This window comes from Sphaerodactylus townsendi, linkage group LG02, assembly GCF_021028975.2.
Source record: "Sphaerodactylus townsendi isolate TG3544 linkage group LG02, MPM_Stown_v2.3, whole genome shotgun sequence".
NCBI classification, from domain to species: domain Eukaryota; kingdom Metazoa; phylum Chordata; class Lepidosauria; order Squamata; family Sphaerodactylidae; genus Sphaerodactylus; species Sphaerodactylus townsendi.
Window position 1 is genome coordinate 91,875,578 of NC_059426.1, and position 144,179 is coordinate 92,019,756.

A 144,179-nucleotide genomic window follows, 5' to 3' on the forward strand; every position below is an offset into this window, starting at 1 on the left:
TGCGATTAATTGGCCATGGGGATTCGACCTTGGTGTCTTGTGCCAGCAGATGAACACTTTTATGTTTCTTAAGAATGCCAGGGTTATAACACAAAGGCAGACAATGGCAAACCATTTCTGAACATCTCTTGCCTTGAAAGCCCTACAGGGTCACTACAAGTCTTGACAGCAAAAAAAGGGGAAAAAGAAAAAAGTTTTCCTCGATAACAGTTACTAGCCTTCCATCTAATGTTGCTTATGTATTTTAACGAAATTATTTTATACTTTTAATTGCATTTAATTGCTCAAATGTTTTAATATTTTTATGTTTGCTGTGTTGTGTACTCTGACCAGGCTGAAAAGTGGCAGCAAAATGTTTTAAATATATCAATAAAATCCTATGCATCTAACATCTCATAATTTTAAACAGGCACTAAACAGCAGAACTCATATTCTAAAAGCCTTTCAGAATACCAAAAGCTGACACCACAAATTAGCAGCAAATTTAATCCCCAGGGATTAAGTACCACAGATCTGATGCTGCTATGTTCTGGACCAGTTGAAATTTCCAAGCATTTTGAAAAGTCATTCACTATAGAACATGTTACAGTGTAATGGTCTGTTACTCCAGTCAATAATTGAGACTCAGTGACTTCCGGTTTGGGTTGCGACGAAACCGGCAGCTCCCGCCAACGGAGCGCACTCTGAACCCGTTTAAAATTAAATACCCCCTGAAAAATAGCTTTTCAGCTCCCCTGGAAAGAAAGGGGAGACGTGGGGTGAGTTCGAGCTTCAAAAATCTCACAAGCTGCAGTCCCGGCGAACGGAAGAGCCGTGAGGGAAAGATAGAAGCACAGAAGTGAACGGACGGGACAGAGGGGGTGAGAAACCACGGGTAGAGCAACCGAGCCGCCTCGAGTAGAAAACCGATAATAAAGTGAGACTAAGAACCAACTACTAGAGGCATTCTTTAAAATTGACACCGGTGAGGAAAAAAACCAGGTGAAACGACAGAGCTCTGAGAGAGAAAAAACAGAGAAGAGAAAACGCTGAGAAAGCCCCGACCCAGCCACCCGGAGTGAGTAAACAAACGGACTTACGGTTTTGAAGTTAATTATAAGGGGAGGGTGGAACGGCAAGGGGGCGTGTCATCTGTACTTTTCCTAAGAGCAGTAAGAATATTTAAGACGAAATATCTTGGCAACCTGCCAAAAAGTAAATAAATACAGAGAACGGAAGTAACGTTGATACGGCTGACCCCGGAAGGAAAATAAAACAAAAGGGGATGTCTGAACGTATCACAGAACACTAGCGGATGGAGGAAGTGGGCGGAACACAGAGGGCCGACAACATCTAAGAAAGGGGAGGGATCTTGAGAGATGTTGGAAAGGGGAAGGATGGAGAGCTAAGCAGGAGGCGGAGACAGCTCAGAGGAAGAGAAAAACCACCCCCTTCCCCTCATTTCTTCATCCCCTTGCGTTATTTTTATATATTTTCCCTGCATCTTCCTAAGTTGGAGAACACTTAGTGACAAGAAAGACCACTTAAAATGGCAACGAGGAACAACGCAAAAAAGGGGTTACAAGAACTAAAGGACATGAAAACCCCAGATAAAAACGGAGATGACATGAACAGCAAGTTAGAAAAAATGACTGAAATGATGGCCTTAATGCACGAGGATACAAAGGAGGTCATTACCAAATTCCGTGAAGAAACTAAAGATGGATTTGATAAACTAGGAAATCGCTTGGACAAAATGGAAACGGAGCTGACAGAAGTTAAAAAAGAACTGAACCAACTGAAAAAGGTGGAAGAAAATATTACAGAAATGAAGCACGAAATTAAATTAGCAAACAATAACATCGCCACCCTAGATGTCAGAACAGGAATAGTAAAAAACGGAATTGAAGAAGTAAAAAATCAGATGGCCTTATTAGAATTGAAAATGAAAGAAAATGTATTACGGCTGAGAGGCTGTGAAGAAAGTGAAGATGAAGACACAAGAAGGATGGTAGTAGATGCAATAGCAGAGTTATTATCTTTAGGAAAAGAAGAAATCTGGGAGGCCATAGACAAGGTTTATAGAATAAACTCAAGAACTGCCAGAATTAGAAAACTACCCAGAGATATAAATGTGACTTTTACGAAAAAAATATACAGAGATGAAATTCTTCAGGCACATGCGAAGCAGAGACTGACAGTAAATCAGAAACAAGTGATTGTACTTAAAGAGATACCTCTACATATACGTAAAAAAAGGAAAGGCTATCAACCTTTGGTGTCTTGGTTAACCGAAAACAAAATTACATACAGATGGTTGCAGCTGGAAGGTCTTACTTTTTTACAGAACCATAAGAGAATCACAGTGGACTCTTTAGACGGAATGGATAACTTTTTAGATCATTACAGGAAGAAGATGACCGAGAAGAAGTAAGGGGGAGAAGAATGAGAGGAAGAAGACACGGAAGTATATATATATATATATTGATTAATGTCTTATCTTTTGTCTTTAATATATTTTGAATATAGTAAATAGGATATTTATAAAAATAAGGATTGTATATACAATGATTTAGTTAAATAAATATATAGTTAGGAGATAATGGAAGATGATAATAACTGTGATGGTATGGGGGGTGGTAAGAGATAAGAGATAAATATTAAGGTAGACTTCGTGATAAATAACCTCCTCTGAGCTGTACTCATGTTTACAGTGATACAAAGCAGTGGACAATTGGATGTAGAACTAAACTTAAATATATATATATATATAAAGAGAGAAAGAGGAAGAAAGATGTCATTAGATATACTCTCAATTAATGTCAATGGGTTAAATAACCCCAAAAAAAGAAAACAATGTTTCAGTTATCTAATAAAACACAAAGCAGAGATTGTATGCATTCAGGAAACACACCTAAAAGATAAAGATAAAAAGTATTTACAACAGGAAAAAATTGGACTTCTGTTCTGCAACTCGATGCAATATAAAAAGAAAAAAGGAGTGGCTCTTTTTATAAAGGAATTCCTGAATCCCAAAGAGGTAATAAATGATGGAAAAGGGAGAGTATTAGGTGTGGAAGTAACAATAAATGGAGAACAAACTTTAGTAGTAGGGATTTATGCACCAAATGAGGGGAAATCAAATTTCTATAGAGAACTGACGAATGAATTGGCACAATATATGTATACAAATTTCATAATATTAGGAGATTTCAACGGTTTGACAGACCCCAAATTAGATAAAAAAGGGGGAGGAAAGAAAGAATTAAACAAACTACCAAAATCCTTCTTCCAACTAAGTAAGAACTTGAAAATTAAAGATGTCTGGAGAGAGACACAGGGTCAGGCAAAAGATTATTCATTTTACTCCAATAGACATAAATCTCTTACAAGAATAGATATGATCTGGTCCACAAATGAACTACTAAAAAAACACAAAAACATAAAATATTTACCAAGGGTAATAGGAGATCATAGCCCAGTGTTATGGCAAATCCACCAAAAGAAGAGAGGAAATAATAGACAATGGATTAATAACAAGGTATTGTCTAATAAAAAATTCCAAATGAAAATGCGGAAAGATATGGAAGAATTCTTTAACTTTAATGATACACCAGATATAGATGAGTCAATAATCTGGGATACCAGTAAGGCATATGCAAGAGGACTAATAAAACAACAAGATAAAAAAATAAAACAAAAGAGACATCAAGAACTAAATTTACTGAATAAGACCCTAGAGAACTTGGAGAAGGAATTTAAAAAAAGACCAGGTAATAAAAAAATTAAAAGACAAATGGAAAGAACTAGAGCACAAATTAAAGGGTTATATACAGAAGAAACATTTAAAAAAATGAAATTTCTTAGGCAAAGGGAATTCGAATGGGCAAATAAACCTGGAAAATGGCTCACATATAAATTGAGAAAAAGGAAAGATAGAAAAACAATCATAGCAATTAAAGAAAAAGATAAAATAATTAGGAAAGAAGAAGATATAGAAAAAAGCCTAACAAATTTCTATAAAAAATTATATACAGAAGAAATTAGGACAGATGAAAAAGAAATAGAAAAATACTTAGAAGAAACAGACTTACCGACATCTGAAAAAGAATAAATAAATAACTTAAATAGACCAATAACAACGACAGAAATACAAGAGACTATAAAACAACTAAAAAAAGATAAATCACCAGGACCAGACAATCTCACAGAAAAATATTATCAACAACTACAAGTAATTTTAATACCAAAACTAGAAATAATCTTTAATAATATACTGAAAGGAAAAGCATTACCCAAATCTTGGTTGGAGACAGAAATAACATTAATCCCAAAAGAAGGAGAAATTTTGGAAGCAAGCAAATATAGGCCAATCTCCCTGATTAATTTAGATTATAAAATCTTCACAAAAATTTTAAGTGAAAGACTAAAAAAATATGTAGGACAATATGTAAATGAGAACCAGGCAGGATTCATACCTAACAGACAAGCAAAAAATAATATTAGAACCGTGTTAAATATCATTGAGTATGCAGAAAAAAATCCAACTAAAAGAATAGCTTTAGTGTTTCTTGATGCATATAAAGCATTTGACAGTGTGAACTGGGACTTCATGATACAAGGATTAAAAAAAAGAGGAACAGAGGGACCATTTTTAAGGGCAATCCAAACAATATATCATAAGCAAACTGCAAAAATCAGAATAAACAACCAATTGTCCAAACAATTTAAAATAACGAAAGGTACCAGACAAGGTTGTCCGTTATCCCCATTATTATTTATTTTATATCTAGATATACTTACCAGCAGATTAGAGAAGGAGAAGGAATGGAATGGACTGACAGTAAAAAACCAAACTTACAAATACAGGGCATATGCGGATGACCTGATATTGGTCATAGAAGACCCCTCAGAAAAGATTAATAGAGTAAATAATATTATAGAAAAATTCGGCAATTTGGCAGGATTAAAAATTAATATAGAAAAAACAAAAACACTGTTACTGAACATAAAACAGAAAGAAGCGGAAAAATTTAGGAAAAGTTCAGGTTTTGAAGTAGTCAATAAGGTAAAATATCTGGGTATAGAACTGAGAATTAAGAATAACAACTTATTTGAGGATAATTATGGAAAAATTTGGCAGAAAATCAAACAAGATCTAGACAAATGGAAAGGGTTATTCCTATCATTATCGGGGAGAATAGCAGTAATTAAAAATAATGTCTTGCCGAAATTAATGTATTATTATCAGAACCTACCTATAATACTGTCGGATAAAATATTCCAGAAGTGGAAATTAATAATTAATAAATTTATATGGAATGGTAAAAGAAATAGAATTAAGTATATGCAAATGATTAAGAAAAAGCTCTACTGAGGTTTTGCATTACCAGATATGAAACTATACTACGAAGCATGTGCAATCACATGGATAAAAGAGTGGATAGAGTTAAAAAATACCAATTTGCTTACGTTAGAGGGATATAACCTATATAGAGGGTGGCACGATTTTTTTATTCCCCATAGAACATAATAAAAATTTCAATAACTTTAACACACATCTAATTAGAAAAGCACTAGCCAGAATATGGCTAAAATATAAAAACTGGTTCTATGGAAAAACCCCATTATGGATTTCAAGAGTATAATCCTTAAAATTAAAAGAATTTAGAAATACAGAGAAATGGGAAACCTACAAAGATTTGTTAAAAATGGAAGGTACAGAAATTAAATTGAAAGAAAGAGAAGAGATAACAATTCAGGGGAAAAATTGCCAATGGTTTCACTATATACAAATAAAAGAAACATATAAGAAAGACTCAGAAAGAGGCTTTCAAATAAGAAAGAATGAGTTTGAAAAAGCAATGTTGGAAGACAATAAGAAAACAATCCAAAAAATGTATAATATACTGTTAGGTTACAAAACGGAACAAGAAAACATAAGTGATAACATGATAACTTGGGCTCAAGATATAGGAAGAAATATATCAACAGATGAATGGGAAAAAATGTGGTGGAACAATGCAAAGTTTACTTTGGCAATGGACCTACGAGAAAACTGCCAAAAAATATACCATCGCTGGTATTATACACCAGTAAAATTATATAAAATGAAAAGCATGAACAATGATAAATGCTGGAGATGTAAAAAAAAAACGGGAACGTTTTTACATATGTGGTGGGAGTGTGAAATAATAAAGAAATATTGGGAAGAAATAATTAGCCTCATTGAAGAAATTCTAAAAACTAAATTACAAAAAAAAGCAGAAATTTTTCTCCTAGGTCTATACAACAACAATAAAATAATAGAACGAAATAACAACTTATTTATGTATTTAATCACCACGGCAAGAATGGAAATTGCACAACATTGGAAAGACCCACGGGCCCCCAACGCGGAAAACTGGAATAGAAGACTTTATCAAGTAATGGAGGCGGATAAACTGACCTGTATGTTAAAAGATGACCCAGATAAATTTAAAAAAACTTGGAAACTATACGTCCATTACTTAGATAAAATGTTAAAATAAAAGAGAAAAAGAACTGTAAATTCCTAATGGTTATTTCTGAAATATCTTACCTGACAAATCTGATTTCTCTTTTTGTATTTGTATTTAAGGAAGTAAAGAAAAGGATGAAGACAGACAACAAACAAACATAGCAAATAAGAGAAGATTGTATTAAGTATAGACTGCTTATATAGTTTAAGGTTTAGTAGATTAATAATAATAACAAGAATTAGGATGAGAGATAATGTTAAATAAGAAAGAATGTTTAACAAGAGATCTGTATTATTGATATGTATAATGTTTGATGACAAGATGTTATTATTTGTATAGTTAATGATTTAGTTGTGTTAAGATATAGAATTAAGAATAGGAAAAGTAGAAGAAATTAGTAATAGAGGGATTACTTTATTTCTCAGTAAAACTATAAAAGTCAGAGCAGCAAGACTACAGAACTGAAAGATTGAAAAAATAATTAAACAAATAAACAAATAAAAGGAAGAAAAGAGTGATAACCCGAGTGAAAAATAACTGGGATAATTCCCACAAAACTCGACCTGGAACGTTAATTATATCAGACGGAGTCAATTAGGGGGAAGGAAGTGTACAATTTAGATTAGCCAACCAAGGAGCTTGGTTGATTGTTACCTTGTTATAATGTTTATTAGAGATAAGGGTCAACAAATGACCAATACGAGAGATGAATGTTATGTTTTATAAACAAAAACGGACAATGTTGGATACCTAAGTGTTGTAAGGATCTAATGCTATGTATAAAATGTTTTAAAACTTAATAAAAATTATAAAAAGAAAAAAAAATAATTGAGACTCAGTAAAGGTTCAAGGCCTTTATTGAACTGTGTCAGGACGGGGGGATTCAGGAATTCCAGCTAACATATATCTCAAAACTTCCCCCACTTTGTGGTTCTTCCCCTCTCACCGGTTCCCACAATAAGTAGCATAAGAAAGTACAGTAGTTAGACAGTATTGTTATGTGTTTCCAACTCAAGGACAGCGATAGAATTCATTCCTAGTCCCAGGAAGGGGGAGGAATGAGGGATGCAAATTCTCTAGTTACAAGCAGTGATTGAGACAGGATGGGCCATTAACACAGAGATAACAGCAAGAGCACGTGTGACCTTGGTTCCAGCCCTGCGTTGCCAGGCCAGGCAGGAGCCAGGCCTGACATACAGTAATCTAAACTGGCATGGGTCATTATGGTGCAGCAGCCATATTAATTAAACCTGACAAAAGATGCTCTTGGTCAACACTATCAGCTCAGTGTTTAAGAGCATACTAAATCCAAGAGCCCCCCTTTACCCAAGGCAGCCAATATCCTTTCTCCCAGATGAGGCACCTTTATCAGCCATCAATACCTGTCTTGAATGGAATTAAGATGAGTTTGTTCACCCCCATCCAATGCATTATGGATCTTAATCATGGGTTCAGAATTTCCACCATCTCCCTGGGATTTGATGGAAAAGATTAACTTAGATGTCATCCACACAATGCCTTAGATCCATTAGTACATTTCCATGGGTGGAAGGTTTCTACCCATTGTCTACTATAATCTTGCCTCCCCTGTCCAACCTCAGCTCCAAATGCTTCCTCTTTGCTTCTGGGGGATAGGAGAATGACTGCACTAATCCAGGAAGCTTCACAGCAAAGTATAGATTTGAACCTTGATCTCCTAGTCTAATGCAAGGCTTTATCTATTGCACCAAGTGGACCATCAGGACATCCAGCTAAAGGAGCAGCTCCATACATGCTCAAGCTTTTGATATTTGTAGGGTTAACCCACTAACAAGATTTCAAGCCATGATCAGCCCAAGGATTTTTGACACTAACCTCCCCCTGGGCAGACTGGGATACAAACACAGTTCTGAAAAAGGGTTCCAACCATGGCCCTGCCCTGAAACAGAGGGGAGAGGGAAGGGGGAAATGGACCGACCCATACTTTGATGCATGGAGAGAGGACTTGAGCAGGCTTAGCACAAGCTGTCTACTGGGTCTGAGGGTGCAGCTCAGGGCTGTCACTTTTGGCAGCAGACCACAATATCATGGGTATGTGGGCAGGCCAGTGATGGAACTGATTTTGATTACTTCCACCTCTTGTGCCCTAGGTAATCACTTATGTGCACCTGATGGACAAACTGTTTCTGACTCAGGCCCTGGCAAATATTGAAGATTTACATGAATCAAAAATCTATGCCTTTGATCAAAATACAAAAAAAAATCCAGGGCCCACACATAAGCCAGATAGTATGGCTATAATTAGAACAGCATCACAGTAACCATTTTGCAATGGGATAAAGGAAATGTGGTTCTGTACATAGGATCCACTACTCCCACAAATATCCCACAAGCCAGTTCCTCTATCCCCACATCAACCACAACAACTGATTGATGGATTGCTGTATTATCTCTTGGCAAAAATGGTTCTCATGGTGGTACATAAGAGTAAAATAGACAACTACTATTGACAGATATGTTGCTAGTGAATAAATCCAGTCCCTGCATGTTTAGGTCTGTTTGTAAGAAATTCATGATCCTTGCTAGGCTATAATCTTTTAAAGGCTTTGGAGATAATGTGTGTTCTTCTGAGCTTATTGCAATTTTAATTCAGAATACTAATAAATAATTCTTTTTCTAAAAGGAAAGGAATGTATCATATCCCAGATGTTCTGGAGGACATCCAAGATAATAAAGCTGTTTCTCTTGTCACAATTGAACATCATGGGAGTGGTTTTGCAACTCACATCCGGGTCTAAAAACATAGGAAATATGCTTTCATGAAATTAGATCAGGAGAAAACAGTGGTTTTATAAGGATCATGGCAATTCCTTCTGACTTAGTACTGCATTATTCATCTATCTCATATTTAACTTTTAGGCAAGAGAGTAATTTGTATTGCCATTTTTTCATGGCAAATGTTTCCTATGGCTGTCATAGAAATTCAATTCATAGTAAGAAACATTGAGCTACATGGCAGTTACAATGAAAGGATCTTCAGCTATGTCACACTGTGAAGCAAGTAAAATTGAGAATTCACTGCAGCTAGAGCATGAATTAGGATTCCTTGAGGCATTGTAAACTGAATGACAGGCATGCATACCAGTACAAATTCAGCTGTCACCATTCATGTCTATGACTGTGTTTGCCAACTCTTACTGGAGGGCAGTGCCTGGGGAGGGTGGAGTTTGCAGAGGGGAGGGATGGAGCTTAGTTGGGATAAATGTCACTATAGGACTTCTGTTCCTCAAGAGTAGACTATATGAAATACCATAGACTCTGACCTCTGCAGCTCTGAAGGAAACTGTTCTCTGAACTTTGGAGATTATTTAAAATTCTGGGAGAACTATATGGGTATCACCTGAGGTCTGGCAACCCTGCTAAGCACACCTTTCCAAAATCTGGGGTATATGAATGGCTATAGTGGTGAAGTTCTGCATGCACATTGCCTTGAGACTCCTGGAGAAAGTAGAGGGGAAAATAACAGATTCCACTACAACACTTTAGATTTTGTTCCACCTAATGATACATTTTAAAACCCTGTATGTTTCTTCATTTTCAAAGCATCTCACAGTCAATATGTAAAATAAATTAATCTGAGTAGTGATTGACCAGCCAAGAACCATTTGTTGAAGGGGAGAAAGTAAAATATCTATTTTAACAGAGAAACCTTGCTTGATACATCTTCTACCTACCTAAATTCCTGAACACTACCAAAATAACAGGTTTCTAGCGCTTATGGTTACAGAGATAATATACTGGAAGTCGATTGATGAATTCAATATTATTGACTATGGACAGGAAAATCTTCTTCCATCAAGTCTGCATTGATTTTTCTGAGAATCACAGCATCACAGAGTTGGAAGAGACCTCAAGGGCCATCAGGTCCAACTCCCTGCAATGCAGGAACACATAATCAAAGCACTCCTGACAGACGGCCATCCAGCCCCTCTTTAAAAACCTCCAAAGAAGGAGACTCCACCACACTCCCAGCTAGTGTATTCCACTGTTGAACAGCCCTTACTGTCAGGAAGTTTTTCCTGATGTTTAGGTGGAATCTCTTTTCCTTCGCCTTGAACCCATGACTCCTGGTGCTAGTCTCTGGAGCAGTAGAAAACAAGCTCGCTCCCTCACCAACATGACATCCCTTCTAAACAGGGCTATCATGTCACCTCTTAACCTGCTCTTCACCAAACTAAACATACCCAGCTCCCTAAGTTTCTCCTCATAGGGCATAGATTCCAGACCTTGGACCATTTTGGTTGCCCTCCTCTGGACCCATTCCAGCTTGTCAATATTCTTCTTGAATTGTGGTGCCCAGAACTGTACGCAATATTCCAGATGAAGTCTAACCAATGCAGAATAGAGAGGTACAATTATATCCCTCAGACACTATATTCCTATTGATACAGCCTCAAATCACATTGACTTTCTTGGCCACCACATTACACTGCCGACTGATGTTCAGTTTGTGGTCTCCTAAGACTTCCAGATCCCTTTCACATGTAGTGTTATCAAGTCAGGTGTCACCCATCCTATATCTGTGCATTTCATTTTTTTCTGCCTAAGTGTAGTATCTTACATTTTGTTTTGAAAATGACAACAGAAAACCCATTACCTCAAGGACACCAGTTATGAAAGGCAATTGCTGCTCACTTGGCTTTTTAGATCCCATGTTCTCAGGAGTATCTAAATTTCTGGCAAACAAACTAGTTCTACGCATAGAAGATTATTGATATAAAAATTAAATAAATCCATGATGCTAGAAGAGATCACCCCAGCCAGAATCAGTTGGCTGCATCTCCACTGCAAACCTATTTCTCTCCCTTTCAGCAAGCCATGCAATTGTTTTTCCCCTCAAGCTGCGCTATCTTTGTTCCTGAAACATGCTGAATTTAGGGTCCACTGCTAATCTCACTCTGAATTCTGAACACGGAGGAGCAAACGTATGTTATGTACAAATACATATCAGAAAGTCCAATATCCATTTTTGAAAATGAAAAAAGGTGCTTCAAGAAGGAATAATTTGAAGTGCATGAGTGGGGGCATGGGGCTTGACCATTTTCCTGCTGTTCTCTCGCACCTACTTGTTCTTTCAGCTGTTTTACAATTCCCTGTTCCCCCATCCCTCAGTCTCATATTGGTGTTTCTATAAATATATGTAATAGCTTTGAGGAGCACTTGGGAATAGAAAAATGGCCACCAGGCAATGTCCCATTGTTATAACATCTTAGTCATGTTTATGGAAGATGTGCTGTAAGAATATTTGCATGTAATATGTAGTTTGTTCCGTATGTCTCAGGATCGTTCAGATGCACAGCTACACATATGGCAGAACAGCAAATCTCATGCCGTATACATACCCAAGGGAGGTTTGAACTAGCATCCCTCCAACAGCAACACAGTTCTTTTGATCATGCCAATTTGCAAAATCATTCACCTGCAACAAATCTTAAAAACAAAAATTTAAGGTCTTGGCTATAATCTTATTCCATAATAAAATAATTGGTATCCCAGCAAAAATAAGATGCCTTGAGGAAAATATTGTGCTGACAACAACTTCTTTTGACTTGGTTTCTTTTAAATTTTTGCTCCTCCTCAGCCCTTACTGGTTCTTTGAACGCTGGAACAGGACAGGCATAGGATCCTGCTGGTTTTTATTGCATGATGATGGATAGTATTGATCACATAACGGCTTTACAGTAGGACTGAGTGGTCAAAGTATTTTCTAGCAGTCATTTTAAAATGAGTCACTTGAAGGAAAATTAACTCCTTTCTTCCTTGTTGAGATATTTCAGCTAGGATATATCAGTTTGAAGCATTAGAAATACAAGATAAGTCTAAAATGAAAGAAACTTCAAGAAGTACAAATTAATTTTCATTCCTCTGTATATTTCAGATAAATGTTTATTGAAATACTTCAATAACTTCAGGTCTGGTCACTGAACTTTTAGCATATATGTCAGCCTCAGTCAAGTTAAATGACGCCAAAGAATACGATAGCTAGATACCATAAAAGCTGATACAGGCATGAACATCAACCAGCTGAAGGAAGCACTACTTAATTGAAAAATATGGAAACAGTGACAAAGATATAAAGGTGTCAATGGAACAGGGCAATTGGCCCTTTGGAGGGTAGGATATTTATAGATTGAAGAACCACTCTGGGGGGTGTTAGGATGACCTTTGGAAATGCTAGGATAACCTCTGGGAGGTGACTGGATGGATTGTTTGAGAAACAATAGAGTGCATTGTATGGTGGTCTGGAGAAGTTGGTTATAGAAGGGAGTATCCGGGTTAAGATAATCAGGGGAGGCAATGTCATCAGGGGTCCTCTTGGGCTGAATATGAGAACATGAGAACAGAAAGGAAAAAAAATTCCTGGAAGTTCCTTTTAGGTAGACCTGGCTATTGCCAGAGAACGGGCTTCCCATCTCTGCAATGCCAGTCATGCTTTAGGCTGGCACACAGGCAAGGATACCTGTGAATAAGCACTCCCACCACTATGCCAGGTCAGTATTATTATTATTATTATTATTATTATTATTATTATTATTATTATTAATTCAATTTCTATACCGCCCGATCCCCAAAGGGCTCTGGGCGGTGAACAACATAATATATAAACAATAAAAAGGAGCAAATCCGGTAAAATACAAACATAGGCTCCGTCAATAAAACATCTTAAAATGTTGAGAGCAGTATGGTAACAGGTCTGATCCCCTGTCCCCCATAAATATTCCATTGCATCTAGTCCAATATAGTCTATGCTTTTGATCAAATATAAACACACGAAGCTGCCTTATAGTGAATGACACCACTGGTCCAATAAGTTCAGTACATTCTATGCAGTACATTCTTTGTTACTACTAATTGATTTCAGTACTTCTGTATAAGACAAAGATGAGGTTAATCTAAATATTATCCTTAATCAATTGGAAGGGGGTTTTCAAGGGCAACCTTTGGAATTCAAAAGTGAAAAGGGGGGGATGTGGAAATCTGGGGAGTAAACGGTCATTTTTCCACTTTTTCTTTTTTCTACTTCATTATTGGTAAGAAACAACCCAATGCCGTTCTCCAATAAGCCAGGTTGCACTGCCATTCTCCAATAAGCCAGGTTGCACTCACATCACATTGATACTGGTAGCCATGCTTCAATTAAGGTAAAGCCTTACCCCATAAATGAGCCAATGAAACCGATTGTGGCTTAGGAAATTCAGCAAATATTGAACCATGGAATGATTAAGAAGAGCACCTATAACTGGGGAGCTCCCATTGTGATTGTCCTGAAGAAAAAGATATCAGACCACGACTCTCCTGTGTAGATGTTCGGAAGCTCAATTAAATTACAGAGTCCCCTGTTCCCTTTACACAGTCCCCTGTGTTGACCAGCTTGTAAAGGAACTAGCAAATGCAAAGTTTATTTCCACACTTAAAATTATTTATTTATTTGTTTGTTTGTTTGTTTGATTGATTGATTTGGTAAACCGCCCTACCCCCGAAGGGCTCAGGGCGGTGATTGCAGCAAAGGATATTTTCAAGTGCCTTTAACTCCTGAAGCTGTGGAGAAAGTGAATTCGTCTGCTTTGCTGGCCACTTTGAATTTGTGAAAATGCCATTTGGATTGCAAGGAGCAAGTAAATCATTTCAACACCTCATGGATAGAGTGTTAGAAGGATTCTGCTATGGGCTAGACAAGAGAGAGCATCTCTCACCCATAGGTCCTCAGTTTGAACAACTAAACCGGGCTGGAATGGTGCTCTGCTGAGAAATCAATGTAAGAAAAACCTTTTGTTATTTTCTATTCACAATAAAGTCTTTAAGAACTCAGCAGTTTGGAGTGTCTGGATTTAAAGAACCCGGATTTGAGAGCAGGATTCACACCCCCCCCCCCCCCCCAATCCTGATCTCATGACATGGTAGAGGGGAATATTGAATTCATATAGATTTTGGATGCAAACTCCTGACATAATAACTAAATTTCAGTGCAATAATGTTAATTATTATTATTTATGATACATGACCATTGCTGAATGAAATTGCTTTACATTGCCAGGACACAAGGAAGCTTGTGGCAAGAGTACTGACACTTTTTTTTTTGTAAACAGATATTTTGTAGAGAAAGGGAGAGAATGGCATCTCTAGTGGAATTTTGGGTCTATTGAGTCATATCCCGTGGTACTGAATTCCACAAGTTATGACTGTACTATTACTGATGCCTACAGTACATGATGTTAAGCAAGATGACAAAAAATAAATCAAAGGGTACAATTTATATGCAAACATAGCACAAATTCATGCCATTACAGTCTATGATCACACAAAATTATAACGTGCTACAAGAAGAGAACAGGAGTGGCCGTAATACATGATCTATAGACATGCCAGCATATAAGACAATAAGTAATTTTATAAAAACACACATTCTGTTGGCTCAGGCAAAAACATGTTGGGTCACATGCTGCAGGGAATAGCATAAATCCCCCAAAGTCATCAGTCAGACTATCCTGGGGAGTTGCCAGCTGCTGGTGAATACACACCTTTTCCGTTGCTGGGCTCAGGATGACTTACACAGACAATTACTGGAAGAACTAAGAGAACTGCCAGATAAAAGCAATATTAATTCTTTGGGTCTAACGAGATAAGCAGAAGTTTCATCTCAAAGGGTATGTCACTGTCACTGACACTGTCGGCACATTCTGTCATTCAGTTTCTCTAATTATTATAAACTAGTGGGGCCTGGCCACGCATTGCTGTGGCAATTGTCCTTCTCATCACAGTCCACAACCCACGCAGATGTCCATGCAGGTCCAATGATCCGCAGCATAGCCTTTTGGGGTGGTCAAATGGAATCCCTCTTTCCCTTTTCAATGCACATCATTATATGGTGCTGCCTTGTTTTTTTAGTATAAGGTAATCCTTTCCATTCCACAACGGAACTGTCCAGAGTGCGAATCCCACTGTCCATGAGGCTGGTTGACATGCACAGTCCTGGTTTGGGTAAGGCAGAACTGGGGCAAGGGGGCTATCCCAGTCAGGCAGCAGAGGCAGGGTGGTGAGGCGTTCAGATCGAGGCCAGCTCCCTGGGTTCTTAAAGGGCCATGTGCAAAAGAAGCAGAGCCAGTAGTGTTGGTTCACCCCCACCCTGCGGATTTTCTTAGAAGAAAAAGGCAAACTCCAGCTTGCTTTTAGTAAAAGAGAGCTGTGGTGAATATGGGTGAGGAAGTGGGTAAGTGGTGTTTGGATGTGAGGGAGGGCAGAGTGAGGTGTGTGAGGATGAGCTGGATGTATATGAGAGTATGTGTGTTGTGTGGTAGCAGTGGGTGAGGCACAGAAAGTGAAAGTTACCTGCGTGTGAGGGGGGGAACCCCACCTGACGTCTCACATGGCAAAGTGTGTATGTGTTTCACTTCCACTCGTAGTACCTAACAGTATTACCTATTTACTGTTTTCAATGCTCATCTCTGGCCATCTGCACGAACATTCTAAGGGCATAACAACCCCTCAGACCACAGACATGCTTCATGAATATTCAAAGGGTGACAGTTAAACACAGCCAGCTTCATAGCCTGGTGCGCCAGGAAAAAGACATTTTACCTGGCTCAGGTATTGACTTTTGGCGATTTGAAGGTCTGATTACCTGCCCACAACAGGGAGGGACGTCATGTGAAAAATTGGGGGCGATCTGTCCAGCCGTTTTGCCATTAGGGCATGACTAACAAAGTCACTGTTAGCTTTTTATATATATAAGAAGACCCATACTGATTTGAATGCTTTTTCTGTATACCACAATTGTAATAGATTGTATTGGTGAAAGTGGTGATGGAAATCACACAGATAATAAAGACCTTTCTGCTCAGACTAGTGCACCAAATGTCTAGCTCAGAAAAGAAGATAAATAATGAGAGACATTAGGCAGAGATATCACAGAAGTCATTAGCATGTGGAATGGTATAGGAAATAGTTTAAGAAAACCATAGCTCATTTTAATTGTTGCAGAATGGCTTCAGAGTTTAATTCAGACATTCAAAGGTTAATTATCAGGCAGTTTGCCAATATATGACCTTAGAAAGGACATTTTTCCCTATAGAGCTTCAAGTCTTTCAAACTGAAGTCAATTTAAGGAAAGACCACGTTCAATATTCCAAAATATATTGGTTTCACTATTTTTTGTTCCAGGTGGGCATAAAAATAATTATGGCACAAGAGGAGAGCATAGATTAGCAGACAAAATGAAGCATATAGAATCTTTAGGGTATGATCTTGTCAGAGTTGAACAATTCAAGAAACCGGTGATTTCAAATGGACAAATTAAAGCAAATAGTAAAAAGTTGGAGGCATTATTTGACAATTTGAATTCCCATGAATTGGGGATGTGCTCTATGTAAGGCCATCAAATATTTCATATTATTGCAGGTTAAGATTTTCAGACCCATCATAAACAGTTCTACCCAGAATTCTACTGAAGGAATTTGAGGTCAGTGTTTTGACAGAATTGGCTGTTGTGACTTTTTTCAGCTTGTGGCTGAGGTCTGGTAGTTGTTGTTCCTAACATTTTGCCTGCATCTATGGCTGTCATCTTCAGAGATATGTCACAGTAAGATGTCACATAGATGCCAGCCATTGATACGGGTGAAACATTAGGAGCAAAAACCATGAAGCTTACTCCTGAGTAACGCGCACTTTGGAGCCAATCATTTTTTCCTAAACTAAAATCTCAGTATTCAGGTTAAAATGGCCCGTTGGCACTTTGCGATAAATATGTGGGTTTTGGGTTGCAGTTTGGGCACTAGGTCTCAAAAAGGTTCACCATCACTGAGATAGGGCTGTAAACTGACCACTTGCTGGCCCCCTGCTGGATTTTCTTCTCAGTTCTTTTGCACACTATGCATTGTCACTTCCAATACAATGGGTTTTATTCCTAAGAGGATGTTCTTAGGATTGCACTGTTAATTATTTATCTTAATTACTGAGTAAAGTCTCAGTCCTTTCTTAATTATGGATTTCTGTCCAAACAAGCAGTTGTTAATAAGTGGAAATTTGAGTACTTTGAAAAAGCTTGTTTTTTTAAAGAACAAAATAGATTATTTTTTAACGGACAGAATAGACAGAGCTTTATATTTGTATCTCTTGGAACTAGAATGGCATACGAATTTCAAGAAGTTTTATATATAAATGTCATATTACAGATTTGTAGGGATTCCTATGAATTAAGTACAGTTTTTACTGAAACTGGATGCTGTTGTTATTGTGCATGAAAGAAGTGAGTAAAAGCCCTGTGCTAAAGAATTAGCTACCAATAGCTGCAGAAACCAAAAGACTCTTCTGTTCTAAGATAACAAGAATTCAAAAAGGCTAACAGGAGCTTTCTGATAATTCAGTAAAATGGACCAGAACATAGAGCCACAATTGATTACCAAAGAGCAAACAACAACAACTGTTTGAGACCATTTTTTATTTCAATCAACATTTCTGTGGCACAGATAATAGCAACATTATCCACAGTTTACAGATGCCCAGGAGGTTAATAATACATTCTATAATTTGGAGAGGGAGATCAGGCATTTGAGTGCCCTGTGGTCTTTGGGGATCGATAACGAATAGGCACACAAAGACATTTTTGGTTATACGTAATTACTGATTATAGCATGGGTGTGAGGAAGCAAGGATAGCCTCTGCCCTGAACTTTTAGAATTATACACTGATGAAAATTTAACACAGTTAAAAAGTTGTTTGAATATGGGCAAGTACAAATAAGTGGATGTAATTAAAAAAACCCTCTTTGGGTGAAAGTTTGCTAGGCTACTGATTTTGTCTATATAAGGGGCCACTGTGCTTGTGTATTTACATGATTTACATAAGTTATTGCCAGACTGACTGTAAAAAAAACAGACTAGGAGCTCTTAAAGCAGATCTTAGATCACTGAGAAGCTTATAGGGTCAGTCCAGGTTTAGTATTGTAAATATGGAAAATGAGCATGCTATAATAATGAGGACAGGGATCTTATTTTGAGTATTTTACCCTCCTCCCTGAATAATATCAATACCATATTTAGCAGTGACTGAATGGTACAATAGAATTTAGAGAGAAGAAAAGTGAAATTGTACAAGATGCAAGCAAAGGTAAAGAGTATGCTATGAAGCACTGATTTCCAAACTTTTTTCACTCGTGTACCCTTGGTGACCCATTTCCCTAAAATTGTACCCCCAATTAGCAAACCCATTGTGTAATTGTTTGCATACCCCAAGCACTCTGGCACTTACCCCTGGGAGTGCACATACTCCAGGTTGGGAAACACTGATGTACAGGAACTTAGAGGGAAAACATCCCTTCACAAACATCCAGCTGAGTAGAAAAACGGTCCCAAAACTAGAGACCGGTCAGAATAAGGGAGAAGGGAAAATGGTAGTGGTGAGGGAACCATGGTAGTTTTCCTCCAGGGAAAAGGCTTGAGTGATTTCCACATTCCTCCTTTCATGCAGGATCAGTTCAGAGATAATGAGGCTTCCACAGGGCAGGATTCCCTCACATTTTCCCTGACACTGACTCTCTGCTGTGAGTCCCTCTGCACCATCATGGCTGCTCTCCCCATTGGTTTTTTTTAATCAACCATTGAATATTGCTATACAGTTGGTATACCCTGACACATTCTTATGATAATATAACACTTTTCAAACCTTATTAGTTAGAACATGGTATTTTGGCAAAGGAGAACCTAGTGAAATACAAGTGCTTGTTTGAAACATGACTTTATTTCTAAATCATGTAGAAAAGGAGTTCATCAAAATGTCTCTTTTAGAAAATCTACAAGTCAAATTACTTTAGTTGTTACAAATTACTAAAACAAACCTCATGTGGAATGTTTTATTCAATCAGACCAGTCATTCTTTGAAAATAATGGCAGTAATTAGATCATCCTGTTAACCTCTGTAATAGTGACAGCTCGTTTTCTACATCTTCTTTTCTTCAAGCATTTTCATCAATCTAATTTTAAAACCCTAAGCAATAACAGAATGGCTCCTCTTCTGGCATAATATATCTTGCTTACAGGAAATTACCTTTTAAAAATGGAAGCTTTTTTTCTGTTACAAATTAAAAAAATTTTTTGTTGTTCTCTTATATTATCTTTATTATTACACTATTCATAATTTTTTGAAATTTTTGTTTGTCTTTGAAAACAGGATAAAAATAGCAAGTATATTAAGCATATACTGTTGAACATTTCATTTAATATTTAACATTTCTAATTTTTAAAAGTTAGTGTTGCCCTGATTTTTTCTGTATCCTAATACGTTAGCTAAAATTACCTTTATATATGTGATTTAATGTATGAAGCTGAAGTAATTATTTTGTTTATCATGTTTCACATTTTATAAAATGTGCATTAATACTGGAAGCTAGAATTCAGAATAGTCATTTCTAGACTTCAATCTTTATAATTGCATAAACACAATCGAAACACTTGGAAAGGAAACGATTGAAATAATTTCATATATTTATTTTAAGAAAGTTTGCCCACAACATCAGGCTCCTATGGCTTAAAAGAAATTCAATTCAGACCCTGATGAGCTACATCCCAGGGTATTAAAACAACAGGCAGAAGTAATCTCAGAACCACTTGCTATAATCTTTGAGAACTCCTGAAGAACAGGAGAAGTCCCAGTGGACTGGAGGAGGGCTGATGTTATCCCCATCTTCAAAAAGGTGAAAAGGATGACCCTAATAATTACCACCCAGTCAGCCTGACATCAATACCAGGGAAAATTCTGGAACAGATCATTAGACAGACTGTCTGCCAGCACTTAGAAGGGAATGCTGTGATCACAAAACGTCAGCATGAGTTTCTGAAAAACAAGTCATACCAGACTAATCTTATCTCTTTTTTTGATAGAGTGACAAGCTTGGTAGATGAAGGGCATGATGTGGACATAGCATACCTTGATTTTAGTAAAGCTTTTGACAAGGTGCCCCAAATATTCTTGCTAGTGAAACGTGGACTAGACAATGGAACTATTAGATGGATTTCTAATTGGTTGACTGACCGAACTCAAAGGGTGGCCATCAATGCCTCATCTTTATCCTACAGAGAAGTGAGTAGTGGGGTGCTACAGGTTCTGTCCTGGGTCCAGTGCTATTCAATATTTTTTATCAATGACTTAGATGATGGAATAGAAGGCATGCTAATCCAATTTTCAGATGACACCAAAATAGATCGGGTAGCTAATATCCCAAAGGACAGGGTCAAAATTCAAAATTACCTGGACAGATTAGAGAGATGGGTTAAAACTAACAAAATGAATTGCAACAGAGATATATGTAAGATAGACCAAAAATATACATGAAATGCACAAATATAGGATGGGTGACACTTGGCTTGACAGCACAAGATGTGAAAGGGATTTGGGAGTCTTAGTAGACCACAAACTGAACATGAGTCAGCAGTGTGATGCAGTGGCCAAGAAAGCCAATGTGATTCTGGGCTGAATCAACAGGAGTATAGTGTCTAGATCGAGGGATGTAATTGTACCTTTCTATTCTACGCTGGTTAGACCTCACCTGGAATATTATGTGCATTTCTGGACACTGCAATTCAGGAAAGATATTGACAAGCTGGAATGGGTCCAGAGAAGGGCAATCAAAATGGTAAAAGGTCTGGATTCCATGCTCTACGAGGAGAGATTTAGGGAGCTGGATATGTTTAGTTTGGTGAAGAGCAGGTTAAGAGGTGACATGATATCCCTGTTTAGAAGGGATGTCATGTTGGTGAGGGAACAAGCTTGTTTTCTGCTGCTCCAGAGACTAGCACCAGGAGTCATGGGTTCAAGGCGAAGGAAAAAAGATTCCACCTAAACATCAGGAAAAACTTCCTGACAGTAAGGGTTGTTCAACAGTGGAATGCACTAGCTAGGAGTGTGGTGGAGTCTCCTTTTTTGGAGGTTTTTAAGCAGAGACTGGATGGCCATCTGCCATGAGTGCTTTGATTATGTGTTCCTGCATTGCAGGGAGTTGAACTTGATGGCCCTTGGGGTCTCTTCCAACTCTATGGTGGATAAACTCTTTTACACCATTTTAAACTATTTTCACACCGCTGTTTTTGGCCCATGAAGAATCCACCTATGATTCTATGATTCCACGTTCCAACAGGATACACAATTTGATGGGTTGATGGTGGCCACTTTGAACAGTGCTTTTACACTATATTGGTTCTTGTTTATCAGGTTGTGACAATGGCCTAAGATGCTGTACAAGTTCAACCCTCCCTCTCATATCAGGAATAACTCAGATGTGTTTGCCACAGGGATTGGCAGCCCCCTCCCCATTTTCCTGACTCAAATGGTCCTCCTCCCCCTGTCCCATGCCACTGTCCCAAGTGGAATCAGGTCCCTGTGGGACATTTACAAGCAGCTGCCACGAGGGATTGGCAGCTGGCTTGGGGCTGCCAGTCTTTGGGTGTACACATGAGAAACATCACATCTAGTTTGGCCCTCAGTTTGCAACATTACTATAATGCAACAGACTAGTATATTATTCAAGCATTGTGGCCAATTTTATGCATATATCTGCTGGTGCAAAAATGGCTTGACTATAACTTAGCTAAGTGAACTGATGTTGGCCTTGATGTAAGTAATTGTTGTAATACAACATTTGTATCCTCCTTTGTTTATAATAAAGGCATACTTTTCTATTCAGCTTCATGTATGGACACATCAAGGCACATATGTATTCGGGCATGTGGAAGAGCAGCTTCCTGCATGAAAAACCATGCATGCATCCAAGTGACTGTGAAATAAAAGGAATAGCCCTTGTTGATAGCTGAGCTCCAGGTGGACCTCAGGACACCAGTCCAACAGCTGTGATTGACTAAAAGTTCTCACAAGCAAAGTCCCCCATTTAAACAGCAACTCTCTAGACAATAATGTATGAGTTTTCACACTGGTAATTCACATTTATCTGCACCATATTTGTATGAATGATTATGAGGAAGCTTCATAGCTCTTGTGACTCATACTTCCTCCATATAGCTATTGCCACAGGATTGTGAAGATTTTACTGGGCTGGTTACTGGTCTTAGAGCTTTTATTTATTTGTTTGTTTGTTTGTTTGTTTGTTTAGATCTATACCCTGCTCAATTCCCAGTCAAAGTCAGGCTCAGGATGGCTTACAAATGAGGTTAAAACCAATAATATCAACAATCTATATGACTTAATATTAAATTATAGCTGTAAGGACAAATATTTCAAATGATCCTTAAATTTGTATTGTTGAAGGCTCTCACGGCCGGATTCAACTGGTTGTTGTGGGTTTTCCAGGCTGTGTGGCCGTGGTCTGGTAGATCTTGTTCCTAACATTTCACCTGGATCTGTGGCTGGCATCTTCCAGACCATGGCCACACAGCCCAGAAAACACACAACAACCAATCCTTAAACTGCTTTTCATGCTGACTTTATACCATAGTCACACTGGAAAACATTTCAAATCATTCTTTGATCTGTATCACTAGGACCAATTTATATAACTTTTAGGCTGATTCTTTCTATTCTCTTTCATAATTTCATCATAATTCATATTGTTTATTGCAGATATTGGGCAGGTCTACATAGGAAACATTTTGAATTTTTTTTTATAGATGTCTACAAAAATAAAACTTGGGGTTTGGAAATTTTGTGCTTTACTTGAGGAAACAAAGGACTGTGAAAAGAAAAAGCCCCTAAATGTTAGCCTATGCTCCTTCAGACTCGAATCCTCTTTTGGTGTGTTATAAATGTGCAATACCATGGTGAGTGGATGGCTATAATTTTTTCTCTGTCTCTCAGGAGAAATATTCAGGAGAAATATTTCCTCGTCTTTTAGGCATTCCAAACGCCTTGCCATGCGGTAGGCCGAGCAGTTCCACACAGGTCTTTGGCATAATAGTAGGAGTGCTTCCTTTTGTCTGTTTGTCTTCATAATATTGTGAAGATTAGAAAGGTCATCAGAGAGGCACTGCAGATGCCTTCCATCACCTCTGTCCTCTTTGACTTCTTTAAAAAGTGTGTAACAAGATAACAAAAACAGCACACTCAAAAGGGCAGAAGCCCACTGACAATTCATTCTTAACCAGGCGCCTACAGCTGATTCTGAGGGAATGGAGCAACAGCCTACTAAGTAGCTACCCACAGAGCTTTTGTTCTCTGCTTTACCAGAGTCTCAGTGTGTCACACATTTAATTTTTCAATTAGCTTCACTTTAAGCACTTGGTGGGTCCTCTTCTTTATCCCTTAAATCCTGAAATTAAAATGTAAACAATTACCATTTTCAAATCATTGTCAACATTCCCTTGTTATTTCATCAGTCTTCCCATTTTGGAGAGTCATTTAGCTTGCTGTTTAAATAGATATTCTTAATTACTGTGTCTATTCCAAACTCACTCAAAACACTCAGTTGTCTACTACACATTTGACAACCTGGTTGCCTTAAAAGGGTTGCATTGATGCATATTGGGAACTGTGCTATCAAAAATTGCTAGTTGAGATCTGACCCAAATCATGGGATTCATAAATAACAGCAAATCTTCTGAATCTATACAGAATTATTCCTGACGTTCAGGACTGGTCAACTTCACAGTTATTCCAGTTCTCAGCTGTCTAGTTCTCAATTTTTCCCATCAGCAACCAGAGCAGTAAAGAAGAGAGAAAACAACTGGTTGGGGATCTGAGGTTATTGAATTTAAAAAATGGGGGAAATAAAGTGCAGGAAGGTAAGATGGAGGAAGAAGCATGGTTTAGCTCCTCTTGCCCCTGCACTCAATGTCTGATAACAAATACATAAGATCCCCTCCCAACTCCTTGCTTGAGGATCCTGGGAAAGGAGGGGAAAGCTTGCTCAAGTTGATTCATGCCTGCTTGTGCCTGAAATGAGAATTTTAATTGCCTGTAAAATGGGCCAGCTTTCACCTATCAGAAATCTCTGAGAGTTTTTATCCTGGCTGAATGGGAACCTTAAACCCACAAATGTGTTTCTCACTGAAATCAATGAAAAGGACTGTTGGGTTGATTTCCTAATATGATAAATTACACAAAGGATAATGTACTTCTGTTAAACCAGCTCTTTTCCATCTGAGACATACTCTTTAAGGAGTTTTTTAAAAATAAATACTGTACTTCTCAGTAGACAATGTGGCATGTTCCAAAAATGGGTGAAACACCACTCCCTGTCAGACTTGGCATCCAATCACTGCTACAGTAATTATTCTATATTTTATGAGAAGTCACTGAAACACAAACCCCATACACATGGCATAAGGGTGTACAGGCAGCGCATAAAAGGGAGAACAAGATTGCCCCTTCACCACCTATTCACATTCACCACAGCTTGAGTTTATCTTCCATACTTGGGAACCTTGGAGCAGCAACATTCCTGATCACAGAGATGGATTCTCCATACATACAACTCTATACCATTAGGCTGAATTTTGGGTACAATTTCCATCCCTGTGGCCACAATCTTCTTCCTTCCCTATATCATATGCACATTTCACATGTATGTATACAGAGGTCCTTTTAGTTCTTTCAGATGGTTAAATGTATACAGATGAATTCTTTCATCAGGTGATTTGGCATCATGTTAGCATTTTGACCTTGGTTTTTATTTAAATCTATAAAACTCCATGCTCAAGTCCATGCTATTACTGATATTGTGAACACTGTCTTTTTCTGCATTTGTCATGTATTTGGGAAAAATAATTGAGGATAGCTAAGGTTAGCACTTTTGTAATTTTACCAGAAGCATATCAAGGGGAAATGGTGCCTGGTGACAACACCTCCTCTGAGTGCCCCCATCCCCCCTGTGCCCCCTGCACTTGGGGGAGGGGGGTGGGGCTCAGACTGAGCCCCATCCCCCACCTCTTTGCAGACTGGCTCCTGCCGTCCCCAGAGCCCGGGGAGGGCAAAAGCCAGCCTGCATGGAGGCCGGGGATGGGGCTTGGTGGCAGCAGCCGACCCAGGTGGGTGCCGCCGCCACCTGCCGCCGAGCCCTGCCCCTGTCCCCCTGCAGGGAGGCAGGGCTCAGTGGTATGCAGCTGGGGCACACACCATTTTGTCATGTGACAGAAAGGTATGCACCTGGGGACATGATATGCCTCTGAATTTTACCGTTGGTAATATATTTCCAATAATAATTTCAGGTGCTGTCTGGTGTGCTACTCTTGCCACCTCTATTTCTGAGCATTTCTGGTCACAGTTGCTTTTCCATACATCTTCATAGTTGATCTTATGCTTATTCCCTTGACAGGAGTTAACAAACTTGTGGCATAATCATGTTGTAATGCCTGTCAAAGATTATAATTTATATGAAGCTTTAATTCAACCAGTAGTATTGCTTTCAAAATCTGGAGAAAAGATTAGTTAAAAACACCAGCTGTTCCCAGTTCACATGATGTCATATATTCTTTCCCTCTTGGCTGTTTAAACAGCACGGATTTAAGAAAGCAGATAATTTTATTAAAACCATTTTGAAAGGTATCCATATTTGCTTAATATCAGATGAGTAATATCAGAATGTCCTTTCAATGTATTAAAAACACTAGAAGACTGGAGAAATGTGACATGTTTTGAGGCAACTAAAGGTTAAAGTAGACATAATGATACAGGGTCCATTCACAGTAAATGCAGGTCTGGCCTGGCCACCTTAAGCAAAGAATAGGCCGAGTTTATCAGCAAAACAGTACATGGGTAAAGGGTACTGAAATCCCCCCCCCCCCCGCAGTCACATTTGTTTTCATAGTGGCATCCAACCTAATTTTCTCTCAGCTGTTTTTGGTTCCAGAAGTGAAGGCAACTGGGAGAAAAACAGCAAGTCCTGTAAATTGGCTGTTACACTCCTCAGTTACACAATTAAGTTGCCACGCTGGCAACCAGTGGAAACAGACACATGGGAGGAACGGCATGATATCACTTCTACGGAAAACCCAGAATCAGCTCTCTCTAGGAATTTTCAAAAACTCTGATTTTACCATGGAAATGTTTTTCAGTCCTCTCAAGGAATTCCCAAAACTCTGGTTTTACCATGCATAAGATTTTTTTGGCTGGATAAGGTTTTTTACCCACTGAAATCACATTTAAATCAAGCCTCAATTTGGCACAGTGGCTTTGTACACAGGGAAGAAGCTCAACCTTGGGTGCTTCAGGTATTATGTTTTAACCTAAAAATGCAAGATGTGGATGTAACAAACATTTGCATCACACAGAATGTGCAACTAGAACTAGTTCATAGCTCCTTTTGTCCAGCAATCTATGACAAAGTCAGGCTTGCTGAACATAACTGTATGTAAAATAGCCTTCCTGTGGGGAGGGACTTGAAACAAATCAGTCCCACCCAGAGGGCTATTGTGAAAAACAGGCCGTGCTGAATTTCTTTATTAAACAACTGAACTGAGTTATTTCACCAGCATTTACATAATACTTTGAGCAACAATTATGCTGTTTTTTAAAAAAAGTTTCAAATAAATAAAGAGGTGTATGATGCTCTTAGCCTTATAATATTGATTTAATAGCCTGTAATTGTAGTTCTCATAAGCTGGGATTTGTGCTGATTAGAGCATTTAAAACATCTCTGTTATTTAAACTTTCAGAAGATGAATAGAAAGCAACTATTCAATAAATAGTTGTACAATAGTAACCCTGCCAACTCGAGTATCATTGTAATAAAAGCAGGATATGTTTTGGATCTTTTCACAATGGTTTTCTGCAAACTGAGTGAAGAAATTGTATTTAATAAACTGTATAGGTTTTAATAGATTAAATCTGCACATCTTTATAGGAATAATTTTAAAGAAAAAAGTATACATTTTATGAGTAGGTACAAAAATGTCTTCTTGTCATCAGTGGTTATTGTAAATAGAATCATACAATCTTAGAATTGGAAGAGACCACAAGGGCCATCAAGTCCAACCCTGTCATGCAAGAACATACAATCAAAGTCCTCCAGACAGATGGCCATCCAGGCTCTGTTTAAAAACCTCCAAAGAAGGAGACTCCACCACACTTCAAGACAGAGTATATTTATATTAACTTTTTAAAAAAAAAACCACTGATGCTTTGTTAACCAAGGGCACCTTCTTCTTTAATTTCACATTACAGCCCTATTAACTGCTTTAAGGTGCAATCCAGGACTATATGCAATTAAAGGTTAAATTGAATTGCAATCCTGGACAAAACTCTAACCATCTACTTTTGCTCTGAGGAGAGATGAAATTCAGTGCAGTACTGAAGCAGCATTTTTTTTTACATAGTGACACAATCGAGTTGCTCCAGTACCATCTCAGTGAACAGAAATAATGCTACACCATCACCAGGGAAAGTTCTGAGGGAGCTGTAGTTCTGTTCTTGAACAATGGCCCATCCCTCACAAACCTTTTCAAACATTTTGAGGCATAAAACATTTCCTCCATGGAGTTCTGCATTGTTTTCATTTTCAAAGTTTTATTTCTAGTCTCAACATCTTTTAAATGAATCCTCTTTTAAAACAATTCCCTGGCTGAAATGTTTTGAAAAGGTCTTCAGTTGCTGTGCAATCTATTAACTATGTCCCCCATGCTTCTCTGCTTCCCTGAACTTCTTCCTCAGAGCTATTTTCTGAGCTCACTCAATTTCCCATTGCCTATTTATCTGCAGCATTTCTTCTTTTTTAAGAGGGCAAACTTTGAAGCATTGAGTATACAAGAAATATAGAATGCATCATGAGGCTGTGAAGCAGTGAAGAAACAATTCAATACAGAACTTAAAAAAGGGAAAAATCACCCAGTGGCAGTCAGGAATTTTTTGAAGGGGTGAGTGCAAAAATACATTGTTGTAAGAGGCAGGGTTGAAAATGTTTTAGAAACTTTTTAGGGGATTTGTGCAGAAAGGGCCATTTTTGTTTGCTGCTGTTCATCCTTCATTCTAGTCCCATAACGTATCTGTGGCAGGACTCTAATGAATTTTGGGCTAAGTCCTTTTAGCACACATTAAGTCTTGAACTGAGCTGTAAACAAATAAATGAAATTTCAAACATTGGCCACATCAAGCAAATGGATCTTGTCCATTCACCTCAGCCTCCTGATACAAGATGCATTGCCAGATTGGTCCTCATATTTCAGGACTAAAGTTTCCAGCTTCTGGGTGGGACCTGGGGATCCCTTGGAATTACAATTCATCTCTAGACTACAGAGAACCATTCCCTTGAAGAAAATGGCTGCTTTGGAGGGTGGGCTATGACATTGTACCCCACTGAGGTTCCTGTGCTCCCCAGCCTCCACTCCCAAATCTCTAGGAGTTTCTCAGTCTGGATCTGGCAGCCCTATACCCCCATTCCCCAAGGCAGCAAGGTGGGACCTTACAACCTTATTCAGGACTGCAACATGTACACTATTGCAAAATTTGTGGTGACTCTGGATGCCACACGATTTTTAGTAACCAAACTGGAACTACAGAAGTCATAGTAAAAGAAGAATCCAAACAACTGGGAATAAAATTTAAGAAGTATTGCTTCTCTAAAACCTATTAAACCATAAAATATCTGTGCAGTACTATCAAACATATGCTCTGAACAAAATGGGTTATATTTAATTATATTTATGGATTCGGAATTTCACATTTACTACATTCTTAAATTTTCCCCATCAAAAATTCACATAAAAATGATGCCGACAACTGATCATAGCCCTATTCAAATGCACTCAGGTACGTGAGTCACAAAAGTCCAACACTCCTTTACAACCTGGCAATGCTCCTGTTAAGCCACTCCCATGAGTAAATATGCCTCATGGGAAAAGCTGATATGCATTAGCATTATGAAATACATTTCTGTGTCAAGGACTGGGAATAGGCTGGAATCTGCATCCCAATCAGTACCAACTGAGTCAGTTTTTACAGACAGGATATCTGTATTGCTGCAACTGATTAGCATATTTTCAGTTTGTATGATACTTAGAAGAAAAACATACAACTGACTTGCAACAGTGATGTAAATCCTAGCTGAGTAAGAAAATAAACTCCAGTGAGGTTCTTGCCTGCTTAGACCCACTAACTTCAATGTGACTTGAGTGTGCCAGGATTACAGTCCATCAAACAGGAGAACAAGCACTTCTCAAGAGATAAATCTAGGAAGAGCCGCAGAGAGGGGCAACAATGGAAGCCTTTTAATAGCCTTCCCTTATGTAGTTTAATAGTATCTGTTAATCAATGTCCCGCTGAACCAAAATTCTGACTGGTAAAAACTAGGAATCTATTAAAAATATAACAAACAATGAGAACAAATTAAAAAACCCAAACACCCAAATCACACTCATGTCCTATAATGAATATAAAACACTTGCAAAAGATGTGGATTTTCTGCCAGTTTATTTTGCATTTCTAACAGCAATTAGTTTGAAGAACAGGAAAAAAATAGAGATTGATCTCAGATTATTGATTTTATATTTATTTAGTACCTCAGTTCTTGAAAGTTCTAGCCAAACTGCTGTAATGGGCCTGTTGATATGATCATATGATGAGAACAGCAATAATAATCAGTTCATTATAGCACACTTCAAAGAAACTTGAGAACCTGTTATGCTAGAATTACCATATCAGAGCAAGCCATTCTTGTTACTCCCAAATTGAGTTGTAGATTGGCCTGCAACCTTGTCTAGTTGCCAACTGGAAACCTTGGAGTTCTAAGTTTTTTTTAACTACATGTGGAATCCCCAAAGAACTCACCCCTGAAGGGTTATCTCGACATTCACAAGTAGTTTTCTCAGCATCTCCAGGCAACTTGAACTGCCACTTTGTTTTCATTTATGTTGTTTATTGCTTTACGGACAGATTTGAGTCAGCAACAAAAAGCCCTGGTGTCAAATGAAGACGTCCCCACTTCTGTTTAAAATACAGGAATTAAATATAACATAATCACGAGGACAGTGACGGTGAACCTTTTCGAGACCAAGTGCCCAAATTGCAACCAAAAACCCGCTTATTTATCACAAAGTGCCAACACATCAATTTAACCTGAATACTGAAGTTTTAGTTTTAAAAAAAGGTTTGCTCCGAGGCGCACATTCCTCAGGAGTAAGCTTGTAAAGCAACCGTTCAATGCTTCGAATGGGTGAATCATGACCGTAGGAGGGTTTACTCAGGAGCAAGTCCCATTGCCAGCAACCAAGCTTACTCCCAGGTAAAGGATCACACTTTTGTTCCTCCCATGAAAATCAGTGGGGTTTAACAGCGCTTAACAGGGTTACCTACACTGCTTCCCCAAAACTAGGTCTTAGATTTAATGCTAATAATCTCCCTGAAATAATTACACTATTATCACACTGGGGGGGGGGGGCTGGCAGGGGAAGGGGGAGGGGTGTGGGGGGAGAGGGAAGTAAAACTTTCGCTTTCTGAAACCCAATAAACCCCCCACCACAAAATAGAAGTAAAAAGGCAGTCAAGGAAGGCAATCTTAAGCAACAATGCTGTGCAAGGGGTGAGATAACTTCAGGAAAGCTAAATTGGTGGAGCAGCCATCTGATCTGTGGTTTTTCCCTCACATGTCATCACAGCACTTGACTTCCCACACAAACGCAACAGGAACAGAAAAATAAAAGCAGTTCTAGCAAATACCTTGGTGTGCTTTTTAAAAAATCCTAAATGCATCTCAGTTCCTCCTGCCCAGGCAATCGGCAAAAAACTTGGGTCTGAGCATTTCCCCAATGTTTGGAAAGGCACATGTTTTGTTTGTTCAGCTTCTCGAGCAGCAGCAGCCAGCCTGCTCCAGTCTCCAGCAGATCCCGCGTGCACCCGCTGCTCTGCCCTGCACTGCTCCAGCCCCTCCGCCCCACTCCTCTGCCTCTGCCCCCCCCTCAGGCAGCAGCCACCTGGAGCACAGACACCAGGCCTGCCAGCCGAGTCCTCCCTGCTTGCCGTGGTGCATGCACGTCGTGCCCAGTGGTCCAGGCCAGCCTAGATGTGTGTGTGTGTGTGTGTGTGTGTGTGTGTGTGTGTGTGTGATTTTCCACCGCCCCACATGACGAACTCTGTGTGTGTGTGCCCACAGAGAGGGCTCTGAGTGTCACCTCTGGCACGCGCACCATAGGTTCGCCACCACTGCACTAGGACTTTTCACCTCAGTCACTTAGGGAAATCTGCATGTGAAAGTACGATGAATTTATTGAACTGGTTGGATAATCTCTGACATTGACATCACTGTACTGGACTCTTAGTTGTTACATGTGATTGCTTGTGTATACCTACACCTGACTTTGATCTTTGTGGTTTATTTGAATGAAGCCAAAATTGCATCATGTCAATAGTGAGCATCAGCTTAGTACTACAAGCATGAAGAAGCAAAGATTTAAATGAATAAAACCATTCCCCTTGTACAAGCCTAATGTGAGGAATTGTTGGCCCAATCTGGGGGGAGGGATGAATTTCCCGTTGGAGAAGTTCATGACTGCACTGGTGGAATTGCCATCCCTGGGACACTTGCCCCCATAGAAGGGCAAATCCACCTGCAGCTAACATGACCCTCCCTGGAGGTGAGTTGCAGCACAGAATGCCACACCAGCTTTCCTGCACCCCTACTGCTGGCATAGTGGGGGTGGTTTGAAGGTGTGGCTGGGAACGGAGTCAGTTCAAGTTGGCTTCCTCCTGGCCATTGCCTCCGTTGCACAGCAGGCAGGGCTTCAGATTTATGCCATCCTTTTGGTGGCATAAATCTACTAAGCCCAATGGGGGCTTTCTGTCAGCTAGGAGGCTTGTTTGCATTTTTAGCCTCCTCACATTGCCGGAAAGCCCCTTGGGAGCAGTAGGCTGGTGTGGCTGCAGTGCTGCATCTGGGTGCCCCGATGTCGGGATGGGACTGTCCTACCCAAACCTCCCCCCTATGTCCCTTTTGAACTCCATTCACAGAGGAGGCATTTTGGAATATATGTTTGGACTGGAAATATCTGAATGCACATTCATAAACTTTACCTGTCAGGACAAGGAAGGATCTAATGACTTTGTGGAGATGAAAGAAGGTTCTGGAGGAGAGCTAACTAGAAATACCTTTCTATGTTGTCGCTGCACTCAGCAATTGTGAAGTTAACCATGGTCATAATTGTTATAATTAACCCAAATTTCTAGGTAATTGAAATATAATAAATATGAACTGTGGGGTCATACTGTTCTAACTAGTTTTTTTTCCCTCCACTTGCTTGGGCTTACTGTGTGATCCTAAACAGATTTACACATTCCTAAGCCAATTGACTTGAAGGAACGTGGCAAACTCTGTTTAGAATTGCACTATTAATGGAACAATGCATTGCCTGCTCTAACATGAATGTAAGTTAACCCACAACTCATATGGTTGTAAACACCCATTTTTTCAAGAGATATAAGTATGGAACCTATATGTTAGAAATAAAGAAGAATGGTCTGTGAGACTGGTCTTCCCAATGCCAGCCAGCGCCAGCTGGTGTTCGTATTCATTGGCTGGTGACTAATTAGCTGACATTTTCTACCTTTTGCTGAGAACTATTTATAGAGTATGCCAAACTTTTAAAGAACTTTTTAACCCTCTCCTCCTTGTCTCCAACATGCCTCATATTTAATGGCTGGTTCCTTGACATGCATATATCTTCTTAAAACACAAGTTCTCATATTCCTACCATCTAGGAGAACTTTCTGCATCACATGAATTAATCTCAGCCACAAAGCCTGCTTTCATTGGAAAGGTTTATAATCCCTGCAATACGTACATAAATAAATAAGAGTCTCCTTTGAGGATGTTGAGTGTGTCAAATCCTTACAATTTGGTAATTTTAACCTTTCAACACTCTATGGCTGGCAGAAGGTTTTCTGTGTCACAGGGTGAGGAGTGCAACTCATTGTATTCTAGGAATTAATCATGGACATGAATACAAATGATTGGCAGGAATTGGTAAAAACACACAACATTTATTTATTATGGCTTTACATGATCTATGACTCATATAGTTGTCCTGTCTAAACAACTGCTAGGCAATCAGAGCAGGAGAACAGCAGGGATGGGCTGGGGGGAGCAGTTGGGGTTGCATCAGAATGTGCATGAGTGAGATATGATTGTACTATAATGCACTGACAGGAAGGAATATGGCCAAGCAAACTGGTGAATTACCACAAATAGGTTGATAAACAGATAAATGGTTGTTGAAAAATTAGCTCTCTGTTTACTACTGGTGAGTGTTCAAGTATTCCTAATCCAAACCCAAGACATAAGGACCACTCAGAGTTCAATGCATATAATCTTTGTTGTCTCAAATGTTTACTTCTTTCATCCCATATTTTCCAATCCACACTACTGGGAATTTTCATGTGCCGGCTCCATTCAAATTAAAGTGAGCTGCCCAAGTGCAACACAGTGCTCATCACTGTTCATTTTTTTCATAGGAATGGGGAAATGGAACACATATCCAAGTTTGGAAACTTTGCTGCCATACTGATTCTCCTGCTCAGTGAGGCTTCTCTTTCTCTCTATCGATCCTGGACTTACTCTGATTCTCTCTCATTAGTGCCACCACCAGCTGGTCAATTAATAGGGCATGAAACTGCTTGAATGCTAGCATGTAGATACCCTTTGCTACTTTGCTGCTCCATAGAACAGCCCACCCATTTGTGACTTCCATGGATACTGAGAGGACTCACCTGTCTTATCTGAACTCTCTAGGAACCTCTCTCTCTCTCCCCCAAGGTATGCAATATTGTATGTGCCCATGTTTTATGTGATGTGTGTTTTATATATTTGAAATCAATAAAGACTTTGTTTTTTTAAAAAAGAAGAAAACTAAGTTGGCTGGTCAATCCAATGCATTTTAATGGGAGCCAATATTTGTGTCTGCTTTGCTGGGTAGATAGCTCTTCGGAAAAAATTAGGAAAACTATATATTGCCAGAATTAACAAGATGAATTTACAACTATGTGCTTTTTGAGCTGAAAAGGAGCCCAGGATTGGAGCCTGCAGAGCAAATGTCCTGGGGCAACCATCAGCAAATTACGGCAGGGAGAATCCCTTCAGCTGCATACAAAATGTCAGATGCGAGTTGAGGATGAAATTGACCAGGGAGCAAAACAGTCAGGTGGGAAAAATAAGATGCCTCCTGAGCTCTGCATTCCACCACCCATGCAGGGAACATCTTCCAGGCAGCTTAGAGAGAAAAAGTGCACTTTGAAGTGTTCTCCAAAAAAGATGTATTGAGCTAAAGTAAGGCATCTGAGGCTGTCAGGCAAGAAAACTGTGCAGATTACCTTCCCAGGATTCCTTCTTTAATGTGCCAGAATGTCTTATTTAGGCTATGCAGAATGGATTATTTTTATTTTTATTTCAAACAATACCAATACCAATATTGTTGAATGATACTCTATTTAAACATTGGCAGAAGGACATATCAATTTTTGTCTGGCAAGGGAAAAAAACAGAAGTCAAATTTAAAATACTACAGGAAGAGGAAGAAGTGGGGGGTGAAACTTACTGATGTCCATCATATAGTTTAGTCTGGTTGAAAGAATGCATCATGTTAAATAATGGAACACTACTGGACTTAGAAGGACATAAATTACACTTTCGATGGCGAGCATATTTATAGCATGATAAAACTAAAGTTAATAGGGATTTTGTTGCTCCTTACAGCTTTGTCACCTGCTGACTGAATATTGGCCAGTCCCCTCCCGGGGGGTTAATACAGGACATCATCTACCTATTTTAATTGTGGAAGATCACTGCTGCTAGTGTTTTAACATTGAATTTATGTATTGTTTTAATTGAAACTATTAACTGTATTCAAATGTTGATTGTTTTGTAAACCGCCCTGAGCCCTTCGGGGGTAGGGCGGTCTATTATTATTATTATTATTATTATTATTATTATTATTATTATTATTATTATTATTATTATTATTATTATATTAGACATGCCATTCTGAAGATAGGACACAAATTCAAATTTAGACTTTGTCAAAAAAACAAAACACCAAGGTGCTTTCACCACATGATGTGAAATTTCACATTTTTAAGATGTGAAATGAACTTTGAAAAGACATGGATTGTATAGCATGATATCCTACATTTTGTCCAAGGTACATGGAAATTGAAAATGAGAGTAATTATAGTTAATATATATTTCCTGTGATTAATGTACTTATCTACAATTAAGTCAGAGATTTAAAGCAGACAAAAACATGTATGACTGATGACTTTAAGATTAAATTTGAGGTTGAATCTTGTACACATGATGAACATATAATTGCCAAAATGAATACATTATTGTTAAGAATGGGAAAAGAACAAGAACAACTAAAGGAGTGTATGATAAAATGGGCTATGAATTTTTGATATAACATTCAATTACAGCAATGGGAAAATATGTGATCAAAGGGTCTTAAATATACACTAAGTGCTAATTTGAAAAAGAACTTTTATAAAATGATTTATAGATGGTATATGACCTACCCATAATTAGCAAAAAATATAAAAATGTTTCAAATAAATGTTGGAAGTATGAGCACCATGAAGGGACATTCTATCACCTATGGTGGATTTGTGGCAAGGCTAGAGAATTCTGAAAAATACAAAATTTTAAAAGATGATTCATTGGAACGTATGGATAGAACTTTGGAAAGCAAACATGAATCTTTCTTTTTAAATATGACAAACAAAAATGGAAAACTCTATTCCTACAATTTAAGAATAGTGTATGAAGATTTTAGAATTCTCAGAAATGGCTAAGTTTACTTCATTGCTTAAAAAAGGGGATTTGAATCAATTTTGGAGTAACTGGAAACCTATGATAGAATATATAGATAAAAAAGAAAAGATGAACTCATAACTAGTGGTTTTGAAGCCTAATGTATTTTAAAATTAAGATTAATAGAGAAAAGTGTGATGTTTAGCAATAAATCAGTAAAGTTTATAGCAATATAATTTTGATTTTGTTATTAAAGTCCAGTATATTTTTTGGAATTAATATTCTATGGAGGTGTAATTGAAAGTCCATATAATAGATAAATGTACCTGCCTACATTTGTAATCTTTGTAACTTGCCTGATGTTAAATTGTTTTAAAGTATTAATACATTTTTAAAACCAAGATGGAGTCCGGGCATAGATACAAGACTGGCTTATTCTTTATAGTAGAAGGCAAAAGGACACAAGAAATAAGAGAATGCCATGGTGAATCACTGAGAGATCTTCTTCCTCATGTGCAGGAGTTTAAACAACTCCCCTTCTGCCCATCCTCTGCAGATTGCCCTCTTTTTCCTGCTTGCAGGTAGGGGCCCTTCTTTTCCTTTCATTCCTGTGGCTCAATAACCAAGATGAGACCTGGCTATTGTCATTCTCCTGCTAGGTTCATTTGCATTCTTATGGCATTGAATGCTTAAGAGGTGAATCATACTGTCAACCATTTTGTTTGCTATAGAGAGAATCTACCTTGGACATTGGAATGTTTGATTTAAAATTCTCTCTCTCTCTCTCTCTCTCTCTCTCTCTCTCTCTTTCATTTGCAGAATTTGGAGTGCAGGTGGTGTTAACTGGTAATCAGTTTTTGTCTCCAAGGTCATTAGTCCAATTAGCTGGCCTGGGATTTTTCTCATTATTTTCATCTGGTTGTAACTTCAAAGAGATAACTAAACAAGTTTTGGGTTTAGAAAGGGGGTGGGGAGGAAGGTGTGTCTCTTCAAGAAAGTTCTGACTTCTGTGTAACCTGCTTGGGTAATGAGTGATGATCTGATGTGGTCAGTTAGTAGCATAAACTAGTTCATTTGTGTTACCAATTATCTTTTCCTTTGTCTTTGCCTATGTTTTGCTTCTACTTTGCTTGACGTTGTATATGCACTTTGTTATGGACTTTGTCCATAACTTTGTGTATGGACTGGGGACTTCTACTTTCTTTTCAAGTATTGTTTCTAGAAAGCAGCTTTAGTTTCGTTGCTTTATTGTGTACCTGAAATGCACCTTATGATTTTATGTTCACTGTATGTTTTTTTTTAAAAAAACCCTTCAGTTTACAACCTTTCTTTTGATAAAAATATAAATAATTCAACTTTGTGTTTTGGAGTACTGGTTCAGACCCCAGGGCTCAGCATTGCTACCCCAAGACTAAGTATCGTTCTTTGACACATATCCATTTCTTTTACTCCCCCACTCCCAGCCAGCAAAGCATTTTGTAAATTCTGTACAAAGTGCAGATCTAATTATAATAAACTTTGATACAAATTTAAGGGTCTAAGAAATGTTACTACAACAGGTATAAACTTTAGTGAGTATCTTGCTATTGTGATAATCCTGAAGCTTTCTCAGAAACTTCATGGACACATTGTTGTTTTAAGAACAGTTTTGCCAATGCTGACTTTAAAGTTCTACTTTTTATTTTGCCTTACCATCTTCTTTTTAGTCAGCACAATGGAACAGCAATAAGTCAAAGACCAATTATTTCATTTTTAAATAGAAGCAAGATACTGGTTCATGAGAATTTTGCTGACATGTCCACAATTTCTCTATATCAAACATTTATTTTCCTATATGCAGGAGAGATCCTGCTTCTTACGTTATTTAATTATGATCCAAACCAAATAAATAGGAGCCATTCATCAAAAGCAAATAATGAATTAAGGCGAGGCCCACATTCAAACATTTGGTCACTTCTTATAACCATTTATTAAAGTTGGCATATTGTCTGATGTTCTCTTGCTAATGTCTAGTTTGGTGATCTTTATTACCACTCCCACATTCACCTTACATTAGAAAACTAAGGTAACATAAAAGCAAGATTGTTGCAATTGCTTATCTGTTCTTATTTTATTACTGCACTGTTTTCCTTCTCTATGCTCCTGGGGCAGAACTGTGTACATGCACGCATCTCTACACACCTATCACAGCTGAATTGGGGTTGCAAGTATGATAGTGTTCCAAATTCTGTACTGCAGTTAAGAGAATTGATAACACAAAATGGCAATATTTGTACCAATTCCAAGATAAGGTGGGATAAACATGATGAGGCTGGAAGAGCAAGGGAGGGGGATAGATCCCCCCATGTAGGATCTATCACTTCCTCCCTCCTCTGCTGGTGTCCAGGAATAATTCACAATTCAGGTGTTGACTTTTAAAGCCCTATTTAGTTTGACACCAGCATACTCAAAGAACCACCTACTCCCTTATGAACCTATCTGTCTGATTCCTTTGTTATAGGGACAGGGAAGTAATGCCTTCCAGCTTCCCCATTTTCCCTGGTAAAGCATAAGAAGGGCTCAATTGGCACAAAGAGAGTTTGCTCACACCCTGTTTCCTCTCTTCTGTTTCCCATAGTCCTCTTGCTTGTAGCATGGAGAGAGGCCTATAGTCCTCTTGCTTGTAGCATGGAGAGGGGCAATGGGGCTTCCCCCCGGGTCTGACACTCCCTGTGGTGATGTGTGCCTGTAAGACTTTGAATTGATGGGCGGAATGAATAGACCCAGGAAAAGTAGTTGGAACTGAATCCTAAGAACGTTCAGACTGAGAGCTTCTATTGACTGTCAACTGTTCTAATAATTCACATTGGTAATTTCCACACAACAGAAATAAAACATCTTGAAAACATTTTAAAAATCATTTTGGTAAGAAGTTCACACAGCGTTCTTCTCCAAAACATTTTCAGAACATTCTATTTCTTTCAACCCAGGTTTTTAAAAAATCATTAAACTAGCTATCTTTTCCCTGCAACCTGGTTTGAAGACGTTTCTTGCCTGCTCAGCAAACAAAAGTAGGCAGGAAATGCTTTATTTCTGATGCAAAACCTCTTAACTTTCATTTTCGCTGCTCCTGTCCACCATTGTATGCTGGAATAGATTCTCCATGAAGGTTCCCCACCGAGGTTTCCTCTATTTACAGCTCATCTGCGCACAATTTCCATGTAAAAAGTAGATGAATAAAGTTTGTTTTGTCTGACAATCCCACACGCATGTCTGTCAAAAGACCAGGGGTGAGGGGTGCTGCCTGTCTTGGGAATCCTGGGTACTTTTTTCCAGATACTCAAAAACTGCTGAGTCTTTCAAATATTTTATTGAAAAACAGAAAATAAGAAAACATTCCAATACATAGATTTCTCTCAGCTACATAACCATTCCAAACATTTATTTTTTGCAACCTGGGATTAGGAGCTGCTTTCTCCTGCCCAGCCTGGATCAGAATTGCCTTTGTTCTCTACCCCTTGTTCTCAGCTAAACTCTGCTTTCTGCCCCCCTGTAGATCAATCTCTCTGATCTACAACCATTTGGCAACTTGCTTCCTTTGTTGAAATTTACTCAGGTTTTACAACACTGAAAGCAGCTAGGCCTGCCATATCCACAGATCAAAGCTCCTTGTCAGGTTGGTGTGAATCTGCCTGATACTGTCACTGGAACACTTCTTCACAATGGCATTTTTACTTTTTCTTTGTTTTGAGGAGTGTATCTGCAAAGCTACAATGTCACCATTAGAGAAGCTGCAATATGCACATATTTATGTTGCCCTAACTTTGCAGACATCCCCTTTAAAAATTAGGAAAAAAGATATGTGCGTGGGATTGTTAGGCAAAACAAACTTTATTCATCTACTTTTAACAAAGAAATTGCATGTGGATGAGCTACTTGCAGAGAAAACCTCCATGGAAAACCTTCACCAAATGACGGAGGCAGCGGAATCTCCGCAGCAGTACACAAAATGGTGGACCCAACTCTGAAATTGACCAGAGCTCTGTCAGGCAGTAGCTGGAAAAAAAGAACTGTTTTGGTTGGCCATGCTTGTCGTCTCCATGTTGTAAGAACACAAAAAGCCAAAACAGATCTTTTAAAAATGTCTGCAGGATGTTTTATTTCTGCTGTGCAGAAATGACCATTTTTTTGCCATGAATAAACACACACACACACACACACACACACACACACACACACACACACACACACACACACACACACACACACACACACACGGGATCCTCTGGGCCTACCTGAGGCTTTGGTGTTTTGCTGGAAAAACTCCTTTTGCTGGACAGCATCCAACTGAGTTTGTGAGTTCAGGGGTGCTGCCTCCAGATACTACTCTACCACTATGGTCCTCTTTCAAGACCATGCTTGAAGTGCTCCCACCTTCTGAGATTGTGAGAAGGGGAGATAACCCAGGAGGGGCCTTCTCAGTCATGGTGTTAAAACTCTGAAACTCACTTCACAGAGGCCGCTTCTGCACGGAGGCGGAAGCGGCCGGGTCGGTGTAGTCCATGCCGACCCGATGCCTCTGGCACTGATTGGCCAGAGAAAAAAATGCAGGTACTATAAATAGAGTCAGCGAGAGTGCTGAGGGGTTCTTTTTGGTCTTTTTGGCTTTTTGGCTCTGTCTGTGAGCTTTTGTGCCTTCGGGTATGTTTTGTGGCAGAGTGAGGAGATTCCGCCAAGATCTCTCACTGCTGTTGTTTGTTAATAGCTGAGGAATCTATTAAGACATCTGAAACCCTGAGTCTGGAGGAGAGTGACCGCCACTCAGGTGTTTTGAGGGAAAACCTCTGACACAGTCCAGTAAAAGTCTGTGTCCTCCACAGTTAACATCAGTCTTGGGAGGAGGCTCCAGTCCTGTGGCAGAGAGGCCAAATTTGGGATTGTGGGAGAGGGGAGGCTGTTATGCCAGGAGAATCCCCACCCGAGGCGTGAAGCTGGGTGTTTTGTTTAGTGGTTAGGCATACAGTGGACTAGAGTCTGTCAACAGAGAGGTGTAAAACCTCCTAAAGAAACATCTTTTTCTGGAAACATCTTTTTTCTGAAGAAAAAAAAATCTTACTAAAAAAGAGACACTCCATGCGGAGTGTCTAGTAGCGTTTTAAAACTTAAGTGAAGTGCCATTAACATCTCTGCAACGTAGCTTAAGCTCTGAAATCATTAAATTCTGAAACCAACAAGCGCAAATCCTCTCAAGTTACCCGAGAAGCCTCTTTTAAGCCAGAAATAAACGTTTTAAGTTTTTGTCCAGTTAAATCCGTTTCAGTCTCTATTTTTGTCTGTGTCTGTGTTCCCAAAAAGAGTGGTGACCATTTCATCAGTTTGTGTGGGCTATAGTAAAATATATTTTGGTGGCAGTGAAGAAAATCAAGCTAATTATTAGGAAGGTTCCTAAAACACCTGACAGGAATCCTTCCTATAGAGCGGGAATATAACACCCTTACTTTACACAGGCTTTTACAGAGAAGTCATCATGGTACAGCCAAATTTCATCAAATCTCAGAAGCTAAGCATGGTCGGTATTTGGTTGGGAGACCACCAAGGAAGCCTTTGGAGAGGAAAGCAGTGGCAATGCTTCTCATTTGCCTTGAAAGCAGCTTGCTGGGTTCACCGCAAGTCAGCTGTGACTTGACGGCATTTACAGATGTACATTTCAGACTTTTTGTTCAATTGATATCTGTGCAGGAAAATGAATTTACAATGGTTTTCTCCATAATTTTTGCATCACTGAATAGGAATTAAGTTCCTGTTTAGCCCCAACCACCATTTGAAATTGTACACTTTGGCTTACATTTTAACTTTTCTTCTCTGAATAGAAGAGCCTCTTTGCTCATTAATAAGGAGAGAAGTACAAATATGTCCATGTTAGGAAATGCTAGTCTTGACCTGAATGGTCCAGGCTGGCCCAGGCTGGCCCAATCTCATCAGTTCTTGGAAGCCTTGATTAGCAGTTGGATGGGTGACCACCTAGGCAGTTCAGGGCGACTTTACACAACAAGCAATTGGAAATCTCTTGTGTTTGTCTCTGACCTGGAAAATCTTTTCTGGTTGCCATAGGTTTGCAGCAACTTGATGGCACTTTCCACAACCAGGAAATGGGATTCTTTTAAGTCAGATGCAAAAGGAAGAAGAAAGGAGGATAAGACCAGTGCTTCCCCCTACACTACCTAGAAGGTCGTGTGGAGGCATTTAAACCGGGAAAAGTATAGTTTGTGAACAGTAGCAATGTTAATTGGCTAATATGAGGGAAGATTTTCAAGAGATAACTTTTAAATGGTGATTTCAACCACTTTGATGATTCATTTCTCTGATGTATTGGCACAGTACTGGAGGGAACAGGAGCAAGGCTTCCTTCATTATTACCTTATCATTGCTCATCATTTCAGGAACCTTAAAGTTTTTTTCCCCATCACTGATTGTCATATTTTTAAAACAAAGTTGCACACTGAGATTGAATTGTCTTACCCTCTTAGGTGCTGTAGTATTTTTCTTCAGCACAGCTATTCCCATGATCACATTGTGCAGTGATGGGACCTCATGCTGTTCTTGGTGGGCTTGCATAAGTACACCACTCACAGGAAAATTGGAATACATGGTTTATTATCTGGAAAGCCTTTCTAACTTATGCTGTTCAAAATTACTATAGCCTGCCCTATAACATTGTTAATGTTGTATTTTTAAAATTTGCATAAAATACATACCAGCAAATATGGGTTGTAACTACAGTTTTAAACTTGTGTTTCTTTGCGATGTTATCTATGAGGCAAGTCTAGTACAATCAATCTCAGTTTTATTTCACAAAGAAATCTACTGTTTTCAAATACTGGAAAAAAGAAACTGGAAAACACTTCCAAGAGCAAATCCACTCAACCTTTCCTTTCTTTGGATGCAAAGATCCCAGTGACAGGGTAGAAATAGCTACTTTATCTTGGCCTTTCCAACTTAAAAACTGATAGGAAGACAGTTACTTGAGTGAGCTAACATAAAATGGGTTGGCTGTTTCCTTTCCAATGTCTTCTCCACTTCCCCAGTTTCTAGATGTTTCTAGAAACTACCTAAGATAGTCCAGTGAAAAAAAACACACAGTATAAACAATACCATGCCAGGAAAGAGGGGGTTGTTATTTTGTTTTTGTTTTACAAAGGAGGAGTTTTCGCAGAAAAAAGGGCAGTTCAGATGATGACACTGTGTAGAAGCAAAACAAAACACACATGACTAGAGCTGAAATAACAGGCAGGGGAACCTCTGTGTGAAATAGGCCCAGGAGGAAAAAAGAAACTGAGGTAAAGGAATCCCAGAAAGTAAATGTGGATTACAGGTGGTGGCGGGGGAGAGGGGGGGAGAGGGGAGAATTCAGTTCTCTCCTGCTCAGCCCTGTTGCACTTTGAATTACCCCACTCTTTCAGTTTGGCTGTGACCTGGCTATTATACACAGATCTGTCAGTATAATGTCTCAATTAGCCCTGTCAAATATTCTCTCAAAAATGTAGCTGGAAATGAAATCAATTAATAGAATAATGAGGTTTCAAGGGAGCCTCTCACAAAATTTTAACACCACTCACTTTCATAAAGTACTTCCTGTTTGTCAACTTGTGTAAATACCAAGAAAGTGTAGCAATGAACCTGCTTGGAAACACCCACCATACAATAATTTTACATAGTGTTGACAGAAGAATGAATAGAAAGACAATATTAGAATAGAAAGACAAGGGACCAAGTTTCAAAGGGCAATACATGCCAACAAAAAAAGATATTATTGTGCTTCAGAGTCATCAGAAGAGGACCCCAAAGCCCATAAAAGGTAACTGTCTTCTTTCCATCATGGCAAAATATTTTTCCTAACATAAATTCCTAAATGAACAAAAGCAGAATGTTACAAATTGAGGATTTTCTGTAATTCTTATTTCCTTGTTTCTCACCTCTTCATCCTTAGATTTCGTGGCTGATGTTGGGGCATCTGTCACATAAAGGGCTTTACCTCTATAAATCATAGCCAGATTACATAAATTTAATTCTTGTGTCAATATGGTTTCAATTTAATTCTTGTGTCAATATGGTTTCCTGGTAAAGTTGTTTTAGAAGCCATTATTTTAAAAGCACATTCTTGAAAGACGTCCAACTGTTCATGTCTGACATAGCAATATTATCAGAACTATCTTTTTTTGCATGCCAAGTTCTTTTCTCCGATTTGGCTTGGGTGGATGGGACACAGTTCAACAACTGACCATTTCACTTTGGTTGGACAATTAATGCAAAGCCTTTAAATAGACTCAGCTGATCAGCATTATATCTTAAGATTCAGAAAGAAAAAACTCAGTTGGCATATTTCATACCATTCTTCTTTTCATATTGGAAAAAGGCACAAGAACGCACACAATAAGCCATTTTCAAGGGTAGCAAAGAGGGTGAAGGAAGAAGACACAAGGCCAGTTAAATAAAAACAAGATCAGGGAGTATAGGTGGAAGGAAAGGAAGGCATCACATACAAGGTGAATTAAGTTATAAGAAAGAGGACTATGGAAAATATTGCACAGACTGATGACTGAATGAACTGTATACAGCTGAGGGAAATTGGATGGTGACTATATCCAGAATAGTCAAATACTTTGAAGACAAAAAGGGGGGAGATGGCATTTAGATAAGACTTCCCAAACCATGTGAATAACTGATATACAACCCCATCCTAAACTTCATTTTATGATGGAAACCATGCCCTATCCTGGTATATTTTGGAGATATACCAGTATATCCCAGAGATATGCCTGCTTATCCGGAGATATAAAGGCAGCAAGTCCTGCCAGTGTTGCACCAACGTACAATATCTCCAGTTGTGTGGCAGATATGGGCCAAACTAGATGACACAAGTCAGGTGTGCGTTCTTCTGAAATAACTCAACTTCCCTACAGATGTGGGAAACATATTTTTATTTGCTAGCTTTTGGGAAATTTTGCCTTAAGCCCCACGGGGATTTGAGTTGGGAAAATGGTGTGAGAGAGAGGCTGATGCCCCTTTTCCCTCCATGTTGTGGTTCCAGCCTAAATCAGGCCCTGTGGCATTTGGGAAAAAAAGCTCTCCATAGCAGCAGTATGGCTGTGGGGAAGGCAAGTTGGGTTGGGAGAATCCAAATCCAGCTCTTAGATCAGTGTATAATTTAGTTCAGGACCAAAGGAACTGCTCCTAGTGTGAAGTGTTAGTTTCAATTTCTATTGATCCTGGCTACTTGGTTACTTCTGGGTTTGTTGCTGGGTTTGTTGGGCAAGAAGTGCCTTCTGACCAGCATCCTCCTTGGTGGTGAACTGAACCCATGGCTCTAACTTGCCACATAGAGGCCTTTCCCCAGTGAACTTTTGGAAGGTTTTGTGAATGTGCAGTTAAGTGTTCTCTTGCTGTTTCTTGTGTTCACATTTCCCTTACCTGGTGAAAGGAACTTGTCAACTTGCAAACACTCACACCCACATCTGCAGAGCTCCCTGGAGTATGTTCATTCTAGGGCCCCTGCCAAGAATGAGAGGAAACTCCTTTCACCAGGGGGATACTTTGTTCCCTCTATTATGCATAACAACAGTAGCAACCAAATATCAGAAAGTATGGATGCAACAGCATGTGCTTCTTCACTATCCTCATCTGCTTGTCACAAGTAGCACACTGCTTTGGGATTGGCAGATGTTGGTAGAGTTGCTATGGGCTCATGTAGCATTGCTATACTCTCAGTAGCTTGCCTGAAATAAACCAGACACATTCAAACTCTTAACATGGCATAGCAAATATGATATAAAAGGCATCCCTGAAACCTGGTGGGATAAGTCCAGAGGCATAGCTGGGCCAAACTGCGTCCGAGATGGACTCTGCATTTTCTGCCCCCCAATGGGCCCTGCTCCTGCCCCGCCCCCTGCGCACCCCCCTTACCTTAGTTCTTAGTTTCAGACTTAGTTTCAGGCTGAAAAGTGGCCTGTTCAGTTCAGGTTGAAAAAAAGCTTGGGTGGGACCTACACTACCCAGGAGCCCTTGGGGCTTGCAAGGTCTCCTGGGTAATGTAGTTCCCACAAGGGCCCATTTCAGCTTGAATGGAACAGGCCACTTTTCAGCTTGAATGGGACAGGCCACTTTTCACTGAAACTAAACCTGAAACTAAGAACTAAGGTAAGTGGGGGGGGGCGTGAAGGAGGGATCGGGGAAAGGGAGGAGTTGGGGTGATCTTCTGCCCCTCCAGGTGTGTGCCCAGTGTGATGCTCCCCCCCCCCCCCCCGTTCCCTTGTAGTTTCGTCTATGGATAAATCTCATGATTGGAATGTAACAACTGAAGGGCATAACCTATTTCAGAGAAATAGACGAATTGGGAGAGGAGGAAGAGTATCATATGGCAGGGATAATTACATCTGGAAACAGGTCCATAACTTAAATCCTGCAAGCCAGGTTGAGAGCATCTGTGTAAAAATTTAATGGAAGGGAAATAGCAGTGATCTCTTTGCGGGGCTTTATTACAGACCCCCAAGCCAGACTGATCATGCCTTCCTGGAAGAGATGACCAAACTTTCAGAAAGGAAAGAAGTTATAGTAATGGGAGATTTCAATTATCCTGACATTTGTTGGGAGTCAAACTCTACCAAGGCTATGAGGGCCAACAAATTCCTCACTGACCTTGCAGACAATTTCATGGTCTAGAACAGGGGTAGGGAACCTGCGGCTCTCCAGATGTTCAGGAACTACAATTCCCATCAGCCTCTGTCAGCATGGCCAATTGGCCACGCTGGTAGGGGCTGATGGGAATTGTAGTTCCTGAACATCTGGAGAGCCGCAGGTTCCCTACCCCTGGTCTAGAAGGTGGAAGAGGCAACAAGGGGATTGACTATTTTAGATCTGCTCCTAACAAACCATAACGATGTGGTCAATGGGGTGGAAGTGGTAGGACTCTTCAGTGGAAGTGATCATTTTCTCCTGGAGTTTGTTATACAGTGGAAAGGGGATGCCAAATATAGTCAGACATGCAATCTAGAATTTACAAAAGGTGATTTCAGTATATTTAGGAAACTACCGGGTGTGATTTCAGTATATGTAGGAAACTACTGGCTACTTCAAATGAATTCAAATCTCCAGGGCCTGATGAACTACACCCCAGGATATTAAAAGAGTTGGCAGAAGTAATCTCAGAACCACTTGCAATAATCTTTGAGAATTTCTGCAGAACAGGACTGGAAGGCTAACGTTGTTCCAATCTTCAAAAAGTGAAAAAATAGGAACCAAACAATTACCATCGAGTTCACCTGACATCAATACCAGGAAAATTCTACAGCAGATCATTAAATAGTCTATAAGCACTTAGAAGGGAATGCCGTGATCACTAAATGTAAACATGACTTTCTCAAAAACATGTCATGCTAGCCAGAGGCATATCTAGGAAAAATGGAGGCCAGGGCAAAATCTGAGTTCCACCCAGTGGCGGGATTCAAATAATTTAACAACTAGTTCCAGTGGTGGGATTCAAATAATTTAACAACTGGTTGTTTATCAGCACTATTTTAACAACTGGTTCTGCCGAAGTGGTGCAAACCTGCTGAATCCCACCACTGGTTCCACCCCCCTGGGGTCCATTTTCCCTAGATATAGGGGGAGGAACAGATTGGGCTATCTGCCTATCTCAGTGTCAGGTTGGCAACGGTGGCCAGGTCTACTGCCTGAAGCTGGAGAGGCGCCCAGGTCTACCACCCAGAACCGATGAAGCGCCCAGGTCTACCACCTGAAGCTGGCAATGGTGCCCAGGTCTATTGCCCAGAGCCAGCAAGCGCAGTCCAGGCCCGGCACTCTCCAGGTGATTATATCGTGTGCTCTTGGGAACATGTGACTCCCCATGTCCCTCTGGCAGATCTGCCCGTGATGCTAGCCTAATGTTATCCTTCTCTCTCTCTCTCTCTCTCTCTCTCTCTCTCCCTCTCCCTCTCTCCCTCTCTTTTGATAGAGTGACAAGTTTGGTAGAAAAAGGGAAAGCTGTGCATGTAGCATCCCCTGACATCAGTAAGGCCTTTGACAAAGTCCCCCATGACATTCTTGCAAGCAAACTAGTAAAATATGTTCTAGACAGTGCTACTGTTACATGGAATTGTAATTGATTGATTGACCAAACTGAAAGGTTGCTTACCAATGGCTGATTTTTATCCTGGAGAAAAGTGACTAGTGGGTTGCCACAGGGTTCTTCCCTGGGCCCAGGGCTACTCAATATTTTTATCAATGATTTGGATGATGGAATAGAGGGCATGCTAGTCAAATTTGCAGATGACACCAAATTAGGAGGGGTACTAATATCCCAGAGGACAGGGTCAGAATTCAAAATTACCTGGACAGATTAGAGAGATGGGTCAAAACGAACAAAATTAATTTCAACAGATATATATATATATATTTATTTATTTTATTTTTATTTATGGGATTTCTATACCACCCAATCCCCAAAGGGCTACACTTAGACCCAAAAAATGAAATGCACAAATATAGGATGGGTGACACCTGACTTGACAGCACTAGATGTGAAAGGGATCTGGGAGTCTTAGTAGACCACAAACTGAACATGAGTCAGTGCTGTGATGTGACAGTCAAGAAAGCTAATGCAAATACAGTATCTATATTGAGGAATGTAATAGTACCACTCTATTCTGCATTGGTCAGACCTCACTTGGAATACTATGACCAGTTCTGGGTGCTGCAATTCAAGGATACTAGAATGGATCTAGAGGAGGGTGACCAAAATGGTAAAAGGTCTGGAATCCATGCCCTGTGAGGAATGATTTAGGGAGCTAGGTATGTTTGGTCTGGAAAAGAGAAGATTAAGGAGTGACAAGATAGCCCTGTTTAAATATTTGAAGGGATGTCATGTTGAAGATGGAGCAAGCTTGTTTACTGCTGTTCCAGAGACTAGGACAAGGAGTATTGGATTCAAATTACAGGAAAAGTGATTCCATCTAAACCAGGGGTAGGGAACCTGCGGCCCTCCAGAGGTTCGTGAACTACAATTCCCATCCAGCCCCTACCAGCATGGCCAATTGGCCATGCTGACGAAAACTTTGATGGGAGAATTCCTCCCTATTTCTGAACATCTGGAGAGCTGCAGGTTCCCTACCCCTGATCTAAACGTTAGGAAGAACTTCCTGACAGTAAGGCTTGCTCAACAATGGGATGCACTGCTTTGGAGGGTGGTGGCATCTTCTTTGGAGATTTTTAAATAGAGACTGGATGGCCATCAGTCAAGGGTGCTTTGATTGTATATTTCTGCATGTCAGGGAATTGGACTTGATGGGCCTTGTGGTCTCTTCCAAGTCTATTTCTAAAGCAAAATAATTGCTTTATCTGTAGATTCTTAGTTTCTGTGCTGCTAGATACATAATCTTTTTTAAGTGTGACATAAAATATTCCAGGAGCAATATAAAACCAAATAAAATTTCTAAAGTCGTCATTACTGATTTCATATAAATATAAATGAATTGGGCACAAGTCCCAGCCAGAAGCCTCTGTTATGCAAGCAAGCCAATATAAACAAAAGAGAATTGTGCAAGACAGCAGCTGTGTATTTGTGTGACCTCCATTCATTTCTGGGCCTGCCTAGAAGACATTCGCAGTGACTGTGCCCACCCAATAAATGAGCATAAGCAATTTGTGAATAAGTAATCTTAGTAGGCTTATGAGACAGCTTTTGTGCTCTGATAATATGAAACAGAATCCATTTTAATGAGGGGATCAGATTGTCTGTTTCTTTACATACAAATTTCTTTACATACAAGTAATTTCTCAATTTATTTGATCAAGCCTAGATACAAATAGCAATATTTTATTTCTGCTAAGATGGTAGAAGTAATTAACTAAATCCATAAAATTACTTTCAAAGGATAACAGAATTCTGCAAATACAGCATTACTGCACCGTTTTTGGGGAGACCACTTTCCTTTTTAACTATTTACCTATTTTCTAAAGTGCAAAGTTGTTGGCATCTGTCTCAAATAACTGGTTTACAATGATGCCTCTGTGAGCAACTTTACCTATTTATGTATTCTCAGACTTTTGTCCCTGGTCTCCAAGATAATCTGGGATCATTCTGAACCCTTTTATAGACAAGTTCACAGAGGAGTCCCTGCCCTGTTTCCCACAGTTAGAGTCGCTTTGGTTTCAAATTACAAAAAAGAGGAAACTCTTAAAAGTGGAATATTTATCTCCACTTCAAAAAGTCAGTGCAAGTTCACTGATTCTGAACAGCAGGAAACAAAGAAGTATGGTGTATTTGGTGTGTTATAATGTTGTATAAGTACAACAGTGGTTACTGTTAACTGTTATTTTGGCAACAAAATACAATCACATGATCTGATGCCAGCCACAGATGCAGGCGAAACATCACGAGAAAATGCTACTGGAACATGGCCAAACAGCCCGGAAACCCCACAACACCCCAAAATACAATCACTTTCTTACACACATGGTTCATATAACACTCTGAAGAACAATTAGATTTCCACTGACAGACTGATGACTATACTTATATTGTGCCCTGGATGTTATTAGCCATCTTAACTAAAAAACATTTTTGTCTAGAGAGCAAAATCTTTGACAAGGAAGTAATTTTAAATGGTTCAACCTGTCAGTTCTCCATGTCATTGAGAAGGTTCTACATTCAGTCCCTAGCATTTCTAGCAAAAAGGATCAGGTGGTAGGTGATGTGAAACACTTCCGATAGTGACCCTAATGAGCTGCTATCAATCTGAGAATACTGATTTTGATGACAGTCATCTGATGTTGATATAAGGCAGGCAGTTTCATGTGTTCATGAAACAAAGGATTCAATGAAACTCTGTATGGACACAGTCCTGGACACTAACCCAGATAATTCAAGTGTTTCTTTGCAGTATCGTAGTTTGTCTATACCAGTGGTGGCGAATCTTTGGCACTCCAGATGTTATGGACTACAATTCCCATCAGCCCCTGGCCATGCTGGCAGGGGCTGATGGAATTAATGATCCATAACTATCTGGAAGATATAAAAGACCATTCGCTATAATGGTCTACTACCCAGTTTGTAGTTTGTCTCCTAGACATCTACTGGCTTTGGACACTGAAAGCAGTGAACTTTGGAAGGCTAATGATGACAAATGTTAAAAAGGAGGAGAACCATCTTATAAAGCCTTGCTCTTCAACAATAACAAAACAACAGGTAAAGTAGACTTTATGTTGTGCTACTGAAATAGAAAAACTGGTTAGAAAAAGATATGCAGAAGGATTTCCCAATATTTAGCTGTGAGTGAACATTAAGGTCTAACAAGCATGCTTCCAACTAATCCTTTATACTTTAAAAGCTGTCCATAGGATTGGATTTCTTGATCTCCCTCACGTAATTAACTCAAAACAATTAACTTTGGCAGGCTGTTTTGTACTCATCAAATCACACTTTGAACAGACAATTTATTAAAGAGGATAAATCATGTGTCTTAAAAGAAACCTGTTAGCACAGATATTCAGTATGCAGAGCTCAGTTTAATATCTTCACAATGAGTTGAGGGCACATTTTATGTAATCCTCAAGTGCATTATAATTAATCCACTGTGCTATTCTAAGCAGAGTTATACCCTTCTAACTCCATTTACATTAATTGATTTAGTTACTGTGCTTAGGATGGCACTCTATTCAGGATTAATCTTTAAAATGTTGACATGCAGCTAGCTTCCAGGTATGCTTTAGGTGGTTTGGGATAAAAAGGTTTATACAGGGAATGCAGTGCCTCTGAGGAATGAACTAGTTATAATGTCAACAAACTCAGGTATTGGAATGCTGGTCTGTCACCCAGCTGAAGAACAGAAGGGTAGGAGGGATATAATGTAGAGAGTCAGCAGGTAAGAAAGGGGTGCTGAACCCATGTGTCACTTTTCCCTCACATTCTCTTCTGCACTGTATTTCTCCTGTGAATCCACAAGTATCTCAGAACTTACAAAGGGGGTTGCACATAGTGGGTAAAAGGAGAGTTTGACACTAATAACTTCCACTTTCTAAATCCATGCACACTGTACAGCTTTGGGGCATATGTAGCATTCGAACATTCCAAGGTGATGCAGTTATTCCAGTCTAAACCCATTGGACTAAAGTAGAGTAACTCTGCACAAGATTATTTTGTAAAACACAAGTCATGTTGCCATTACATGTATTAGCCTGTAAATGCTTGTCAATCATCACAACATGTTATAATGGCCTCTAACTTGGCACCATTGTAATATCCTTCCAAGAATGCCTGAGTTCCTTTTTTTCCTGCTCTGAGTCGCCTGGCAAAATTTCCTTCAACGTGTTCCTCAAAGAAATGCTGATGCATAGAAAATGAAATAAATATCTCAGGATCTTCAGGAAAGAAGTGGCATTTCATTGAAGGGAACTTTTAACAGCCACTCTAAAGAAGAGGCACAATCTCCATTCATTTTCTCATGTGACCAGAACTTGGTAAACTGTGGACAAGGTCCCCCTTTAAACTTACACAATGACCATCTGGATTTGCTCGCCTTAGAACAAGTTTGCACAGGCAGGCCTTTCACAAGGTGATTGCAATTTTGGCAAGTCTTGAAAGGATTGGGAAATCCATTTTGAAACTACTTCTCTAGGAAAGTCTGCTGTCATATTGCATATGTAATCCTTCTACTGTATTATGTATATGCCTCAGCACATTGTCAATAAACAGTCTTTCCTGTAAAGCAGTTCTGAGGCTTTTGAAGTAATCTTGCTTAACCTTTGGTTAAGTCCCCAATTCAAACACAAAGCCTATGCCTGATAAAATCTCTAACTCAGCACACTGTGAGTTCTTGAGTGAATAGAGCCCTTCATCTGCACGTTAAACTATTCTGAACAGGATCATATCACATAGTTCTCTTGAACAAATCAACAAAAAAAATTCAGATTAACTGAAAACATTTGTGGTAACAAACACATCGCAAAGGAAAGAGGACTAAAACACCTAAAATATAATATTATTATTCAGCTTTGGGGCATTATATATTTTAAATAAAAAGCTGACTTCAGCAGTATACCAGAAACAAGGTTCTGTCTGGATATCTTTCATTCTATTTTCCAGATACCAACATCATTATTAATACACATTTATATCATAGCATTAACATTCATGGCATTTTATGAAGTAACAAGAAAATAGGTTCCTGCCTCAGGGAGCTTCTAACTTAAATGAAAAGGAAGAAAAAAATGAAAGGTCAAGAAGAAGGAGCTGGGATAAACTGGGGAGAAATCTGCCAGGGTGCTGCAGCCACCAGATGCTGGGATGGCATGCCAGATGCTGCCAGATGCTGGGATGGCACACCAGATGTCACACCAGTGTCCCAGAGCCCCTGTTGTGACTGGCATAGTGGGGGCAGACCAGAAGCATGGTCAGGGAAGGAGCCAACATTAGTTAGCTTCCTCCCAGCCATTCACTGTCTTAGGCTGTTTCCTTGCCTGACCCACGTGGCGCCCTGAGGGCGCCCGAAAAGCGCCGTCCCCAGGGAGCTTATTCGCACGGGCGGCTGCTACTGGCAGCAGCACCGACCTGACTCGGCTCCCTCTCTCCCCAGAGCGTCAACCGCTGAAAAACTAACCCTTTAAAGGTTGTTTTCCTTCAACAACGCTTCCCGGCAACGCGATGCCGAACAGCACCGCCGAGAACACAGCTGTTCTCCCGTTCCACTTTCACCGTGTCCCGTGGTCAGCCGGCCTGCTGGCGATCGAGAAGCCCGCCCGCCGCTGTCCCTCCGACCCCTGGAGGTCCGGGAGGGCAGCGATGTGGCGGGCATTAAACGGCAACAACCGGAACCGCGGTAATGAACGTTTAAGAAACGGAAAGAAGGCTCGATCTCGGGCCGCCTGCATGCTGTCTACCGATGACCTGTCACAGAGCCACCAGCGTAGCTTCACATGCGAGCGGCCTCCTTCTCCCGCCTCCATGGTGAGAATTTTAGCGGCGTGGAAGCGCCTCACTGACGTCGCGAGGCTGTGACCCAGCCTTACACTGGTGGTAGCCAGCCGCTGAACAAAAGCCACCCAAAAGGTGGCATGAGTCCACTGGCATAGCCAGTGGGGAAGGAGAAGAAGGGGTGCCCACCCCCGCTCCCCCTAAATTAAAACCTTGCTATGTTCTTGCATAAGTCTATGGAGCCCATGGGGGTTTCTCAGTGGTGGGCAGGATTTTTTGCTTTGCAAGCCTCCCCACACTGCTGGGAAGTCACTATGGAACTGGCAGGGCAGTGCAGCTGCAGTGATATGGCCAACCACCTGGCCACTTGGATGGGCCTGCCTGTTACAAATGCTTTGGATTTAACTGGGGATGGGGACTAAGAGGTTGTACTAAGGGTTTCAAAGAAAAAGGGGAGTCTGAGGAGAGGCTTGCAAAAGATGATTGTACTGGCATGACATAATTGTTCTGAGAGGCAGTTCCAAGCAAAAAGGGGGAGGGCAGTCAAGGAATTGCTTGATTCTGCACGTATGTTGTGTGCTAAAACAGTTTGTGAGAGAGTTCTAGATCTCTGGATCATAGCAGTCTTCTTAGTCCTGAAATGCATCCTCAGACTCACCTATCTGTGAGTAGCTAGCTCTCCCCCTCCTTTTTGTCTACTTAAAATGTTTTCCTTTTAACAACACTGTTTCGTATGCTGCTGTTATTATTTTATTTATTCACATTCCGGGTTCGGCGAAGCGTGGGGAAACGCAACAACACCTTCTCCATAAAGTCTTTTATCAAATATTTATTAACTTTTACAATGTTGTTAACTTTTACCAAATGTTTATTAACTTTTATCATATTTTTTAACCTTCTGTAGTCTTGTAATAATTCCATCAGAAGCTTGAATAAGTTTACTCTGAAATGTTTTGAATTCCACTCCAAGTTGGAATGAGCTTGCATCTCGACGCTGCTGTAGGCAGTTTAGTTAGTAAATTACCTCAGCTGTGGTTAAGTTGCGAGGAGTTTTTTGCTGTTTATGTGATTTTTTACTTCTCCTTGTGTAAAATATTGTTCTGTTTTACGAAAATATGGGAAACAGGGAAACGTCAGTGGTCCTCTTCCAGAACATCTGGGCAGAAAAAACAAAACATGGTAAAATAGCTAACTGCTTTCAAGATAGATCCACAGTTGAGGAACTGCTAACAGATCTTGGAGGCCTGGAAAATAGGTTTGCTTATTTTAGAGGAACTTCAACAACATGGCTGAAGATGCTGCCTTGAATAAGATCATGCACTCCCCTGTCTCCTCGAGGCTAGTCACAACGTAATTAAGCAAAGCATTGATTGATTGGTTGCTTCTTGCCAAGTCATGCTTATTTCCAAAACCTTGGAACTTCTTTTGGACAACAATTTTAACAATATTGGAACTAAACTAGAGTCCCACTGAATAGGCTCAGTCCAAACAATGGAGCAATTTGGCAATCCAACTTCTGCTAGTAGGAGAACAATTCAGTTCACTCATTTTTAAATCTCAGAAACCAAATCTCTGCACTTCATTGAATTTCCAATCCCTCGTTTTAGAAAGGGCAAATAACTTTGTATAGTAGAGAGTCCAGTCTGAATGCATATCGTTGGGACACCTACCTCTCGGATTAGACAATCACTTTGCTCCTTATTGCACCTGCAAACCAACAGATTTATATCTTTTAAGATTTTAGAGGCAGCTTCCCAAAATGGGTTTACTACAGAAGACTTGCCCATACTTTCAACATATTGTAAACCCTAGCAGACTTTTTAAGGTAAAATTAGGACTATCTGCAAGAAAAAATATGATATACATGTGGTGAGAATGTTTAAAAAATACAACTGTCAACGTCTTATTGGAACTGGGCCCAGAATAAGCTATTACTTAAAGCTTGATCTTCCAACCCAAGATTTAATTAATGATTGGAGAACCAATTGTTTGCTAATTGTCCTCTGATTCTCAGTTCCTCCACCTCTAAAAGAAACAAGAAGAACATATGTACAATGATCCTACCCACTAATACAGGAGGAAAAGCAAACACCCAACTTATAGAAGAAAATCCAAAGCAGAACTACTCGAGATTATGGGAGTTCGCGACTTTGGACAAGATGCATAGAATTACTGCTGCCTTCAACTTCGAATATACCTTACGAGATGGGAAGTCGATCCCAAAACCAGTTGAAACCCTACATCCTGAGGATGGTCAACGTGAAGCAGAGGACCGTCATCGTGGGCACAAGAACTAGTAGAAATCAATTGGCATGATCCATCACAATCCAAGCACCAGAGGCCAAATATCAACTGACAAGCACAAACAAGGACTTTTGGGAAGTTTTGGTTATAACTGGAAACAACTATTGGGCCAAGAAGCACCTGAGGCAGTTGTAGAATTACCTCAGAGTGGGAAGCTTAATAATAACCATGCCCTAATAGGAAATAAGTCATTTATTACAAGCCTTCTTTTGATAATATGGATAAGGATTTGATAATGCACCAACAGAAGATTCTAGTAATGAAGTAGTAATGGTCCTCTATCTGCCAAACAGAGTGCTCTCTTGCTGCTAAGGCCGACTCTACCGACTCTAGACTGCTAGTTCCCACAATACTATCATCATTTATACATTGACTGAAATGGGCCTATGACACAAAAGTGAAGAAACAAGAAGCGGAGTAAGGAGCCTGTGAAAGCAGGACCAAAGGGAACTCCTGAGCAATAAGCTTGACTGGAAGTCCTCCACCTTGACGGTGTCCAGAATACTTGATTCCCTCACTCAAGAGTCTGCTGGTGGCATTCCTCCAGCTGTGCATGCAGCCTCTCATGAGAGGCAATCCTTCAATGGCTACATACAGCATTCTCTACCAACAATTTCATCCCCTGGATTCTTCACCTGGCGCCAAAAAACCAGGTGATCTTCCGGTTCTGTCTTGGAATATCTCGGGGTGGAGGAATAAATCTGACGGGGAACCAAACTTTCTCAAATATCTGAAACAGGAATCTAATTCTCTCTTACAGAAACTTGGCTATATCATCCCATAGATTTTTGAGGGCTACAGAACCTTCTGCTCCCCAACAATTAAATGCAATGGAGCTGACCGTCCAGCCTGGTGAATGTCTCTGCATTTTAATTTCTGTCTCTCTACCAACAAAAATTCCTATCAACCCCCACTCCACTGATTTCCAAGCATTGCTGATTAATTGGGGCAAAATCATCACTGATATTCATTAATACATTATATCATTACCAGATGCGAATAATAGCGTTAGGTGATGACCCATTGGCAGGGTTTATCCTGCGTTTGTTGAGGAGCTAGAACTAAAATATCCTTCAACTGAAATTACTGCTATATTAGGGGAGTTTCAATGCGAGGAGTGGGTAATAATCTAACCTCATATTTGGAGCGTGAAGGTTATGATGATAGCGATTATGTCCTATTACACTCTTACTTCCATCAGGCGTCATTCTGGGGATACCCAGACCAAATTACACTGCTAGGAATCTGATCGAATTAGGCATTATCAAACATAACATGTTATGACTCAATGGTCACAAAATGCTACTTGACTGTTCTAATAATTTCACATTTGTTGAATGCAGCTGGGAACAGTGTTATAGATTATTGTTTTATATGTCACCAAAAGTAGAGCTTCAGTCCAGTCTTTTTAAGATAGGAGACCTTCTAGGAGATCACCTCTCACATAACCTTGTTCTCCATCAAGGAAGAGATTGAGACTGTTCCTATGGATACACATCTAAAGGTATTACACCTCACAGCTTTTCTGGACATCCCATTTGTGGCCCTTACAGCCAATGAGCTAATTAATTCTCAGCATCTAGGTAATCTCTTAGAATGCTTTTTTATAAGAGCAGGTTAAGCCTTGTGTAGCCAGTGGCAATTTTGAAACATTAATCAGAGTATATGCGGAACTATCTTGTAAAGTCCGTTAAGCAGAAACCTCCATACCCAGCACTAGAGTTGCCCCTGGTTTGACAAAGAGAGTGCCATGAAAGATTAAACAAAACTAATTAGGTGCATCTTACCAACAATTCAAAGAGATTTAGAAATCCTGTGTGTAGCATGCCAATCAGCTAGTTCAATATAAAACTACTCTTCATTCTTTAATGAAAGAAGAAACAGAGTTCAGTATCGCATGAGAATCAGTGGGATAAAACTTATGTCGAAGCTGTAATCTCCAATGACTTAAGGTGAAGTTTTGGAGCCTTGACAAACAGACTTGACTCCAATAAAAAAAATGAGAGCGTTTTCTTCCATTTCTCCCTGAGGTTTGGATGGATCATTTCTTGAAACTGTTCCAAAAGGAAAGAGACAAGTAACATTTATCATCCATCTCCATCATTAGATGATTCCAAATGGCCTCCTGTTACAACTCAGGAAATCATGGATCTAATAACTGAATTATAAAACCCATTAAAGCCTCTGGCCCAGATATAATTTCCCCAGAGATACTGAAATTAGCATATATAGAGTGGTGGAGCACCTTTTGGCCAATCTATTCACCCAAATCAATGACTCAGACCTCATTCTAAACCTTAGCTATCTGCAGTCATTGTACCTATTTATAAAAAAAAAGGTGACCCATAGGATCTGCCAACTTCGTAATTAGTTTGACATCAGTCATTGGGAAAATATATGCTGAACGCTTCTATCTATCAAACTACAGGCCCTGGGCGATTCAGCCAGAACATCATTGGCCCAGAGCAAAATAGAAGCTTCCACGAGGAAATCCCGCGTTAGACCATGCTATACTTCTTACGCATTTATTTAATCATAAATGCTCCAAGAGTCAAAGCAAAACTTTATGCTGCCTTCATTGATTTGAAGGCAGCTTTTTTGACACCAATCTCTAGAGAACGTCTTTGGAATAAAATTAGCTATACAAGGAATAGAACCAATAAACTTCTTTTCTAATCAGGCAACTTTATACCAACACAAGCTACCAGAGTTAAGTGCTCACGTGAAGGATCTACATGACTGATTCTATTTCTACCTTTAAAGATTGTGAGAACTAGCAAGGCTGTGTGTTAGCACCAACCCCTTTCAATTTATTTTTTGAGAGTGACCTTCCATCAGCCTTATTGAGAGTGTAATATACATGCCCCTAAATTAGGCTCAAGGCATATTCCAATACTTCTATATGCTGATGATACCATCCTTCTATCTAGAAGCTCAAAGAAGTTGGACTTGATGGAGCTGCTGAATAGATCTGGGCAGTACTGTACAGATCACGGACTAGTACTCAATTATCAAAAGAAGACCAAGATTTTTGATCTTTGCCAAAACAATACAAAAAAAAAGCATAACTGGTGATTAATAAAGTTGCCAGTGGAGCAGGTTAACCAATACACAAATATCTTGGAATTACATTTTTTCTTATAACCTCTCCTGGTTTACTTACAAAAAAGCTGCTATTGCGGAGTGCTACCATCGGATTATTCTGCCACTGCGGCTTTTTTTATGGAAAAGACCACTCCCTTGTCCCAGCAGCATTAAAATCTTTAACTCTAAGATAGAAGCGCTTGGTTACTTTATGGAGTGATGCCTATCTGGCTCCAAGCAGTTGACTGACTCCTTGAATACTGTCCAATCCAAATTTTTTCCGTGGAAATTATGAATACTATAGAGTGTGTACCGTATACGCGACCCCTCTGTTTAGAACTAGACCCAAATTCATTGGATTTATAGGGCTTGGTTGGGAAGCTTTTAAATTTTGGCCATGCCATTTCTCTCGCATGATGAGCACTAAGCTGATTCACCTACTTTTGTCTGATACTCAAGCTGGCTAATCCATGGTTCTCTCTGATCGAAAGAGAAGATTGAATCGCTTGGTATATCTCTCATTTGCATTTTTCCCGTTATCTAGTTCAGAATCACTACAACTTGTTAAAACAAAAATTGTTGGAAGCCGGAATGGATTAATTTATTTAGGGCTGCTATGAAAACTTTGTTCACTGCCTTACATCTTTCCAATACCCCTATATCAAAACAGGATGGCTCCCTATTTGTATTTTTTGACTAATCAATGCAGAGAAGAGCCCTCACACTTGCGCAAACTTCAATGTTTTTCCCCTCCGGCTTTTATTGCATTGGTAGATTTAACAACTTGGAAATGGCTTGAAAGGGTATGCTCTTATTGGTGAACAACAAATTGAAACAGTGGCACATCAACTGCTTTGCTGCCCTAAAATCTGCTAATATCAGATCAAAATATTCCAACATTCTTTCTGGGATACCTAGTGAAATGGAAGAATCAAGTAGACTTCCTTTTCTTCTGGACAATTCTGACAATGAAACTTGTGAATTGGTTGCACAATTTTTACTGGAGGTGATGCACAATCAATAATTTATATTTTATCTTAAACCTTTGTATTTGTATACCTTTTATCTTAAACCTTTGTATTTGTATATCTTTTATCTCAGGTTTTTTATTGTGTTATGATTATTGTTATGCCAAATAAAGGCTTATTATTAAAAATTTTATTTATTCATACCTATTTTATAGCCCATCCTCCCCTGTGTAACAGGGCTCAAGGTGGGTATGTATGTGTGTTAAATGTTGTCACTTCCAGCTCATGGCCACCCTATGCAAACTGAGGGTTTTGACTTCCTTGATTGAGTCAATCCTTTTCATGTTGGGCCTTCCTCTTTTCCTGCTATCTTCACCCTGTCCCAGCATTATTGTATTTCCCAGTCACTCTTGCCTTCTTGTATGTAACCAAAGTATGACAGCCTCAGTTTAGTTATTTTAGCTTCTAGGGGGAGTTCAGGAATGGTTTGATTTAAAACTCCCTTTTCTGTTTTTTTGGGGGGAGGGGCAGTCCACAGTATCCATAACACTCTCTTTCAACATCACATTTCAAAGGAATCTATTTTCTTACTGTCAGTTTTCTTCATTGTCCAGCTTTCACACCATATATAGTAATAAGGAATATTCAGTAGTGGAGCTACAAGGGGGAAAGGGAGGGTACACGTTGTGCCGGTCATGTGCCTGGGGGGTGGAAAATTGCCCCCAACCTCTCCCCCTTCCCCCATGGTGCCCCCACCCCTTCCTGTGCCCCCATCCCTTAGTTCAGCCTAAAAAAGGTCAGCTAAAAAGCAGCTTGAAAAGGGTCCAGGTGGGAACTACACTACCTAGGAGACCTTGCGAGCCCCAAGGTCTCCTGTGTAGTGTAGTTTCCACCAAGGCTTTTTTTCATCCTGAACTGAACAGGCTTGAACTTTTCCAGCCTGAACTAAGATAAGTGGGGGGATGGCAGCGGGAGGGGGAGGGCTATGGGGGGCAGAAAACAGAATCCACCCTGGATGCAGTTTGGCCCAGCTAAGCCTCTGGGAATACTAAAGCATGAATTAACTTAAGCTAAGTTGCCAGTGACACACCCTTATTTTCCAGCTCCTTCATGGCTGTCCATCCCAGTCTCTATCTCCTTCTGATCACTTGATTGCAGTCTCTCATTTGGTTGATGATGGAACCAAGGAATAGAAAGTCTTCAATAATTTCAGTTTCCTTATTATTCATTCTAAAGGTAAGTAATTCTCCAGAAGTTATTACTTTTGCATTCTTAATGTTCAGTTATAGTCCTGCTTTGGCACTTTTTCCTTTAACTTTCAGCAGTAATGGTTTCAAGTCTTCACTATTTTTTGCCAGTAATGTAGTGTTTTGGCAGCATATCTCAAATTGTTCCCTCCCCATTTTTCACTTTACCTTTATCTAAATCTATTCCAGTTTTCCTTATGATGTATTTTGCATACAGATTGAAGAAATAGGGAGATAAAATACATCCTTGTCTAACATCTTTACCAATTGGAAACCATTCCGTTTCTCCATATTCCATCCTAACAGTTGCCTCTTGTCTAGAGTACAGGTTGCATATCAAAACAATCAGATGCTGTGGTGCATGCATTTCCTTTAAAACCAGCCATAGCTTTCATGAGCCACACAATCAAAAGCTTTGCTGTAATCTATGAAACATAAACTGACTTTCTTCTGGAATTCTTTAATATGCTCCAATAACCAACACAAATTTTCAGTATAACCTCTAGTGCCTCTTTCTTTTCTGAATCCAGATTAGACATCTGGTATTTCTCATTCCATGTATGATAATAGTTTTTCTAGTAAGAGTTTGAACCTCACTTTATTCTCAGGTGAAATTAATACAATGATCTGATAGTTTCTGTAATCTTTGATGTCTACTTTTTAGGAATTAGAATGTAAATTGACTGTTTATAGTCTGTGAGCCATTGTTTGGTTTTCCATATTTGTTGGTATATTTTTGTCAAGATTTTGATGGACTCTGTTTCTGTGGCTTGGTATCCCATCTGCTCCTGATAGTTTGTTTATCCCAAATGCTTTCAGTGCAGCTTCCACATCACTTTCTAAAACTGTAGATTATGCCTGTACAGCATCTCACCTCACTATTAAAGCAACTCACTTTCTTCTGTTTTGTCATCCCCTGAGTAAAACAGTTTTTAATTTTCAGACTAAAAATGTCCTAATTGAGTCCACTTTAGTTCGTGCACTCACAGGCTTGAAACATTTAAATGCTTCATTTCTCATTTTACAATTTCCAGCTTACCTTGATTCATGCTTCCCACATTCCATGCTCCTATTATCTGTTGAACAGCTTTGGGCTTTCCTTTTGCATCCATTCACAACTGAAAGTCACTTTCAGCTTTAGTTCAGTTGTATCATTAAGAATAGGACAGGTAACAACAATTTAAAATACCTTAAATAAATACATGGATTAAAACTAAATTAAAACAGTGCAATGGATGGAATTTTAAAAAGCAGCCATGTGCAGGTTCTAATAGTACTTCCAGCCAAAATACAGCTATCAATTCTGATGTTATTCTTACTTTGGCCTGTGTATATACATGATTAGTGATTCCATATGTTTTGAAGTAACCAGATACATTTACTATTTACAGAAAATGCTTGCACTTACATCATTTAATTGTCCAAAAACAAGTGCTATGGTACCCATCCCATTAATTTTCAGGACAGTTGATTCCTTCACAGTCAGAAGGATTGCTAAATAAAATTAACAGCAAAATCCTTGTAAGTTCTGCAAACTCCTATTCTATAAGTGTTAATTCAGGGTCACACCAACAAAGTGCAATGTGAGAAGATATTATTAATTTGTTTGAGAAAGAATGTAAAGAGAGGTCATGTTCAAAAATGAAAGGGAGAAAGGTAGCAAGATTATTTATTAAAGTCTTAATGACATTATTAAGATGATTTAATACTAAATGTTTAGCAATATTACTTAACACATTAAAATGGCAAGTGATGTTTTGAAACCACATTTGAATTATTTTAATTAATTGCGAGTCTCAGATGTTAGTTTTTAATGACCACAGCTTCTAATGTGCATAGGACCATGGTTAAAATACTGGTTCCCTTAGGGACTGGACCAGACAAGGAACCATGCCAACATAGAAGTTTCTTTGTGCTGGTAGTTTCTGACTTGCCTTGACATGTTTGTAATTTGTACCTGTCACATGGTCCTTTCACAAAGTTAAGCTTAGGTAGCCAATGTCAAATTTACAGTGGCTTAGTTGTAGTGACCCATGAACAGAATGAGCACACAGAACAAATTTCTTTATTCCTGTTTCAGCATTCTGGCCTCCTGAAAAGCTGCTCCTGACAGGAACAGAGTGGCAATCTGAGGTCAAACATTAGTGACATCATCAAAAGTCATTACTCATCGCTTCCTTCATGAGCTTTTCCATAACTGTTAACAACTCATGCAAGTATGTGTGCGTGCGTGCATGCGCACAAATTATCTCCTCACTGTCCACACAAGGACATGCTTCGAAGAAGAAGAAGAAGAAGAAGAAGAAGAAGAAGAAGAAGAAGAGGAGGAGGAGGAGGAGGAGGAGGAGGAGGAGGAGGAGGAGGAGTTTGGATTTATATCCCCCCTTTCTCTCCTGTAGGAGACTCAAAGGGGCTTACAATCACCCTGTGAGGTGAGTGGGGCTGAAAGAGCTCTGAGAAGCTGTGACTAGCCCAAGGTCACCCAGCTGGCATGTGTGGGAGTGTACAGGCTAATCTGAATTCCCCAGATAAGCCTCCACAGCTCAGGTGGCAGAGCGGGGAATCAAACCCGGTTCCTCCAGATTAGATAAACGAGCTCTAAACCTCCTACGCCACTGCTGCTCCTTTGGTTTCACCATTACTGCTGCAGCAGTCCATAAAACACCTTGCCAACAAGGCTCCTTCCAGATGGCATGTTTTCCCTGCAGTTTCCCTGCCTCAGTTCCATGTTTGCAATCATCCCCTCCCCCAGGGCCACCAGGGCTTTTCCAGGTTTTTAAAATCAGCAATTGAATATTGTTGTATCAGTACAACGTTATAACAATAAATGTAACATGTGCTCTGAACTTCCAGCTTCCAACTTTCTTTTAACAAAGTAAGGCTCTCTTGACTTTTGTTACAGAGAAAATGGCATATTTTCACAGCAAAAGGGACTAGAGACTTACTTCTTCTAAGAATTTGAAGCTGGAAGTTCAGGAAACCTGTTATACATTTTGTTATAGCAATATAACATTATTCAATTACCAATTTTAAAACAAACGTACACAACCCTTTGCAGAGGAGGAAATGGCCAATACAAGTACAGGGGTAATGGAAAATGGCTTCTGTGGGGATGGGCAAATCTGAACTTTCCCATTCACGTTGCAGCCCATCCATCCATCCTTTGATACAAACTTTCCCAAAATTCCCCAGCAAAGCAAGCTTGAGGAAAATCAGAGAATAGCTTGGAAAACCCCAGGAGGTACACAAAGGTACCATGTTGGTGAATTTGAACCTGGGAAAATAACCTTGTGGAACTCAGTTCCATAAATTCATTGTATTCATGGTTCATTTTATTCAATTCGATTCGATTTCGAATACCTTTAATGGCATATAAATAGTTCAACATTATCATTGCAACATTCAATTCAGTATCACGTCAGCGCATCATTATGTATGACTAATTAATATTACTGAGATTCTTTATGTTTCCCATCAGGTCTTTCCCATCATAAGGGATCCTGTATATATGTACAGATAATATTGATTAAAGCAATAATGCATTCATTATTCCAGCCACATTCATTATATACAGCCACAAAGAATTTTGTTAAGAGATGTGAAAAACAAAATAGTGATAGTTCACTTAATAAATATGTATGGATTCTATACTTGGAAAAGCAAGTTATCTTGCCTTCTCCTTTCCCTCAGCAGACCCCTATGATTTCTCAAAAGAGAATGCCATGGGAACATTGTTGGCAAAATGTACCAGGGCATGGGATGCAGTGGGACAAGATGCCCCTTTCTGTCAGTGCAAAGCTTTTTTTTTTTGCAGAATTCCTTTGCTGAGAGGAGGCTATTTCACCCCACTATCACTGCAAACCCTCAGCAAGGTGTCCTGAGCCTTAGCATCAAGGTAGGAAAAGATCCCTTATCACTAGCATCATTTTATTTGTGGGTCACACCCTACATGCTTGTTTGAAGCTTTGTTTTCTTGCTTCTATGTAAAGAAAGACATTAATGCAACAATAGTAATTTCCAGAGCTGATCTGTTAGCTGCCTTTGATATCCATGGCCACAAGATTCTTATTCTTCTACGGTTGCAAAACCTGACAGGCAGGAAGAATTAAGTGAAGTTGAGCTCTGGTATCTATGGTTTCCCCAGAGAGAATCTAAAAAGCATACAACTTGTTGCTGTAGAGTTGCCTCCTCTATTGGTATGTATGTGAACAACTCTTCTGCAGCAACACACAAGTGAAGTTGAATGGCCAGTATATTATAGGCATAGAGATCCCACATCTACAAGTGCAGAGGGGTTGAGGAAATATTCAAACATTATAGCTGAAGTAAAGGTGTAATTGTTCATTAGCAGTTCATAAAGATCAACATAATTTATTCTATAATTTAAAAGAGTTGTTGATTATATACATACTAGCAATAAAGCCCATTGTGTGACAAAAGACTCTAGAAGACTCTAGAAGACAGTAAGAAGGCTCTAGAAGACAGTGTCATTGCCAATATGTGACAGTTAGTCATTGCCATTATGCCTTGCATGCACTCACATCAGCGCAACCTGCACCCTCTGCTTGAGCACTTGTGCCTCTTTTTAAAAAGCGAGTTGTTGCCAATACATATTCCTTTTTATAAAGATGCATGTATGTAAAGAAAAATGGGGGGCATCATTTTGTACTTTTGCCTCCCTTCAAAAAATATTAATCCATCCCTGTATCCCTGTTCAATCAGTATTCATTCTACATTCCATGTTAAGGGGACAGAAGACAGCACAGTATAGCCTGATCTTTTCAGATTTTGGAAGCTAAGCAGGGTCAGTGCTTGGACAAAACACCACCAAGGAAGTTTCTGTGGAGCTAGGCAAAGACTAGACATATCTGCTTCTCTTCATATCTGCTTACCTTGAAAACTCATTGCTATGGTCACCATAGAGTGTGACTTGCTGGCATGTATGTGTCCAAGTTCAGACAGGCACTTGAGACAAGAGACAACAAACATAGTCAAAATGCAGTACAAGGGTTGAAGCACAGGTATTCAGAAGCTCAAGGGTCAAAACCAGTAAGGCAACTCTGAAGAGCACAAGCTAGGTCACTATTCAGAAGGTCAAACACGCTGAGGCCTATAAATAGCCCAAGGACCAATGGCAGGCACATAAGGGTTGTGAACAGGTTGCTTCCATGCTGGTTCACTCTTTCCTGACTGATCTTATCAGGAAAACCCTGCTGAGTTAGGTGCAACTCATCATCCTGCTGGGTCATCAGACACTGGTGTAACTCATCAATAGCTGAGCAACCTATGTGGCCATCAGCCCTTGTCCTATGGTGACTCAAGCTCACAGGCAGAGGTTGATCAGCAGAAGTGGAGCAAGGGGAAACTGGGCTGGGGATTGCACGTGCCCTGCGCCCCTTCCACAACATTGCCTATCCCGGAATGCCCCCACCACACCCCCTCCATGGCCCGGCCATGCCTCCACCACTCCTCCACCCATGGCATCACACACCCCTCCAAGATGGGTGCTACACCACTGTTTATCAGTGCTGAGCTGGCTACCTCATCTGTCCCAGCAGGGGTCATGAGTGGGCTCCCCAGACCAGAACTGGAGCCCGCAGCAGCCTTGCCAGCCCAAATCAGCACTGGGAAAGGTGGTCAGCACTGGGAGTGGTGGTGGCTGCCTTGGATTCAGTGGACTCGCCAGGCCAGGATGGTACTAGGGAAGATATCTAGTGAAGGGGAAGGCTGTACCAGTCGGCGAGCCTGCAACAGCAAACCTGCCAGCCCAGACTTGCACGGGGGGGGGGGTGAGCACTAGGGGGGTATTTGCCTCAGCTGATGGGCCCACAGCAGCCTCACCAGCCCAGATCAGCACTGGGAGGGAGTGGCTGCCTCAGCTGGTGAGTCATAGTGAGATTGCTAGCTCAGATTGGCAGGGAAAGTCACTGGCCAGGCCAGATCAAGAGTGTGGTGGGGTGGCTGGCTGGACTGGACTGGCAAGCCTGCAGTGGTATAAGGTGGGTACCTAAGCTGGCAAGCACACAACAGGCTCTAGGCCACATCAGGAGTGGGGTGGGTGGGTGCCTGGACTAGTGAACTTCCAGTGGGCTCACCAGGCCAGATAAGGAGCAGTGTGTGATGAGCTTGTGGACTTGTGAGTCCACAGTGGGGTGGGGTGGGGTGGCTGCCTGGACTGGCAAGCCCATAATGGGCACACCAGGCCAGATCAGGAAGGGGGTGCCTTCGGTAGCTTGTGGGTCTGATAAGCCCTCTCAAGGGGCCATATCTGGTCCCCGGCCTGCATGTTTGACACCCCTGGTCTATAGTATCAATACTATTTGTCTTTTCAGGCTTTATTGTCATGATTAATTTACTTTAAAAGACTAATCCTGAAATCACTAATTCACAATGTCAAATTACTTTAAAAGGTGCATATAATGTAAATAACTGAACAAATCTGTTTATTATAGTGATAAACCTCTGAAGATACCAGCCACAGATGCAGGTGAAACATTAGGAACAAGATCTGCCGGACCATGGCCACGCAGCCAGGAAAACCCTCAAAAACCAACATTGAAAATGATGCTGTTTGGGGGGGTGGGGTGGGGAATCTATCCTGAAACAGCATTTCAATGTTGTTTAAACTAGGGAGTCCAGAGTCTCCCTTTAAGGTGAATCTGGGCTCCCTAGTTTAAACAATATTGAAAGTGATCCTATTTTGGGGTAGATTCTCCTTTTAAGGGGAATTTGAAAGGAGAATCTGGGCTCCCAAGTTTAAACAACATTGAAAATTATGCTGTTCCAGGGTGGATCCCCACCCCCACCCCGAATAGCATCTCTTTCAATGTTGTTTAAACTAGGGAGCCCAGAGTCTCCCTTTAAGGTGGATTTAAAAGGATAATCTGGGCTCTCTATTTTAAACAACATTAAAGTGATGCTGTTTCAGGGTGGATTCCCTCTCTTCAAAAAATAGCATCACCTTCAATGTTGTTTAAACTAGGGAGCCCTGGGTGTGTTGGGGTTCTATAATGCGATGGTGACTTTGAGATGACCTGGTGCAAAAAATGTTGTTTGGTCATGGTGAGGAGGGTGGCTGCCCATATTGGGGGGGGGGGGAGACACACACAAAACTCAGATTTTGCCCCGGACTCCATTTTCCCTAGCTACGCCTCTGATGAGAAGTGACTCACAAAAACTCATGCCGAAATAAATGTTTGTCTTTAAGCTGCTACTGAACACTTTTGTTCTCGTCATAGAACTTTCGATGAAACTTCCACTGCATTAAGCAAAACTAAACAAAGATAAATGCCAGTGTGGTATAGTGGTTAACTCACTTGATGTAGATAAATGATAAGTAAATAAATACACTTAAAAAGGTTAAGTCCACTAGCTTTTGATGAGACAATTACGCATATGTTTAAGATCCAGCTGAAATCAATGGATCTGAGAAGTTCATAATTTTGGCTCAATTGGGCTCTGTATTTATAGAGTTGTTAAGTGTAATTAAGAATGCTATTATAGCTTCCTGATATGCTTATGGGATTCAATAAATAATCTGTTCTCCAAAGCTGTTTTAAATTACTATTGACTCATCATTCTGGACAAACTATCTCATCAGACATTATTTAACTGCAATAAGGGATATTATATTTGGCAGGCTACCATGAAATATCTCTGCCACACAGATTGCATCTTCAAATATTAACCCTCAGCAAGAAATCTTGATTAAAATTATTGGGATGAAGTTCAATAGAGTTGTGTAAAATTTTAAAACTTCAACGATATACCCTGTTTCCCCGAAATTAAGACATCCCAGGAGAATAAGACGTAGTAGAGGTTTTGCTGCAGTGCTAAATATAAAGCATCCCCTGAAAGTAAGACATAGCAAAGTTTTTGTTTGGAAGAATGCCCGTCAAACAGAACACCAGAGCATGCAGCTGTGGAGTGGAAAAATAAGACATCCTCTGAAAATAAGACATAGCAAAAATTGGGAGCAAAAATTAATATAAGACACTGTCCTATTTTTGAGGAAACACGGTAATTACATGAACTGATAAGGAATTGATGGGTTCTTTTCTGTTCAACTATTTTACCTGTTTTCACATCAATTTCTATTCAAACAAACCAAAGCATTTGCCATTTTTTTCAAAATTATCATTTGCTATCACTCTATCTATACAAATTGTAAATATTTTCACCCATTGGTATCTGCTGAGCCAGTAAATGCAAGGAAACATAGTTTGTACAGTATTTATTTCTATAGCTCTGAAGCAGTTGAATTTGTTTCAAGAAGCTGCTGCAACTTCATGTTTATGTTCCCTACTTTAGTATTTAAGCCAAAAAAAATCTCTTTTGACTTTTGACCTTGTCAGATTACACTTTCAAAATTATCAAGTGAAACACTGCTTGCTGGAGCCCAACAAAGAATAATTTCAATTAATCAATTCATTCCCACAGGTTGTGAACTCTGAAACACTAGGTGGTAATTTAAATCTAAGAATGCCATTCTAAAAGTACATACTCTTCTTTTTGCTGGCATTTATTTTATGGTTGTGCAGGTCAGTACCGTATGGGCTGAGAAATAATTTCCATTCCAGTAGGAAAGCCATTTTATTTTCACAGCTTCCTATACCGCAAGTTAGGCTGAGAGAAATGACTGATCCAAGATACCACACAAGTTTCATGGCAGCAGGGATTTGAACCTAGGTCTTTGTTCAGAGCTCTAATTGTAACCCCTGCATAGGAATGGAATGGAGCCAGGAAGGGCTCTATTGGCAGAAAGGTGCAGAACTTATGGAAAGCCGAAGAAGGTTTTATGATTTTAAAATTTGTTATACACCACCCCGAGCTCCAAAGGGGAGGTGGAGAATATTAAACTTGAATATCAAACTGAATATCAAAGGAAGCAAGGCTGCCTGGCTGGAAACTTGAAGTTTAATTATAGGCTCTTAACATGTTGTTTGTGGTAAGTATAATATTTGTATGGGAACTAGTAAGGGAGGGAGACTTTTGTTCTGTATTGTAAATTTTAGAATTTATTATTTCAGGACTGTGTTTATTTGGTGGGATTCTTTTGGGACCTTCATCTTTCAAAGCCAGCACACCAAGAATTCACCTAGAGATTTCCTAGGCCACCTACAAGAGGACCTGGGGCTGGCAAACTGTGAAAAAGGGGAAAGTTAATAGTTAAACTTGAATAAGGTCATGGTTATGTTTTATTATTAAGTTCTGTGTTTGATATATGATTTAAGTGAAAAAGAAAAAAGAAAATTTGTTTCAAATTGTCTGCAAGATTCATTCCTACTTCTGCCTCACAGAACCCGCAAGGTGAGGTTACATAATCACTATACCATACTGGCTCAAACTGCAGATTCAGAATACTTTTCTCATTCCTATTTATATGGACAAGGTTTATTGTTCATCAGTGGCGTATCTGCCATGGGACGGGGGGCGCACCCTGGGCATGCACTATTGAGGTCTCATAGGGGGTGGAAAATCACCTCCACATTCCTCCCCCTTTCCCTGCCCTGCAAGGCCCGGCAGAAGTCTGGAGCCGCCTGAAGTTCAGCCTGCTGCACAGAGCAGCTGGCTGAACTAAGGTAAGTGGGAGGCATGGGGGGAAGGGGCCCTGCAGGTGGGTGCAGGGGGTGGGGCCCAGGGGCCATTTTGCCCTGGGTGCCACTTCCCCCCACGCCACTGTTGTCCAGCCATATACTATGACAAAGTTATTTAATTAAACATGATGAAAGAAAATTCATTAGCACAGTGACCATATTTACTAATTAACCAGTGAAATCACAATCTCAGATTATTTTGTGCAAGTCATTTCTCAGTTTGGGGGAAGCTACAACAAATTCTGTTTTCCATGTACTGTATTTTCCATGTACTTGCTTTCCAAGTAATGCCATTCACCTCGTAACTTATAGTATATTAATTTTTGTTAATACACCACACAATAGTTAAATATTATGTGAATTTCACTGCTATAATAATGTTAACTCCAAAAATTAGATGTTTAAATGTGAAATTCTTTTATTTAAAAAAGCAGAGAATAGAGCAAAGAAAAATAGGTAACCATCTGTTAGCTTGTTAACTAGAGTTGCCAGCTCCAGATGAGCAAACTGAATGTGGACCTGGGGAAGGGAGGAACCTTAGCAGGGCATAGTGCCATAAAGTCCACCCTCCAAAGTAGCCATTTCATTCAGGAGAAATGATCTCTCTAGTTTGGAGATCTATTTTATTTTTGGGAGTTTTCCAGGCCCCATTTAGTGCTTGACATCCTACAGCTAATTACTGCCTAGGTCTGATATAAATTAATGTATTTTAGGTTCTGAATGTACTGCTATGTTCTGTCTGTATATTTAGCTGACCTGTTATATTTGCCTACCTTTTTGTAGCTTAGCTTCTTTCAGGCATTGTGGTGTCAATCAGAGTATGATAATTGACAATGAGCAATTGATCCTAGGGCTATAACACCTACCATGGTTTTCACATTATTATTGTAGATTTCACAGCTGCCTTTTATTATTATTATTATTATTATTATTATTATTATTATTATTATTATTATTATTATTATTATTATTATTAATTCAACTTAATAAACCATTCTCCCCCGAAGGGAAACATAACACGGTATGTCTTAGGGAGGGGTGTAAATGTGCTAGGTATCTTACAGCCTAATCCAGAGCCCCTGACAGCAGGACACAGTGCTGCTTTGGTGCCACTCCATCCCCTTCAGGAGACCTTCTTAGTGGTGCAGTGAGGCAAAAAAAAAACATTAAAAAGCCTCTCCACTGCTGAAAAGCCCTTCATTGGTTTCTATGGGCTTATACCAAAACTGTAGCATAAATCCAAGCCCCCCAGCGCCAGCTTTCCAGCAGACAAAGCCCCTGGAATGTGACGTGACCGCTATGCCTGTGGGAGCACAGGAGTGCCAGTGTGGCACTCTGTGCCATGTTTGGCTGCCATGGAGGGCCATGGTGGCCACTCTCTGGCAGATTTGCCCCTCCACAGGGGTAAGTGCCAACCCCGCACTGCCTCCTTAGGCAGTTTTGCCTCCCCCTACCCCCCACTCCCGATTAAAATGTTAATAATTTATGTTACAGAACCTCAAAAGAATTTATTGTAAAGATGCCTTTGTGAGACTCAGTATCATTCCTATCTGAAGTATGACTTTGTCACCTAGGTCTTTAGCAGTGAGTAAGTAAATTGGTCTCTCTCCATGAAATCCAGAAGGGGCAGTGAAGTTCTTGAAGCCACACATGTTGCTGATAGAATTTCCCAAAAGCCTGATTCTTAAAAGACCACTCCTTTGTATTTGCTCAGTTTTTCCATCACATTTTTATCTTAGTATTTTCTCCAAGCTGCTGAGGATACTATGTATCATTCTCCCTGCCTCTGTTTTATTCTCAAAATAATCCTGTGAGATAGGGTAGGATGAGAGAGAAGGATTGGTCCAAGGTCACTCAGTTAACCTTTGACAGTACATCACTCAGTTACCTTAATGGCTAAGTAACATTTGTGCCTAAGTCAGCCCAGTCCTATTTCGATACTCCGACAACTGCACTACACCAGCTTAGTTTTCCATCTATGAACTGTTTGGACTATAAAGAAAGCTGACAGAAGAAGAATAGACGCTTTTGAGTTGTGGTGTTGGTGAAAACTACTGCGCAAACCATGGACAGCTAGGGTGACAAATGCAGAAGTCTTGAGCCTCATACAACCTGATACATCACCAGAAGGGAAAATAACCAGGCTCAGACTTACATACTTTGGTCATGTGATGCGATCAAATTCGCTAGTAAAATCTATGATGCTCGGACTTGTCAATGGCGGGAGAAGACCTGGACGCCAAAGAACACGATGGCTAGATACCATAAAAGCTGATACAGGCATGAGCATCAACCAGCTGAAGGAAGCAGTACTTAATCGAAAAATGTGGAAAGAGCTTGCATATCGGGTCTCCAAGGGTCGAGAACGTGGATAACATCATCATCATTTTGAGATCACTGTGCCCACGACCAGGTAGCTAGCTTTGGCAAGTGACAGAAAGCATAGTCCGAGGATAGAGACTAAGATCAAACACAGATAAGACAGAGTCGGTGTCAAGCAGTAGAGGCAAATCCAAAAGGCAGGGGTCAGATCCACAAATGGTCTAAGGTGCAGCACAGAAAAATAGGCAAGCACAGCCAGGGTTTGTGACACATTGTTCCCACACTAGTTTTGCTTTGCTAGGTTCTTACACTGGAACATGACTTGCTGAGACAGGTAAGTCAGGTTCAGTTAATTAAGCTATTCTGGCATTCCAAGCCAGGTGTCATTCATCAGCCTTGCACTACCTTCATGCTGCTGTCAGTAACTGATCTGTGAACCAACAATCTGGCACTTGGTTGCCTTTCCTGCAATTCTCTTCGAAAATGCCTTCATCATGGTTGTTCTAAAGGTTCTGGTGACCCTAAAGGTGAGGCTGGGTTTCAGGCAGGGACCTGAGTTCCTGACCTAGAAGGCTGAGGACACAATACAGCAGCTTCTGCTTGTGACCATTTCTCTGGTATTAGCCCAGGGCTGAGAGTGACCCCTTCCATCTCCTTGTCATTTGATGTTTCAGCAGGCTGACTATTGGATACTACAACAGTGTGGCTGCTAAGTCCAAGCACAAAACATTTTGAGGGTCCACAAAATGTTATGAAGTTCCAAGTTAAGCAGCCTCCTATAATTGAGACAATTGTTTCCACATAGGTGCTCCCTGCAAGCACATGACATACATAAGTAAGACTTCCTAAGGAGAATACTCCAATAAAGTAGAAAAAAGCCAGTATTGACTTTGTTTTGGGGCAGAAGTGGGAACCAGTAAAAATATCAGTGAGCACCATGATGCCCATGAGCACCACATTAGGATTGACAGTTTTATGACAGTGGGAATGTTCCTTTTAATTCATTGGATTGGAAAAGCCTGTTAGTTCCCAATACGGCAGACAAGCAGCAACCACATTTGCATTGGCTATGCAATCTGTGCAACTAATCAACTGCATTTACATCTGTATGTCACACAATGTTGTTTTATATTCTGGAATAGGAATGAAACTCATAAAATCAAATTCTTAAAAGGATTAACACACAATTGAACATGTTTTCAGTCATGTAGTCTGCTTTACACAAAATAATTTATATGGTTCTCTTTGAAATTTAATTCTCATTAAGTAGGCTTAATTGACTTGTCAACAGTTATATTTTTACATCATGCATTTACCAATCATTTAACTTGGTTGTATATCAAGAATGTTTTGGATCGATGAGTTTTCCTGTATGCGTACAGAGAGAATCTGAGTGCATTAAAATTATTTACTTCTTTTCCATTCCACCCCACCCCCACCTTCACTTCCTCACTACATTAGAAATATGTTGACTAGGAAACTCTTTCAAGCTTAAAAACATTAGAAGATTTATAACCACATATTTAAAAATGGCAAATTAAATGAATAAAGAAGGTTCTGAATATGCAGACACTAGGCAAGAATGAATGAATGAAGACCTTTAAACAATATTTCTCTTTTATCTTCCACATATATCAAACAGTTCCCTTTTCAAACATAAAGAAGAGCTTTGAAGATCAATTGTCACTGCCCTTGGCCATGTCTCTCTAATCTCTTGCTTCCGCTTTATTCATTAAGCATGTAATCTATGTGAATTCATTGTTGGACTATTTTGTTAATATTTTTCTGAATGGTACTCCCCACTTCAGTGGTCATTTGTGCTGTTGACTTGTTTTGGTTATGTGGGATCTCAATGGGCCCAACAAACAAAATGGGACCAGCAAAACAGTTTAGATTACAAGCAAGTGATTCCAAGGTTGGAAAAAAGTTGCCTGTTTATGGAAAACAAGGCTGGGAAAGATGGGCAGCCCCATACAAATGGTGTGGTGCCCAGTGCAGTGCCATGGCCATGCCAGTCTACCACTTCCAAAGGACTTTCCAGCGGAATGCAGAGGCTAAAAATGCAAACAAGTCTCACCACCGGAAAGCCCCATTGGGCTTAATGGACTTACCCCACCAAAAAGATGATGTAAGTCTGAAGTCCCAGCTGTCAGCTCAATGGGGCAATAGCCAGGAGGAAGCCGACTACCGTCAGCTTCTCCCTTGGCTGTGCCCTTGGACCACTCCTGCTATGGCAGCAGCGGAGGGGGGCAGTGCAGGGACTCTGGCATGGCGTTCAACACCTTGTCCCACTACCGAAGAGGGCCGTGACAGCTGCGCACAGGCAGATTTACCTCTCTGCCAGGGCAAGTACTCTGGGGAGAGCAAATCCATTGGCACAGCCCCACGCTGCTCCTAGCGGCAGATTTTCTCCTCCTTTGGATAGGGGATTCATTTTCTATTTAAACATGGGGAAAATATGGTGAAATATCCAATTATGTACTCCATCCGTATCTGAAATGGAACAATCTAAAGAGATTTCATTTATTATTTCTGTGGCTCAAGAGTTAGACACGTATCAAAGAAACTTGCTTCCCCAAACATGTGTTTAAGATTGCAGTTTCATAACCACATACGTAATTGTAGGATGACAGCCTAAAGATCTAATGAAGACTTTTCTCCAACTGAATGATATACCTTCATTTTAACCTTTTGTTGTTGTTAAAGATCAGTACAGCAGCCCTTGCAGAGTCTCTATTTTATTTAGAAATTAAACAGAACTATTACATTCCAATGTGAATTGCAAATGATGAAGTGATACACATTTCCTCCCAAAGATTTGTAGTTTCGAAAGAAAACAGTTTAGCTTGAGGGAATTTGGAGTTAAGAGCTTTGCTGGTTTTTCTGTGTAATCTTCTGCTTAAATAAGCTGTAATAATAGATGGGTGGAGGAAATGCTTCTAAAGACTATTTTTTCTGAATTCCTTGCTCTGAAAGCACCAGGCTCTCATCCTGTCTAACACCAACATCCAGTAATTTTCATGTTGACTTGCTCTCCTCTACAGCCACCCACCTTGCAAAATATATATTTGTCTTCAAGTAAGCTTTCTACTTTCCATACACCTTCACCAAAGCATAACACTTGCCTGGAGGTGTTACCAATTTGTATTAGTGTTTGGTTTTATTTCCAAAATCCCTATTTCCCACTTGGGATAAATTGCTGTTGCTCTACCTTCCAAATGCACCACTGCAACGTAGTAGTAGTAGTAGTAGTAGTAGTAGTAGTAGTAGTAGTATTGTTAAAATTAACACTTCACATTATGTCAGTTGAATATAAAAGGACATAAATAGTGTACAAAATATAGGTGATACAAAATTCAATTAAAAACATACAAATTGAGAACATTAGCAATGAAAGTGATCAAAATAAAAAGGTACAGCAGCAACATATGAAAGCAAAAAGGAACTAGAAAGGTGTTTTATACCTCCTGACATTTGCCACTATTTATTTGTTTGTTTGTTTATAATCTGCCTTCTTCACAGTGACTCAAGACAGGTTCCACAGAGTGAGTTAGTATAATCAACAAAGAGGGACATTCAATAAACAATGCATTAAGACTTTACAAGTCTGAAACCAACCAGAACAAATTGAGCATAGCATAAGTATTAACAGACACATTAAATAGTACAAAAATTACATAGTAGGATCCTAGTACAGCCATATATGCAACAGTATAGACCACAGTCCCTAATCATTTATTCAAGTAAGTCTATGTACCATTCTGCAAAGTTCAACTTATTACCTGTGCAGAAAAGCCTTCTTGAATGATTTCATTTTGCATAGTTTGTGGAAGTCAGGAGAATGGGAGCCTTTTAGACCTTCTGGAGTAGACCACTCCATAAAGTGGGAGCCACAACAAAAAACACATGTATGAATATTTGTTGATTTTGCCCATTTTCTGGTCACACAGATAAGAGCCCCCAAGGCCATTAAGAGCTTTGTATGTGATCAACAATACCTTAAATTGAGTCCAGTAACAAACAAGCAGACAATGGAGTGTTTGCAGAATGGGAGTTAATGCATGCTCTGTCTTGTGTCCAGTAATAGCTGAGCTGCTGCATTCTGTACCTTTTGGGTTTCTGAGGCCCCTTCTGCACATGCAGAATAATGCACTTTAAATCCACTTTTACAATTATTTGCGAGTGGATTTTGCTGTTCCGCACAGTTGCAAAGTGCCTTGAAAGTGGATTGAAAGTGCATTATTCTGCATGTGCGGATGGGGCCTGAGTTGATTTTGAGGAGAGACCAATATACAGTGCATTACAGTTGTCTAGTCTTAATGTTACTGTGGCATGTATCTAGGCGGCCAAATCAGCCATATCAAGGGAAGGGACCATCTTATGAGCTAAGCTAAGTTGGAAGAACGCTTTTTTTCCCCAGTGGCATTAACTTGCATTAAGTTGGATCCAGTGTAACTCCAGGGTTTTTAACTAAGGCTGTTAGGGATGCGAACGGTCCCGGGGGGTGCGTCGGCATTGTTTATGCCGATGCACCATCGCACTGTTGCAGTGCAGAAAGGGCCTGTGTCAGTTAAAAAGGGTCAGTTGAACTCCATCAAAAGTGAAGAGATCAGTGCCCTTCAAGGCTTTTGCCTTTCCAATCAGTGTTACCTCTGTCTTTTCAGGGTTTAGTTTCAATTTGTTCACTTTGAGACAGGTAACCAAAGCAGCCAGGCAGCTATTAAGGATTTCTATTACATCACATGGAGATTTGAATGATACATACAACAGGGTATCATCAGTATATTGATGATAACTAGCTCCCAAACTGTGAATGATTTGACCTAAGGGATTTACATAGAGATTCAAAAGCATGAGGGATAAAACTGAACCCTATGGAACTCCACAGATCCCACACTGGTGACTAGTTTTCAATGGCAAGCCTTTGAGTTTGATCCATGAGGAATTTTTTGAACCAATTCAACATACATTTCCTGATTCCAATTTCTGTCTCCAAGCATCTCAACAAGATGGCATGTCATACTGTCCAAAGGCTGCAAATAAATCCAATAAGAGCAACAGAAAGGCATGACCTTTGCCTACACTCAGACAGAAGGCACAAGAAGGATATCAGGAACATTGTTTTGACAATGTTCAGGTGAAATGCTAAACATAACACTACTGGACTGCCCTTTTCTGCAGAGGATTTGCTTTATACAAACAAAGAACAAGAGAAAGCTAGGACCCTTACTCATATAACACTCAACTACGTTAAAAATTAAATGTTATTATCTAAAAACCTCTTAAAATTGCCTTATCCTGTGATCCATTCCATGCAGCATGGGAATAACCGTGTGTGTGTGTCGGGGGAGGGGTGTCTTTTGCAAAATTGATTGTCTTTTGTAATGTTGCTCTGATTGTCTTTTGTAATGTTGTAATGTTGTAATGATTGTAATGATTGTCTTTTGTAATGTTGTAATGTTACCATTGTTTCAGTGCCATCCTAAGCAGAGTTGTGTTCTTAAATCCATTGAAGTCAATGATCTTAAAAGAGAGTAATTCTGTTAGGATGACATTGTTAGCCACTTAGGGAAATATGAGGCTGGAGCTGCCAATCAATCCACTCTCCAGCTCTTGGGAGAAAACCCACCTTCTCACAACAGCGAGGAAGGTGCCGGTGGCTGCATCTCCTCTTTAGGTTGGCCTATGAAAGTCAGGGAAAGACTAATGAGGACATGGCTCCAGTGAGTTCAATTAATTCAGTGAGGCTTTGATTCCAGGCAATGGAAGAGTGAGCCAAAGGAAAGGAGAAAGTGTATCTTGAACCCCCTCCCCTTTTCATAGCTGAGGTCTATGAAAGTGAACAGGCAATCAGCCTTCTGTACAGGGTGTTGTACTGGTAGAAGGAAGCTTAAACACAGAATGAGGCACAAACAATCACATCAATAACTTCTGCAAAGATTTTTCTCATTCAGCTATTTTTCCAAGATATGAATTATTTTGAAAGAGTCACAAACATTGTAGATGGACAAAAATTACAATGGGTTGGATTATCTGACTCAAATGACAATGCTTTCCCTTAATGAGAGTAATCTTCTGCCAAGCAAGAGATATCAGCTGAAGTCCCCTGATGACAGAGGAAAAAATGACACTGCCATTAAAAGAACTGAGTTATAGAATCTAATCTCAATTAAATTTAAACAAGGGAAATGACATACACATTCTTTAACATGAGTTTAAGTAATCTGTTCAAAGGTTCTATAGTGATGCTAACAAAAAGAAAATAGATTAAAATGGTTTTCGTGCTTAATTTTTGCCAGTGTCTATAATATTCTCTCACATTATCATCCACCTGATTTCTTTGTTTAAAAACAAAACAAAATAAAAAGATTAAGATCTACACATCCAAGTGTAGTTAGATTGTAGCTGAGTTCACATACATAAATTAACATTTCTGTCTACAGTTACTTAAAACTGATCCTTCTCAAGCAAGAAAGCTATTTTTATCTTCAAAGTTAATCCTTTCTTGATGTGGATTAATGGTTGAAGAATGCTAGCCAGCTGTCAATATTTCCAAGCATTTCTTATTTTGATTCAATGTCCCAATCTTACAAATCAGTTTCTACCTGCTAACAACAGTTTCTGCTGCAAAAGTTGTTCATATTCTGTACGCATCAAGTAGAAAGTATGAATTCTACACTGCTCCATTTTAAAAAGTAAAACCAATTGTATTGCTAATCTACAGTGTATGGCTTGTAGGGTGCTCTTTACAAGGTTATTTCCATCCCTGTCCTATCATGGAAAAGTTTTTTTCTGTAGTATACATGTATTTTTCAAGGCAGGTGGAAGAACACTACTGGAACAATGATTGGGTTGGGACTGGGCCTTGTGCTGTAAGAAAAGAAGCCTGAATTTATGGTTTGCTGAACCTATAATTATGATCTTAAGCTTTTAAGCCTTTGTTGTATTAATGCGTGCATTGTTCTCCTTTCCTTATTGAGCCAAGGAATACAGGGCTAGGGACATGAACAGAAAGTGAGAGTGTTATCATGAAGGCCACATAAGAAATTATTTTCTTGCATTCCAGAGAAAGCTATGATAGATTTAGAAGGATGAAGAGGAGGAGGAGCAGAGGCATAGTTGGGCCAAACTGTGCCCAGTGCGCAGTCTATATTTTCCGCCCCCCTGCCCCCCCTGCGGCACCCCTCCTTTCCCCCTTCCCATACTTACCTTAGTTCCTTTTCTTTTCCTAGAACTTTTTCAGGCTGAAATAAAGGCCTATTTACAGTTTAGGCTTAAAAACAGCCCGATGGGAACTATACTTCCCAGGAGACCTTGTGAGCCCCAAGGTCTCCTGGGAACTGTAGTTCCTCAGGCTGTTTTTAGCCTGTACTGTGAACAGCCTTTTTTTCAGCCTGAAAAAGTTCTAGGAAAAGGAAAGGAACTAAGGTAAGTGTGGGAAGGGGGGTGGGTTGCTGCTGCAAGGGGGCGCCAGGGGGGGAAGCGGGAGGGGCCTGAGGAAGGGATCAGGGGAAATTTTGCACCTCCCACGTGACCAAAACCGTGCACCCAGTGTGTGGCACACACCCTGCCCCCTGGTAGCCCCGCCTCTGAGGAGGAGATTGGATTTGTACCCTGCTTTTCTCAACCATGACAAGTCTCAACATGGCTTACAAATTCCTTCCCTTCCTCTCCACACAACAGACACCTTGTGAAGTAGAAGGGGCTGAGAAAGTTCAGAGAGAACTGTGACTAGCCCAAGGTCACCCAGAAGGTTTCATGTGGAGGAATGGTTAAACAAACCTGGTTCGCCAGATTAGAATTCTGCTCCTCTGGACAACTACACCACAATGAAATACATGAACTGAACAGGACAAAATAAAGAAAAAGTAGGAACAATACACTGAAGAATTATATAGAAGAGATGAAACGATGACAGATCCCTTTAAAGAAGGATTTTTTCGGCAGAACCTACAGTTTTGGAAAGTGAAGTGGAAGCTGCACTGAGAGGAACTGGGAGAAACAGATCACCAGAAGCAGATGGAATATCAACAGAGCTATTACAAGCCACAGAAAGGAGCCCATCAAAATCTGACAAGTAATGCCAACAAATATGAAAAACAAAACAATGGTCCACAGACTGGTAATATTCAATCTATATTCCAGTTCTGAAAAAAAGGATGTCAAAGACTACAGCAACCATGAAGCCATCACATTAATTTCTCATGCTAGTAAAGTGATGCTCAAAAACTTACAACAAAGGTCGTTTCCATATATGGAACAAGAAATGCCATATGTTTAAGCTGAATTTAGAAAAGGAAAAGTCATTAGGGATCATATTGCAAATTTACATTGGTTATTGGAATATAAAAGAGAATTTCAGAAGAAAATTAGATTGCACTTCATAGTTTGCAGCAAAGTTTTTGACTGTGCAGATTATTAAAAGTTGTTGGGTTGGAAAGAAATGAGTGTGTCACAACAACTGTTTGGTCTGATGCTCAATCTGTACTATGGACAAGAGGCTACTGTTAAGACAGAATATGGAGAAACATAATGGTTTCCTATTGACAAATGTGTCAGACAAGGATGTATTTTATCTCCCTGTCTGTTCAGTCTCCATGCAGCACATATCATAAGGAAAACTGGATTAAATTTCAATGAAGATTGAGTGAAAATTATCTGGCCTCTTATAGCAACTAACCACATGCCTGATAATTGAAAATATTGCAGAATGCTACACATGCTTGCATCATCTATTCTTTATTATTTTTGTCATAATTACATGTTTCAGTAGACCCTGGTATCTGAAAGAGAATCAGGGAGTAGGAATGGCCTTCAGTCCATAGCTCAGTTCAAGAACCACTTCTCCAGATGAATGACTCATTACAAGGATCAATGTAAAGCAACCAGCATGTGATGGCTCTTTGTTATATCCATTGATGGCTATGAAGAACTGAAAGGTAAGCACATCATGATCATATTAAGATGACTGTTAAATCCACATAGATTTTCATGTGTCTCAATTGTCTATCACATGCATTGTTGGTTTTACGGTCATTCTAGCAAACAATAGTAAAATATACACGAATCAGTATATCAAAAGGTTGAATACTGCTAAAAGAATGGGGAACTCAGCATAACTTTAGAAGTCACTGATAGTTGGTAAATGCCTTTTAAAAATTATTTGCATAATTTGAAAAAACTTCAGACTAGCCCCTGGATGATTTAAATTACCTGGAAGATAACCAACATTGATATTCCCTGCTGATCTGGCATTACTGAGCAAAGTACAAGATTGCATCTCGTATCTGTCTATCTAAAGAATCTTTTTTGCCTCCTATGCTTCTTAAACAACAGTAAGCAGACTTTGGTGTTGAAATTATTCTCTGCAAAATCCTATTTGGAAGGAACAGGTTCTCACCATTAGGTTCAGCTTCAGGAGGTTGTTAATAAATTTCTTAAGGTAGCTACTGAGGTTTTAGGTGCTTTTGATGGGAAGCCGTCATCATTCCATCTTCACACCAATTTTTGACTTTTGTACTCCATAATTCAACAAGAAGCCTTGTACCAGTTATATCAATTCAGTGGGTTACACCAATTGGGATGGGACTGAAACCTAATGTTAAGTGAGTCTCTGTGGAGATGACAAGTGTACTGCAAGGCACTGAAACTGCACCCATATACACTGTTGCAATAAATCAACTGCTTGCTGTGCTTGCTGGAGGAAAGATCTTTGTTAAACTTGGTCTTGCTCAAGAATATCAGTAGCTGTCGAAGGCTTTCACGGCCGGAATCACCCAATATCAGTAGCTGATTGTCAATGATGCTACAGCAGATGCCCAAACAATCACCACACATCAAATGGCATTCCAGGTGAAGCTCCTCTAGTTGGAAATTTCTGTTGCCCTGGAATTTTCCAACAATTTATGGAAATCCTGCTGCGTGGAACTCCAGGGTTTATACCATACTTTGATGGTATCCTATTAACCAACAGAAGGTGAACTTGCTGAAAGATTTTATGAACTCCTACTTCATCATGATAGATCAAGTCTCCATATTAAAAAAGAAAGATGTGAAACTGGAATTTCTGGAGTCACATTCTTGGGCTATTGCATTGATGCTTTTGGTAAAGCAGTAAAGACGATGGGGTCAGGGGTTTAGCTTTATAAAATGGTGCCTGGGGCTAACCCTGGGCACCACTCCTGCACAGCTGCACATGACCCCTGAATTCTATGTGTAGCCCAGGAGCAGGACCAGCCAAGGTTGCCCAACCACAATCTCCATGTGGAGTTCAGGAGCGGGAATAGGTACATGCAATCCAGGATGCATCATTTCCAGGTACATGCAATCCAGTATGCACCAAGTCCAAAAACAAAACAAGAAACTTCAGATCTTCCTGGATCTACTCAACTTTTACCATGGCTACCTTCCACAAAAGGCAACCATTGCTGAGTCACTGTTCGGGAAAAAAGAAGTCTTACGGAATTGGACTAGCCAGCGTGAAGATGCATTTCAAATCAAGTTGCCAACTTCCAAGTGGGGCCTGGGAATCTGCCAGAATTACAGCTATTCTCCAGACAATAACTCTGCCATTGCCAGTCCCAAGCCTGAATGCAAAAGGAATGCAAAAATCATTATGGAAGCAAAAAGAACTTCAAATATTCCTGGTAAACCAGGCGGGAGTTTGGCACAAGTTCAGTTTCACATAATATGATGGTATCAGAGCAAACCGGCATTGGTATTCGGTACCTGATGTCAGAAATGATCTTCTCGGCCAAAAACAATACAAGAGTTGAAACATGGAACGTATGATCCTATACCAAAGTGGACGACTTGCCTAACTCCTGTGGGTATTTGACAACTAATGGCTGGACATTCTAGGTGTCAGTGAGGTCAGTTGGATAACAGACAGCCGGATCAACAGCAATGGAAAGAGCAAAGAGGTGCTCCAAAGGAGCAGCATGTGCAAACTCCATGCCATCGTTGCACACAGAAAGTATTGACTGGCTGGCCACAAAGATGGCAATGAGGTGGATACCTCCTGATTCCAAATGACAGCGAGGAGGAGAACATTTGAGCAAGACCTGAAGGCACTGAATATTGCATGGGAAGAGGCTGAAACACTTATCCAAGACCAAAAATGCTGGAAAGCACTTGTTGCCCAGTATGCTACTTAGCATGGGAGGATCTAACTAACTAATTCCAGACAGTGCATATTTGTTCACTGGCAGAAAATGTCTATGCCATTAAACATTATAGAGGTCCCTTCCTCTCAAAATTGCACCCTCCCCAGGCTCCACCACCAAAATCTCCAGGTATTTCCCAACCAGGCGTTGACAGCCCTCCTTGTGGAACATTAAGAAGTCTCTGACTTTTGATGATGTGCTTATGATGAAAAGAAACCAGAATTTGTCAGTACTGATTCTTCACCTAATGGTGTTGGAGCTGTGCTTGGTCATAAATTGTCAGATGATGCAGAGGTACCTCTGCTTAGTATTAAAGCAGTATTTCATCCACCAAAAGAAAATATGCACAAATTTACAGTTAAGCCATTGATGTTATTGTAAGGGTCAAGAAAATCCACAGTTACTTCTACAGCTGTGCCTTTGAAATCCACATATTGTAACTCTCTGTTAGAAAAGTTTTTGACTGATAAGCCTGCATCTTTAATATTCTTACCATGTATACTGGAGAATTTTGCTAAGTGCTCATGATTACAACCCGGTCTACAAATCTGGAAGAGCAATTGCTAGTGCTGACTATATGGCCCTTTCCGCACGGGCCATAAACAGTGTCCTAGGGATGGCAAAAATGCCGACCCTAGGGAGCTGTTTGCACGGGAGGCACTGCTGAGGTTTTTCGGAAGCAGAGTCTTCCAACCGCTGCTGTGCGAATGGCAGCAGCTGGAAGGCGCCCTTTCCCCCCCTTTCCCAAATGCCTTACTGTCCCCTCTGGCCTTCCGGCACGTCGCACAGGCCAGGGGACATGCCCCCCCCGCCCTGTGACTCCAGAGCTGTCACGCAGGGCAGGGGGCGTGTCCCTGGCCTGTGTGATACGCCGGAAGGTTGGAGGGGATGGTAAGGTGTTCGGGGGACGGTGCAGCCTCTGCGCAAGCTGCGCCGTCTTCCCCACCCCTACCGGGACCATCCGTGTGAACGATCATGGGGGGGGGTGCATCGGCGTTGTTTATGCCAATGCACCCATCAGCATGGCCATGCAGAAACAGCCCATGAATCACTTATCATTTCATGTTGCTTGCAGAAACTTGATTAGAGTGGGCATACCACCCAGAGGGAATGGCCAGGCAGAAGAATAGATGGTGCAGACCACGAATGATGCTTTGAAGATTGTGACAGGCAATTGGCCAGTATGTCTTGCCAGATTTCTTATAGCTCAACATGTTACTCCCTGTCCAATGACAGGTAGCAGTCCTACTGAATTACTTCTGGGATAGTGTTTCAAAACTCATCATGATAATCGCCATTCGTGTTTAACCGAGGGCCTACAAGAAAAACAGGAGTGAACTCTGGGTGCTGCCCTATCTGCATCACCTCTTTGTTCATTTGTATCTAAGAAAGTGCTCAATGCAAGGAACTTTGGATCAAGAAAAAGATAAGAATGAAAAAAAGAGCTGGCTAACATATAAGGATATGACGTATACATGTCAAAACAGATAAATAATTAAACCCAGAGACTTAATCAAAATCCAAGGAAATAATTGCCAATGGTTTACTTACCTTCAACTTCAGAATAGCTGGTCATACGATGACAAACCTTGGGGAATAAATGACAAATATAATGAATTAGACAACATACTCATAGGTGAAGATATAAAAGCGATAAGTAAATTATATCAATTACTATTACAACAGAAATTAGAAACAGAGGTAATCAAACCAAGTATGGTTAAATGGGCCGAAAACATAAATAGACCCATCATGCTGACTTCATGGCAGAGATTCTGGACAGATATCTACAGATATACTCCCAACACAAATTACTGGGAACACTCTTTAAAACTTTTTAATAGGGATTATATAACATCATTAACCTTATCTAAAATCAACAACAAATATTCACCTGCATGCTGGAAATGTGGCCAGGGGACGGGAACATTTTTCCACACTTGGTGGACCTGCTCAAAAATAAAAAAATATTGGTCATCTATTCATATAGAAATTGAAAAAATAATGAAGTTGAAATTTTAAAAATCCTCAATAACCTACCTGTTAGGTCCAAGTATGATGGAGAAACAAATAGGGAACTCTCAAAAGCATTTACTGTTTCATCTTATTCTTGCAGCATGTAATCCTGGCCAAACTATGGCGAACAGATACAATACCCTCCATGGAAGATTGGTATAGCAAAATACAACAACTCTTTATTTTAGGCAAGGGTTTTCACCAATCGAGATTTATTCCAGTGGAAACATATTTAGAGATCTGGCAGCCTTGGATATTATATTTAAAGGAAAAGATTGATATTGTTTTTTCCCCAATTGATTACTAACGATATAACGATGGTTTATTTTCAAAAATAATAATAGGATTACCAAGGAATTAGTTATAATTCAATATTAGATAGTCTGATTAGACAGAAAAACTGAACAATGGGTTCAGAGAATCACAATCTGCTAGAAATGTTACAGTATTCATTAAATAAATGTAATCTTTTGAAGAAGTCGCTCTTTATATAGTTAGACAATAGAATGAACTTAATCAATGTGCATCAATTTTTTGTATTTATCTAGATGTAAATTAGATTAAGTACCTTATTATATATTGTTTGTTGTTGATGCTATCACTTATGTATGTTAATTAATAATAAAGTGCAAAAATAAACTGCAAAAAGAAAAAGAAAAAAGAAAAAGATAGTCAAGTGAATATCATTAGCTTCCATTCCCCTCTGTTGCATCCAGGGGTCCAATTGGTCCCAAAGACCATGGTGAAACAGTGAACCAGTCAATCAAAAGCTGAAAATGCTAATATCAGAAAAATTATGCAATGATTACTGAAACAAAATTCAGAGTCCCTAAAATTAACATTCCAGTTATATTAATATGTCATAGAGATGCTTTCATTAGTAAAAATAGGTTTTACTACTTATTAGGAAGCCACTAATTGAGACTCCTGAAGTAGCAAGTGAAGGCTACAGCTCCCAGTTGAACAGTAAGCAATGCTACAAAGCTCTGGAAGTCATTTTGAAACAGTCTAGACTTCAGAAATGGTCATGACATTATAAGATACTTACATTATGCATTCAAGATTGTCTTTTAAAGGCTCTTTTTCTGCCAGACATACTTTCAAAGGGATTGTAGACAGCAAGTTAAACTTCAGAAAGATGCACTTGAAATTACAAAATAATTAAGGATGGCTTGCTTTCAAAATATAAATTGACAAGTTCAAATGTGAGCCAAAGAACATCTCAGTGATAAGACAGCTTAAATAATTCTGTGTGGGTGGCCGTTTTAAAGTTCTAAAAACACTGCAAGCACAAAAAAAATTGGCACTTCACTGAAGAGAATGTGAGAAAATTTAGCAGAAATGTTACTGTCATAACAGCCTGTTGCTCCAGAGAGTTCTTTTGAGGTAAAACCCATTTTTTCCTCAAAGAAGGAATGCTTGCAGCATTGTTCTGACAACCATTGGCATAACTTCACTTCTGACCATACTCATCCTCCTCATGAATTGAAAGTCAAGCAGTGGAATTCTCTACTCTTTACCTTGTGTGGATCTTCATTTTCTTGGCTTCCAACTTCTTGAAACTTTTAAAACTTCTTTCTTTAAAAAATTTTTTAATCCTTTATTTAATTAATTTTACAAAAAACATAATGTAGTTTAACATCAATAAACAATCAAGATTAATTTAAAAAGAAAAAAGGATAGATCAAGATAGAAAGAAGAGAACTGAGACAGAAAGTTGAAAAGAACAGAAAAGGATGAGAAAGAAAAAAATAAACCAGGATAGATTCTAAAATACTCTGTGTGTGTGTAAGCTTATACCGCCTTAGCTATATTGACTTCCCCTTAACCTATCTTTATCCTATAAATTTTAAATGATAAAGGTATATTAAGACAAGCTGAAAAACAATATCTAGCCTCAATTATCTCTTCCAATATATTTGTAAACCTACGAACAAGTTATACGGTACATAAATTCATTACTGAGTAATCTTAAACATTATATCTCTGTTTTTTATATATATTGTCCACAGTTCCCACTTTGAGCCTCAATCTTTTTTTCTGCATTCTTAGTTTTAAGGCGCTGCGATAGACTATTGGCTACACAAAATTCTTGTATTTTGTGTATCCACTCTTCTATCAATGGAATAGTCTATGTTCTCCAATTAGAAGCTAACTATAGTCTTGCAGAAGACAAAAATAGAATAGAAGGCGTGCATTATTCATGGAGAATTTAAGATCTGAAAGCACATGACTCAACAGGTAAGTTTGTAAGGACATCTCAAACTTCAAATTAAGAATTTTTAGTACTTCTATATGCATTTTTTCCCAAAATTTCTTTACTTTTTTACAGATCCACCAAGGATGTATAAAGGATCTTATCTTTTTACCATATTTCCAACAAAGAGGTGAGTAACCTTTATACATTTTGCCAAGTTTTTGTGGGGTGAGGTACCATCTATAAAACATTTTCATATTATTTTCTCTTAATATAACACAGGGTGTATAGGCATAAATATTTCTTCAGTAATTTGACCAGCTGTCTAATTGAATATTTCTTCCCACATTTTCTGCCCATTTGATCATTGGAGGTTTAACCACTTCCTTTTCCATCTTATATTCTAACAGGACTTGTTCTGCCGCCCCCCCCCGCCCCCGCCCCCCCCAGTGACTCTGTTGGAGGTGCCCTGTTCTCTGCTGGGACAGAAAGGTTGAGACACAAGCCAATCTTAACAGTTCAAATAATGGCTTTATTTACAGAGATGGACAAGCCTCTAGCTCCTCCCTGGCTCTGACTAAGGGGGGTTACTTGCTTGTCTGCTGATGATAGGAGCTGTAGACTGTCCTTTTCTGGCTTCTTTCAGTTGGAACACTGTCTCTTGCTTCCTCACGGCTCTGTTGGTCTTGGTCTTGGCTCTGGAGGCTGATAGACTTGGCTTGCTCTCTTTAGACCATCACAGGGACATATGGACTCCTTTTTGGACACGTGAACTTTCTCTTTGGACCACCATATAAAGATATGGATGTCACAAATATTAAGGGACCCCAGCTTCCCTTTGTACCTCAATGAGACTGACTGACTAAATAAAAACAGGGGATGCTGGGTAAGGAGAGGAAATTGCCTACTGGGAAAAGTCTTAAAGGGGCAGGGACTAACTAAAATACCCTCCCCAGGAAGACTTAACAATAAGCAAAACCATACTGACTGTGGGGAAACTAAATCTTAAAGGGGAACTAACCAAAGGCTCTGTGGGGGCATGACAGGACTTTATATAGTCTGCTAACTAATTTCTTTCCCTCTCTCAACAAAATCCGAATCCAGTGTATTGTCTTATAGACAAAACTTTTAAAACTTCTTTCATGTTATTTACCAGTACTTTTTTTAGCTTGTTTACCCTCCTCTTTTCGTTCCCTGTCACTCTCTTCATTCTTCAAGTACTCATCTTCATGTCAAATAAAGAAAAACATCTTCATTGTGCCTGTACCAGTGGTCTGCTTTACCAGTTCACTTAAATCTAGCTTTTGTGCAATCGATAGATAGATAGATAGATAGATAGATAGATAGATAGATAGATAGAGAGAGAGAGAGAGAGAGAGAGAGAGAGAGAGAGGGGTAGGTAGGTAGGTAGGTAGGTAGGTAGGTAGGTAGGTAGGTAGGTAGGTAGGTAGGTAGGTAGGTAGGTAGGTAGGTAGATAGATAGATAGATAGATAGATAGATAGATAGATAGATAGATAGATAGATAGATAGATAGATAGATAGATAGATAGATAGATAGATAGATAGATAGATAGATACCTCTCCTATTCTTTATGGACACTTGTAACTTAATCACTCTTTCTTCTTTGATCATTTACTTCCCCTTATTCTTTGTCTTTCTTTTTTTTTGTTTTTAGGTTAATCTGATGGGAAAAATTTTGGGATTAACTTTGTCACTCACACTCACACACACACACACACACACACACACACACACACACACACACAAATAGAAGCAGCAGCTTTAAGATATTTAAGAAAAAATATCTGAGTGGCTAATGTTGAAGTTTCAAGGCAACCACAATAATATTGCCAGTCTTCAAACCTTGCTTTGTGTTATTAAAAGGGTGATGGCCTTTTCCAGGCTCAGCAACAACCACCAGGCATTTTGCTACCATGCAGTTTGTGCAATTCATCTGATTGTGCTGATGGCTACTAGGCAACTTGATGCCACACAGTTTGCACAACTTGACTAGGTCCAGCAGTGGCTACACAACTCACCAGCAGTGGCTACACAACTCACCACAGCAACTTGCCTACACATAATTTTGGCAACTTGGCCAGACTTTTCCTAGGAATAAGCTAATAAAGAGAGAAATAGAAAAAGATGAGATCCAATGTTATGCATTGACAGCAGTTTCAGACTAGGATCTGGAAGACTCAGACTCAAAACCCTGCTCTGGCATGGAAACTCGCTTGCCCTCTCAGCCATGTAAGGTTGTTGTGAGAATAAATGGAGAAGGGAATAATGCAAGCTGCTTTTGGGTCCCAGTTGGAAAGAAAGTAAGGGTATAAATGAAGTAAATAAATAAAACATAAACAGGAGAAGACGTTATGGAGACTACTAGGGAAAGGAAAGAAGAAATAGTGAGGTAAATGAGACATCTCCAAAGATCCCTGCTGGGTCTCTACTTGTAAATATATAATACTAGAACTACTATCTTTACCCATAGTTTACTGGATAACAATGGACAATACCACACTGGGTATTTGGTTCAGTTTTGTTGCTGCTGTGAAGCAGTTCGTTTCCTACTTTCAGACTGCACTGTGGTGCTTCCCCCAACTTTCCAGCAATTTTTCGTTAACCTGCTTTCTTACAATCTTTTAGAAAAGATCACAGCAAAACTTTAGTGTCTGCAGTGTGGATGGGAAACCTAGACCGTTTTCATTCCTGCAACAGCCGCGTAATTTCCCCTGGCCCAGTCCCTTGTAGTAGCTATTTCTCCCCCTTGTTTTTCACACTGCATGCCTACAGAGGGTTTTCCTGGACTTTAACAAAATCAGTTATTGAGAAATTGCTATAGCATTCTAATATTATAAAGATGTCTAGTATATCCTCTGAATTCCCAGTTCTAATTCTTTAAATTCAGTCCCGAGCCCCTTGTTTTGTTGCAAAGATACTCATTTTCCCCTATATCTCCACAACAAAAAGGTACACATATAGTTTAAAAACAAAAATGAAAGGACCTCATAGATAAATGTTATAATGTTGCATTGATGTACATTTCTGGTTTTTAAAATGCCAACAAAGACCCCAGCGCCACAGTGGAAATAGCCAGTATTGTGTACTGGAGCAGGAAACGTAGGAAAACTGGTCCTGAGAAGCCTAATTATCACTGCACTGAATCATAAAAACAATATGAAAACAACAGTATAAGGACACCATGAGAAAATCACTAATAGCTAGGTAATTTACTTCCACTACAGCTTCATTACAAATGGGAGTATACCCAGTCTATATCTGTTTGCTCTATTGGTATCCTGTTTTTTAAGCAGGTCCATACCATTCACAAGTGTCATTTCTATTTGCACATTGGCCAGGCTGATCTGTTCAGCTTCAGAGTGAAAACTCTTTCAGGCAGTTAGTGTGGCCTGGTGCAGCATTTCCCAAGCTGTGGGTTGTAAAGTCTGCTGAAGTGGGTCATGGACTCCGGTTGACTTACAATGGCTGTCCTCTTCCCTTTCTTGCCAGGTACCGAGCTAAAATGATGCTGAATCTTTGAGGTGGAGTTTGTTTGTTTGTTTGTTTGTACAAGAGCTCCTTGCCTTGCTGCACTGCTTTCCCCCCTTTTTAGGCCATCCCCTCCCTCCCCATTTCTTTTGGTGTTAATACTACTTAGCTGTTTTTCAGAAGTCAGTGCTTTTAAAAACCATTTGTGAATTACCCACCTGTTGTGGCAATTGTGACAAATGGCCAAAGGAATGACAAGGAAAGTTGGTGGTGTGCTGCTCATCCCAGCTTCAAATGTGCTGTTTCTTTGCTGCCATGGAAGAATAGAATAACCTTCTTGTACCTTCCTCTGATATACCGTAAGTCTATATACTATTTTTCAATCCAAGAAGAATCTCTCAGATGTGCTCCCCAAGTCTGAATCTCATAAGTTTAAAATGCCAGCTTCCTTCCCTCCTTCATGCCAGCCAACAGTAGAGACAGAATGCGGGGACTCAGGATAGGATAAATTGGTCTGAGCTGATGATCAGATGAAAACAGAAGGTGCTTAATGTTTAGGAATAGATGTTTCCCAAAAGCAGAAACATTTCACTGAAGTAAAATGGAATGCTGGGGGGAATCCTCCAATTATAAAACAGCATTGTAAGAGAGAGGAGCTTCTCGTTTGAAATCTGAAACTGTCAGTTAAATAGGGAGCAACCCAAGTTTCCATTGGTTGTTGTGGGTTTTTGGGGTTGTGTGGCCGTGGTCTGGTAGATCTTGTTCCTAATGTTTCGCCTGCATCTGTGGCTGGCATCTTCAGAGGTGTACCACAGAGAGAAATGTGTTAAACACTGTGTCCAAGTTTCCATGTTTTGCTTTCTCAACTTCTACTTTATAGATGAAGTAAATTGGGTGATACCCTGGCTCTGCATGCCAACGTGAGTCCATATTTCTCCCCCTGCTTCTGCATGCTTTCTCTGAAGTAAGTCCCATTTAATTCAATAGGACTTCTTACAAAGCAATCATATACCCACTTACCTGATAGCAAGTCGTTTTCAAGATAGACACTTCTGAGTAGACATGCAAAGGATTGTGCATTCTGACAGGGATGTGGAAGAGATGCATTAATTCTTTGTGCTATTATTTTTTAAATTATATTTTAAATAACCATTGAAAAAATAGATGTTGTATTCATGTATTGTGTCTATGTTTATCGTTCATGAAGCTACAACATGTAATCAGATAGTTGTGTTTTTACATTCACATTTTAAAAAACCCTATGAATAATTATGAAAGTTCAATAATTATTTCAACAAATTCAACATGAATATGTGCATTAAGTAAATGCTTGGATAACTTAAAATTAAGTAATGGTTATAAAATAGGCAGTCTCACAGTTCAAATACATGAACACAATGTTTGTCAAAAATTCACCTGACAATAAATCAATGGGTTGCCATACTGAGGATCTTTCCGCACGGGTGGAAAACAGCACCCTAGGGACAATAAAAACATGATCCCTGGGGCACTGTTCACACAGCTGGTGCTCGCCCCCCCACCAGCACAAAGATGCCACTTTTGAACTTTTCAACTTGAACTTGGTGTCTTCCCATCAGCATGGTGCAAAGTGCACCAGAGTGAGGGTGCCGCTTTTGGCCCCTCCGGTTTCCCATTTACTTACCTCTCCTCCCTACACAGCTCTGGACGGCTGGAGAGACACGGCCACATTGCCCTCCAACCGTTGGAAGTCAGAGGGCAATGTGGGTGTGTCCCTCCAGCCGTCCAGAGATATGCAGGGAGGAGCGGTAAGCAAACGGGACAACCCACAGGCGGCTCCTTGCGGAGCTGCCCCTGCAGGTTGCAGCAGCTTTGAGCCGCTCGCACGGTAACCAAAGCTCCACTGCTCCACTGGCATGAATTATGCTGATAGAGAGCTGTTTCCTGCCACTGTGCAGAAATGGCCTGAGTAAATGTGAACTTGTGGGTCATCATATCAGTACAGTTCCCAAACAACAGTCTAGTGGCTGAATTGCTGGTTGGGTGTGGGAGTTGCATGTTGAAATCCCATCTAATGATGCATCCACACAGTCATGATTTCCTATGTTCAGTGTCCTGTCTTTGAAGAGGTATTTGCAGCAGCAGTGATGGATGCAAATAGGCTCTCTCTCTCTCTCTCTCTCTCTCTCTCTCACACACACACACACACACACACACACATTTTTCTTGCCCCAGGATTCTATGTCCACCTTGCTTGCTTTCTATATCAGTCATTAGCATATTGTTACAGCATTATGATGAAACAATATGTCAGCTACTGTTGTTTTTCAACAAGGTCTGAAAAGGCTCTAAAAGGGCCACTAAGACTGTTAAGAGTTTAAAACATACATGATACATTATACAATCACATTATAAAATCATTAAAATAAAAAACCCCTGCCACATACACATCATTAAAACAATTTAAAAAGAGTTTTTTAAAAGAGTTAAAATACATATAAAACATTAAAAAAATTGATTAGGAACAAGGAATCATTGAGGCAAATGCCTAACGAAACAAAAATGTATTTACCTGCTGGCAGAAGATAGCAACAGAAGGGGGCAGACAAATCACCCTGCAGAGAGAGTGCCAGAGTTTTGGGGCCATGACCAAAAGGGGCCTCTCCTGGGTTGTTACGTACCTAATCTCAGAAGGTAGGACACCTGAAGCAGGAGGGGCTCTCACGATGACCATAATGAATGGACAGGTGCGGTTCAAGAAAGACTGGTTAATCCTTTAGGTATGCTGGATGGAAGCCAGATAGGGCTTTGAAAGTCAAGACCACCACTTTGAATTGTGCCCCAAAACAAATTGGAAGCCAGTATAGGTGGGCCAAAACTGGAGTGATGTTATCTCTACAATCCAGTCCAGTCAACATCCTAGCTGCAGTATTACATATTAATTGAAGTTTCCTAGCATATCTCAAGGGCATTTCCACATACAGGATGCAGCTGGCTAACCAGCTAGAACTGGTAAAAGGTACTCTGACCGCAATTGCCAACTGCTTACCTAGGAGCAGCCCCAGACAACAGACCTATTCTTTCAATGGTAGAATGTACCACAGTTTCTTTCAAGGCTAGGATGACCCCATCCCCTCGAACCCAGTTAGCCATTCATGGCCTTCTTCCACAACCTGGCAGAAGTGCAGGAAGAGACAATAGGTGAGCTGATTCCATTAATAATTGCACAGAATAGTCCAAGCAAAGGGGCTCTAGAGGCACAGACAAAGTTGCTGGGTTTGGATATACCTTATCATCAATGGGCAGGTATGGCTGTGGCCCACTGGGAAATTTCCTCTAGCCAGTCTGCCCCTGCCAAAATGGTACTCTGCATACCTTCCCTGGCTGGGCCAGTTTGCATTCACAACTCAATAAGATAACTCTGGCATACTTCCTTGGCTAGACAGTGTCCTCGTTCTGCTTTGCAGTGCACCAGCTGTTCCTGTGCACTAGAGAGTTATATAGAGCTAACATCTGATTCATGGGGAGTTTTCATACTTTTTGAATAAATGAAAGCTACATTCAAAAGAGGAACAGTATATCAAAGGAAATTTGGTCAGAGGAGCAGGTTTCCTTTCAGTTTACACTTAATTTCCAAACCCCCTAAAAATTGGGTTATTCTATAATACATGTTGAAGTGGAAAATGTTAAAATACTGAGAACGCCTAAAGCAAATTGGACTTTCAGACACTAAACATTCTCAGGGAATCTTTTTTACTCAATATTTACAAAATCCCAACTTTATTAAGCCTTTTAACACTACATATCTGTGAGAGAAAGAAATTCATTTTTACATGACTGTTGAAACTTGCTCTGTAACTTTGGAGCCAGAAAGACACACTAATGACACTGAATGGGTAATTAGTATCTATTAAAATAGTATACAAACTAGGGCGTCGTCAAGGTGCTAGCATCTGGTTCAGCCACCTGGAGCAATTTGGCTTCATAACAAAGAATCCAAGATGGATAGTGCCTCTACAAAGTATTTTTATAAATCACTCAGAGAGAGAAACTATCAAAGGAAAGAGCAAACACAGAGTTTCAGGTTCTACGCCACCATATTTAAAAGCAATGTAGCTGATCGTAAGTACAGTTTGGCTTAGAAGAAAAAAAATCCATTTACTGTAAATGTACTTTCAAGATTACTTAGAGAGGGAGAAGTCTCTGGTTTCATGCTTCTGAGCACTTCTTATGCTGTCTACTGGTACTTTCAAAAAGTTCATGGAAGTCTCTGAAATAAGACTTCATTCATTGTGGGAATACATTGTGAGTTACAAACAAGATGCAAAAGGGGAATTGCATTCTGTGACCCATTATGCATGGAACACTTACCTCGTGCCTGTTCTCTGAGCAGTGGGCTCGTAGTTGGCTCTCCTCACATTGTTTACACAAAAGGAAGCAGACCATAGCCTGCACCGCAGTTTGTCTGCTGAACTCTGCTGGGCCTTCTCTTAACTCTGCCCATCAATAGCCTTAAAGGCACAGTTTTCTCTCCCCCACTCCCTTCCCCTCTGTGTGTGTGTATGTGTGTGTATACACACACACACACGCACTTTCTCTCTCTCTCTCCCCATGTATATCAGCTATGATGGAAAAGGGAAGAGAAAGACTTATTTTAAAACAGAGTCTTGCTTGAAATAAAGTTTTAAAAGCCCTCTCAGCCATTGGGAGGGCCAAAGCAGAGCATGGGAGGTAAGGTGGAGCCTGCTTGTACAGTTTCTTGTAAAAGCCCTCTTTGTTGTTAATTTATATTGAAGGATCAATCTCTTGATCTTTCAATATGTGCACTTTAGAAAAGCAGGATGGAGCCGGCAGCATGGAGAGGGGGGCAAGGGGGAAGGCTCCAAGATGCCTGGCAACTGTACTGTGCTGAAGCTGTGCTGGTGGAGGAGAGACTGAATACAGATGTTAGACATAGATGAGGGGTCCCCAATCTATCAATCTCTTGATCAGTGCACTTAAGCAGGAAGGAGTCGACAACATGAAGGGGGGAAGGGGTGCAAAGAACTGCAAGAAAGTGAGAAGACTGACCACGGGCAGAGAGATGTCTGGGTCAAAGCTGTGCCTATTGGCAAATCTGTCTTTCTTGGGCAGCAAAACAAGATTTAAATTGGGTATAAGTGGTTTCGTTTGCCACAAAGAGAGTGGAAAATGAAAGTGAGGCTCCAGAAAAAATGTCCATACAAGAAATCTTGCTGCAGCAAACACTGACCACCACTATGCAGCAAAAACTTCATGTGCGATTGGCCTATTTCTCCTTAGCACTATGAATGTCTGTTTCTGTATCACTGCCTCCATCAGAGGAGGAGGAGCAGGAGAAGTGACAATTGCTTTCTCAAAGCAGCATTTAACACATCTTGTAGGCAGTAATTGTGACATTCCGAACGGATTAGAATGGCACTCATTAAGAATATAGTTAGGAGGATGTGTGTGCTTCACCTTTCTCTTGCCATTTTCCTGCAACCCCTGAGGGGTTTCACATGCATGTTTATGAGGACATTTGTATGTGATGTGTAATGACTTGAGGTCTATGGTGTGACACTTTTTTTCTTCATTGGATATAAACCCACATGAATGTGATGATGTAGCCTGCATCCTACAAAAATACATTCATAATAAATGTGTTATTCTTTAAAGATACTTGGTTGCTGGAACATGGCAATTCTTCAAAAATATTTGAAGCAGACCTAATATACAAAACTGGCTTAGCAAGGCATTGGGCAGAAAATAGACCATAGTTCACTGAGAAGAACATGGTGACCAATTTCTAGAGGGCAGTGGCGTACCTAGGCAAACTGGAGCCCTGGGCAAAACCTGAGTTCGATGCCCCCCCATGGGCAGTCACCCTCTCTCACCATGACCAAACAATGATTTTTGCCCACTAGGTCATTTCAAAGTCACCATCACATTATAGAACATGCCCCAACTCACAAATCTAAACACAGCAATGGGCCATGCCACACAGCAGAAATATTTTTGAAAACATTTTCAAAATGCTTTCAAAATGTTTTATTACTGCTATGAAAACATTTTATGGTGTTGTATCCAGTCCCCCCCAATTGGGGGAAACAGCATCCCTTTCAATGTTATTTAAACTGGGGACCCCAGATTCTCCCTTTAAGGTGGATTAAAAAGGAGAATCTGGGCTCCCTATTTTAAACCCTGAACAGCATCATTTTCAATGGTGTTTAAACTAGGAAGCCCAGATTCTACTTTTAAATCTACCTTAAAGGGAAAATCTGGGGTCCCCAGTTTAAACAACATTGAAAGGGATGCTGTTTTGGGATGGATTATCCCCCACCCTGAACAGCATCACTTTAAATGTTTAAACTGGGGACCTCAGATTCTCCCTTTAAATCCATGCCGAAGGGGGTGGATTTAATAATAATAATAATAATAATAATAATAATAATAATAATAATAATAATAATAATAATAATAATAATAATAATAATCATCATCATCATCATCATCATCATCATCATCATCATCATCATCATCCAGTACAAACAAAATCAACTTTTTCAATCTGATCAAAGGCGGTTCTACCAGAGTCTGAATCAGCAGGCAGCTGTGCAGAATGAAAAACCAGAAAAAACAGCTACAAATACATTCTGGAAAGATTTGTGGGAAACAGAAAAAGGCTACAACAAAAATGCTGGGTGGATAAAAGACTTTGAAAAGAAATTTTCAAAGAACAAGATGAGAAACTTGGAAATAATAATGAAATAATCAGTAAAAAGAGTGAAGAAAGTCAAAAATTGGACATCACCCAAGGCAATGATCAGTTGCATGGATTTTGGCTCAAATATCTGACCAGCCTGCACTCAAAAATGGCCGAACAATTCAATGAAATGCTGCAAACTGGAAACATCAGTGAATGGATAGTAACTGGAAAAAACATATTTGATACAGAAAGATTCAGCAAAAGGGACAATACCAGGAAACTACAGGCCAATAACGTGTCTTGCCTACAATGTTCAAACTGTTGACAGGCATAATTGCTGATCAAATCCAAGATTGTACTTGGAGGCAAATAACATCTCTTGCCAGTAGAACAAAAAGGTAATACCAAAGAAGAAGTAGGGGGACCAAAGATCAGCTTCTGATTGATAAAATGATACTGGAGAGAACTGCAAAAGCCGCCAAAACAAAACCTTGTATACAAGCGTGGATTGATTACAAAAAAGCATTAGACTCCACTGCCACACAGTTTGGATCATCAAATGTCTGGATGTCATTGGGGTTTTGTGAAAATATTAGCAAGTTTACTCCAAAATGCAATGAAACACTGGAAAACTGAGTTGTTCGCATTGGGCAACCAAAGCTACTGGAACTGTCAACATCAAGAGAGAGGAATTTTCCAGGGTGACTCACTGTCACTCATTGTTGTTCATCATTGCAATGATCCCACTGTCAACAATTCTACAAAAAACAAACCTGGAGCTATCAAACTGCAAAAGAATTCACCAAAAATTTCCCACTTGCTGTACATGGATGTGATCTTAAAGCTTTTATGGAAAATCAGAAACTGAGGAGATTCAGTCACTGACCAACACAGTCAGAATCTTCAGCAAATGACATTAGTATGGAGGTTCGGCTTAGGACAAACAAGCGCCTACAGTGGCATTGAAGAAAGGGAAAAATTACTGACAGTAAGGGGCATAGGGAGAGATGCCTAATGGAAAAAAACCATAAAAAGTGCAATCAACCTTGAATCCTATAAATACCTTGGGAATACCTAAGCAGAAGCTGGACAACATCAAAAAAAAGCATGGACATGTGAAAAATGTGGTCAACAGAGAATATGTCCAAAGGGTCAGAAAATTTTGAAGAGCAAATTAAACGGCGCGGAATCACGCATCCAAGGCTATCAACACCTGGGCACATAAATCCTGGCCATCAGATACTACCCTCGCTGGAATTGTGAACTGACGCCTTAAGCAGAGCTGGATGATCTGGACAGAAAACAAGAAAACTGATGACAATCCACTACTCATTAATACACCCGGCTGTAGTGATGCTTGACCAGACTTTACCTACCCAGAAAATCAGGAGGTAGAGGGCTTCTGCAAGTTAAGAAACAAACGGTGGAAGAAGCAGAAACATGCACTGGCAGATTATGTGAAAAAACAGTGAAGAACCAACATTGATGGAAGAAGCCAACAGCAGAAAACTTTAACTCAAAGTGCAAAAAAAGACAAAGAGTGAATACTGTAAAAATACACTGCAAAGCAGAAGAGAAAACTGGCAAAAGAGAGGCTCTCCATGGACAGTTCCTAGAAAAAATTGAGGGACAAAACTGACAAAGCGCTAAAAAACCTTGGTTGTGGCTCAGTACAAATGGAACTTTGAAAAAGGAGGACTGAGAGCTTGATTCTTGCAGCCCAAGAACAAGCGAATTCGAACAAACGCCATCAAAGCCAGAATTGAAAAGTCAACTTACAGATCCCAAGTGCGAAGTGACTCTGCAAGGAAGCAGACGGTAAACAATAGATCACATACTTAGCTGCTGCAAAAGAAGATCGCTGCGATGAGCGGACTACACAGCAGAGGCATAATACCGCTGTTGCTCAGGATGATTCACTGGAACTTGTGCCACAACTACCATCTGCCTGTGACAAAGAACTGGTGGGAATCACAAACCTGGAAAAAGGTCACTTGGAAAAAAAATGAACACGCATTGAAAACTACTCTGGGACTTCCAATTCAGACTGATAAAGTTTTGGAACACAATACACCAGACATCACAATTGTGGAAAAGAAAGTGTGGATAAGTTGATGTTGCCCAATTCCTGGGTGCATTGGCAGGATTGATGAAGAGAAGCAACTGGAAAAACTCTACACGAGCAATTCACGAGAGGATTTAAGGATTGAACTACAAAGACTGAACTACAAACCAGTACAGGTGGTCCCAGTGGTGATCGGCACACTGGGTGCAGTGCCTAAAGATCTTGAACGGCACTTAAAAACAATTGGCGCTGACAAAATCACCATATGTCAGCTGCAAAAGGCCACCCTACTCGGCTCTGCACGCATTATTCGTCGATACATCACACAGTCCTAGATGCTTGGGAAGTGTCCGACGTGTGATGTAATACAAAATCCAGCATATTGATCTTGTTTGCTGTGTATAACTCTTTTGTATCAATAATAATAATAATAATACAAAAAAAATCCCCACAAAGCGAACTCTGCAGTTTTATGCCTCTATTGGCATGCTTCTGGCAACTGCCCACTTTTTGCCCAATGGGAGGGAACGCATACTCTGCTAAGAGGTGGCAATTTCTTAGTGCCTGCTTACTTATGCTTACTTATGCTTACTTATGGGATTCTAGCAAAAACCACTGAGCTAGTTATCTAATCAGTCACTTTTGATTTTAAACTAGAACATATACTCAAGACCATGTTATCAAGATAACTTGAGTTTTAAGTGTTAAAATGCCTTAAGTATGCTTTGTAAATTTAAAACACGTTGGTAGATCAATTGCTTTCATTTTGTTTCAGTCTTGGGGATTCTAGTTAGAGGAAAGAACCAAAATGGTACACTTACAGCTTAGCAAGCTACCACAAATTCCAGACAGATGGGTTTACAGTAGTGTAAAGACAATGAGCTTGTCAAGTACCAGGTATACTTGCCATGAACTGTTGTTCATGTAAATTTGAAGCAATCATCACTGAATCACACTCCCTGGGTTCATCAATTTCAGTTTAGTATTAACCACATAAAATGGATTTTATATATTATGCATGCATATACATGCAAGCACATTTGGCCACACAAATAATTGTGAAACTGATCTTAGAGTGATACAAATCCAATAGCACCTTAGAGACCAACATGATTTTCGGGTATGAGCTTTTGAGAGCCAAAATTCCGTTAGTCAGGTGCTATTGGACTCTTGTCTAGTGTGTTTTTTTTAACTGCAGACCAACATGGTTTCCTCAGAGTGCTGATCAAAATCTCAGACACGGGAAATGTTTCTGCAAATTTGGAGTGAATCCTATACTGGCAGAAAAATGTTAAATTAAAAGTAAAAATAAAAGAGGAAAGGCAAACAAAATTTAAAATTGTTTAAAATGCATAAATTGTGAGATTTACTTATGAGATGGCAGCCATGGTTTCAGTTTGAATTGGAGGTAAGCTGGGAGGGGGGAGGATCCTCCTTGATCTGAGATGGCAAATGCCTTAGCAGACCAGGTGCTCAGGAGCAACAGCAGCAGAAGGCCATTGCTTTCACATCCTGCATGTGAGCTCCCAAAGGCACCTGGTGGGCCACTGCGAGTAGCAGAGTGCTGGACTAGATTGACTCTGGTCTGATCCAGCAGGCTTTTTCTTACATTCTTAGTAAATAACAAATATAGCTGATTATGTTGGGGTGGGGTGGGGGCTAAAAGTCAGGTCAGTGGGTGGGATGAAAGATACAGAGAAAGGTAAGTATGTGGGGGCTACAAGGAGTAGGGGAAAAGGTAATAGTGTGGTGGAGGTAATACAGAAGAAAATGACTTCTATCCTTGCAAGTCCCTGCATGTTGCCTACCATGAAACTGGGTTATTGTTTTCTTGGTGCAATGGGCAGGGAAGAAGAGAAAACTGAGTAGAGAGTATATACATGTCAGTTGGCTGGTGAGTGGGAAGGAATGGAGGCAGAAAAAGGGGAGAGGCTTTGGGGGAAGAGAAAACGGAAAGATAGAGACAGATTAAATGCCCCTGTAATTGCTGGTGAGTTTCCACTTGTTCTTTCTAATTCTGAACCTGGCCCTAGAATGCTGTTCAAAAAATCTACACAAGGGGGTCATGGATAGACAAGAAAGTTCATAAACATTTGGGGGAAGTCTAGGGTTACAAAAAAATCTGCAACTTAAAAACAAAAACTGATGGAGGTTTAACACACACACACACACCACAAAAAAAATAATACAAGCAACATCTACAACTTAAGCAGGAGTACTACTGATATCCCATAAGACTGTGTGGTAAGATATCAGTAGCCATTTTGGAGGCGAGATGGACTAAAACTGTAAAAGTTGGAGGAAAACAGGAAAAAGGCAGAGACAGAAGGAGGTTCTAAAGGCGAAAGGGCCATAGAATGAAAGGTAGGTGAGTGGGATAGAAAGGAAGGCTGCAGTGACTGAAAGAGGGAATGATGAAGATGGGGAAAGGAAGAGAAATAGGTAGGTGTGTGAGAAGGAGGGAGAGAAGAAAGCAGAAGAAAGAGAGAGACCATGGGGATTGCCAGTAAGAAGGAAATGGGGGTCATGGAGATAGTGGCCCAGGGGGATAGATTTAGGAAAAATAAGATTCCCTCTGCCCTGATGGGTTCTCCAGTTTCATATGCAGTGTATGGACAAACAAGCTCTCTTAAAGAGATTTCTAAAATAACTCACCATGGCTTAGTTTGATATGAATTTTCCCCTTGGAGTTTTGTGATTCTGAAAGGACAATTCCACACAGGGCAGAAATAATGGGGTGCAGGATGCTATATAACCTGTTTTGGTCAGGGGACACACAGGTCCCAACCCCACCCCACCCCAATAAGCTTGCCACATTTTATTTCCCCCAACCCATTTTTTTAATCGCTAACCTAGCAATCTTTTTGAAAAATCCTGGGTTGGACCCGCTCCCACATGAATGGCCAGGCAGGAGGAATTTTATTTCCCTTCTTTCCACCACACTGTTCAAGCCAGAGAGAATCTGTCTGCCATTGGCCAGCTGTTGCAAGGAGGCCCCTTTTCCTTTTTAAAATTTTTTGCAGGTTACATTTGCATAGCTACGCAGGTGCAGCTGATCATATTGTGGGACAATCGGCATGGCTGTGGGGGTTCATTTCTGCATGCCTGCATAGCTACACATGTGTTACCAGAAATTTAAAAAAGAAAGAGAAGTGTCTCTGTGTGAAGGCACAAAAGCAATCCCGATTGTTTTTGTGGGCTCCAATCGCTGCCTGCAAGGAATGCATGTGAACAGGAAACTAGGAAAATGGGTTCCTTTATCATGACTGCAACCTGTTATGCATTTGCTGTGTAAAATCAACCAAAGATAAACAACATGCAGAGGAAACAACAATCATATGGTTTCTTAAGGACAAATGAATTTGTTGTGCCATAAAATTTCTTGAGTCAGAGCCCGCTTTGTCTGATGAATGGTATTGCCCTCAGTTGGCAGAAATCTATATATGGGTACATAAGGAAGAGGTGGGAATGGATTCAGTGACAAAACCGGAAGGCCCAGGAATCTAAGAAGCAAGTATGTTAATTTACTGAGTAGATGACAAATTAAAAACAGTAGTCAGTTAAAAGAGTAAAGCCGTTTCCGCACGGCCCCCCAGGCGCCCCCACGCCGGCAAGAATTCTGCCGGCATGGGGGCGGAGGCCGTTCGCACGCAAGCGTGTGAGCGGCCTCAGGAGAGGCCGGCGGACAACAGGCGGTTCCGCATGGAACCGCCTCTGCCCCCTTCCCTTTCCCACCCACCTTGTCCCCGTCGTCGGCCTGCTGGCCTCCGAAGCCCCGCCCATGCTGCCCTCCGACCTCCAGGTCGGCCGACAGGAACATGCTGCGCCGCCGGGAACATGCTGTTGGGGCAAAAACAACCCTTTAAAGGGTTGTTTTTTAGGGCGGCCTGACGCCGCCCTGGAGGAGGGGGAGCGAAGCCAGGTCGGCGCTGCTGCAATGCAGCAGCGCCGCCTGTGCGAATGGCTCCCTGGGAATGGCGTTTTTGCCGTCCCCAGGGCGCCATAAAAGGGCCGTGCGGAAACGGCCTAAGTTATCAGCTGTGGATTAAAAAAACACTTTTGCATGATTCTACACTTGCATGATACTGGGAAAAGAAAATTATTACTCCCCACCTCTGCATAAAAATCAGAAGAAAATATGGGTTTGGAAAAAGAAGAAGGGCATAAGAACACAGTTGGTTCTTGGTGAAAGATACGGCTAGAGGAGCAAGGCAAGAGGTGCAGTAGCATTGATTCTAAATGCCTCAGATAGACATCACGGGGAAAGAGTCAGCAAGCTTAACTACCACAAAGCATGTTGACAGATGATGTGGACAGTTCCAAGTGACTGTAGATATTCTACAGGTCTGTCATGGTTCATACTGTGCAAGCATGACAGTTTACAACCCTTTTGTGTGTTTTTTTAAACCTACATAATGCATCTATGGCTTTTCTCATTATCCTTAACGATGTCTAATCTGTCTTGAACCCTCTTAACCCCAATGATATCCTGTAGCAAGTTGGAGTGTTAATTACGCATTAGGTTAAGCTTTTCCTCTCACCACTTAAAATGTGCAGACATTCAATGTGTATTGAATATTTTCTTATTTCTTCATTGTGAATAATAAAGGTACTCCCACCCGCTTTCTGCACATAGCTAACTTTAGCTTCTGTCCTCTTCCTTTTATTGGTTTAGTTAAATATGCATGCAGGACAAAAGGATTCTCTCTTTTTTTCCCCTGTCAGCTTTCTTTATGCATTTTATTGTTGTTTTCCTGATATATTCCTACTTGTCCATCTGTTCCTTCAAAACCATGCTTCCTACTGGGAGAATGTAAAAAAAAGGCAAAGAAAGGGGGAGAAAAGTTTCACAAAATGGCAAAGTGGAACCACTTCATGAATTATCTGACAAAGAAAGCTACAGCTACCATCTGCATTTCCCTCAGCCTCTATTGATACACATAGCTTATCTTTTAAATCTTCCTCTATAAATCAAATAGTTGTGCTAAAGTCCATCTATCCTATCACAATGGTCTGCAGCTGGGGTCCCAGAAGCTTAATTTTCTGACAGCCAACAGTCCTGGTTTCACAGGTCGATTCCACACAGAAAGTGTACAACGGGTTGCAGTGGTTATAAAGAACCCCATTTCCCTTTTTCCCACTCACACGTGTGCGATGCAAGTAGCGACTGGAGCTCATGGAACAATCCAGGTTGATTTCACGCCTTTGCACAGAGACACTTCTCTCTTTTTTTAATTGCCTGCAACACATGTTTAGCTACTCAGGCATGCAGCAGTGAACCTCCCACAGCCATGCCAATTGTCCCACAATACTATTGGTTGAACCTGCATAGCTACACAAGTGCAGCATGCAAAATTAAAAAATGGAAAAGGGGCCTCCCTGCAACGGTAGGGCAATGGCAGGCAGATTCTCCCTGACTTTGGATGGCGCAGTGGAAGGAAGGGAAATAAAGGGCCTCCTGCCTTGCTATTTGCATGGGAGTAGCTCCAACCTAGGATTTTTCAAAAGGATCGCTGTTTAGCAATTGTCAAAAATCCCAGGTTGAGGGAAATAAAACAGGGCAGGCTTGTTTTGGGAGCAGGATCTGTGTGAGATCCCACCCCAAAATAGTTTATATAGCATCCTACATCTGCTATATTTGCCCCATGCAGAATTGACCATAGAATTACAATGGTAAAACTCAGTTTGCTATTTTGTACTTACAAGAAGACCAGCACTTGTAAGCAGCTCCTCCACAGGTTTCTGTATGTCTGCCACCTGTTAGATCGGAAACTGTGGGCATTTGCATGTGAATGTAGCTGCCATCTATCTGCACTGCTTTGCTTTTCATAGGATGGGTATTTGAATATGCAGTTCCATCCACATCCTGGTGCTCCTTATCATGAGTGCTCCTGAAAAAAAGGCAGAATGCATTGGATCAGGGTGTATGGCTACAGTTAGTAATGACAGTTTTTGAACAGTACAGCCCCCTTTTTGAAATTTCCCCAATTAGTTATAACACACTGCACCACAGGTACATATGGAAAAACCACATGAGCTTCACCAGTTTATCCAGCCATCTATCATCAACCCTATAATCTAATTATGAGGATTTCCTTTTGCATCTGCTTGTTTACATGCGGTACTCATGGCACAATTCAGCCACTCAGGCTTGGGTAGTCCAAGGCACACTTATTAGGGCAAGCCCTTTACTCATACATGACTCTTACTTGGAGATCATTGCACAGTTCAGTAAAGATAAGCATGCCAATTAATATCAAAATTTATCACAATGTACAATGTTTGAAAAGGATGTGAGGAAGGAGGAAATAGGAGGGAGACCATGGTAATTTCTACAGAAAAATTCTGCTCTGCTTTGGCTTCTAAACTGAAATGCTTTTTGAGGTGGGGGGATGGGGAAACCACATGGCACAATGTTCTAATTGTGCTGTAATAATCTTTTCCCTGTCCTTTATACAACCCTTCCCAAACCTGCTTTGCCCTAATCTTTTTTGGAAAGTTTGCGGTCAATGTGCATTATAATTTCATCTGGACAGAAAGGTATTCAGAAAGGTAGTCATAAAAAGAAAGTATGTTAATAACTCACTGGCACTGTTGCTTCGTTGTACCAGTTTTCAGCCCTTGTTATAATCACATTTGTCTGTACTCCTGTTTGGTTTTCTAAGCTTTCAGTATATGTCTGTTCTTCACTTCAATCAATGCCTGATCTTGGCTTTCATTTGCATAATCGGTCAGCACATGTTTCTCCTCTGCCACTGTTTGCTTTACTTGCAGTAACCCTCTGCCACCAGATCTGCAGGGAAGGTATCAGTATCATTATGTGGCTGTAAGGCATAGTGCATTGTCATAAGCTTTGTAGGCTTGGTAAATACCCTAAAAATGTGGTAAAATTCGGATTCAGATTTATTGAAGCATGAAATATCTGTATGCCTGAATAAGACAAATAACATATTTGGATATACCCGAATATTTGCCCCATGCCTACAAGGGGCACATTTTTAAAGCTAGCAGCACCAAAATTTCTGTGTATCATCCGGAGACTGCAAAGCAGAGAATCTGGGCAAATTTTGGGGGTGCGTTTTTAAAGCTAGTGGCACCAAAATTTCAGGGTATCATTCAGAGACTGTCCTGATGATATCACCTGAGTTTGGTGAAGTTTGATTCAGGGGGGCAAAATTATGGACCCCCAAACTGGGTGTCCCATCCCCCACTGTTTCCAATGGGCCCTAACGAGATGGGGCTACCCATTTGAAGGTCCATAACTTTGGCCTCCCTGAACCAAATTTCACCAAACTCAGGTGATATCATCAGGACAGTCTCCGAATGATACCCTGAAATTTTGGTGCCACTAGCTTTAAAAATGCCCCCCTGACAGGCACCCCCAAAATTTGCCCAGATTCTCTGCTTTGCTGTCTCCACATGATACGCGGAAATTTTGGTGCTGCTAGCTTTAAAAATGTGCCCCTTGTAGGCTGAAATGTGAAAAAACCCACCCACCCCCCAAAAAGCCCAAATACCTTGCATTCAGATTCATTCATATTCGGGCAGGACATATTAGGCTGATTTTTGCCCGAATATGCCCAAATTCACCCAGATTCAAGCCGAATCTGGTATTTGTTTTACCCAAATCTCCAGGCCGACTTCTGAGATTTTCTATTCGATGCATCCAAATCAGCTTGTGTTTAGTTTATGATTCTGGCAGTGTACCTGATGACTTGTTTGGCCCAGGTGTTGATGGCCTTGATGGTATTCCCACCATTTAATTTGGATTTCAATATTTTCCTGATCCTCTGGGTGTATTTTCTGCTGATCACTGTCTTCACTTGCCAATGATGTTATCTAGCTGAGAAAAATGGCCTGGTATTTATAAACTTCCTTTTGGTTGCACTTGATTAGTTGGCCATCAGGCATTTCTACACCGTCACTCTCAGTAATCTTGCCCCTCTTTATTGCCACAGTGGCACACTTTTCCAGGTCAAACTCCATCAAAAGGTCTGTGCTGAATGTTCAGACTGTGTTCACTAGTGACTGGATTTTTGTGTTATTATTTCAATTTATTTCTAGCCCTTTACAGTAGTTTCAGGGTGGGTTATAATAAAAAGCCTAATAAAATACATCTTCTAAAACTCTCATTCCAACCTCCCCCAAAGGTGGGTGGAGTGTACAGGATACATTGTGTGTCATGTATGTGTGTAAATGGTGTGTTAATCCCCAGGAGCAAGAGCTTGTGAATGTTTCCACATGAATATTTAAAAGCTTGTAAAACCTTGATAGTTTATCATTTGTCACATCCCACCTAGTCAGGCCAATGAGGATGTCACATCATGTTATATAGCTTATATTTTGCAGAGCAGAAAGCAGATCAGCTTTGAAGACAGTAACTATGCAAGATATAATATTGTAATAAAAGGGGGAAATCACAGATCACATAAAATATACAAGAAATGAAGGTAGTTTAAAATTAGCATTAAGACAGTACTGAAATTATTTGGATAGAAAAACAGAAGATAGCATACCAATTAGAGATTCCCAAACTGGAATTCTTTTACAAGTCTTTTTGTTTCAAGTAATTTTACAAAGAAGAAGAAGAAGAATTTGGATTTATATCCCCCCTTTCTCTCCTGTAGGAGACTCAAAGGGGCTTACAATCTCTTTGCCCTTTCCCCTTCACAACAAACACCCTGTGAGGTGTATGGGGCTGAGAAAGCTCAGAGAAGCTGTGACTAGCCCAAGGTCACCCAGCTGGCGTGTGTGGGAGTGCACTGGCTAATCTAAATTCCCCAGATAAGCCTCCACAGCTCAAGTGGCTGAGCCAGGAAATCAAACCCGGTTCCTCCAGATTAGAATGCACCTGCTCTTAACCACTATGCCACTGCTGCTCCCTTCAAATAAGACTTCAACTAATATGAACCATGTTACCTAGGACACACCAAGCCATCAGGAAAAGACTCAATGGGGAATGAGAAAATTTAACTTGGCTGGTGACTTGAATCCAACTTTTTAAAAATCCCTTGGCAAAGAGTGTCCATTCCCCTGGGGTTGTGAATCAGTGAATAACTAAGAAGGCCCCTAAGAGTTTGCAAAGGGAGACAATTGGGAAGAGACAATCAGTAGAGAGCATTTCAATCTGCTTGGAACCAAAAGCTTAGTCCCAGGGGGCTTGTTAGACATGGGTCTGAAAGGGTCTCAAGTTGGGTCTGAAGGGGTCTCGAGGATTGGCATAGGGAATGGCATAGGGATTTCCTGGCTCCTGCTCTACTAGATCTGGCAGGCCTTGTAACTGCCTGACATTTGTCATCTTCAAAGCAAAAGAATTATGCTGTCACAATAGACAGGATATTGGGGAACATGCTGTTTATGGGGAGAAACAGGAAATCCACCCTTCCAGAAACTTCATTAATACATGGGGCTTGTTCTCATGCCCTTCTAATACATGACAACAGTGGGGAAAGGGTACCTCATGGTGAGCTGGAGCTACTGCTGCTTGCTCAGGATAGCCAGTTATCATCCATACTACCACATGCTGAGAGAGTTTTGCTACAGTGATGCTAAACTCACACTATTACATACACCTGCCCCCCCCCAACATGGCACCAGGTCACATGACTAGTTTGCTAAGCAGTGAAGCAGTCAGAATTTTGGACAGGCTAGCCTTTCTTCTGTGCACAGGTTCTAAGTTGGCTATATTCCTTCTAAGAAAATAAGCACTGATTCAGTGATGACCTTTATTGTTAGCAATTTATATTGCATATTATCCACATGCAGTTCCTGAAGATTAAGAGTGCAATGAGCACAAATAAAAATTCTTAAGAGTCATAAAGACATTTCCTAGAGGCATCCTATTAATGTGCTATATGTATCTGCATGCAGATTAATTTTGTCTCTTAGTTCCTTATCAGTAGAAATGCTAAAATAGTATAGTAGATCTTTTTTGGCACATAGCCAAAAATATTCATGTTGAAGCAAAGGCAATTTTAATTTTCAGAGAATGAATGTCTACATAACATGAGCAAGATAAATCTATCAGCTTATGCTAGTGATCATTTGACTCTAAATCAATAATGATTTAATTAAAATGATGATTTATTATTTTTGTTCATTTACTCTTTCAGTCTTTCCAGTGCTGAAAATAATTTTACAAATACTCAGAGAGACAGGCATGACAAAATGAAAGGGAAAGACAATATGATGCAAAGAGCAGACAGTGAATGCCAATAAACAAGATTTGTCTCACCCATTTGCACTGCCATCTAATGATTTTCAATAACTATTAAAAAATTAATTGTCTGACTTCTTTTACTTCTAATTGACATACACACACACAAAAGGAAATTTTCAGCAATGCAATTTTGTAGATACAGTTTTTAAAATGTTAATGTTCTGGTTGTATTCCTTTTTCAATGTCCCTTACTGTGGTTTTTTAAGGAGTTTGGCATCAATTGATTATGTCTCTTTGAAATAAGCCAAATTTCTGAGGAATACCTTGGCTGGCCAAAAGGCCGTAATAATAAATATCTATCTATCTATCTATCTATCTATCTATCTATCTATCTATCTATCTATCTATCTATCTATCTATCTATCTATCTATCTATCTATCTATCTATCTATCTATCTATCTATCTATCTATCTATCTATCTATCTATCTGAGGAATACCAGAACCATAAGCTAAGTGACATTTTTGGGGTTCCAATCTCCAGGTAGGCCTGGAAAACTTCAGAAATTACATCTAAGCCCCTTGAGAAAATTGCTCCTTTGGAGGGTGGATTCCATGGCATTATATCCTGCTGAATCCCACCCTCTCCCCAAACCCAGTCCTCCCTGACTCTACTTTTCTTCAATATCCAGGAATTTTCCAACCCAGATTTTCCAACCCTAGTCATCTCCTAAAATGAGCCCTTTGTCATAATAATTTGCTGTCAGGATTTTGAATTATAGAGATATTGTTTTTATAATGGCAGAGATGACAGTTGCAAGTTTGCCCATTACCTTCTTGCATGCCTGCCACGCACCCTTCTTCCAGCATACAGAACCGCCCTCTAGTGCAAGAGGCAAGTTCCACTGGAGCAAGCCTCCTGCTTGCAGAAAAGTTCTACCATATGTGGAAGGGATTGATAATATCCAAACCACAGACATAATTTTTGATTGTCTTGCTTGGAGTAGCCCAAGTGAGGTGAGGTGGGTTGTTACAAGAGATGCGGCCTTTGCTGTGGCAACGTTTCAGTTTTGGAATGCCTACCCACAGACATTTGCCAGGTGCCAAATCTAATAAGTTTCCCCCTGCAGGCTTTTTCATAAATGCCATGTTCATTTTAGTATTTAGCTTAGTCATCTGTGTCTGATGCCTTTGGTGATTTTGAACCAAGTTCACTCAGCTTTTGTTTGTGTTGCTATTATTCAGTTCTTGTGCTGTATGCTGTTATTTAGTGTTACTGGATTTTAAGCAAATGTTGCGAATTGAGTTTTAAAGGAACTTGCTGTGTCTAGTTTTAATCTGCTGTTGCTCTAATACAGTGATGGCAAACCTTTTTGAGACCGAGTGCCCAAATAGCAACCCAAAACCCACTTATTTATTGCAAAGTGCCAACACGGCAATTTAACCTGAATACTGAGGTTTTAGTTTAGAAAAAATGGTTGGCTCTGAGGTGCGTGTTACTCGGGAGTAAGCTTGGTGAAGCAACCATGCAACACTTTGAACGGGTCGTGCCCAGTAGCCCAGGCCAGCCTATATGTGTGTGTGTGTGTGGGGGGGTGATTTTCCACCCCCCACATGACAAACTCTGCACCCGCATGCCCACAGAGAGGGCTCTGAGTGCCACCTCTGGCACGCATGCCATAGGTTCGCCACCACTGCTCTAATATCTACATTTGATTAACCATTTGTTATATTTTATGGATACTGCTGATTGTAAACCGTCTTGGGAATCAATCACTTGAGAATGCAGGATATAAACAATTTACAATGCAATTCAGATGGAGGGGAGCATGAAGGTGTCCAGGGACAGTGTTGTGAAGTACCGCCTCCATAGAGGCTATGGCAGGGGTAGGGAACCTGCGGGTCGAGAGCCGCATGCGGCTCTTCTGCCCTTGCACTGCGGCTCCACGAGCCGAGCCGCTGGCTTCATCCTTGGCTGCTCTGCAGGCAGCAGAGCAAGCGCACCAATTGCCCGCAGCCGGCTGGGCCGCGCTGCAGGCTTCCCCTCTCACCCGCCCCGTTGGAGTGGGGCGGGCGCTTACCTGGCGGCTGGTGAGGCCGAGCTGCCGGCTTCACCCTTGCCTGCCCTGCAGGCAGCAGGGTGGGCGCACCAATTGCCCGCAGCCGGCTGGGCAGCGCCGCGGGTTTTCCCTCTCGCCCGCCTTGTTCGAGCAGGGCGGGCGCTTTCCCGGCGGCCGGCAAGGCTGAGCCGCTGGCCCCATCCTTGCCCACACTGCAGGCAGCAGGGCGGGTGCATCCATGCGCTTCTCAGAATGAGTGGAGTAAAAGGTTAAAAAACCCTCAATATATATAGTGTTATCTTTATTTTAAATGTCAAAAATTATTTCCGGCTCCAAGTGTTTTCTTTTCCCGTGGAAATTGGGTCCAAATGGCTCTTTGAGTGTTAAAGGTTCCCTACCCCTGGGCTATGGGCAGAATGGAAGAAAACCATCCTGCTGCCCAAATTTCCCATAGCTCAAACAGGCTTAAGTCTGAAGGCCCTGACCGTGGTGTTCCCTGACTGGAACACTGGTGGAAATTGGCTACAGTCGACTCTGCCCCTGGGAATGTTCCAGTCTACCCACTCTCATGCACCAGCATTCACGTGGACACCAGCGTAGCTCTGCTGCAGCATCCACTTCTGTGTTTTGCCTCTGTGGAACTGTGGGGCACCTGGCTACCAGCACCTCTGCCCTCTCCACCAGTGGGGGTACCCCTTACACAGGCAGAGGGGGCAAATGCATCGGCACAGCCCAGCACCACATCCATAGCTCAAAATAATAATTGCCCCTCATCTGGATTGAGCTGCCCAAGACATACACAATTTATAGGAATAAATAAATGTCTGAAATTAGCAAATCTACAAGTGATGTATCACTGAACACATTTGTGATTGTGTGTATAGATGAACCATGCCTAAGAGAAACTGAGATGACAGAGGATGAAGGGAGGAGCAAGGAATTATCTTGGTGGTAAGAGGGCTATAAGGAGAAAGAATAGAGAAAATACAATGGATTTTGTACATGTCTTTTCAAGCATTGATTTTAGACTGCATTTTTTAGTATTAGGAAAGTTGAGCCACTTTCTACATTTAAAGATTTATGCAGCTGAACAACCTGGATCTGGCTATCATACCCCAAATGGACTTGGTTTATTCATTTGTAGTCTTGCAATATTCAATTGGTCCTGTGCCACCCATTGTGACAAAATCCATAACTAATCTAATACTCAAAGGGCAGGTGAAAAAAACTGGTCTTCATTGTGACCTAAGCTGATTAAGTTCTTTATCTTAATTCCATCTGCTCATTTTTAAATACAGACACATCCAGACGTGGAGCTACTTTTGGGTTTGCCAGCTTTAGGAAATGTTCTTGTTCAACAATAGGGAAGGGGATTGTCTCATTAATAGCTACTGTGGCTCAATAAGATGAACACATTTTCTTTAAATGTCTGGTGTTATAAAAGTGCTTTAGACTTTGAGACCCCCAGCTCTTATTTTACATAAGCAGTCATAAAACTAACTGAATAAAGTCTTTGATGTACAAGTAAAACTGTCATATATAGGTCACAGGCTAAAGTTGGTCCTTGAAGTCTGCAGTGTTGTGAAGCGTAATTCTTGTTCAGCTTAAATACAGTGATGACACAATGGCATATATCTAACAACACACTTCTGAAGATTTGAGAGTATGATGTCTCCTTAAGAGGGTGTGGCGATTCCCATTCAGCCCATTCTCCCAGGGCAGAGTGCCACTTTTCCAATTCTGAGGATCCATTGCCCCTAGGAACAAAATTGGGGTGGAGACTCAGTGGTATTCAAAGGGAAGGACAATTGCCCTTGGCCTGTATCCAACCATATTGTTTGAAGTGTTCCACCACTTTTTTTCAGATAGGCCAGAGCATAGGAATGGAAGGGTATGTGGCGGGGGGGGGGCGGGGTGCTTCAACTGATGTGTGGCTTAATGTTCATTGAGGAACAGGAGAAGAGGATAATCATACTTTACCTGCCCCCACACCAGGAGTATCAGCCGTGCTTCTAATGCCAGAGGACATCTGTGCGGGGGTGTAGCAGATTTAGATGTCACAGATCCAGAGGTTATATCAAAATGTAGATGCCCATAGGCACTGGAAGTGAAAAAGGTGTGCTGGATGGCTAAGGAGGTTTGCCAAATTTTCTGCTGTTGCGACATATCACATCCTCTTTTTAAATTCATCAGACTGATTAGAAGAAACGTTGCCTTACATTTCAGGATCCACTCACCCTTAATGTATTCTTCCTTGTTTAAAAAAACAAATGCTCAAGTAAGACTGGCACAGAGTTACACTGGCCTTATTGCAATTGTACCCAAAGGCTATTCTGGCAGGCCCTCCCTCAACTAAGATGAAGGGGATCAGGTGGGGTTTGCTGAAGTCATCAGAGGCAGACAGAGAGAGAGAGAGAGAGAGAGAGAGAGAGAGAGGCCAATGAAAGTCTTCCTTGGGGTGGAGCAGAACAACCCCTTTTTCAATGCCTGCCTCCTTTCCTTTATGCACCAAATGAAGGAGGCAGTGTTTGGAGCACCCAGCAGGAGTTTGGAAGCTTAAGCAGGACTGGCACAGAAGTACACTGGCCTTCCCATAATATTCAGAATTGTACACAAAAATAATTGCAAAGAGCCTTACCTTTTCCCTAACACTGTCAGGGCAGTGCATATTTCCTTCAGTGATATCATTTCCCCATGGCAAGATAACGCTACGAATGCAGATGTGATATGTACATCACCATCACAACTTTATTGCCAGATTCCATGCTTTCCCACCACACCCATGGACAGAATCTGACTGTTCAGTAACAGAAGTACCACAATAGATCAACACCAGTAGAGATAGGAACCTGCCTCATAATTACTGCATAAAACGACTGTGTAGCAAAATCTTATGCTCCTTGCTGCTTGTTTTGAGGTACTACAAGAGAGGAAATCTCAAACCATCTGTCTGTAATGTCAATAAAGTTAAAGTTTTAATGCACTAAATAATGTCAGATCAATAGTGAAGAAGCAGAATGTCTTATCTTGAATATATGAGACTTCCATGTACCAAATTCATTTGAATTGCTGCTCTGCTATTTGTAGTAAATATTCTTTTTTAGCTTTCAGAATACAAAATCCCTTTAATTTATGCCCTGAAGTGTACAGTGTGAATTTGTCATTCAACTTAATTACCATTAAATCTTCCTCACAGATGGCAAATCTTTATCTTTTCAGTGTCTTAATTGGATTTTTATTTTGTCACCACCAAAATCAATACAGGCATATTTTGTTATTCTGTGGAGAATTCTCTTGATTGGAAGGCACTGGGATCAACTGTTATTTAGAGATACATTGACTATATTTGCTTCACTTATGCATTATAATACTTCTACCCCTTTTCTTCTTTCTTCTACCCTTGTATCTGTGGAACTGCATCACCCGTTGCTGCCTGCTGAGGACACTACAGTCTGCTGTTAAGAACTTACTGGCAGTCCCCGATCCCAAGGATGTGGGGTTGGCCTCAACCAGAGCCAGGGCTTTTTCTGCCCTGGTTCCATCCTGATGGAGTTTTCTGTCAGTGGATGCCAGGGCCCTGTGGGGACCTTCAACAGTTCAGGGCCTATAAAACTGAGATGTTCCACTAGGCCTTTTGTTGAGGCCACATGTTTTAATTCTGATTTTATCTGCCGGCCTCCCAGCAAAGATCCACCAATGCGTCATTGACATCTGGCGTTGCTCCCTACTATTCTCACTTTATATTTAGTTGAATGTTTTCATAGGCTTAGATTGTGGTTTGCCATCTTAAACTCTATTACACTGTTTTCCCCCAAAAAGATCTCAGGAGACTTGTGAATTAACCTGCCATTTCCTGGACCTGCTTACCTAGTTCCATTCCTAAGGCACTAGGACCTAAGTGCAGCATTCTGTAACAAAGATGATCCAAGAAATGCTGATGAATTATTTTATATATGTTTTTATACATTGTTTTAAGTATGTGTATGAGCCACCCTGCAGGAGTTGGGGCTCACAAGGTCTCCTGGAAAGTGTAGTTCCCATCAGGCTGCTTTTAAACTAAGGTAGTTCCCACCAGGCTGCTTTTAAACTAAGGTAAGGGGGGAGGGAGAGAGCGGGGAGCACGGGGGGCAGCTGCAGATGCCATTTTGCCCCAGGCACCATTTCCCCCCTCCCTCCATGCCTCTGCTGAAATGTCCTGCTGGTGCCTTTCTTCAACATTCTTCACAGTAGTTTCCTGGCTGTGCAGCCAGCATTTTTGTTTATAGTCCTCCAACTACAAAGCAATCAATCCACTCAAACATAAAGACACAATGCAAGAAGGAAGCAAAATTTAGCAACAAAATTTAGACCTGAACATTACATAAATGCTGACAACAAGATTTCACTAATGCCAATGTGACTATGACACTATACAGACTTGCATTTTTCAACCCCTGGGTACTTACCAGGACACAGCGGACTCTGATGCAGAACCTGACAACACGGTGCAGCCAGAGTTGGCTGCTCCTGAGGAAGATCAGGGAGTAGAGCCAATTCCCACCCTTCCCTGCCTGATGTCGTGAAGGTGGAGGAGCCTGCAGATCCCCCTAGTGAACCCAGTAATGAGGCTGTTGTGCACAGGAGGCAACTGCTGCAGGAGCAAAGGAGAAGTGCTGGTATTGCAGCAAGATATGGGAAGATAGAAGTGTCTGCTTCTGATGAGGATTAACTCCTTGCAGAATCCCAGCCCCATGGACAAGTCTATATATGCCTTGCCTTGAGCTTGGTTCTGCCTGGGTGCAACAAGTTACCTGTCACCTCCATGTGCCTTGTTTATCACTGATTCCCAGCCTGCTTATCAGTTCTCCTGTACCACCACCTGCGGACAGACTTACCTGGGCAGCTGGGCACCATGCAGCTCCATGGCGCTCAATCCAGAAGCCACTGCTTGTTCCTAGGTCCACCAGTGCAAAAAGCTGCACAGAGATAGCCAGGGGCATTCCAGAGCCAGACTGGGGAGTGAAGCCGATCTTAGTCAGCTTCCACTGTCCATCCTGTCCCTGTGTGCCTGCTGAGCCAGCATTGCAGATAGACCATGTTTTTTGTGGTGTATCTCAATTATTCCCTATGGAGGATTCTTGGAGGTGGCATTTTGTTTTGTTTTGGGTTTTTTTGCGTTTTTGGACTTTTTGAACTGTGGGAAAGCCTTTTGGAGAGGGTGGCCAAAGCAGTGCCAGAGCAGCACCATCCCTGCCCACCAGTCTGCTCTGGATTGGGCTGTTAAAGATAGTTTGAGAAGGTAGCTGTTTTGGCCTGTAGTAAAAGAGCTGGATTTGAATCCAGTAGCACCTTACAGACTAATGAGATTTATGGAGTATAAGCTTTTGAGAGTCAAAGTTCCCTTCATATCTGGCAAAGGAAGCTTTGACTCTCAAAAGCTTATACTTGTTAGTCTCTAAGGTACTACTGGACTTGAGTCTAGCTCTAGACCCGTGGTGGCGAACCTTTGGCACTCCAGATGTTATGGACTACAATTCCCATCAGCCCCTGTCAGCATGACCAATTGGCCATGCTGGCAGGGGCTGATGGGAATTGTAGTCCATAACATCTGGAGTGCCAAAGGTTCGCCACCACTGCTCTAGACTCAAAGACTTTAGCTGTTTTTAGATTTACCATGTCTCTTTATTTATAGTTGAATGTCACTAGTTCCAGGTCACTGCAGCTAGCTTTACTCTCTTCCTAATATACTATTTGGGTGCCTACAATTTCCTCTGATTTACTAACATCAGAATGTTCTCTGGCTACCCAGAAGGGATTGTGAGTGATTTAGCTCTTCAATGTGAGAAACAGAGTTAGGTTAGGGCAACTTTTCTTTAACAACTGTGAAAAAGTGATTGAAATGAAAGTGATATTTGGTATTAGCTTAGTGTAAAAGTCACAGAAGCCATGAAATGAAACATGTTTTGAGCCTAAAACTGTCAACTCATTCAAAAACTTCAGAGTTCTTAGCTCATCTACCAATGTTTTATGTATCCTCAATCCTCTAGTTGGCTAATCAAGAAATTGCCACTATGATCTGCCTAGTATGAGCTGTGAAGGAATTTAGAGATCTCCAATAAATATATTGGGAGGTACTTATTAAATTTAGGTACTAAATCATGGGGAGGTACTAGTTAAATTTCACCATAGCAAAGTCCCAATCTGACTGAGTGTAAAATTCTATGTATACTTATATGAAAGTTAGAATAATTAATCTCCCTAGTACAGAATCTACAGGACCCAACTGCAAAGATTCTTAGGGCTCAAGTGTGACACCATATTGAAGAACTGTTCCCAAGCACTGTGGGGCTGAATTTGGCCTGTAAGCACTTTGCAGAGTAAGCAAGGCCTATAGCCTTCCCTCTTTTTCCTACAGCATACTCATGAGATGAATCCTGCCTTGGGAACACTTGGGAGCACTTTATTAGGTCTGACATGAGTCAGGCCAGAAGCTCCCCAACTCTATTGACGTCCTTAAATTGTCTAGTTGAGCCCTTTGGCCTCATCACAGAATACCTTATCAGATACAGAAATTAATGTCCATGTGAGAAAACATATATTATTTATAATTCTGTAAGTAATGAAATGAGAATCGTTTTAGCTGTGAAGAAATTGATCCAGAAGTGGATATTACCTTTCAAAAAACTATGCCCCTCTAATTATAAGCATTTCCTTTGACTTGCTTCAAAAGATGATCCTGTCTAAGCCCACCTAACAGACTCAAAAGAGTTTGTTAAATATCAAAGGAATTGCAGCCCTGATGTCACAGAAGCAGCTCATTCTAATGATTTGGCTGGTGACCAAAGAGGACTTCATTTTTTTCAAAGCAGCAATCCTTGTCATTTAATGCAGCCCAAATCCAGTATGTCATTACAGGCATAAATGAAGGATGAAGCTAAAGAAACCCAATTTGTTAAACAACCAGAGAAACACCTCCAGCATTTAATATACCACCTCCAGCATATAAAATACCACTCACTCATTTTGTCATAATAGATTTCAGTAATACTGATTCATACAAAGTCTTACTATGAGTACACTGGCAAATTTACGTCACTGCGTACAATTCATCAATGTATGTGTGCTGATCGCAACACAGTAATCAAAAGATGCAAAGAAAAATAAGGTAAGATATATTTGATGACATATTCAATAAAATGTTCAATTTAAATTTAATTTAATTTAATTTAAGAAGCCAGACTTGCAAGCAGAAACGACCTGAAGTATTATGGAATTTTATTACAGTTGCATAACTTAACTGTACAGATCACAATAATATGATAAAAAATTTAAACAAGCTTATTGAATATAAATGAGTGGAAATAAATTAGCAGCTTAACTGGATAATTTGAAATGATGCTTTCTTCAAAAAACTGGCAAATGTATATTTTTCACTGATAGGACTCCAAGTAATTATTTGGTTTTAAATGTGAAGATTTGATTAAGTTACCACTGCATGTAACAGTGCCATCTGACCCTAGAACAGTTGACACTCAAGACTGCAGAATCCACGTGGACTAAAAGTGTCTGTGGTGAGGTTAGTGGCTGTGGTGAGGAAAAGGATAGCAACAAAATCATCTCCTTTCTGCTACTTTCCTCAATATTGGGGCTTACAAGGTCTCCTCGGAAGTGTAGTTCCCATCAGGGTGCTTTTTCAGCCTGAACTGAACAGGCTGGTTTTTCAGCCTGAACTTTTTCAAGCTGAATTAAGGGGGGGGGGCAAGGGGGAAAGAGGGAGGGGTGGCAGTGATTTTCTGCCCCCACATGACCCCAATGGCGCCCCCCACCTCATTGTAGCTCTGCCTATCCTGTGAGTCCACATGGGTCCCACAGTCTGAGGGCTCAGCTTTCCTGAGGTTGAAAGGGACTACTGCAGGAAGGGGAATGCAGAGAAATCTGAATATGTCACTGCTATCAGATCCAACCCACTGTATCAGGGTACTGAAAAGCACTGGATAGATTTTTGCTTTCCTAGAGCAACCCTAAAATGTTCTTCTTGTGATCTGTCTCTGAACTGTATTGAATCTAGTCAGTTTACTTTTAGTGTCTAGTGTACAGCAGGGTGTTGGTAAAATGGAATAAATAAATTTCTGTTTCTCCTAAGCTGTGGCCATACAAACCTGAAATTAAAGTTGTTTTCTGGCATAAGGCAAAAATGACCTTATCCGACACCAGTTTGGCATAAAACATGTATCATATTGCTTAGAGAATCTAAGAAGAGAGGCCTTCATCAGTTGATGTCAGGAAATTTAAACTTCTTATTTGATATGGGAAAACACTACAACACCAATTAACTTGGAACTTGTTCTTTTCAGTTGTTAGCATAATAGTAGAGAAGCTGAGATACAAGCAATTGTGCTACACAGTGTATTTACCCGAACTTTTCAGAAAGCTGGGGAAAGCATCCTTAAATGTACAGATAATTGCTTACAATATCACAAGCACATTTTCATATGGTTTTCTGAAAACTTTTCTGTCTCTTCTGCCTGTTCATTCTTGTCATATTACTAAAGGGCTATGGGAGTTTCGTTTGCAATGTGGATTTGGATGTTCTGATACAAGAAGGGTTTTTTTCACAGCTATATGTAAGGTACTGAAAAGACTGCAATGTTTACAGAAAGTAGGGTACATTCGTACCAGAACTCAGACCTGCCTCACATCTTGTACATTTTTGTTATGGTAACTGAATACAAATAGGGTCAGGGCTCCTATGCTTTCAGTGGTCACATGTTAATACCCATATACCTGTAAGACTACTAGCAGTGTGAACTGTATCCCTTGTTTTATCCTCTGAATTGATAAATGTCCAACCAATGCAGCCTAGACATAACTAGTTCTCCTGTTGTGTAAGGCCTTACCAATAGGGTTGCCAAATTACAGTCTGGAGATCCAGACAGTTTCAAAGCTACTTATTAAGTGGGAAATGTAGCAGCTGTGCTTTCTTCTACCCATTCCTTTCCCCCATCTCTTTTGTGCAACACTTTCCTGACTCCTGTAGCCAGAAGGACTCCAGGAGTGACACACAGCAAAGGGGCGGGGACGGATTGACAGAAGAAAGGCATTGCCACAGCAACCGCATCTTTCATTTAATCAATACTTTTAAAGCTACAGGTTGAATCTCTGCATCAAAATTTTGGCAGCTTTTCCTGAAAATTCTAAAACTGCCAGATTGCTGCCAATGACATAATGATAGTATTCCCACAGCTATTTTGGAAGTGACAAAATTACTAATTTACAGGTAGGCCAAAAGAGTTACTATGAACAAAACCTTATGCTTTGTAGGAAGCAAAAAAATGCCACACTAGGATTTGCATGCACTTCAGAGAAGCAAACAATTCCACTTACATTCTTTTATAATACCAGTGTAATGAAAGACTATAGAAAATAAAAAAAATTATTATGGAACAAAAATAAATACATATTGTAGGTTATATAAATTGTAACTTGCGAAAATATTTTATAGTAATCTTTAGATTTAATTTCTGTATTCCAAGGTATTATTTTTAACAGTATGGAACTCCTTTTCTTACCTGTGAAAATTCTGAAGTAAAGACTAGGTGGATTACCAAAAGAGAGTTGGTAATAGGAATGGCTGACAAAACACCGTTGAACAAGATCTGTATAACTAGGCATGCTTGAACACTAGCTGTGTTAGCTTACTTTCTGCTTGCTGGAAACCACTTTTTCAACAGCCCACTCAGATGTTCAGAGATGCTCAACCCTATTCAATGGGTTACTCTTTAATGAGTCAACCTATGGTTATAAACACTAGCTTTTTGTGTGTGTGGGAGGGGTGTTTGTTTTTTACTGTGCTGGTTTCATTGAAGTCTGTGTTATTTATCAAGATTATTTTGCACATGCCTGTTTTTGCACAGTCCCCCACCCCAGTTATTGATTTGTCTGACCAACTATCCATGACCCTGAACAGATTTCATTTACTGTGAAGATGCAAGAATGGCTTGTAAGGCAAAAGGAAACAGAACTGAAATATTGCAGTTACTATGCAGCCACAAAGCTGTTTGATAGTTTCTTGAGGCAGATCACAGCAAGGCAAAAAGATCTGAGACTTGGCTCATCAGAGATCACAGGTGCTGAACGTAGGATGTTTACCCACCAAACCTGGCCATTGAGAAGTTTCATGGCATCCCTAGTATAAACACACCTGCCAGCTCTCCCAATTTCAGACTGCTGCATGTATTACATGAGTGCACCTTTAAGCACAGTGATGAAGCTGGAGTCTAAGTGGCTATGTTTGGTCCCACCACTTCCATCTCTGATCCTTCCCTGTCTATAATGCAGTTGTGAATTGGACTCTATGTTAGCTCTGTTGTAATTGGGGTAGGGAAAGATGCACAAGGAAGAAGGGGTGGGGAAACGACAGCTACCTGGATAATTTCCCACTTCAGTGCACTCTCTTTGTTGCAACCTGGCAACTCTGCCCTGTCAGTGGGAAGGACAGATCTCCCCACTCCTTGCTTTGAAAGCTTTGGATAGAATTGTCACTGTTGCTGGCTGTAGTCCTGTATTTTCCAAAACAACCTGAGGCAAAGTACAGACAAAGTTTTCCTTGGCAGAAGGACAAAGTGCTTGAGAAAAGTTTGAACTTCCTAATTTTTGTGCATCAAGCTACTTCTGAAGGCACAGGACACCAGCAAATTTGGAAAAGCAGACATCTCATGTGTTGACTTTTGCTTCTGCAATTAAACACCCCCCCAAAAAGGGGGAAAGAACTCAATGAGAAAAGTACTGGGGACCCTGAAGGTTGAGCTAAAAACTATAAAATCTATAACAAATTGAATATATTTATTATCTGGTTTGTTAAAATGTTTGTTAAAAACTCAGGGCCTGGAATATAGGCTATATGCTAAAAATCAGTATAAAGTGTCACCAACGTCTCAAATACAGCGGAAGATACATTAATTATAAATGACCAAAGCAGGATATACTTTTTGTGACCTTTGTGACCTTCCTCAGTGGTCAGAAATATAAAAAATTAAAACCACATCCAAAAATACACCTTACAAGGTATTTTTTATCTCAAAATAGAAAACCTTACATCTTGAGTGGCTTGACGTTAACTATTATCACAAACCATGGGTCTTTCACCATTGAAACTGGCTCAAACTAAAATCTGACATTAAATTACGAATGTTTCCAGAAATGTGTAATGCCAACCAATCAGCATTTGCTCCAGCCGGGGTTCCCCAAGAATAATTATTTCTTTTCTGAGCTTGCCTAAACAATGCTATTGGTGATTAAAATATAGCTTTCCAGGAGCAAGATTTCTTTGTTCTAACACTGTTTGTTGCAGTAATTTCAACCAACCTTGTTAAACCTGGGATCTGCCCAGTTTCTTTAAAATACAGTCAGACAAGTGAAGGAACAGAGCAGCAGTTGCAGCTGCTGCACGCTAACTTTTCAGGTAGGGCTCCTGTTTCTTGAACAGCTCCAGCAAATGAAGGTTTTCCCATTACAGAAACTGTGCTCTGGATGGTTAAAGCGCCACCTGCTGAATTCTGCTTGTCTCACAGCTGTTGAAAATATTGAAGTCCTGCTAGAAAAAGTTGATAACTTGTAACGTAGATCATGACATAAAGAAAAAGGAAATGCCTTGTGGTGAGCCCAACCCGAAGCATCATCCACGCAGTGTGGAAACTGGATGTGATCAAAGATATTTCTAATTATTGTGTCAGAGGCAGAGTAGCATAGTGGCTAGAACTTCTGGGAGGAAGGGTGAAATCTATATCTATAAATGTGAAATACCACTGACTGACTCACTGACTGACTCATCAACAGAACTCAAAAACCACCTAACTTACAAAGTTGAAATTTGGCACACCGGTTCATTATGTGGTTTAGGTGCTAAGAAAGGATTTTTCAAAATATTCAGTTTTACTCAAGTTATTACACATTTACTGTTTTAACTGCTCATCTCTGGCCATCTGCGCGAACATTCTAAGGGCAAACCAGCCCCTCAGTCCATGGACATGCTGCACGAACATTCTAAGGGTGACAGTTAAACACCACCAGTTTCAACAAACAGGCTGCAAAAAAGCATGCTGAATGTCACCCCGAAGTTAACAGACAGGCTGTGAAAAAGTACTCCTCCACCCACCCTCACGTTAACAACACCACTACAGCCAAATCTAAATAGATTACAAACCACACTATCACCTTGGACTACTAAACATTTGTCAGGTTTTGCATATGGACATCAGATTGATTACTGTGCAGACAAGTTTACTGCTCTCGGCCTCCAATCACCCTGTGCTTGGTGTCGTACTCTGAAGTGGCAGGATGAGTCCCCAGGAATCTGCTGCCGTGGCGGTACAGTCCAGCTCCCTGCCCTTCAACCCTACCCTGAACCTCTTCCCAGCCTTCTCACTCATCAGCATCCAATAGCAGAACACTTCCTTTCTGCATCCCGAAAATACAACTGCTGCATCCACATGTCATCTTTTGGAGCCCACCAGGTGAAAGAGAGCAATAACACATTGCATTAGAAAAAGACAACTACAGGAAGCTGCTGCAAAATATGTGAAAACAAACCCATCAGCCCACAGACAGGCTGTGAGGAAATATGCTGCATGTCACCCCAAAGTTCACAAACAGGCTGTAGAGAAGTATGTTGAATGTCACCCCGAAATTCATATTTCATGATGAAGTATGTGATGAAGTATGTGAAGCCTGTGATGAAGTATACGTAGCAAAGCACGGGTGCCCTGCTAGTACAGATATAATAGAGAGATAAGAACCTCATGGAAATCCCTGAAAATCTGTCTATATAAACCATGATCCTTCAAAGTATAAATACTTGTATTCTTTGCTGCCCTTAGGGCTAACCCTAACTCTTCCCTGCTTGAGTCCCAATTCAAATAATTCCCAGATGCTTTTTCACATGAAGAAGAGTAGGGGGAGTAGGAGGAGGAGTTTGGATTTATATCCCCCTTTCTCTCCTGTAGGAGACTCAAAGGGGCTTACAATCTCCTTGCCCTTCCTTCCTCACAACAAACACCCTGTGAGGTGGGTGGGGCTGAGAGAGCTCCGAAAAGCTGTGACTAGCCCAAGGTCACCCAGCTAGCGTGTGTGGGAGTGTACAGGCTAATCTGAATTCCCCAGATAAGCCTCCACAGCTCAAGCAGCAGAGCTGGGAATCAAACCTGGTTCCTCCAGATCAGAGTGCACCTGCTCTTAGCCACTGCTCTTAGCCACTACGCCACTGCTGCTCCCTAGATCTACACTGATACTCTACTCTCTAGATCTACACTGATACTCTACAGCCAAATGAGATAGGTTAGGCTGAGAGAGAGTGGCTGTCCAAGGGCCCTTCATGAGCTTCAAGGCTGAGTAAAGTTTTGAATATGGTTGATCTGAGTCCTAGTCCAGTACTCTAAAGGTTACGCTGTGCTGTGTTTTTGGGGGGGAAAAGGCTTACATAAATAACTCTTGGGACAATTCCATGGTGTTCATATCTACTTATCATATTAACTTCCTACCCTTCCTCCCAGAAGCTCAAGGTAGTTTGCAAGGTCCTGTACAGGAAAAGGGCGCTATCAATAGTTCCCCATGACTGCATGGAAGTTCCCTCCTTAATGAGCGGAACTGAGCAATCAGCACAGCACCAATAAGGTGACTCCGTGGCCATGTGGCCATGCGGCTTGCAGAGATTGTTGGGCACTTTAGTAAAATGTGCTTTGAAAGTATGTGTAAATAATTTCATACCAGCTCATGATTCCTTACAGTTCAAGTTGAGTGCAGGCTAGCACTGTCGTCAACAAACTCTACTCCCACCCATTTTCTGTTGAAAAATCTGCTCTTTCATGCCACAGGTCTGGCACCGTTCCCAGGAAATCTTTCTTCCTGACACACTCTTTGGCAGCTCATTCATGATATCTTCTATAGCCTGATCTACAGCAAAATCCATTTTGTAAGATTCTGTGGTTCTTCCGGTTATACTCCACATTCCCGGGGCATCCACTGGTGTTGTGGTAGTTCAGGAAAAACATGGAATCAACAAGATATGTTTTCAGGGCCAAAGCTAACATAATAACAATATGAGCGGAGGTTGTAAGCTGGCACTCTCAATAAGAAAAGGTGGATATGGAGGGAGCTACTGACGAACTTAGTTGGGAACTTCTGAGTAAATATGAACACTGGAGTTGGGTTGTAAGAGAATTATTTTGCTTTTTTGGAAAAGCAAAAACTCTCCAATGGCTGCTGGGATCTGGAACTGGTATCAGGTGGTAGCAGAGAGAGGAACAATAAGATTTGGCTGTACAGAGTTAGACTAACACAGCCTCTCAAAGCCGAAAATCCTATCATGGCCAGCTTTTCATGCTTGGGAAGATGAATATAATACATTAATTTTTTTGGGGGGGGATCAAAATTAGTAAAACTGCATTTATTTTAAAAATTGAAAATTAATAAAGCAATAAACTCCTGAAAATAGTGGCCATTGACACCTGTAAGACCGGCAAAATAAAAGTAGAAGGGATAAAAGCCATCATGGGCATAATTCAAAACCCCTTTGAAGTGCCATGGAGGGACACAGCCACAGCGGGGGTGCCAGTAAGTGCAGCCATGGCCTTGTGCCAACACTAAAAGGGGTATTTGAAGGGGTAGGACCAGCATTAGTCAGCTCCCTGAGCCCTTTCAATCCAGCAATGCCCGCTTTTGCTGGTGCAAAGTTGCACCAGCTAAAACTGTGCTGAGCTGTCCACCCATCAGCCAAAATGACTCATGATGTTGACCATGCCCCTGGTCAATGATAAGCTCCCAGGCACGGGCCAAGCCCTCCCCCCAAGAACCAATGGCAGGACCCCGGGACATTTAATAATCCATCCACACAGCTCCACCTCCAAGTACAATGTTACTAGAGAGAGGTGCCAGCACAGCCATGGTGGTGGTGCCAGCACAGATACTACTTCCTGGTTGGTGGGATGTCTGTTGTGCCCTGCTGGCTCAGGGTAGACCACCCAGAACTCTGGTCCCTCCTCTCTGATTGCAGCCTGGTCTGGACTGTGCCAGCCTCACCCCACTCTATGGAAATGCTGAGGCATGTTGATTGAGGATGGGTTGGAGCTTTGCTGGCCCCACTCCTCTCAGTGGAACAGCTGAGGCCTGCTCCTGCTGTGCAGGTAAATTCAGCAGTTCCCTGCAGCTTCTTCTGGCTTCCAGGAGTTCCTGTGTTTGCTGGTAGGTCCAGGGGCTGGGTTTCCAGTTGCAGGGCATCCTGCAGTCCCTGGGCAACTGTTTGGGCAAGGGAGGGGGTGGGGAAACCTATGGAATGATGGAAGGCAGCCCCATCCCTGGACATGGATGGTCCCGGGGAATTTGGCCACAAGATCCATGAAGATGCCATGGCGGTCACAGGATGCCTGGAGGTTGATGCTGTAGAAATCATGGTTCTAATACACCTATGGATCCTTGTGGGGGCCAACAGGGCAATGTGGCAAAATGTTGGGGAAGCTGCTTATGGACTCAAATCCAGCCCATATCAGGGAGAACTCTACCCCCTCCATTGAAAAGTGCACATCATTGTGGAGGTTGACCAGCATTGCATCCAGAGACTCATGCAGGCAGGGGTGTTAGTGCCATAATCTGTAACCTGGAGGATGGCTGCTGAGCATGTCTTGGCACTCGGACAGCCTTGACAGACAGCAATATCCGGCCTGAAGCAGTGGAACAACTTTTTCTGCATGCCTATGAAGACAATAAGGACCTAATGGCTGGGGCAGCCCTATGAGATGGCCTGTCTGGACCCAATTTTATCATGTGAGCCATAAGGCGCACCATTGTGGCGGCCTATTATGAAGTTGAGTTCTTACTAGTGAGTCCTTGTCTCTCATTCACCCCCATAACCTGGATCCCTGTCTCTACTCTGACTGTTGGCCCCTTCCCCCTAATGGAGATGCTGTTGATGTGGAGGTCTCCCTGACTATCTTCTCCTTTGAAGAGAGTATCACCAGCTCCGAAACACCCACCGGCCTCCTATCCCAGCTCCACACTGAGCCCTCCTCTGTCCCTAAGCCCTGGGTGGTTCCACTTCTCCATTTCTCCCCTTACTCCCCAGGGCTGAGCCATAGACGTATCAGCCATCGATATTGGGTGGAGTGTCTGATGGAGCCTTGATAATTCTCATTGGCCCTCCCTCTGTTGCAGGTATGCCTCTCATCTCTTTGTCATTCGAGCCTGCTATCATCGAGTACCTGTGGACTCTTCTCCCCGAGCAGAGTCCTGTGGCCACCTCTGTGGTTCTGCAGTCGCTTGGTATCACTGGGTGGTGGGATTCAAATACATTGGTTCTCCCTCCCCCCAAGTTTTTCAGGCCCCTGGAGTTTTCTGCCCCCCCGGGGGCCCCCTTCCCCACCTTCTCATGCTGCCCCCCCTCATCTCCACCTCCAGGTGGGAAGGACAGCCAAGCCAGCCAGGCAGTGCTAGGGAGGGTGGAGCAGAGGGTCCCGGCTTGGCTCTCCTCCCAGCCATGGGCTTCTGGGGCAGGGAGGAGAGCTGAGCCAGGCAGCGCTGGGGGGGGGGAATGGTGCAGAGGGGTCCAGCTCAGGAGGAGAGCTGAGCTGAGCTGGAGCCCTCTGCTCTACCCCCACCCCCCCCAGTGCTCCCGGCTTGGCTCCTCCCTGCCCCAGGAGCCCAGGGCAGGGAGGAGAGCCGAACTGGAGCCCTCTGCTCCACTCAAAGACCCCAGCGCTGCCCAGCTCAGCTCTCCTCCCAGTCCTGGGCTCCGAGGCACTAAAAGCCTCTCCCAGAGGAGGGGGAGTGAGGGGGCTTTTAAAAACCAGTTTGCCCGAACTGGGGAGAACTGGCTGAATCCCACCACTGAACCAGGGGGGAATGAAAGGCCCAACTCATCCCTACAGGCTGACTCTCCTTTGTTGACTGCCAGGATTTCTCCTGGGCTGTTTGCTCCATCTCACTCATTCACTGATCCTCCCCCTCTGGCTGTAGGGCAGCCTGCCACTGAAAGCCCCTATCCTTCTCCCTGCATGCCAGCACTCCTGTGCTACAGTCCATTTACACTGCCTTCTCTCCTGCTCCTTCTTCTGTTCCAGGGCTGACCATGGCACAGCTAACCACTTAAGAGTCAGCTCAGCTGCGCTGTTGCTGCACCATCACCAGCTGTGGTTCAACTTCCTCCCTCCTCTGAATTGTGCTGCCCAACCATTTCTTCCCTCTTAAGGAAGGCACTGCCACAATTTGGGGGTGGCTGTTGAAAGTCCTCACTAGTCTACCTTCAGATAACGAGAGTTCCAAGCATGAAGCTCCTGTTGATTGACCTTAAGGCTCAGGTTTGTTGATATGGGTTCAGGTGTTCTTTCAGATCCTTCAGATCCAAGCCGTTGACTTTAATGGAGTTAGAAGGGTGTAAATCTGTTTAGAACTGAACTATAAATGACAAATCTAGTATCTTGTATTAGGCCTAGAACATACTGGAAACCAGTACACCTGACAGAGCACTGGTGTTATGCTCATTTCAGAAAGATCCTGTCAGTGTTTTGAACCATGTGGAAGTTTCTGACAGCACCACATGCATTACATTATGATCTAATCAGGACATTACCAAGGCATGTGCAGCAATACCCAGGTCCAATGTTTCCAGACATGATGATATGTAGCAAATGAGCTGGTAAAAGGTGTATCTGGATTAAGTTTCAGTTTATTCCTCCAAACTACCACACTTAACTTAGCAGGAATGGAAATACAGCAGTGTGCTGTTAGCATATTAATGGCCTCAGATCTCTGAATTATATCTTCCAGTAGTTTATGTAGATGCTAAATAACATAAGGAACAAGATGAACTAATGTGGCACTCTCTAAGTCAGAGGGCATTCTCTAAGTCAAAAGCAGAACAGTCTGTAGCAGTACCTGGAATTTGTTCTGTAAGAAAGATTAAATTAATGTAGGGCTGTCAGTGCAAATCGTAAACAGAAGTCTGGAGTTGAGCTGTAATTCCAGGGCATCCCCAGGTCCTACCTGGAGGCTGGCAAGTATGGAAGGATGTAACTCTGCTTAGAGAATGTACTTCATACCACTGACTCAATCCTTCAAGTCTAGAAATAGGGCATGGCTGATGGTTTCAAATACTACAGAAAGGTCCAAGAGAGCCAAAGGGGACACATTCCCCATCTCAGAAGGCAGATATAGATGATCTCACAGGGTGACCAAAATGGTTTCCATGCTCTGAACGGTCAGAATCCAAATGAAAAAGGATCATCACGGGAGTTATTTTGCCACCACATTTTCCAAACCTTTTCCCAGGACTGGCAATTTTAGGATTCGATGGTACTTCTTCAAATCTGTTATATCCAAGAATGCTTTCTTCAATAAAGTTGAAGAAGTCTTCTGGCAGATTTTGCAAACTATGAGGGGCATGGATTAAACGTGGTATAGAGTGTCTTGGCTGTATCCTCAGACTGCAAGAAGTGAAGGATATTTATGTAAAACCTCAGAAATGCTCCAAGCTAATGTGGTGGCATATGAGTCAGAACAGTATTTTGAATATCTTTCAGCCATTGGTGTTAGCTTATCCAGCTCTGCCCCCTTGCGTTTTATTTTAAAAATGCACAAGCTACTTTTAATAAAAGACAATTAACACAGTTTTCTCTCTTTCTCACAATACTAGAACCAGGGGACATTCATTGAAAATGCTGGGGGGAAGAATTAGGACTAATAAAAGGAAACACTTCTTCACGCAACATGTGATTGGTGTTTGGAATATGCTGCCACAGGAGGTGGTGATGGCCACTAACCTGGATAGCTTTAAAAGGGGCTTGGACAGATTTATGGAGGAGAAGTTGATTTATGGCTACCAATCTTGATCCTCTTTGATCTGAGATTGCAAATGCCTTAACAGACCAGGTGATCGGGAGCAACAGGCTGCATGAAGGCCACAAGGCTCCCATCCTGCATGTGAGCTCCCAAAGGCACCTGGTGGGCCACTGCGAGTAGCAGAGAGCTGGACTAGATGGACTTTGGTCTGATCCAGCTGGCTTGTTCTTATGTTCTTATGTTCTTATGTTCAGTTATCTCTAACTTTAATGTCAAAATTAATAGCAGCCTAATCAGGGTAAAGAGTTTTTTTTTTTTTTGCTGTTGTTATAATGATCTCATTTTATAGAAGTCCTTTCTGACTTCCTGAATTTGTTTGTAATTATATGTGTGTATGGATGTTCCTGGCCCCATTCTGGTTCACCTGGTGTCAGCCACATGACTTCCTCATCACATGCCCAATACTTCAAAGAACACTTAATATCATTTTCAGTATGTCACTTCACTTGTCTGAAGTGGCATCCTGGTGGTTTTGTTGAAAGTTTTCTCTCAGTTTTCTGTGTCCCCTTTTTCTTGCTTCCCGTTGTCCTTTCAGTTGCTAATTTGGGCTGATTTACAGATGTAAGTATGTTTCTTGATATCTCAGAAGGATATAACTGTCATGTTAGAACAGATCCAAGGGCCTATCTAGTTTAGCATCTGGTTTCCAAGAGTGGTCAACTTGATGCTTTTAAGAAAGTCCCCAAGTAGGGCATAAAGGCCACCGTCCTTCAATAATGTTTTCAAGTGAAATTCCATTTGCAGTTATGTTTAAGAGGTTATCATAGATCCAGCCATGATTTTTTTCCTGATCTCCTCTTAAAGCCATGTAAGTTAGAAGCCATTACACGTCTCATGGCAACAAATTCTGTAGGTGAATTATACGTGTGAAGAGTTACATTCCCCTTCCATCCTGAATCTACTGTTATTCAGTCTCAGTGGGCCATCCTGAGTCCTCATGTCTCAATGGCTTATTATTCAGTGAAAGTGAGAATCCATTAAAAGGTGGCATCTTCGGAGTGACAAGATGATATTACTGAAAGGCCTGTACTACTGTATTTCTGAATAGGATAATAGAACCTAGAGTTGGAAGAGACCACCTTGAATCCATTACTCTATGTCCTAGTCCCTGAGGCAGCAGAAAACAAGCTTGCTCCCTCACCAACATGACATCCCTTCAAATATTTAAACATGGCTATCATGTCACCCCTTAACTTACGCTTCTCCAGAATAAACATCCCCAGCTCCCTAAGCCTCTCTTCGTAGGGCAGGGACTCCAGGCCTTTTACCATTTTTGTTGCCCTCCTCTGGACCCATTGCAGCTTGTCAATATCCTTCTTGAATTGCGGTACCCAGAACTGTACACAGTATTCCGGGTGAGGTCTGACTAATGCAGAATAGAGAGGTACAATGACATCCCTTGATCTTGACACTATATTCCTATTGATACAGCCCAAAATCGCATTGGCTTTCTTGGCCATCGCATCACACTGCTGACTCATGGTTAGTTCAAGGTCTACTAAGACTTCCAGATCCCTTTGTAGGAATACATACAAGTCATCATGCCATGTTGCCACAAAGACATATGAACTTGCAAAATTTTAAAAGAAAACTAGGAGTGCAAGACAGGACTCCCTACACACATGCAGATATGAGTGGATGGCTTGCTTTGATTCTTAGCAAGCCTCTTCATCACTTTTTCACAGTATATGCTGCATCCCTTCAATTTATCTCAGTAGCTTCAGAAGCCAGTGTTCTAAACTTTTAACATATTTTAACAGAAATTCCAGCTTCAAACAGCAGATGGGGATAAACTATCTCAACAGGTAATGAACAATCAGTCTGACCGTTAAACTAAAAATCAGCCTTTATCCCAAATATTTTCAACTCTGTCTTTGTAATGTGTTCATCTTAACTACTCTAGCAGCAGCAGGAAAAACTTCTACAATGATGCTACAGTTATTGGAGTCTATACAGTTTTCAGGACCTGAGAGCAGTCTGTAAGGAAATGCAATTTATTTGGGGGTTTAGGTCTGGCCACATTCAATTATGAAAGTCCTCGACTCTCCTGTCAGAGAATAGGCAAGAAGGGAAAGTCAATTAATTTGAAGTATTGCCCAACAATCAGAGCTTTGAAAATACTAATAGCCATCCTGGCTGGAGACAATGAAAGGTCAGCTTACTCATTGGCTGGAATCTAGCATCCAGAAGGGACACAAAGACTTGGGAGTGCAAGAGGCTAGACTTTACTTTCCTGGAGAACAGATTCTTTGACCCACAGGGGAAGACCAGAATAGAAGATAAAATCCTTTGGCACAGAGGGAAAGGGTCCTTTTGGGGGTCCCTCCTGGCTCAAAGAGCCCCTTCAGGGCTGTCCCTGTCCCAGAGATTGTGGGTCTGGAATGTGTCGGCCTGGAGTGGTTGGCCTCGGAGAGGTTGGCTGTCCTCCTGGTGTACCGGTCGCCTAGCGCACCGGGGGACAGCCTGCTGCGATTGCTGGAGGTGGTGGCTGACTGGGCGTTGCGGTTCCCCAGACTTATTGTCTTGGGTGACTTCAACGTCCATGTCGACACCGCCTCGTGTACGTAGCTGCTTGGACCTTAGTGCGTGCATCCATGCATGCGATGCTGGGCCTCTCTCCCTTTGGTAAACTTCTGGCCCCACTCATGAGTGCTTCGGGCACACACACTAGACCTAGTCTTTTGGGTCGGGAATTGATTATGGTCATATCCTCTATTGATAGAGTGCCAATGGTTCTGACCATTATGTGCCCTGAAGGTCCGGATGGAACCATGCCGCGACATCCCTGCCCATAGGGCGACGTGGCGGATTTATGCCCGCCCACGGAGACTTTATGGATCCTATTGGATTCCTGAATGCTCTCGCGCGACCCTGAACTCTACTGGCACCCCTCGATGAGCAAGTGGAAGACCTGGAATACCTCGCCTTTCCGATGCCATTATCGAGGTTATTGCTCCCCAGCACCCTTCATGCGTTCGTTCGCGGTAGCTCTTTGGTACACTGGAGGAGCTACGCCATATGAAATGCGAGGAGCTTCAGGACGTGGCTAGAGCGCAGTGTGGAGAAAAAATCTCTATGACGGGCTGCTACGCTGTAACATCTTATAGGACGCTTTATGAAGGCCTTATGAGATGGCTGTAATGGGCGAGGCGAAAAGCTGACTTTCTTCTCCTCCTCTCTCGCGATCCTGCCAGCTCTCACCAGGCACAATTATTTCCTCACAGATCATCTTCGGTCCACTCACCTCATTACGTCTGAGGGCTCTACAAATCAACAATTGGCTATTAGCTGTGAGGCATTTATGAGCTTTTTTGCGGATAAAGTCGCGTCAGGCTCCGCCAGGACCTTCCTTCCACCTTGGAGACAATAAATGAACTGGTGGCTCCCTTGCCGTCTCTCTGGCTTTTGTTTGACCCAGTTTTCCCTGCTGCTCTGAAGCCGCTTGTTCGACAGGGTCCTGAAACTGCTGTTAAGACCTACTACCTGTCCTCTCTTGATCCGCGGCCCCTCCTGGCTTATTAAAGCATGCCGGGTGGAGCTACAACCCCACCTGTTGAATATCATCAATAGCTCCCTTTGAGCAAGGGAGTTTTTCCGGTGGGCTGAAGGAAGAGCAGTAGTCTGCCCACTCTTAAAAAAGACCATCGCTAGGATCCTGGAGATCTCGGGCCACCATTACCTCGGCCTCGAATCTTTTGTTTCTGGGGAAGGTAATTGAGAGAGCTGGTGTTGCGGAGCAGCTTCAGGGCTTCCTGGAGGACACATCGGCTCTTTCTCGATCCCTTCCAGTCCGGCTTCCGTCGGCAGCTGGGCATGTGGGACGGAAGCACTGTTCTTGTCGCCGTTACAGATACGCGCTCCGTGATGCAACTTCTGACCGAGAAGCGGATCGGCAGCCAAGCTGGTGTTGTTAGATCTTACCGCAGCATTTGATGTGGTTGACCATGACCTTTTGATCCACCGCCTGGCCGCTTTTGGGGTGCGGGGCACTGTCCTTCAGTGGATTGCCTCGTTTCTCCGGGACCGGGGTCAGCAAGTGTGGTGTGGGGACCAAGCTTCCCAGAGGTGCCCACTTCATTGTGGTGTGCCTCAGGGGGCACTGTTGTCCCCGCTATTATTTAACATCTATATGCGACCCCTTGCTCAGTTGGTACGGAGCTTTGGGCTGACTCTTGTCATCAGTACGCTTGATGACACTCAGCTTCATTCTGTTGATGGAGAGGGAATGGTCATCGCCTCTCGCGGGTGCTCTCCAGCATTGTTCGGAGGTGGTTGCTGGTTGGTGCTGAAGCAGAGCAGGTTAAAATCTGAACCCGGCCAAAGACGGAGATCCTTCTGGCTGGCAGGCGGGGAAGGAGGGGGTGGGGATCTCCAGTCACGACCGACATGGGAGGGGGCTACATTGGCACCGGCCTCCTCCTCGGCTCATAGCCTGGGGGTCCACCTGGATTCGCCTACTTTCTAATGGAGCACTCCAGGTGGTGGCCCATGTAACCCGGGTATATGCGTTTTTTTCCATCGCCGCAAGGCCGGGCGGTTGGCCCTTCCTTCCTCTCCTTCTTCATCCAGACCTGGCCACCGTTGATCCACGCGAATGGCTCACCTCCAGACGGTATTATTGCATCTCGCTCTACGCAGACCTTCCCTTCGCTGTCTGATTCGAAGATTAAAATTGGTCCAGAATATGCTGACGCGGCATGCTTTGCTCACAGGAGGTGCAGCCAGAGACCATATCTCGGCCTAAAAGCTAAAGCCGCCTGCACTGGTTATCAATGATTGAATTCCGAATCATTTTCATAAGGTGTTGGTTTTGACTCTTTTAAGGCCTATGCGCTGCCTGGGGACCCTCGTACCCTCACGATGGACTGCCTTACTTGCGTGTCTCCTATATGTCTTCCAAATAGGCCTCCTAAGGCGCTCAGCAGAAGGCAAATTTACTGGTGATCCCTTGGCCCCTCAATGATGCTGCTGGCCTTCCTCCCGGGCCAGAGCCTTTACAGCTCTGGCCCCTGCCTGGTGGAACGCTCTTCCTCTCCAGCCACAGCTGGCGAGCCTGTGGGATCTTAATGAATTTCAAGAGGGGCCTGCAAGCACGGAGCTTGTTCCAGACCGGGCCTTTGGGGAGCCCCTCGGCCAGCTGATGCCCCCCCCCACTTCTCTAAAATCTGTGGGACCTCTGCCGCTCCCCCCTCCCACTCTTCTTTCCTTCCCCTGCTCTTTTCTTAGGGGACTACTTGAGGTAAGGATCTCGTAATCGGGTAATTTTGATAGATGCTGCATTTTAATGTGGGGTCGATTTTTTAACTTATAGAGCCACATATTTAATAACTATTTAAAAAATTTTGATTTTTTATTTTGTGTAACTCTATCTATTTGTTTTGTTCGCCATCTGAGTTCTCTTCGGGGGAGGGCGGTTTATAAATATTATAATATAATAATAATAATAATAATAATAATAATAATAATAATAATAATAATAATAATGTTTCTAAAGAAAGGAGCTCTCATACCTGAGTTTCATCTTGATGGGTATCACTGCTATGGGGAACAGACAAATGGCTGCCTGCCTGAATAAATATTCCAAGATAATGGGAAACTTTTAGCAAGTTATTTTTGGTAGTTTACTTATGAGGAAGAGTAAAAGGCAGCTAGTGAGCTACCATTCTATCACATGAAGTCTGCTAAGTGACCATGGGCCAGTCTTAGTTCTACCTCACAAGGTATCTTGTGTGGGCAGGGGAAGGGAAGGCAATTGTAAGCTGGTTTAAGACTCCTTTTAAAGTTAGGGAAAGGCATGGCATAAAAACCAACTCTTCTTAATCTGTTCTTAAGTGTTTTTAGCAATTTACTGCATAATATTTAGAACTGGCCAGAAAAAAACCCCAGTTTAAATAAGTTGAGGACCAGTAACCGCACACAGGGGGATTTAATTTCTCTAATGACTCCTTTTCTCTTACTTCTCTTCCTGCCAGGACCAGGTCTGATGATTCCTCTTCAGAGGATGGGGGTACTTTACTAGTAGGTCACATGGAGGACAAAACCATGACAGAACTTAAGAAGCCTGGGAATTCTGACTCCTAGGTGCTATCAGGAAGCTTGGGAACCATACCAGACAAGCATGATGTAGTGGTTAAAAGCAGGTGGACTCTAACCCAGAGAACTTGGGTTGATTCTCCAATCCTCCACATAAGTAGTGGACTCTAATCTAGTGAACCAAGTTTTTTTGCACTCCTACACATGAAGCCTCTTGGGTGACACTCTCAGGACCCTGAAAGCAGAGACAGAATGGTTCGTCAGAAATGCTGCTCAGACAGCAGAGTGCATGAAACAAAGCCTATTTGTGACTATGAGGCATCTGGATACCTGAATCTATCACAAGGCTTTGCAGGATGGTGGACAAGATCCAGCTGTGAAGGCCTCCAGATGCCAAGCCATAGTTACAGCTGCAGGAATTCACTCCCATAAATAGCCTACACAGCTTTGGGTGTTGTAGGATCAACAGCTGTGATTAGTGTTTGCTATTCCTGTGCTGGATGTGAAAGAACATTCCTTTTCTTCCTTATCGTCAGCTTTCCCTCCCCTGGAAGTTCCTTGCCTTTTCTTCTCTTCCACCTACATAACTATCTTGTTCTGTCTCTCCCACTGGCATGCTATTTCCCCCTCTACCATCTTCAGCTCCCCCCTTTTTTTGGTCCTCCCCTCCTATATGTTTTATCTCTCCTTCCTTCTCTATTTTACCTTTTTAGACTCTCTCTCTCTCTCTCTTTCTCTCTCTCTCTCTCTCTCTCTCTCTCCCCCTCCCTCCCTCCCTCTGGCCGATACTAAATTGATAGGATGTTAGCATGCCCCTCTTGGCACATGTACAGCTATATATAATCCAAGAGATGTGCCTTAGCATCCACTCAAGCAAACAGAGAATATGCATGTCACCCACTGTTTCATTATTGCCCTTATAAACTCTGCTACCCACAAAAAAAACCTTGAGTTGTTTGTGCTGTTTGCCTAGCCTTGCTTACAACAAGGAGCAAGATACAATCAAGCAATTCAAGTCATCCTGCAGCTGTGTGGTTGTGTGAATAAGAAACAAATTGGAAAAAAACAGAATTTCAAATATAGAGGACAGTGCTTAAACTCTATGTGAATACACAATCCAGCAATTTTCACTTAGGAAAATGATCCTACAAGTCACTTCTATAAATAGAAATAATGATAGCGGGAAGGTTTGGTTGTGGTGAAAATAACCAGACATTTCTGGCACTAGATTTCAGCATAAATTTAGCATTGGTATGGTAGGTCAAGTAGGCCCTGCATCCACTACTACCATTTTCCTCATCAAGCCACCAGGTCTTGTTGCCAGCTGAATCATTAATGCCTGCCTTTGCCATCTTTTAATTTTCTGCAGCACTGTTGTGTGGTACACACAAAGCCATATACCTAGTACTTGTAAGAGACCCCCTCCACACCACCACCACATATGCCACTGGGATTTATCGTCTAATTGGTTTTATGGGAAATACCTATTGTGAGCAGACGTCATTTTGCTCACAAAAGTAATGTGAGGTGACCCTTCTGTGAGCAAAATGTGTAACATGAGGAATGGCCTTAAGCAGCACTTTGAAATAAACATTGTCTTAACAGCTGTTATTTGATATTAAAATAATAAATTGATAAGGAGTTAATTAGTATCTCGGATGACAACTTGTGATGCCAAACTGACATTTCAGTGTAATCTAATTGGCAAATTCTGTACTACACTCAGTATAAAAAATCATCAGTGTGCCATTTGAAGGGAATTAAATACAATGACGATGACTAACAGTAACCATGGAAATGGAAATGCAGTGGATGGCGCCTGGTGCACAAACCTTTCTGGCATCCTTAATGAGCAGAAAATAGGAGCGTGATTAATTTTATACACATGAAAGCAAAATCTTGTTGATAGCAATTATATGGGAGGACAAAGAAAGCAAAGTCAATAGAGTATTTTTGGTAATCTAGGATATTCAGGATATGTTATTTCCCATCTCAAAAATGAAAATATCTTTGATAACAATAGATTGAGAACACAGTGGAGACTGCTTGGATTCATGGCATACAGAGAAGTCAGGATGAAACTACAAACTGATTTCAGAACAGGACTAGAGACAACCTGCCTGAAAAGGTTAAATAAATATATCAGCTAAAGAGAGAGCTGTCTTGAAAGGGAAAGCTGGATTTATGGGATGTTAGCAGACTAGAGATCTATTCCAAGTGACAACCCATGACTGATTCACATTCTAGAGTAATAAAAATTAACCAGAAAGTCATTGTTCAAGTTGTGATGTTACTAAATTGTGATATTATTAAATATGTGACTGCAGTCTAATGTTAGAAACCAGACACAAAAAAGTTTGTTTAGCAACCACAACTATGGTCCACAACCACAACTATGGTCCACAACTATGGTCCACCCATCTAGCCTCACCCAAAGCAGGGTCTCCAAAGATAACTGGTCAGGTAAGTTCATAAGGGAGAAGGTGGTCTTTTTTAAAAGTTATATTTTTATTGGTTTTCAAAGTGTGGTAATGTACATAGTAATAAGTCAATGCAATATATGTAGAGAACGGATAAGAAATATGATATAATGTGTCTAAATGCTTGTTGCTTAAATTTTACATAAATAATAATAATTGATGCAGATGAGAATAAAAATTACAAACAGTACATCTAAGTGTTGTAAGTCGGATCCTACATTGCTATTATTAATGCCTTATTTTGGGGATCATTTCTATACGAGTATTGTAACATAGGTTCCCATACTTTGAAAACATAATTGTGACATTTTTTGTTTAGAAGTGTTGTTAATCTATCTGCTATTCTATAGTCCTGAATCTTCTGTAGCCATTCATCAATTGTTGGTATTTCGTGACTTTTCCAATGCCTGGCCACAACAGTTCTCACTGCCGTTGTCAGATAATAAAGTAATTTCTTGTGTTTTTGTAGGTTAGCATCATTAGAATCCCATAAACCAATAAGGTATGTTTCTGGAAGTATCTCAAACCTGTAATTTATTAAGTGTTCTATACAGTGCTGGGATGCAAAATTTTTAGTAACTGGTTCCCATGGTGGTGGGATTCAAACTGTGGCGTAGCGCCAATGGGACTGGGCGGGGCACAACGGGGCTGTGGCTGGGCATTCCTGGGCGGGGCTGTGGCAAGGACGTAGCTGCTGCGCCGGTCCTTGGGTGGGGAACAAATGCACGCAGGCTCAGGCTGCCACTCACGCCGGTGCACCTCCTGCAAGACTGCTTCAAGTTCTGCGTGCTACTGCTGAGAGGAGGGGCGTAACTAAGGCAAAAATCACGTGGCAAAATCACCAATTAGTAACCCCCTCTCAGCACACACAAATAATTAGTAACGTACTCTCGGGAACCTGTGAGAACCTGCTGGATCCCACCTCTGGTTCTATAGTTCTATGCATTTTATTCCAACATTGCAGTGGAAGAAGGAGCCTTCCTTGACTTCACACTTCCAGCAGAGTGGTGAACAGGTTTTGTACACCCTATATAGCTTGTGTTAAGTACCACCTGCAAAACATTTTTATATTATTTTCTCTGACTTCAGTGGAGAGTGTTAGTGTTGAATTGTTCTTCCAGAAACGTTCCCATCTCTCTAACTGAATGTTTTTGTTAAAATTTTGTGCCCAGAGTATCAAATTCTCTTTGACCTGTTTCTTTTCTTTTTTTGTATTCCAAGAGTAGTTTATACATTTTTCTTATGCCCAGTTTATTAGATGAGTTACAGATAAAGTCAAGGGTCGTATTTCTGTCGAAGAACCCCCAACGTTTTTTGTCTTCTAGTAAATAGATTACTAATAGATGATATATGTCCCATTGACATAGGGAATAATTTATCAGTATATTATCTCTTGATTTGAGTTTGTAGTTTTTGTTTATTTTGTCTAAAATTTCTTTGTATTGCAACCAGACAGTGGTGATGCTGGTAACTGTGCGCTTTAGTGCTTCCAGTCTTGAAACCCATAAAGAAATCTTATTGTTATAAATAATGTTCCTATATTTCTTACATATTTTTATCTGCCCTTTTCTTAAGGAATGGTTGGAGAAGCTTTTTGTAGTTGTAGGAGTATTTTGCCATAGATAGTGATGTCAGCCTTTATGAAGATCCTTCAATTTCTAAAAGAGTTGGGTTTTGTAAAGTCACCCATTCTTTGACCCAAAGAACATCTTGACATCTTGTAATATGTTTCTAAGACTGGGCATGCTAATCCCCCTCTCCTTTTTCATCTATAAGTGCTATGTACTTTATTCTTTCTTTTTTGCCATTCCAAATAAATTTCGAGATTCCTCTTTTCCACTTCATTAAATATTTTTTTATTAATGTTGATCAGGAGATTATTGAACAATTATATGAACTTCAGTAGTACTGACATTTTTATCAGGGCTATCCTTCCTAGTAGGGATAGTTTCCCTTCCCCCCCCCCAATCTTTTAGTTTCTTTTATATGTATTGCCATAAGACTTCATAGTTGTCTTGAAATAGATTGTTGTTGTTGTTGTTGTTGTTGTTGTTGTTGTTGTTGTTGAGAATTATCCCTAGATATTTAATATTTTTTTTCAACCTTGCAATTAGAAATCAGTTCCAACTTTTTTCTTTTCTTCTTTGAGATATTTTTTGTAAGTATTCTGGTTTTATCCTTATTGATAGCAAAACCAGCCACGCTTCCAAAGCTGTTTATGGAGTCTACGAGATAGTTTATATTTTCATTGGGATTTTTGAGGAATATTATAATATCATCAGCATAAGTCCTTAGTTTGATGTGATCATTTTTTAAGTTTTATACCTATAATGGTCTTATCTTCCCTTATAGCCTTCAATAACGTCTCTAATGTAAGAATTAAGAGGGATGGGGATAGTGGGCAACCTTGCTTTGTTCCCCATTGGATTTTGAATTCTTGAGATAAGGTTCCATTAATTTTTAATTTTGATTTTTGTTCCATATAGATACTTCTTATAGCATCATAAAATTAGCCTCTTATCCCAATTTCCTGTTTTGGAGCATGAATTCCCAACTGACCTGATCGAATGCTTTTTCTGCATCTAGAGAGATCTGTGCCATTGGGATATTGTTATTTTTCTTCAGGATTTCTAATATATTGATCACTCTTCTGATGTTTTGGCGAACCTATCTATTTGGTAGAAACCCTGCTTGGTCCTCTTTGATACAATTGGATAAGATTTTATTTAGTCTGTTGTTAAGAATAGTAGTAAAAAATTTTATAGTTTGTGTTTAAAAGGGAGATGGGTCGAAAGTCTCCTATTTTGGGGGTCTTTTTTGTTTTTGGAATTAGTGAGATTATTGGTTGTTTCCAAGTTTATGTGGTTGAAGATATCTTGCAGATGTGGGCCTATTATTTGTTGAAAAGTCTTGTAGAAGGTGACATTGAAGCTATTTGGGCCTGGGGCTTAATTTGGTTTTAAGGATTTTATTACCTCATGAATTTCATGTAATTGAATTTATTTACTGAGGTCTTCGAGATCAGTCTCGGCTATCTTTTGTAAGTTTCAATTATTCAGGTATGATGTTATATGATCTTTATTGACAGACTTCTCTTTTTTATTGTATAATGTAGAATGTTCCAAAAAGATTTTTAGTATTTTATTTTTATCAGTTATTTTTATGTTCATTGTTTGATATGCATGTCACTAAGTTTGATTGTTTTTGTTGTTTGATTTTTGCAGAATGCCATTTTCCTGGTTTGTTACCTTGGCGAATTTCCTTTAGACACTCTGAAGTCTGGAAATTTGGAGTAGAAATTCAAGACGATGGAGAAAAAATACTTATCC